Genomic DNA, 144,179 nt, shown 5'->3' on the forward strand with positions numbered 1-144,179 from the left:
AAATAAGGTCATAAACTCAGCAATTAGGCATTTACAGTATAAGACTTGTCACAGTGGCTCAGATCCACAATAATGCTGATTAAAGTTAAGTTTAAGCCACAAACAAACACGTTGGACACAAAAGCACATTTAGACAAACATTCTCTCTGAAGCTAACACACAAAGGTTACAGTTATCCAAGTCCACACAAACATGGTTTTACTTAAAAGATGAGTTTTTGCCTTTGTTCAAAATAGTATATTTATATATATTGGTATTTAACTGTGGCTGTTTACCCCTAGTGGACTCATTTTACCCCCACCTTGGGCCCGTAGGACTACTTTTTTTGATTGGTCATTGTTCTAAAACCATCATAATTAGATATCTTATTTAAATTTCCATGGGTACACAACAACCTGAGGTATATATAGTAACTATTATTTGAAAAAAATACACCTTTTTTGCAGTAAAATTAATGTAAAATGTAAAAAGTGGCTCATTTGATCCCGTTCTCCCCTACTCCTAACACTTTATAATAACCATCACGAACAAAATGTAAAGTTAATTAAAGATTAGTTATTTCACTGTCAATGAAATGCTTTATAATCTATTTATGAAGCAACTGTTCAGTACACATTTGTATGGAGGACTACACATGCTCTCGTTAAGTACTCTCACCACTGCGTTATAGTGATTATAATAATAACGGCGAGTGCGGCTTGAATAGAAAAACCTTTTTATTACTGATACACCATTCAAATAAAACTCTGAACAATCCATTCACACACAGTCTAAAAACAGACACTCCATTTTGATAAACATTGACAAACAGTGGCACAAAAATAGAAAGACAGAAAAAAGTAAGGCAAGTTCTTTACAAAAAACTGTGATCCATAGATAAATATGACAGACAAATTAAAAAGGCACAAGGTATATATATATATATATATATTTATATATATAAAAAGACCATGCAGGCACATTAGGATGGAATGGGGTTGGTCTCAATATAATTGGCTGGAGGGGCTTCCCGTTCTCTTGGGCCTGGTTCCATGTTGTTACCAAGATCGCGGGGATCTTGCGTTGGCCCTCGGGAAGCTGCGGCCCCCAGTGTTACAGAAGACGAAACATTGGCAGACGCTGAGGTAAACTGCATTCATGTTTGTGTGGATTGAAAAAACAATGCTCTCCTTATGGCTTCGAGCAGAACTCCCTTGTGATGATTCAATCTTGTAAAGCAAAAACTCAAATCAAAATGGTCAGTCTTTGGTAAAGGAAAACAAAAGGTAGTTAAAAAAGATTGGCCTGCAGAGGGAAGAAACACAATCTGGAGAAAAGCTCTGCTGGACCCTGGATCATTCAGATCAACTGGCATTTCACCGTGTGACCACCAGGGGGGAGCAGAGTGCCATGAAACTGGACTTAATCCCATAAGAGCAGAAAACGTCACTGACAAAAGGCGACCCACACATCAAAGCAAGAGTAAAAAAAAAAAAAAAAGCCTTGTAAATTTGCTTGTCATAACCCATCCGAAAGGAAGTGGAAGAGGAAGATTGAAATTAGCAAGTTTTGGAAGATCAAGAGCTCGTTCAGAGTCCAGCGTGAAAATAATAAATCAGAGAATCCAGTGTTGGCACCTTATCACGAGGGTGATGTGTTCTCACAGGAAGGCCAGCTTCTCAGAGCATGAACGACTGGGTGTGTTTAAAATCCTGAGGAGGAAACAGAAACAAGTCATTGGATTGTTTAAGAATTATGGCTCCGTGACTGTGTTGTGATTTCAATCAAAAACACAGCAACGTTCATTAGTAAATGTGAGCCGCCTGCGCTCGAGTCAGCACTTTTTGCTCATGAACCCAACATGAGGAGAAACCGGAGGGGAAGGAGGGGGGACGGAGAAAAAAAAGACAACTTACTTCTTGGGGCGGAGGGATGTAGTTGACATTGGACCTGAAAGACATAGACATGGTAAGCACATCGGACAGTTTGACACAGTCACAAAGAGGAGAAGACACTCGAGGCGGACAGCTGTATCCTGACTCATGTCTTGCCTTGCATAAATAATGCACATCATACATGGCAAACCTACCAATGGGTATAAAAAGGGGAGCCTGACTGGACTCTCAACGAATGAGCAGGATTTTAATAAGCTGGAGAGGAATGTGTAAGGAAAGTGGACTTCAGTGTTTTTGACAGTTTAAGAACACCTAGCTCCAACTCAAGCAGTCTGATAGAGCCACAAACTGCAGTCACCAACAAAAGCTGAACATTACAACCTTCTAGTCAAATGTATGTCTGGACTGTTGTATGAGGCTGCATTAGTTTCAGCCAGGTGTCGCTAATAAACTGGCAACTGAATGTTCATGTAGATTTACACAAAAAGCGCCTGTATCTACAGTTACTGCTCCCCTATGGAAGCAAAAAGCTGCCAAAATTATTTGAATCTTACATGCACTTAAACTATTTCTAAATCTTAACCTCTACTGAATACTTAAAGGAATAGTTTGACATTTTGGTAAATATGCTTGTGCTGCTGTCTCGTCAGGCATCCAGCTAAGATTCCAAAAAGTCACCACCAAGGAATAGTTTGGCACACAAGTCTCCGCAAAACTGCTAACTGGTCATTTTCAGTTCTTTTTTTGAACAGGTCAAACAAATGAGACATCACCTGTGATAATTACAGACCTTTAAAGGTGATAGTAAGCATTTTTTTGCCCTCAGGAAGAGCCAAGCTAGCTTTTTTAGCCTAGCTGCAGATTTATATTTAACAGAAGAGATATGAGAGGTATTGATCTTCTCTTCTAACTCTCGGCAAGAAAGCAAAATGGTGTATTTTTCAAAATGTCAAACTTCATGTTGAAGTATAAATAGCAGAATTCAGAATTAAGTTCAAGATTTTGAAAAATACACCCATTTGCTTTCTTGCAGAGAGTTAAAGAAGAAGATCGATATCACTCTAATATCTTTTTGTTAAATATGAATCTGCAGCTAGGACACTGTTAGCTTAGCATAAACACTGGAAACAGCTAGCCTGGCTCCACTGAACAGTAAAATATCTGCTTACCAACACCTATAAAGCTCACTAATTAGTACTTTGGACTCATATATATATTGTATACATCGGACTCAAATAATTATGGCTTTTTATTGCTTCTGTATATGTCTTGTTGGCCTAAGGGTCACACTCACGTGTCCTCAGTTCTGTGCAGGGTTTGGCTGCTGATGTGGGCTGCACCATGACACTGGGAGATCCAAAATGACCTGTGTGGGTCATTGTGTTGGCTTTAAAAAGGGTCAACAAGAGGGGGGGTAACTTTGTACTCACACTGCACACCATGCTTGATTGGAGTGGGGCGGTTATTAGTATGTAATATTATATCATTCATAAAGGTGTGCTGGAAAATATACTTTTATATTTGATTTCAAAGGATGTGCTTTAAAAGAAGTTTGTCGCTGTGATCCTTCTGTAAAATCGAACATCTGATTTTACCTGTGTTTTTTGTTTTATATATTCAGGTCATTGCTTGCAGGTTTATTTTTTTAATGACAAACTAATCAACATACCAACAAACATGAACAAACAATAAAATAGAAATCAAATGTACAATTTACAGAGCTGGGTTTACAGTGACAAAAGCACACACTTTGAAATAAAAAAAAAGCTTAATATTAACATAACGGACTCTATTTTCATACGCACGTTTATGAATGATTTAATATTTCACACTATGGCAATGCTGTATAGACATGCAGCCAATCGTGATGCAGCAGAGCTGAGCGAAATGTTGCGGTGAGCAGGTCAAGTGGTGAGCCAATCACATGCAGCAATCCAACACCCCAATGTTTAATCCAATGAGACTCATTTAAAATGCTGTTCTTTTAGGTTTGCATTACAGCTGTGGAATATATGTGTGGACACCTAAACATGCACACTTATTGTAACTGTGTGTTTATTCTTAGGTGGCGTTCCATGTTCGGTGTTCCCCAAGGCTCCAGTTCAGGCCCCTTAGAGTTTGCTTTATTTATTCAGTAAAGGAAAATATTCTGGCATGCCATCACATAAGTCACTTGTTTTCCAATAAAAAAAAGTTTAATCTGTGTATTAAAATGTTATTCTCTTAATATAAGAATTTAAATTTACACTGATTTCCATGGTTCTTTCATTTATATTCTTCTACTGTTTTGTGATGCAATCGGCAGCTGTTTCCCACTATAAGATTTTCTTATGAATAAATGACAAAATTACAAGCATAACTGTAGCACAAGGAATGTAACTTCAAATTGTAGTGAGTCCTTTATTTTGTGTGGAGAGAAGACATCACTACTGTCCATATCTCCAAAACTCAGCAACTCACACCGGCACCAGCTTCCTGTGCAAACTCTACAGCAAACGTTCACAGTCATCTCAGTGCTTTTTCATCTATAACTCAGTTATATACAAAGATGAACGGTAAACTATTAACAATATACACTACTCAAAATGAATTAGGGATGTTTGGATATTTTAGTGTTTCACTTATTCTGTGACGTATCTGAATTTTTATTTTGTGTTTTGTGAATATTTTTGGTCCCACAAATAATGCGACACATTTGAATTTTATTGCACATGAATATACAGTATGCTCACAATATCCCTAAGTAATTTTGAGTAGTGTATACAAAGCGAACTGTGAAAAGTGGAGCATTTTAACTCAGTTAGGAATGAAAAAGCACTGAGATGACTATAGACATATACTGTAGAGTTGGCACAGGAAGATGAAGGACGTGCCGGTTGTTAAGTGAATATACATCACACTACACTGTGGGTGATGTGTCCCTGTAATGCACCTTTTTGGTATAGCCACTGTGGGCTCTTGTTGTTAAACTTCATGGTCGATATTCATTTGAGTCGCAATGTGATCTGTTACTTTTATAACATAATTACTTGGTACCACAAGGCAATGTTGTCATGTTTAAATTTGCGTCGCCACATTCCTCAATTATTCTCCCCTCTGGTCCTACTAATGTGCCAACCACATAGTTAGGCTGTACAACTTTCAAAACTGTCAAACTGAATGAAGCGCTTTTCCCAAAGCAGCGGTGACGTCCGAGGCTTTGGGCGTCATCAGCCACGTCATACTCCTCATTTGAAACGCTGCATGTCAGTGGAGGGAAACAAGCTTCAGAGCTTCGGTATCATCCGCCTAGCTCTAATTTTAGGATCTTAAATTTCAGGAAAAAAACTGCACAAATTCTCCTTCCTCACAGCAATCATCAACAATTTAAAACTGGACTGTGGTCAGTATGACACAATCTGACAAACATTCATCCATCTAACCAGTTTTTCCTCTAAAAATCCTAGATCTGCACTTCTACTCCATTAACTTGTGCCTACTATTGGTGCATCAGATATCATGTCACATTGTCTTTGAGTCTTTGTGAAGAAGCCTGTTCTATAAATAGGAAGTTGACACTGACAGCTCCAGTTAGCTCAGTGGGATAAGCATCAGACTTTAACCTAGACAAAGAGCTTTCGCATCGGCTTCAAGGGGAGCTCCGCGATGACTCTCCATCAAACGCTCGCACGGTAACAAGCCAGTAATCAAATAACATGGAGTTGAGCCAGCGAGGGCCAGTCACATGAGGACAGGCATTTATATCTCTGTGGTTTTATGGCTCACCGGCCAGCCAAGCATCAGAAAAACGCCCTTACGCCCACCCACTGTGGTGTGTTTACAGGACAGGGCCTCTTATTGTGTGTAAAGGCACACAGCACTCACAGTTCCTCTTTTACACCACAGTCTCGTTCTTCAATCTCTTCAATATCTAAATCATCCATTTCAAATTACCCATCCAATCAGTTTAATTGCTTGCAATTCTGTCTAATGCCAATATTTTCCTCCTTCTGATTAACAGCCGGTAATTATTCCATAATTAGGTTGCGCTGATTATTTCTCCTCCTGTAATTGTCTGCATTTTTTCTTTTAGATCGTCTGTCCCGCTACGTTTTTTTTGACACGATTTCAACAGATGCACCTCTGCCGAGAAAGTGGCGGTCGGTTTGAAAAGAAAAAAACCTTTTCCCAGGTTTTTTTTTTTTTTTACATCTGTCGGCGCCAATCACAGGATGAGTAGAAACACAGGCGCTGCTGTGGGCTCGGAAAACACACACATATAGGGCACACACACGGCCACAGCTGTCACTCTGTACAGTCCTGACTCAGCACGCAGACACGCAGTCTAAGTGCAACAACACACCCATCCTCCCCCACCCGGCCGCCTCCTGTCTCGATCTCAGTGTGTAGGGGTATTAGCCTGTGTTTGTTCACATCAATGTTAATGCAATCACAGAGCTCTTACCTTCCTCGGTGTCCTGCTGATGGATGAGTCAAGAGCAGCGTGGAAGAGAAAACAGAGTGAATGTCAATTTTTTTTTTTTGGGAGAGAGAGAATAAAAGACAATATCTCTATTAATTGATTCTGTTCATGCAAGCAGACTTATTGGATTGGGCTAGTCTGAACTACAGAGGCAGACTCACGGCTGAAGAAGCCGTTGCGGTGTAAGAGGAATCCCCCGCAGCTGCAGATCACGATGACCAGGCAGACAACAACCACCGCTGCCACCACGGCCGAGACGTTGACGTCCTCTGGAAGTGACAGGGAGACGGGGACGGCGACTGAGTTATAGTCAGTTTAGCACATGCAGCAGTGAACAGACGGGTAAAAGCTCTACATTTCCAACAACTGTACCTATAAACTCTCCAAACAGGAAGGGCACATTTAAATGCAGCCCTGTCTGATGCTGCTCCTGTACTCAAATAATTTATTAAGTGCATAAAATGCTTGCTTGCATTAACCTGGAGTACATTATATAATTTATTAGAAAGCTTTTTTTAAACAAAGCAGCGTCATTTCGGTAATTTTCTCCCAAAATAGACGCAGTTGCCCTTTAAATTTTAAGCGAGTTTGCAAAGGTGCTTCAGATTTGAGGAGCAGGGTGAAATAAGTGGTGTTTCCTCTCCACTGCATCCCTGATTTTCTCCAGTGCTGAAAGGTGTGGGGGAAGAGGCAGGATGAAGTGTGGACACGCACACACACATACACACCTATCGTCATGTGCTTGCCCTCGCACATCTTGGGCAGCCCCACTCCGTTGGAAGCCAGGCAGCTGTATCGGCCGGTGTCCTCTTTGGCTACGGCCTTAAACTCCTGAGGTGGAGGCGGAGAGGGAGGAGGAAGAAAACTTTTATGCTGATGTGGTCAGAAAAAGACGGTGCTTAAAATCTGAGGCATCTGCTCGGCTGAAGTGTCCTACGACACCTGCTATCAAACCACCTTGGATAAAGCTCGACAGGCTCGTTTCCTCGACATGGAGACAGCGTATACACGTTTTCCTTATCTGCGGACACACACACTCACCAGTATCCCTGTGTGTGAGTTGATTACATAGGTGGCGTTGGCGTGGCGGGGCGCGCTGATTGGCTGGTTGTCCTTGAACCAGGAGTATGTGGCAGGCGGGATGCTCTGCTGGTCCCTACAGCGCAGCTGCACCACTGAGCCTGTCACTGCCCCGCTGGGGATTTCGCAGGACGGGGTGTGTGGGGGCACTGGAGAACAGGACGAGGTAGTAATTACAGAAACATAAGCAAAACATTTTATCAACCTTTCATTTTTATTATCATCTCTCAGTAGTACCCAGGACTTTGAGCGTGACGTTGGTCTCGCCAAGGCTGACGGAGTCATAAGGAGCACTGATCTCACAGCGGTACTCCCCAGCGTCCTCCTGGGTCACCCTGTGCAGTGTCACCGTGGCCCCGTCGATGCTGGCCCGGCCCTCGAAGGGTCCTGAGAGAAAGGACAGAAGATCAAGGAGATCAGGAGGAGGGAAATGTCTTCACTGGCTGCGGGCTAAATCCGCTGTAATCCACAATCTATATTAATGCAGCCTTAATATGAGACATCAACAGTTTTGTCTCACTCTCACTGCTCTCATAGCAGGTTTTTGGCCACAGTGCGCAGCTGTTTTCAGAGTAAAAGCTCTGAAAAACCCACCGCACACTACCTGCTCAGCATCAAACGGCAGACAGACGCAGCTCGAGGCTAGCTGGTGAGCGTAGTGGAGCATTTGGCAGCTAAAGAGCCGAATATTTCCCTCAGGAGCTGGTGGAGACCAAAAACACATTTTAAAAGAGAGCGAATTTTATATTAATATTCCACTGCTCCATACCAGCTGGGTGTGTGAAGAACTGTTTGCAAACAAGTTGGCCTCAACGTTTCATAATACGATGATATGTCCATGTTGTTCCTCATTGTTAAAGATTATTTTAGCTTAATTGCTGCTTCACAGTAAGCAAAGTGGTTGTTTTTTACAGAGTTATATGTGCTGGCAGAAGCACAGGTTAGAGTAGCTGGTTTCTAACAAAGGGCAGGAAGTTATTCTGAACTGTCTTGAAATTCTGGTGAGTCAACTTTTCAGGAAGAGCCTTGTTTACAGATAAACCATCATGCATTTCTCCAATTTCCCTTGGAGTCCTTATCACACCAAGAAGTCTGGTGAATTTCCACCTCCCACGACAGCAATGTGTAGTCTTTCAGCTGAAACGAATGGTCCCATATTGTACAAAGTAAGAATTCCATGTCTTGCTATCTGCTATATAAATACTGAGAAATGACCAAAATACTTGATTTATGGAGAAATGCTCATGACTCCTGTTCAGAAACTGTGCCTTCAAACGAGCTGTCAACACAGAGGGTGTTTTCTGCTCAGGCCTGTGAGGGCTGACCAATCGGAGAGTGGGCTTTTTGGGAGGGGAGGCTTAAAGAGACAGAGACTGAAATGGAGTGTGTTTTTTTGTTTTTTTTACATTAAAGCATACTATGAGATCTTTAAATCAACACTACAGTCATACAGTCAGCTTTGTGTTGTTGTGGTTTATAGGAGTATGGATGATGTCAGGGAGGCTGGATTACCAACTGGGCAATGGGCCCCAAACCCCAGTGAAATAGGAACTTGGAGGCTACAGGATGCCCACAGCACCAGCAAGTTTGTTACCCAAAGGCCCCATAACATGATAATCCAGTGTATAAATAATGTATTATTTTCATTTTTATTTATAAACTTATATATTTATAACTCTTAGTTAGTCTGCATCTCTTTAACCTATTTCTTGTCTGTCCTTGTTTTTCTCTGTTTCTTTTTACATTGCGGACGGATCCGTTATTTATTCAATTATTTATTGTTTTTGTTTAGGTTAGAATTTTGACAAAAGATTCTTGGAGAAAATAATGCATTACAAAAAACACGCTAATCCAGCAAGTGGGATGACTTTTCACACACTTACAAGATACTCGGTTGCCAGTTGCTCTTTCCAGCCTCGACATATTTGAGAGAATTGTCAGGCTAACTGCGCTGTCTATAAAAACGTAAATAAAAAAATGTATTTCTCCCATTAAATCCACATCCTAAACCACAAAGGAGAGGAGATCAAGGAGAAGGGACGGGTTAAGATTTTATGCCTCAACACCGTTGACAGTGCAATCTCTCTTCCTCATTCCTCTCTCGCTCGCCCTGGGTGGAGTTTTTCGCTCATCCTGTGTGGCAACAACTTCCAGCTGGTACTGCAAGCTGATTAAAACAAATGCCCTGTTGGCCACCCCAGGGGATAAAGAACAACAGGCCGCTTTCACACCTTTGAACTGTCCATCAAAGTACACGAAGGAAACATCCTTCCCCTTCTTCTTCCACTCGATGCGTGGGTTCGTATCTCTCTCGGTGTGGAACATGCAGGACAGCACCGCATCTGAAAAAACAGCAAAGCGAGTAATGAGATATTTATGGCAGAATAGCAAAACCTTCAATCAGTGGCATTTTTAACTGCTTGGTCTATTTATAGCCTCTGTCGGAGAGAATCTGACAGAAGCTGCAACTCTTGAGGGTAAAAATGCCTCGAGAGTGAGACGAGGCGGCTCGGAGACGAGCTGCTTCTTGCTGCCTCACCTGTGAACTCGCGCACCTCCACCTTGTGTCTGTTGGTCGACACGGTGACAGGAACGGAGGGGGAACCTGGTGTTGGTGGAGAAAGAGAAGGGGAGGGAGAGTGGGTGATAAAAAAGGAGAGGGGTGAGAGCAGTTCAGAACGCAATATTGCTTGTCATCCATTAGGGGGCAAGGTGAATTAGGTAAAGTGCTCCACGTTGCCCGCCAACTGCAAGAGGAGAATGCTTAATGGCCGTCTTTGGTCTCTCTTGCACTACTGTCTGAGGCGGTCCGAGTCTTTCTCCAGGAGATTTGAGGTGATGGCAGGATTACCCCCTCCTCCACCATAATCCGGCACGGTTAAGGAGCAGCCCGCCGTATGTCAGTTTGAGCTCAGGTTAGGACAAGGTCACCAGGACTCTCACCAGTGGCGTGTCCAGATTAACCTGATGTATGTGGCGCACGGCGCGCTGCCCATGTTTGTCTGCCCTGCCATCTGTGTGTCACTGATACCCCACACCCAAACAGGAAGAGGAAGCAGGAGCTGCCTTTCCTGTGAGTTGATTGGTTTACGGGGTGGATTATTGTCTGGTCGTCCTGTTGTTAAATACAGGTTAAATGGGGGTGAAGGATACCTGAGGGAGAAACAGGTTAGAAAACATGTGCATGGCAAGAACTGTAAACACTCTCTGCTCCAAAGCCAAGAACATCTCCCAAAAGTGTGCAAATTAGGAAAAGGAGGGAAGATTTTTAGATGGAAGTCCATGCATTTTTGAAATTCAATTATAAATGTTGAATGGGGCTCAGTGGTACTTGCTCAGAACATTACCAGCTACGGAAAAAAACTCTAAGAAACTTCTAATTTGGCGTAATAAAGACGTCACCTTCATATATTCTTGATAGCAAAAAGCTTAACCCAGCCCACGAAAGTCAATCTCTTCCTGCCATTGTCCCTGCAGACGGTATGGAAACACACAGATTCAAGTCTCGCCCTTCTAAACTTAAAGGAACAGTTCACCCCAGAATGAAAATGAATTCATTGTCCACTCGCGCCCAAACAGATTGGAAAGTCCGGCGATGTTTCGTAGTCCAGTAAAACATTTCTGGAGCTTTACAGCAAAAAAGTGTCACAGCGTTCTCCTAAAGACTGAAATAGATGGGGACTTGTTTTCAAATGTAAACAAACAAAAATAATAGCTCCATACATTCTTCTGTGAGATCCAAGAGATGTCATTTACGCGCTTGTTGAGGCCGAAATCTTCACTTTAGCATTTAAGCTAAAATCATTAGCATGCACCCTGTCTGAAGTGTGTGCACAAGCTCGTCAGGTGTATGAATTATTCATTTTCCAAATCAATCAGGGATTTTGGGGTTTCAGAGTTGGATGGAGCCATGTTAAGTTCTTTTCAGTTGTCTTTTTTAAAAACAAATCCCCACCCGCTTCAGTTGTTAAGGAGAATGCAGCTACGCTCTTTAACAATGAAGCTCCAGAAATGTTTTGTGACCTACAAAACTTCCCCTGACTTTTCATCATAGGTGGAGAATGACTGAATTTTCAATCTTGGGTGAACTTCTCCTTTCCCAGCCCACGGAACACACTCTCTTACAACATCTTTAACGTTTCCTGCCATTGTTTCTGCAAATGGCATGACACATGCAGATTCAACTCCTCCACTGATACAACTGTTAGTTGTCCGGTTTCCTGTTTGTTATTAAATTCCTGTGAGGGCCCATTGTTACTGGATTACTATGACTTACAGATGTTTTCTCTCATGAAGGGAGGGGCGATGTAGAAGAATGGAAGGCAAACTGTGTAACAAAGGGCAGGAAGTGCTGAAAAGAACAGGAAGGTGGCCATGTTGGGCCATACGCAAAAAGCATGCAGCTTCTATGCATACCCAAAGGCACTCGCTCTAATTTCCACGACAACAGCTATTTTTAAATTAGCTTTTAAATAAACAACAGCCTATACAATAATAATGCCATCTGCCAAATGCAGCGTGACGCACGCTCAAGTTTTTTAAAAAGCTTTTCCTGAAGCTGGCTCAATTTACAGCGGCTTCACTCGGTCAAACTTTGAGTTAAGCGAATTAAAACTGCACGCCCTCCCTCCAGACGCTCCCGTCTTCCCCTTCGCTTTGCCATGTGTTGACTCCTCGACACCCTCTGAGGAGCATTGTCTCACTAAAGGATGAACAAGACGAGGGAGGGAGATACAATGAGATTAAAAAGGGACGAGAGGGAGCGACAAAGGAGAGATGAGCGGCCCTAAGAATAGAATACAAATGAAGTGGAGTGGAGGAGAGCGAGGCGGAGGGGGGACCGGGTGGAGGTTGGTGGAGGGGGGGAACCAGAGACCCGCAGAAGCATGAATAAAAGAGAGAGTGGGATTGAAGGAGAGTGAGATCCTCTTAGACAGTAGGACTGTGAATGGGAGAAGCTCTTGTCACATAGTGTGAGACCAGGCCTGCCGCCACCTTGAAGGGTGTCTCTTTTAGAGAACAGAAATGTAGCAGGGCTGACAACATGCCCGCACTTCGCCACTGCTCGACACACACACACAAAAGCGCGCACATCAAAAAATGAGCAAAAAAAGGCTCTGCATGTGAGGTCCCGCTGCCCCCGTGTCGTGCTCCACTGTGCGCTCTACTGCTATGAACACTGTCAGCTCCAATGGCCTCAATTAACTACAAAGGCGTCGAGGCAGACAATGAACACATGGCCTGTTCAGATCATTTCACAACTGCATGGTGGGTAATGTTAACATGGTGTAGCTGCCTAAATAAAAGGCCTGTTGTCCAAGAAGTCAACAAGACATGTTTGGAGACAAAGTGCCTGGTCGCATGCACACGTTGACCCGTGGAGTGCTGGATGTCACTTCGGTTTCGTTCGTCCGGTGAAGCTCCGATGTAGCGCAGAGTTTTTTGGTCGTATTTCCTCGCAAATGCATGAGTTTAAAACATGCAAACAGCTTTTAGCAGATTAAACATGCATGAGACATCCGAATGTAAAATATAAACCCACAATACAACCACTGACAGCTGAAGTGAATTATACTGACCGTGTCCTTACAATGTAATGCGCTTCTGGGAGACCTCAGGTCTGGAATTGACACGCACCACCCACCCAAACACCGCTGCAGATCAAGTACAACCCATCAAGGAACGGTCCAAGAAATTAAACATTAACCTCAAGCGTTGACCTAGCCTACAAATTCCCTAGATCCCAATCTGATCAAGCACGCATGGGACAAGCCAGAAGTCCGATCAATGGAGGCCCACCTCACAACCCACGGGACTCTAAGGATTCACCATCAACGCCCTGATGCCAGACACCACAGGACACCCCTAGAGGTCCTGTGTCCACGCCTCGATGGGTCAGAGCCAAGTCCGATACATGGCTTGGCTTCCAAGGATAGAACTGGCCCCGACATGTCCCACAGATGCTTGATACGATGCGGATCTGGGGAACTTGGAGGCCAGGAGGACGCCTTGAGCTTTTTGTCACAATCCTCTGGCCATTCCTGAGCAGCTTTTTTTATGCGGAAGAGCATTTTGTCCTGGTGGAGTGGACATTGCCACTAGGGAGTGCATTTGCTATGAGGGGGTGTAATTAGTCTGCAACCATGTTTAGGTGGGTGGTGCGTGTCAACTCATTGGTAGTCTCATTTTAACCCTGTAAAAGTTGAAGAGGTTGTTTTTTTTAAAAGTAAGTCAACATAAACTAGCTCAGTAGTGAGTGAATAGCTGACTCAGGCTGATTGCAGCTGAGTGTCGGCACAGTTGGCTGTGAGGACCAACTCTGAGCTGGAACTGTCCCATATATGGCTGCCAAATTTGGTAAGGTGACAGCAGTGCAGACTCATTTGGGGTAACAATCAGCTCCAGTTAACAACGCTCGAGCCCGATTTGGACCATCAGTGGAAGCCAAAATTAAACCAAGATTTCGTCATCAACCCATCAGGGGGTGAGTCCAGAAACAGGCCTGCCGGATATATATCGATGTTGGGGAGATGATTTTCCTCCACCTGAGCAGCTAAATGTAAACTTACATCAACTTAAAATGGCTCAGTACTTCATCACAAAAAAGAAGTATTTCATATTTGCTAACACAGAGCTATTAAAGGTAGTGTTACCCTCTGGCTGAACATCAGCACACTTGACTTTGAAGACCTATCATGAGGTGAATCTGGTTTTTAAACGGCAGCCAGAATTAGTCAGGCATTGGCAGTCTGGATTGATTTGGAACCAGAATCAGCTCCAGTTAGAAGCAGTACCTGGACCAGAGTTGGGCCAGTGTTGTCACCTGGAATTAGCCTTAGATTCCATCACATCACTCTTTAGGAGTGAGTCCAACAACAACAACAGGCATGCCAGACTTGGGTCGCTGTTGAACCCAGTATCTTTGGCTACCTGAGTAGCTGGCAGATCTGGTGGCCTAATCCAGCCATGTAGTGTTTATTTCACTACACTTGCCAAAAAGATCAAAAATGGCTTCTATAGACTTTTTTTAAAAAACCCAAACTTTTTCATGTGTTTCACAGCAGCGGGTCTCTAATGGTCCTCCAACGTGGCATCAGATATGGCTAGTGAACTAATTAAAATGCTCCTGCTATGGGCTTGTTGTGGCTCTGAAGCACAGAAACATCTAGACAAAGGCGTCAACACAGACAAGCTTACACACACACACACACACACACACACACACATCTCGTGCGTGGCATTAACATCAACCAAAACACTGCGACAGCTTAAACTCACAGAGGGACAGCCACCCTCTTGCCTGAGCAAAAATAGAAAGATGGCACACTCGCTCCTTGGCACGCAGCTTTCCTCTCATTACGTGGTCCGTACTGAGTGTTACAGAGACTGGGGGTGGGTGTTGCCAGGGCTGTGCCGAGGTCAAAAGCATGGCGCAGTAATAATTAAGGCACTTATTCAAATTAACAGGGAACAAATGAAAGAGGAAAGGAGATGGACCCGTAGGACGTACCCTGTCTGGCTGTGTGATATAGATAACGTGGACGGCGCACACGTTTCAAGGCTGTTGGGGTACAGAGAAAAACAGGGTGAGGGCTGAGAGTGTGTGTGTGTGTCCGTCTGAACAAAGCCTCTCTGTTTGACTGTAGCCCTGTGAGCAACAGCTGTCTCAGTCAGACACGGTGTGTGTGTGTGTGTGTGTGTGTGTGTGTGTGTGTGTGGGGTTGACATAGGGGAAGCAGGGTCTCCTGCCACAGTGTCCCACCCAAAACATTTCCTTCTGGATTTTTTGGTTTCAAACAACACACTCCACAGGCGGCCAGTGGAGCCGAGTCCGATCTGATGCTGCTCTGTTGAAACTGGTGACATCTATCCGTGCAGCAGTCGATGAGTGATTTCTGTCAGGTTGTCAAAAGCTGGGCCCTGGACACACACACACACCTCTGTGAACTCTTGACCTGGTAGCCTGACAGGTGGCAAAATGTGGACAACACAGAGTAAAATGTGCATCACTCACTCTCACTGTCTCATCACATCCTTCTCAAACTGCTGCTTCGGAGACCCAACGGCACCTACACCGCTTTCTCTTTTCCCTGCGTGTCACACAGATTTCCACACAGGATCACCAGGGAAAGTTAGGTGCTCGTCTCTTAATAAAGAAAATGTTTTTTTCCACTCGTGTTTTTCCTGTTTTTGTTCTCAAGCCCTCAGTCTCCCGGTAACATCGCCGCTATGAAAACACCTCGTCACGAGGAAAAACAGTGTGAGGATTCTGGGGCTAATCCAACCCAATGACTTCATGCACGGATCTGCCACCTCATCTGCCAAAATGTGTGCCCACCTGCCACCGCCGTGCCGCCCACACCCTCGGGTGGCACACGGCCAAGCACAACTTTGGGGCCAACTTGTAGGAACCCAGCATGGCTGCATGGTCGCCACAGCCCACTCTCACAGAGGGGCTTCAACTGAACTGGGAAAGTGTGGAAAAACACCTAACAAAATAAAAGCACGGAGGAAAAAAATGTTTTCTTTCATTTTTCAGTTGAAATTTTTGATCGTGCCACAAAAAATTCCAATGCGCACTCACATTTCCAGATGTATTTATCTTTTTTAGAGACAAGTGTGAGGCAAACTACGGCTGAGAGACTTTTAAGAAAACGCCATTAAATCAAAGAAAAAGAGGAACGCTCATCAGTAAATAAGACTTGAAGTCCAGAGCACTAAATTAAGTGACTTTTTTGCAGAGTATTGATCCAGGATCTAAACAGACAGTTATTGTAAAAAAATAAAATAATAAAAAAAAGGAAATAATTATAAATAAAAAGTAGCCGGATCAGTTAAAATACACTAAAGCTGGAATCCACTACTTTAACCATCTATTTCCTGTCTTTTACACCGTGGAGAGAAGTAGAGGAACACACACACAAACAGAGAAACAGTTATTCCTCTGAATGAATAGTTTCCATTTGCCACTTACATTGCATCAGTAAAACAACAAAAGGAAGATACAGGGACGTCCCCTCCATCATCGTCCACAACTCTGGCTGAGTCTCGTCTTCCCTGGACGGAGCGAGGCGGCAGATCCCGATCCTCAGCTTTCTTCTCGCACTTGTTCACAACTCTCCAATAATTCATCCAGCTTCCAGGGAATAAACTGTTCTCCACGGGGGAAGCGAGCGGACCTGCCCGGCGCTGATCGGAGCGGCGCGGCGCGGAGCTGCTGGCAGGGCGAGCGGATGAGCGGGGCGCACCTCCGGGACCGATCGGGGCTGAGAAGCCGGTCTCCTGGCTGAGAGGTTTTGGCTGGGGAGCCTCGGGTACGATCGCAGACGCGGATGGACGTCCTCTCTCTTCTTGCGGTGCGGTTTCGGCGCTGGTTGAGGTGGAGATGGAGGTGGAGGGAGGGCGGAGTGTGCTTTCAGACGAGCAGAGCGGCGGAGCGCCGAGAGCGCAGCGCCGTGTCCAAGACGCGCACTGCACTACCAAATGGCCACATAGCGGGAGGCAACTGGGTATGGCAACAAGGTGTGGCACACATCATACCTTGGCCCCGAGTGGGACCCGGTTTGACCCTCAAAATATCAGTAGACAACATAGATTAAGCCCGCGGATTTATCTGCAAGCCACACACTGAACATTTACATCAAAACGTCCAAAACAGAGTCAGATTTCCTGTTTCTCATCACTTAGGGACTTCTATGGAACCTTAAAAGTCATTATGATATTAAGGAACCTGGTAATAAGGAACCTTTACAGCCTAAATGGTTTAAAATGATAACTAATTGTTGTATTTATGGTTAAAAAATCATTTAAAAACTAACTTATCAGTTACAGGACATTATAAAACAACTTTCGGGTTGCCAGGTCTTAAAAAAACCCTTTGATTTACTTGATATATATAAAAGTCCAGGACCAAAATCAATCAATGACAACTAAATAAAGGAAAAGTTCACCCAAAAATAATAATCGTCCACAAAGCATTTCTGCAGCTTCACAGCAGAACAGTGTTGAAGCATTCTCCTAAACAGCTGAAGTAGATGGGGACTTGTTTTAAAGGGGCTCTATGCATGAATTTGCAGCAATTTATGTGTATTAATCACTTTTTTATTGGCCATATGTTAGCAGACTGTAACGTGACCTGAGACATGAGACCTTCCCGCCTCTCTCGGTTGCCTAAACAAACCTGTGGATGATTTGTTTAAGGTGTTTAACGCTGCTGGACTGTAGATTTCTTTGTGAAGTTTTTCAGCGACAGTCCAAGGATGTGACTTTACCTCCTGTTATCGAGTGCCTCGTCTCAGCGCCTCTCTCCGCTCCGCTAACAGAGAGCAACAGTAGTTTCTTGACTGGAGTCTGCTAACGTGAACTAATGACCGACTTCCAGATTAATACAGAAGTCCCACAGAGCCCCTGTGAAATGTAAGATAAAGAAACATGAAATGGCTCCAAACAGTACAATCAAAGTCTCCAGGCGCTCCGAGATCCCAAAATGATTTAAAAAGACCTTTTTCAAACTCTTTTTTAAAGCCAAACTCTTTACTGTAGCTGCTAAGCTAAAAGTATTAGCTCTCTGAAGTGGGTGCACAAGCTCGACAGCGCATCAAGGGTATTAATAATGTCTTTTTAAATCAATTTGGGATCTCAGGACTTACGCCGGGCGAGCTGTATTAAAACAAGTCCCCATATACTTCAGTGGTTTAGGAGAACTAATGCTGTTTTGCTGTGAAGCTCCAGAAACGACTGATTTTTAATTTTTCCTTTAAACATTATTTTAAGTGGATTACCAACATGTATACAGGAAACAACACCTCCATTTAAACCCCAGCCAAGGGATTTTTCCACAACCTGGCAACAAAGCGTGTTCTTAATTAGAGCTACAGGCCCACCATCTATAAATCATCAAAAACAGCTCATAGCCACCGGTTACATATTAACATGTTGTATATGAGTTCCTTATTAGAAAGTGTTATTGTGAGCAGACAGGTGACAGGAGGTGCACAACAGGCTGAGAGACAACTCAGATGTAAAACAGTCTTTATTCATCTTTTGTAAGGTATGGAGGTGTTTCAAGGATTCCCTGTAAACTCTAAAAATAATCTAAAAAGCTACAGTAAGCACTTCATCCGGTCTCTAATTGTTAAGGTGAAGCTGAGTTCCACCCTTAAAACGTCCCTATTAAGTGTTGAGAGTATCTGAAGATGATGAAAACATGTTCAGCCTCGGATCAAGATGATGAACTTGAGAGAAGTGCAACCGAAAGAGAATTAAAGGTTCATGAGACAGAGGGAAGGGTTGGCGCTCTCTCAAGGCCGAAATCAGAAAAGTATTCAGTGTATTCAGAGACTAATCTTTCTCTAGATACTATGAATGCAGGGAATGTTTTGGAAGGAAAAGGCTCTTCCTTATCAGTTATCACTTTTTCTTTTTATGAATAGAGGCATTTATTCTGAAGAGTGAATACTGTGGCTATGTTTGTGAAGATTTCTGGCCCCTTTTTATTTGGAAAATGTTCAGTTGTAAAGGTGCTTGTACTCTTCATGTGATAATCTAATATTTCAACTTAATGGGTTTTTTTCCCCTTCAATATTCAACTGTTATTTAGAACTACAACAATTCATTGATTGAGTAGTTGCCAAAAAACTACACTACAAACTATTGTGACCTTCAATTTATCAGTTTGAGTCACCTTTCTAAGCAAAATAAAGTCAACATAGTCCGACTCCAGCTTCTGAAATGTGGATATTTTCTGGTTTCTTTATTTGTCTACAACAGTAAACTGAATTTATTTGGGTAGACATTTGAAGACGTCATCTGGGAGACATTTTTCACCAGTTTCTGACACCTGAGAGACCAAACAACTACTCGATTCATCGAGAAAATAATCAACAGATAATCAACAATAGAGTAATTTGTAGTTGCGGCCCTGTTGTTATTGCTTGCACGGGACGTTTGCATGGGATCTAGATGTACGTGGGCTATTTGTTTCTAACGCATAGGATGTTTTTCCTTATTTTAAGTTGTTATATTTTTTAATGTATCTCAATGGAGGATGGACATTGCTAGCATTTCTTAAGACAGAGCGCAGTCATGAAGTTCGGGGTTGTAACCAAAGGGTGAATGCTTTTAAGAAACGCTAACACCACATTTGAAATGAGAAAAACGTGAACATCGGTTACATTTCTGTGTAAGAAGCTCAGCACGGATTAACAACGGTAAGTTCAACTAATGCAGAGAACAGAGAACTGTTTCATTAACCCGAGTCCAGCTGATCAATGATTCCCCAGTGAATTACTATTGACTAAGCAGGTGTTAACACTGAACACTGGATCGGCCTACATTAAGACCGAGCTTGACTAACACTTCCGCTGCTTTCCATCAGCCCTTTCACTATAAAGTTAAATGAGGGAACCTCTAGGGTGAATCCGCTGACTTCATGGAATGGAAAACAGCAACACATTATGAATTCATTTCCAGGAATGCATTATTCCAGAGTGTTTTAGTCGCTATTCAAATTTAATCATGTTTGAGCAGCGGCATCGCGGGCGCGGCAGGCGTTCCTAAACATCTCTCGAGTGCTACAGCAGCAGCAGCAGCAGCAGCAGCAGCAGCAGCGAGGAATTCAGGGCACCGATTCAAACATCTCAATCGGTGCTGGTGGTGTGACTGGCTCTAAGTCCGAGGCATATGTCCCTGGGTGTGTCTCACACATTGTCAGTGTGTGTTGGTGTGGGGGTAGTGGTGGCGGGACTAGGATGCTTGAGTGGGAGCAACAGCTGCACAGAGGCTAACTTTTCTGGCCCGAGGCTCTGCTCGGTCTCCAGACGTCTACTGACGAAGGGTTTGGGCTGCGATCGAACGCTGGAAAAATGTAGAACATGAGAACACTCCTTAAATAATCTGAACATCAAGGTGTTTTTTTTAAGGTTTTAACGTGACGTGACTTTCACTTTTTGTTGACAGACGCAGTGGGAGAGGCTCGAATGTCAAACAGTGATATGTGGCGCACGATTGGGGGTGGGGAGAAAGGAGAGGGTCTGTGTGTGTGGCTCAATTTCCTTGCTGTCATCGGTGATCATTAAACATTAGCAGCTGTCTGTTACCACCTGTACTGTTACACAAATGTTGGGCTAGCAGCACCGTGCTATTAAAAACTATTGATATTTTAAAGTGTGTTTATGTTGTAGCTAATGCTTTATTAATACTGTATATTACCCAGCCTTACTCCAAAGGTTTAAAAATACGTCTACGACGAGCTCTAATGCTCAATAATCAACTTTTTATGTCTCGTTTGTTTAATCTGATCACATTACAGACGGAAAAACAATCATTTGTGAGGAACTTGCCGATTCCTTCTAGAAGAGCCATTAAAAGACCACCTTTTTCTGCAAGGATCTTTGTCTGGTGTTTATCCTCTGTTGACCGACTACATTTTATCATCTTGGCGGAGAGAGAGGACACTCATAACGTGTGATATTGATCGTCCGAAGCCACCTGGAGGTCACGCACACAGGCAGAGCAGCGACTGGAGGATATCATCGTTTAGTCTGCCAAAGTATTTATTTGATTTAGATTGAACATATGATCTATGAAATGTCAGGAAATAGTGGAAATTGCTCATTAGGTTGTTGTTGAGCCACATGTATCGTCAAAAGCTCAAGGATATTCTGTTTACCATCACATAAGATAAGGAAAGCAGTAAATTCTCTTCTAATTGACATTTTTCTGCACAATCGGTTGCTTATTAGAATGTTAGAAACATAATGAGCCTTTATCAATGGATTATTAGAAACCAAAGAACCCAGGAAACTACAAAGATTGTGCTCAGTGAGTGACTAATAAACATTAATCAGAGCTTATAGTGTTTCCATAAAAAGCTGTATCATTGGAAGCGCTACAGTGCAATCAGAGCCTGCATTTCAGAGCATCTCTACACACTCGTGATGCACAGTGGCAGCAGAGGGTTTGTTTGATCACAGGGTGATCTCTGACAGAAACCGGGAGCGTTGTGTCTAATGTGTCAAATCGCCTGGAATCCTGAAAAAAAAAAAAAAAGGAAAACCGCCTCACGGCTCCGATCCTCGGGCCTGCTCACACTTTCTCACACTTGACTCACAACACACTCTGAGGATTGAGAGCCACCTGTTTGACGAGTGACAGACACAACAGCTGCACTGCTGCCTGACCTTCATCCAACACACACACACACACACACACACACACACACACACATATATACACACACCCTTTCGCTTTTGTTGTTAAGCAAACTGCTGACACACACACAAGCGCACATCCACGCGTTTCCATTTTCACTCCAACACGCCCGCCATCAGCTGAAGTCCTAACCCTCCCCCCCGGGGTGTTTATAACGTTTTCTCAACACACACCGCAACAAAGACGCATGTGTTTTTTACGACAATGAAGTCACGTAAGGATTCCTTTCGATCTGCAGCTATTTGGATAAGAACGAGATAAATGAAGTGATTTGTCAGATATTTTTTTACACATTTATTGAACAAATAGTACAGTCAGATACATGTCATGTGTGTATGTGTGTGTGGAAGGTTACACAGGGGTCGTTACAGGCTGGTCAGAGGTGGAGTCAGGTTGAGAGGGTGGAGCTGCTTCTTCGGGTCTTGACACCTCAACCTGTATGAAGGAAAAGAAAGAAAAAGTCGAAAATATGTAAACAATTATGTAATCTGTTATTTCTAATAATTGTAACGTCCTCTTGAACATTTTTTCTGTCGTTTATGTGAGTTTAATAAGCTTAAATCCATCTTTAAAAGGACTTCTCTACAGAGGGGGGTGTGGAGGCATCTGTCTGTAGCGTGGGCGGCTGTGTTTCGAGCGCCAGCTGGAGGCAGACGGGGAACATGCCTCCCTACTGCCTGCAGCCGGCTTACAAATTGCGCCTGCCCACGCCTCGCTGCTTTTATAAAGCCGTTTCTGGTGAATTCTGTACATACAGAGGGTCTGATGTATTACAGCCGTCTGACAAAGTATAGAGCTGAATCACTGTCTCTTAAAAACAGTCTCTAAAATGTCTGGCTGCTGGACAGGATTGCTGGGTTTGATTGTTTCTGTTCTTTTGTCCATCTGGATCTAATGGAAAACAATGATGTACGTAGTCCAAGGCTGAAAACTGCTTATACAATATGAAATGTGTCCCTTCTGAAACTTCTAATCCAAGTCGAGCCACAACAAAAGATTGTTTTGCTATCAAACTGTTTTAGTTTAAGTCAAGAAGTTTAAGTAAGAAGAAAACAAACTCTAAACAGTACAACGCCTCTCTGCAGAGATCAGCTTTGACCGGCTGTGCTGACCATCCTTTGCACACACAAGATTATTAACAACATTTTGAAAGAGCTCGCTTTTAGTTTGACCTATAACAACAATGATTTAGATATTCTGGCTACACTGCAGGCTTGTTCACAACTCGTGATTATGGGACCGCTCGTGTTTTTTACTGTAGTTGTTTAACATTAGCCTTTAGTTAACTGAGACGCATGATCTCTCTGACAGTTTCATTCCTCATTACATTTGGTAATGCTTTTGATCACAGCCTGTATATTAAAGTGTAAATATTCTGTACATATAGGCTACCAATGAAAAGCACCTACTACTACACTTTCATTTGCCGCATGTAATCGAACTACCGACCCAATTTTTTTGTCTGATTACCTGATATAAATGTAGTTGTCTGTTTTATATCTTTTCCCCTCCACTTGCACGTGTCCAAAGAAGACAGCGTTGGAAATGTTGGCTTTATTTTCTTTTTCAGAGATCTTTTACTGATGACGGATGAGAAACCAGACTTTGAAACACTGAAGGGTGGTATTTTTGGTGAATGTTGTTTAAACCTGCAGAGCGTCTCATCTCATCTCTCATCTCATTTTCTGCCGCTTATCCGTGAGGGTTGCGGGGATGTTGCCCCCCCCTTTCAGAGGTTTGTGGGGGTTACTGGAGCCAATCCCTGTTTTCAATGGGCGAAGGCCAGGGTACAGCCCTGGACGAGTCGCCAGCTCATCGCAGGGCCCTTTTCTGATGGCAGAGGCTGCCACACAAGGTGCCAACTGCGCATCAGGAGCAATTTTGGGGTTAAGTATCTTGCTCAAAGATACTTCGACATGTAGCTCAGTTCCGCCCAGGGGAGGATTCAAACCAGCAACCTTCTGATCGCTGGTCACCTGCCACCACTGAGCTACAGCCGCCCCACCTGCAGAGCGTCGTGAAGTTAAACTCATTTTTGTTGTAAAACAGAAAAGTAAGTGAGTTGTCACAGCGTAAGACCAATGATCAGTTGATCTTTACAAATCCAGATATGAGAGTCTAATAATCCTCAATGCTGAAAAAAGACTCCAGTCGAATCGAAACGAATAGTGGATTTGAACTGCGACACCTCTACTTTGAATGTCGTGTTTACAAAAAGCAGCTGACAAAGCCTGGACAGTTTGCCTTTAAAAATGAAAAAGGACACCAGAATCTTTCTCCATGTCTTGTGTTAACATTACAAACACGTGGATGATACTTGAATGTGTGAGAACTCTGAAGTGAAACACAGACGAGCCCATGATTCAGACTGTGTTTTCAGTCCAGTCCTTGTAGCCGTTCGACGACAGTTTGATGTCTGTCACAATGTTGGCAGTTTTTCCAAAGAAAGAGGAAACAGATATTTTAACTGCCAACACTGAGCATGACAAGACAAACAAGTCTCCTGTGGTTTTAACGTTTAAACGATCTCAGAAGCATCATGTGCATCAAGGCTTTATGTGGATACATATAGTGAAAATGCTGCTGTATAAATGTCCTTCAGAGAGATTCGGTTTATAGCTCCTCTTCTGATTAGTGGTGATGCTCTGTAGGACGAAAAGGACAGAACAACTGCCCTCTATACATATCGAATACACAATCAACACAGTAAACATGTAGCGCGTCAGATGATAATATGGAACAGTGTCCTCTCAGACCATAAAACTGATGTCCTGTAGCTCCTGCAGCTCGCCAATCCTGTGCTTGTAAAAACTCCGGAAAGACGTGATCCAAATATACCCCGTTTTAATGTGGTCCCAACTCTGACGTCCACACTTTTGTCTTTAATAAAGTGCTATTTCAACTCCCGGAAATAACCGACACTCTGTGAAAATGAAATGTAGGCCACAGAGCACTGTATGTCATCAGTTGCCAAATCAAGTGTGTCTATTAATGAGTACATCTTTTTTTTTTTTTTTTATCATTACGCAATCAGTGATGCACAGAGAATGCCAAAAAGGCTGCAGCAAAATATATTTCGCCTAGATGGCTCCATCCAAAATTAACTCGTAGCCTAGTTTGATTTTGAAGAATTTATGCGTCTCTTTAAGCGCTCCAGTCCGACTTGGTTATGCTCAGACAGAGCGGATTCAGCTGCATCAATCTGTGATGTACAACGTCGTGGAATGAGCCTTGAACCTGGAAGGATTTAAAAATACTTCCTCCTTGGATCTTGTGTCAGCGACTGATTCTTTGATGTCGAGTTCAGAAAAACAGCAGTTTGTCCTTCACGACGAGGACGACACCTGCTTTTTCCTCAACGCTGCAGCCCGTGTTGAGTCTGCTCGCTCTGTTTTTGCCAAAATATGAATGCAAACCAATAAAAGATAACCATTAAATCCCGTCCTCTGGCTACTTTGTGAAATCTAAAGTGATGGCGGCAGCCAGGGTGAATGTGGACCAGGCACTCGTTTGGATAAAATCCAGCATCTAGACCAGACCGCTGCCCCAAAACACTGACATCCCTCCTTCTCTGAGTTGGCATCAGTGCTTTGGCTTTGATGTCACTGCCTCTGGAATAGTGTGAGGTAGAGAAGGGAGATCATTTTTGTTCTTACCAGTTTCTCTGCCCGCTGCCTCAGTTTCCTCCAGACGGTGTGATGAGCCTGCAGAGAAGATGACAACGTGACTAACAGACACATGTAGACACAGATAAAGTCCTTTTTCCGTGTTATTACACAGGATGAGCTTTGATATAAAAAGGACAATTAAATGCTGCTTTTAATAATCTTGAAGCAAACAACTGCAGACTGCTAAATATATATGTTGGCAAAAATAAACCGACTTTCCCTTGGTGACACTGAAACCTGTGAAGGTGCCAGCAGACATTCCACACCAATAATCACCTTTGAATATGAAATTTTTTAAGCTACAGAAACGGTGATGTAATCAGCTTTCCTGTGATATTTAGATCATCCCAAGTCTAAATCCTTGTCCTAATAACACTGAAATCAATGGACAAGTATTTTAAACAAGATTAAAAAAAATAAAAATGAAACAATCCAACACACACAGTATTTAGGTGCCGTTACGTCACCATGCTCCACGCACACGTCCCTACCTGCAGCTGCAGAGGCAGAGAGAGGCCCTGTGCTCGACGCTGGAGGCCAAACGGTCCCTGTCCCAGACTGTGGAGGGCCGTCACCTCGTACTGGGAGCACAGGCCTGTCCTGGCCACCAGGGGGTCCCGGCTTAGAAGCACATGATCACCACATCTTTAAAAGAAGACAAAGGGTAAATGCTTAAGATTGGAGGAGAGGTGGTAGAGGAGACATTTACAAAATACATACTCTCCTTTAGTAAAACATGAAACTGACACTGGAAAAATGAAGGCAGAATTTAAGTTTTAAACCACAATGTGTGCATGAAAAGTCACCTGTAGAGCATCACTTTCCCTCTGGCATTCTGTGCTGCCTTCTCTTCCACCTCTTCCTGTTTACACCTAAGACAGAGAGAAGAAATTCAACAATAGTCATCATGTGGAGGGATGATGCAGGAAACAAAGAGACCCATGAAAACTACAAAGAAGGAAAGAGGTGTGAAGTGAGAGAGAGGTATAAAAATAGCCAGTAGGCAGTGAAAAGAGCTATGATCAGTATCAGTGATAGACAGGACTGAGCAGGAGTCAGTCCACCTACCTGCTGTGTGAGAAGACCTCCAGCGCCACAAAGGGCGCCACCTCTAGAGGCTCCCAAACCAGGTCCTGGTGGATCAGCTGCTGGGCCCCTCGGGTCAGAGACCGCAACGACTCCTGGAGAGGGGAAAAAAAACATGAACATTGGTTCGCAAACAACTTTCACTAACAAAAGACCAGGAACAGTGAGCAATGCAGGAGCTCAGACAATCTGAGGCACGAAGCAACAAATAAAAGCTCTGAGTCATTCCTCCCCTGCATCTGCTGGTGATAATAAAACTAATAAATCACCAGCTGTCTCCTTCTCACGCAAACACACATTTAAATAAAGACAAAAATCTATATGAGGTACTTAAATACCCAACAAGATGCTCTTATTTTTGCCAAAATATGGCTAAAGACAGAATTAAGCAGGAGTTTAAAGGAGGACGTGAGCACAATACAGACATAATAACTGCATGACGACTGACTGAGCGCTCGCAGAAGTTTCTTTAGCTGAGATTTTTTGCCAGTGTAAAATCCTGTTACCATTGGAATCCATTTTAACCCACGTGAATCTAATTCACTATAGTGTCTGTCATTTGTGAAGGACGCGACCTTTTAAGCCTTTGAAATCTACAACAGGCGAGTATTTGCTACACTGACTCAACAGCAGCTGAAAACTTTCAGGTTTTGCTGACCTCTAATGGTCGGAATTATAATTGACCGTTTTCAATACTGGAAAACGTTTGCAAATAGATGGAAACGTGCAAGAAACGAGAACAGAGGCATCACACACACAGACAGACAGACACGCACCTCAGAGGGAGTCCATGAATCCAGCTGAGGGTCGAGGACCACGTCGCAGCAGAAGGCTCCTGATGTGACTGCAGGGAAGCACATGAAAACTGTTAACTAAAAAAACAAATACTTATGTTCAGTCAGTCTAAATTATTATTTTTTACAGAAACATAACAGACCCATCTGTTAGAAATGTTGTTCTATTTGTCCATCTGCTATCAGGCAAATACCAGACACAGCATCTAAGTTAGTTCCTGGCAGCGATCGCTGATGACTAAAGCTCCATTCTGCAGCTATCTCACGGCTGGTTCAGGGTAAATTTTACATATATGGAGAAGCTCCTCTACCTGGCACCTCAGGTGTGTTCAGCAGCTCCACAGTGAAGTCGTCCTTGAACGCAGACTCCAGCACCTGGCCTAACAAGGCCGCACAGGAACGCCAGTAAGCCTGAGGGGGAATATAAAGGACACGCTGAATGAATCTTTTAATGATGTCGTTCAATGATTTGTGCTAAAATTGAGACCCAAGAGAGGTGGAGAGAACAGGCTGATGTAGAAATGTCTGAGCTCAACAGTTTCTGTTGTGGGGGGTTCATATCATGTTTATTCATAGTGCAGATGGTGGCACATACATATACAAACATACACCACAGGCTAACCTACGCTAGTGTCTCTGTCGATGCATACAGCGGACAGCTGTACACATTCATGACTTTTCAAAGACTCTGAATAACTAAGTCAGAGCACTTCAGGACACCCAAATAAACAATTTCTTCCTAATTAGTTGATGTCTAAAGGATAGGTTCCCTTTTTCCCAAGTAGAACTCTCACATATTTATATTTAAAGAGTTATTACTCAATGTAATTGTCACACTTAGTCATACTAGTTGCAAAGACATCCCTTCTAAAAGCTATTTGAATGTGTGTGATCAAGGACAAACTCTACAGTCTTCATTCTCTTAAAAAAATGCATTTTAAGTTCATCCAAAGAAAATATGAATTCCAGAGGCCTAAGTTCACCAAATCCAGGAAGTTGTTTGGTACAAATTCACTCCCCTCTGGGCAGAACTGTTCCTCTGAGCACGCAAACACTGTTATTTTACCCTATTTTACTATGAGCTCGAAGATGCCTACAAGATTTGGTTAACTCAGACTTCCAAAGCTTCGTACTAGCTTTGTTTGAAATAAAGAATACATTTCTACACAGAAGAAGGACTGCACAGAAGGGAGGAAGGGATCTCTTTATGGCCCCTGTAAACAAGAGAACAATTACAGCAACCAATAACACTTTGGATGTATAATAGACATGTCAGTGTTGTATTAAGATAGACTTTGTGAATGTTTTAAATACATAACAATTACCTATTTCACCTGAAGATGTATAAGGTAATGTGTTTACAAAGGAAAAGGAGGAGATGCAAAGAATTTGAAATCCTATTAAAGCACTTTGTGATGTAAAAGTACCTGGTTAACCAGCCGTGGGTCGCTGTCTTTAAATGTGAGCAGAGTGAGTGAGCAGGAGTGGGTGAGGGGCTGGTGGAGAGGCCACGGTTCCCCGTCCACCAGGGCCAGCACCGAGCTTTTCACATGATGCTCTGTCAGGTCTGAGGGAAACACAGAGGAGTTCATCTGAGCCCAAAACAAGTATTTAAATAGTGAAACACACAATAATAATACATGTAAACAAGCTGGTTTTGCATTCACACTCTCTTTCACTCACGTCTGGCACAGCTCAGTGGAGTGGACATTCCTTTGTTCATGATGAGCAGGGTACCGTCCAGCCCTGGGCCCTGCATGGACACCTCTATCTTCTCGATACGAGGGTACAGAGCTCTCTGTCTGTCCTGCTCTCTGGAGAAGATGGCGTTGCGCTGGCTGCGGACTTCCGCGGCCGGTGGACGCACAGCCGCTGCGGCAGAGGCAAAGCCTGGAGGGGGGAGAGGATGGATGGATGGATGGATGGTCTCAAGAGCCAAAAATGATGCAGAAGAAGTCTTTCATTGCTAAACATGGAGATTCCCACATAGAGCAGCATACTGTTTATGTCATATTTACACCAATTTGTTATTGGTGTTACTCAAGGGGATCCCTTCATAATTTGACTTGTGGGGTTGTGGAGTTTGAGGATACAGGCACTAAAGTAGCTATTAAGTTGCATTCTGGGAAGTGTAGGCTCCAGTGTTTTTGGAGCTCGACCCATATTAAGGGAAAAGTCAGGATATGTCTTTGCTCTAACTTCATCATTCATGTCAGCATTAACTGTTAGCTAACTTTAACAATATTGAGTATTGTAATGAGGTGTTTTTAAGGTTATTCACAGCCTGCTTCGTTAGCTCTCGGGACAAAATGTAGTCACTGCAGTTTATAACACAGTCAAGTTTAAGGTTAGACTATCTAAGGACATGCTAGTGATTACGCAGGTTGTCAAGTTGAAGTTTTTGATATATTTTTTGCTAGGTTATACAATAATTCAACCCTACTACGAGTATGAAATAATAGAAAAATAACTGGGTGCCAAGAGAAAATCCTGAGCTAGCAAGCAGCTTGCTAACCGAAATTATGAAGGCTTATTAAAAGGAGTATACTAACTTATGTTGTATTTATGACTTAAAAAGGCGACTTGATATGACATAAGACATCTTACAGCTTTTAATAAACTATAAAACGACGGCAGACATTTTAACGTTATGGCAGGAAAAGCACAGACGTATTAATAAGATTAATTATGAGGCGTCCTTGTATTGTGGACTTAAACGTTAGCCACTCGGACATTTCATGATAAAAAAACATCATTAATGATACTAATTATGCTTCTCCTGCTATGTCAAGTCAAAGTGTCTGCTGTTAAATGGTCTGTTTATCCAAACCCAACTGCAATATGCAGCTACGACCTGTCATTTTAACCTAGCTAGCTCACATGCTAAAGCTACGTTAGCTAGTAGTTAGCTACTCACGGCGTTGGAGCACTTGACACACGGTCCTGGTCGCCATTGTGAAGAATATTCCTACAACTATATACAAAATAACTTAAAATAGACACAGAGGGCGAATAGATAAACGTCTGTCACTTATGCCTCTGACTGAAGGACGCCATGCCTGTTTCATGTGCAACTAATATTTAGGTCCGTGCAGGAACTGAAGTCAGTCGGTGGAAAGGTCCGTGCGGCCCCAGAGGATGGAGTGCTGTTTCAGGTTTCTGACAGCAGGTGTCGCCGTTGGTAGCCGTTTCAGTGGAGCTTATGTAAAGGAATAATACTGCAATAATTATTGTACTCTGCAGACAAGAGGAAAAATCATCTTCTCTGTCAGCACCATTTAAATCAAGACAGTCCCTACAACATCATATGTCTCTCTATAATACTTCTTTGATTTTCTTATAGGCACTTGTACTAAAGTTTTCATATTAATGGCGTCCCTCTTGAATTTATTTCTGAATTACCTCAGTGTCTTGTCTCCAAGTGTTGAAAGACTGTTGCTCTTATGCTGATTGGATGCAATCCAAAGTTATGATCTTGGCTCCAAAGTCTCACATGTCCCCAATCTCATCCTCTAATGGACTCTAATGGCACTCAGAATTTGACAAATGCTTGTTGGAGTTTTTCAGGACCAGGATCAGCAGTAAGTGTTGGCACTAATGGCAGCAGCAGGAGCGGCTGGGAACGCCGGGCCAGGGAAACGCCGCCGCAAGACCAAAACATCATAAATCACGTCGACGCGGGCAGAGATAGAGCCAGATAACCGCTAAATAGCAGAGCTGAAAGGCTCTTTTAACAATGAGCGCTGATCGTGTGACCTCTGGAGGTTAAAGGAAAAGGAGAGAGGGAGCTTCAGAGGTGGAGGAAATAGGGAAAGTACATTTTCATTCAAACAGAATTGAACACAAGAGACACATTTGTGCATAAAGATTTATTTTTTGTTGAAAATAAGTGTTTCTGACATTGAACCACTAACATATCTTATGTGACTTAAGATAAATGAACTATACACTGACACTGATGTTCACTTCATACAATGTAACAAGGCATTTGTATCATCTGTAAGGTGTAAAGACAAGTGTCCGTACGTTTGAATGACTGATTGATTGAATGATTGATCAGCTGATTGATTGATATTGTCTCTTTGGGTGAGTTTGATTGTACTCAATGTCAGTGTGACAGTACAACGTCATGCACGCGTCATCCACAGTATGTCAACATTTGGGATCTTCTGAGTGAATTTCCCCAAAGGTGCGTTTTTTGTTTTTGTTTTTTTCTTTTTAAACATTCGTTCAGCTATTCATTCATTCGTAAGTTAGGCGGGCCTGCTGTAAAACTGCCTTCCAGTACGACTCCTTCACAGTGGTGTTACTTGACATCCGTTCAGATACTTGGTGACTGGTCTTGCACTGTCAAAAAGGTCCCAAAAGTGCAAAAAAGAAAAAAGAAAAACACAAGCAGAAGAAAACAGGACCGATAAAACTGCTGAGCACGCTTCCATCCCTGCTTGGGCCTATGGCTGGTTTCCCGAAAGAATTTAGCACTCTGATCCTCTTTGTCGATGGCTTTTTAAGATGGTTTTGGCACCGTGCTGCCTTCGGGAAACCCCCGAAAAAATTTCTCTCAGGAGGGCGGTGGTGAATGCGGGAGGTCAAGTGTTGGTTTTTTTTCTTTCAAGGGAAAATCCACCCTGTGTCCGAGGAGTGATGCATGTTGAAAATAAATTTTCCCTTAACCTTCTGCTTCTGATTTTCCTACGTTTCCCAGAATGCTCATCCACAGCACAGGCCTCAACTGCTAGATACAGAAAGCAGGTAGAAATAGTTTTAAGAGAGAGTGGATTTTTCCTTCAAACCCCTCCATCTTCGATCTATCTAACATGAATTCATTTGCATTCTAATTTCTAACCGTCCTCCCATCCATCACCCCTCCAAGCGGACCCATCGGCTGCTACTGTATGCTGCAGGCGGGGCAGCAGGTCTCCCTCCGGTCCGGCAGAGGGCAGAAGTCCATCTGCCTCACGATCTCGGCGAAAAGCTCGTCCACCATGGTCTTGCTCTTGGCCGACGTCTCCATGAAGGGGCAGCCCCAGTCCTCGGCGAGCGCCTGGCCCTCGCTGGGGGACACTTCCCTCTCCTCCTCCAGGTCCACCTTGTTGCCCACCAGCACCACCGGCACCTGCTGGTACCTGGAAATGAGAGAGAGAGAGAGTGAAGTCAGAGGAGTGCACATCTGAAATGTAACGCCTTCTCCCCCTGCTGGGTGTGCTTTGAGACTACAGGAACTTCCTGATACCAAAGGGAGAAAGCGGGAGGGAAAGAGAGACTGAGTGGCAACATGTGTGTGTGTGCGTGAATTGTTGGCCTACATACTGTATTTGTTAGATGCTGAAACAATAAGGTTTGTGAACAATGCACAATGGAGCAAGAGGAGAGGGATAAACACATTCAGTCCAAGCTTCCCGGGGGGCCTCCATCACTCCGCGGGCGTCTAATATCAGCAGGCGGTCCCATTAGAAAACTGTCATCAGGAAAAAAATAACTGCCTCTTTTAAACGCTGTGATGTTCTATTTATTCCCGGATACATTATACATGCGTTAGCGCGGCGTGCGAGCTGTACATTTAATGGATTCCAATTCTTGTTTAAAATCATTAGCTCTCCACTCCGCATCATCTCCATCACGCGCTAAGCATGTCTTAACGGATCAAAAGCTTTCTTCTCCTCAGCGTGTGGCTGACGATCCCAAGTCCTCCTCCATCCGAGCCATCAATACGAGGAAACCAGGCTGGGGAGAGTAATGGTATAGGTTATTGAATAATTGAATAAAGCTAATGTGCTGCTCTCACATGAGGGGACATGAGCGTCGGCCTCGCACCTCTGAAATAACAACAGTTTTTCTGCTTAGTATTTCTCTTCCGTGTGCCTTCATTTAAAAACTCTACAGGGGAAAGTTTAATGGCAAAATTTAATGTGGAGTATCTGAATATTTTAGGGAAAGAGCACTTACTTGTAATTCAATAAGTTTAGCCAAAGAGCAGCTCCAGTGCTCCTTGGTGGAGGCTGCTGTCTAACCCGCCAACCTGGTTACTCGTTCGTTATGGAGAACAGGTGTTGTTACTGAAGTAGAGATATTTGATTGAAGCGACTTTATAATCAATATTTTTATTAAAATATTTAAAATATTTAATGAACAGAGTACTTTAATGTGAGAGGGGGAGCTCATAGCAACACACCAGCAGAGAGTCTCTACTTCTTTAAAGTGTCTTTTAGCCTCTTTTATCCAAAACTAGCTTCGGTTTAGTTAGCAGCTTCATTGTTTTGGTTCATCGTCGTCACTCCAAAAACATCGTCTTTGGCCCCAGCAGCAAAAGAGGACTACAAAAGGTCTAAAAACCTGTTCTGCACTTCATATCCAGCCCCAAAAGGCAAACAGAGCGATGAAGCTAGCGAATAGCTGACAAACATATTGGAGCATTTAGCAACAAAAGGGCCAGATGTTTCCCTCAAGATTTATTGGAAACCAAAATACAATGAAAAAGAGTGAATATTGGTTGTTTAATTTCACAACTAAACATTCACTTTATGCACAGTCACGTTTGTTGACTTCCTTCCTCCCTAGCTTTTCCAGTTAAGGGAGCCCAATAAAATGAGACACACCCTTACCTGAAGTAAACGTGTACATTTCTCTGGGTTTGAACATTGGAAACGTATAGGACAATCTAGATCTAGTCGCTTTTAGACATTTTAATGCAGAAATGCTAAATATATCTCTAAAATGTTCTGATATTGGAGTGTTAAAGGGGCTCTATGTAACCATTGGTAGCAATGTACATGTATTTATCTGATGATTGAGCAACAGTAGCAATGTTAGTTTAGAAATGCAGCCCTCGAACATAAACTAGCAACGGTTCGCTGCCCCCAAGTGGCCAAAAAGTTATTGCAAGTTCAATGCTCCAACTGACATTTAGCAGAATGGTGAGCTCTCACCTCACCAACGTGTACAAAGACAGTTAATGTATTCAGATACTGGGTATTTCATTTCAGTTAGACGCCCTTCATGTTTTCTCTGATTAAATAACTACAGCATGTCAATTACAGAGGGTATATATTCTCACAACAGGTAATGGCGCAGACCACCTAATAGCCTCGACCATCAGTCATTCCTAAGTGCATTCAGAGCCCGGGCTTATTGATCCGCTGGTGCTATTGAGAAATGGGCTCTTATCTACAAATTGGTGGCGTGCTGCCACACCGCTCAGCTGGGAGAAGAGCTGAGGCGTGGAAAAGAGCTGGCAAATGTCTCACTGAGCTAAAGAGGGCCAGAGTGCTGGAGGAAATGAGTGCAGGCAGCGGGGTGGAGACAAGAGCGCAGAGAGGTGTAGTGCACATGCTGGACCTGCTGAAATGTCCTCGAGCTAGACGGCGAGAAGCTTTTCTCTGGCCGAGCTCGACTTCTGACGTCCCAGTGGAATTCACAAGAGAGGAAGCCATCGAAAAGGCAAAAATGGGAAACGGTTCAAAATTTGTCAGCGATTTCTTTATAATTAGTCCACAAACGTGCTTTAAGACCGTCGAGCAGAGCGGCCTCGCTCAAATGCCAAAGACTTCCCCTGCAGCTTGACATTTTCTCCCCACAGTCACTGCACTGCAACAACACACACGCATACAAACAGCAGCTGACCTCAGCAGGACAAGCATCTCGCATGGCCTATGTGTTTGGAAAGCTGGAGTCTAGAGGGTGTGAAGTGTGAACAAGGAGAGCACCATGCAGACAAATGCAATCTGACAGCTTTGCAGGAGAAACTCTATATATAACTACAAAGACACAGGGAGAGCCAGCTTCTCTTGGGCGGGGTGGGGAGTTTGTATTGAGAATGTTTGTTGCAGCATCAAACTACCGCTCCCTCCTCAGCCGATGAGGAGAAACCGAAGCAGCTCAGCGCAGCGTGAACAAAAGTTGCCCCATGGCTGGTATCATGTATTATTGAGGAAAATGTCAGTCAATGTTGAGGGCAATTGGAGTATATTACAGTCTGTTAGCTGGGGTGCTACGGTGTTATGACTGAAATGTTAACTATTTTTACATTTTTATTTTTTTTTGTGTCTTTTGTACTCTTTCACTCCACTATACATAAAAAAACACGTGTTGTTTTGCTGAAGACTAAACTACTCCACTTATAACTATTGAAATATAAGACTGTGAAAATATGTATTTATACATACGACAGTCACCAAAACCCGTAACTTACACCCTGTAGAGCTGCTCCTGTGTATAAGCAGCTCACAAACTCTGATTCTTACATAAGTGTGGGTGTCAATTTGAGCAGTTTTATTGTGATTTTCATCTTTTTAGTACCTTTTCTGAGCTGAGTTGGGGGCCATGTTGGTGTTGGTGACGTGTGTTGAGCGGGATGATGTAGTTGACTGAGTGGTGTAACATAAATCTTGATGGTATTTTACTTGAATTAAAACAAGCAACGACTTTCTTGACTTGGAAAGTTCTCTCTTAAGTTGAGAAACATCATATGTGTGGTTCACGGCACAAGTTTTTCCAAAATAAAGTCCCATGGGATCCTCTGGACTATATATTCTTCTATAGTATAAAGTATATTATAGCATATTTATCTTTAGCTCTATATTTATTTATTTATGACTTTAAACTTAATCTGTTTCCTGTCCGCTATCTGCAGAACGTCACCACTTCACACATCTGTTCTGTAACTAATGCACCACCGAGACACCCGTAATCCCATTAAAGTGTTTTTACTCTCCATACTGTGTGAATATAAAGCAGGAGAAAATAACAAACATTGGCAGCTCGTTCCCGCGTCCAGCACAAGAGTTGGCAGACGTGCATTGTGGGAATTATCAGCACAGTTGGAATGTGTTTGGACTGCTCGGCTGAAACTGAGAGCTGTATGAACACGCGGCTCTTTTTTTTGTCTTTAAAAAAGGAAACGGGAGAGGAGTCAGATTGTGGATTTATGGGACAGACAACAGCAGGTGGCCGACAGCTTAAGATATTATATGGAGATATGGATGTTAAAATCTGAACTGATTTCTGCAATATTGAAGCGAAAAACTCTTCCAGGATGGTGCCGAGAGGAGGCCAGGCGCCTCCACGTCACTTAGTGCTCCGGTTTCTTCTGAAGCCATTATCCGCACATCCATTTGTGCAAAGCCACAGGTTGTAAAGCAGCATCCTCAGTAATGGATGTGGACTCCTGAGCAACTTTTGCTCGCACACATTTGACCTTTCGGAACACACGCGTTACTGCCATTCGCCTCTGCAGGGTGTTATTCCAACTGCTGGGAAAGAAGAAGGCAAACACACACGCCTCCCACACACAGAGAATCCGGGTTTATAACTCACCAAAAAAAAACATACACTCTACATTTTCCACTTAGCCTCGAGGCACAACAGCCTTATTAAGGCTACCTGCTGTGATAAATAGCCACGGTGACTTCACTTACCCGCTTTCACGAGCCCCACAGCACCGGCAAACACGTACGAGATACAAAAGAGCAGTCAGGCGTCTCCAACGTGAAGCCCCTCCAACCCTGCAGCCGCCTCTTTGCTCCCCGCATCTGCTGTTAATTAGCAGTTGGAGCAGCTACGCCGTGTGACAGTCAGCCGAACGCATGCATCTGCTGCGACCGGACAGGGGAAATCACAGAACCTATAGCGCGCCCACGCTGTGTTAAACTCCCAAAGGGTGTTACTGCTGGAGAACAAAGCGTCTATAGCTAACGTTCCTGTAGCGCCTTGGCATCCCGGCTTCGCGAAGAAGAAAAGCAAAAGGAAACAATAATAACACGACCGCAAACATTCCTGCGATAAACAGACAGAGAGAGGGCCTGCACGGCAGATGGAGGAGCCCCTTCGGAGTCTGCTTTTATGATGAAACCCCCAAGCCTCATTTCCATCTTTAATGGTGCAGCCCGGCTCCTCTGGACGATCTTATACTCTTTACTGCAGATGCAAAGACGGTATAGGCAGCACGGGAGTTGACATTAGTTTTATTGTTCCCGCTGTTCTGCGCGGTTAAAACACACAAGAAGTGAACGCAAGGAGAAATAAAGAGGGTTTTCTGCTAAAGCAAACCCGAGCGGGAGTGTGTGGAAACTTAAACGTTATTAACGTCGCAGATTCCCTCTTCCAGTGTGTGTGGAGGTCCAAATATCATCAGGGGGTTCTGGCTTGCTCTGGATTGTTTTGTTTTCTGCCGCCCAAACCAATGAGTAGTGCTCACTTTCGTGTGACACAGAAACTAGGAGCGCCAGGCCTCGAAGCCAGCTTGATTACTTCAGTGTCACGTGATGCACGCCGGCTCAGAAACACTTTTCCCATAAGCTTATAGTGTAAAAGAGGTGGCTGTGAGAAGACGCGCACACTACGCAGAAGATCCGGGCGGTTTTCACACACAGGAAGTCAAACTTTATCGGCTTCGTGTGCTTATTGGAAACCATCTTAAGCTACAGGAGCTCGCTGGCTGAATTCTGCATTGTTTACGTCCATATTTCCTTCTTCCCTGTCTTTCCTGGTGTTTTCTATGTTTCCCCTGGCATATCATCGCCATCAGTGGAGCAGCACAGAGCTGGAAAAAATGTAGATCACGCTGTGTGTAAGATACAAACACCCACTGATCAAAGCGTTGCTCTGTAGTGGTGTGAGACTACACCTTTAACTTTTGTCGTGTCAGTCGAAGAAACGTGTTGATAAAGGGGTTGTTATTTCTGAAAGCCGGCTCGGGCAGCTTCACCGATCCCGATCGCGTTGTCGAATTTATAGCAATTTATCGCTATTTTCCTGGCTCCAGCCATCAGGATGACTCTCTTCTTCGGACCCACACAGCGACGCTCTGGGATTTTTCCAACCGAGCGAATGTTTTCACATTACCAGAACTACAGTTATCCAGAGAAAACAGCCCCATCAGTCTCCTCGACTCTTCTGTCAGCTTCCCTTAGGAACTGGAATCACGATCAATCTCTGTTTTTCAGTTTGTTAGTTATGGCTAACGGTGATAACCATCGTAATGTTGGAAATCCCAGATACGGATCAAAGCGGCATAATTAATTCCTGAGGGGTAACGAGATAAACCGGAGTGGTGACTTGGTGCTCAGCGATGGGGAATACGAAAGAAATTTTCATTTTTGCTGCTTGTTTTTCACACTTTTCTCTGATCTTTGCTTTTTAAATGTGATATTTTTACCTCTCCGTGGCTCTGAAACAACCTGGGAGAGGAACACGCGTCTCCCTTCTATGATTTAAAGACCCAAAAAAGTTGTGTCGGGATTAAATAGATGCACATGTGTGTTTTCAGAGCTGCCAGAGAGCTCTGAATGAGATTAATGGCAGAGAATGGAAGCGTAGTGCAGCGCTTCACACGCCGACAACCAGCACTTTCCCGACGGCTCTCCTTAACTCGCATTCCAAACCAAGATGGCCGCTTTAACAACTCTCTCCTGCCTGATGGTTAACGCTAAAAGCCTGAGGTCAGGAAGTTGCTTTGTACCTACACCAAAGCCCCCCCTGGGATACGTAGTTTTGGTCCCTCCACCCTAATTCCCACTCAGCAGCGCGTGATGCTCACCTCCTGCTATTAGACACAGCATCAGTGCAGCGTGAAAACGCAGCTCGAGCGCTTTGAACGCGCTTTTCCTCCTCCCGGCCCGACACAACAATAAATCTTTACATGCAAAGCGAGGAGATTATTAGATTGGGAGGAGGGCTACACCCAGATGTTGTTTTCATAGACAGCAGCTGACATTGGTTAGTCTGCGAGGTGCTTAAATCTACAGAGACGTATGTCAGAGAGGGTGTTTTTAAAGATAACATATGCATCAGTTTAACATAAATGCAATGAAAACCCCCAAAAATGTCGTTTGGACCATGATTTTGGACCATTTTTGTAGTTGCAGTGCACCGCTAACATGCTAACTTATCTTATATGTGGATTTTCCTTTTGTTAATGAGAAGCTTGCAAACACTTCAACACAACAGTGCTGTTTCTACAAAGCTCATATTAGCGGCGCTAAACTATTCAAAATGTTCCAATGAATAGTAATGGATAGTTTTACTGTGTGTGGATTCTAATTGAATTGTAGTCGTAATTGTTGAGTTGTTGCCGTAGACTCAGACAAAAGTGCTGCTTTCTATAGCACAGGCACAGGTTGGATGGGAGCTAAGTGTCGGGAAATGCTAACCATGTTAAAGGAATAGTAAGAAACATACTTGTTTGCTTTAGGCTGTCCTCATCAGAAAAAACATAAATGTCGACTGTGAAAGCAGCTTATTACGACCAATATTTACGTTTTTTGTTAGGCAGTGACCTCCAGTGGCCCCAATAATTGCTACAGCAGCAAAGGAGGAAGTCAGGAGAAGGGTCCACATAGGAAGGAGGTCAGGGACAGATGGTTGAGCTTTTTTTAATTGTAACTTTATGAAAAAAGTTAGTTGATTTTTTTAGTCTGTAAATCCATATATCTGTTGCACGGTCACTGGAGTCGATCCAAGTCAACAATGGGTGAGTGGCAGGGTACGCCACTCTCGTGCCTATAAATAACGTCACAAATTTTAAGTAACTGATCTACATAGTTATTTTAAGCCAAACCATAAAGTTTTCCTAAACCTAACCGAGTAGTTTTCTTGCTTTAACCTAACCAAACTGAATGTACCTGGAGCTAGCAGCTTGTTAGCTTAGCCTCACATGAAGAAAATGAAACCCAGAAACACCTAGCTTGACTATGTCCCAGCCAAGTCAGACATAACCTCTTGTAGAAACGTGTAATTAATGTTTTTACAGCACTTTTGTACAGATTAACCAAATTAGATCAAATGCGTAACATATTGAGCTTTATAGGTGCTAGCAGGCACACTTTGCTACCACTGGGTAGCTGCTTCCCCCTGTTTTAAGTCTTTATGCTAGGCTAAGCTAACTAACTGCTGGAACCAATTAAATATTTAGAGCACAAATGAATGAAGACAATAAAGGTGATGCAGCAGGAGACGGCGGCTTCACAGCACCTGCACCACACACACCAGGATCACATAGGATCCTACCACTTTCCCATGCTTCCCCCACAGAGAGCACTACATAAGCATTCTGCTTTATATGTCTCCCTAATGGAGGCCTGATGTCTTCTTGGCTTCCCACCCAACACAATCCCATTAAGTTCTGGTGAGTGGGCACATACTATATCTCTGCGTGGTGCTCGTTGCTGCTGCTGGCTCAGCAAGAAGTTTGGGGCGGAGGGAGGCCGATCTCCTGGAGGCGGCTAATGGGGACCAGGAGCTGATTGTGTTGCTTGTTTCATTACAGATGGAAACCCTGCGAGCCCGTCCTTACTTAAACTTCAGCTGATAGTGGTGTCACATGCATGTGTTGCCACTGTGCAGTGTTCCCCTGAGACAAGCAGGTTTGTTAAATGAGCTGTACGGGCTGGGTTTCATTGGCCAACAATTGTATTAGGGGGCTGTGGCCCCCCTGGCACCCCCCTGGGGGCACCACTGGACAGAATTATTGGGTTTTCTCTCAAAAGAAACAGAAATAACATTTCCTTTTTAATAAATAATAATGATCTAGACTCAGGATCAGTTGATAGTGTAAAAACACTATACATTTTTGTACTTTTTTTTGCGTATTCCTTTATTTTCCCTGAATGACATCATCGGTTGATGACAACACTGACTCATCCTTCCTCTTTGCAGTGAATTTTGGGAGGGGGGAGCGAATTTACAAAGATTTCTGCATTAAAAACATATGAAGCTATAAACTAAATCACCCGGCAGTATATAGAAGAAGTACAGCTGAAAGGATTAGTCGATGGACAGAAAATTAATTTGCAGCTATTTTGATAATCATTTAACATGCTGAGACATTTCATGGCTACAGGTTTACAAATTTGAGGATTTGTTGCTCTTCTTTTGAATTATTTTGATAATTTTAATATATTTTTGATAACGTCGAGGTTTGGGCTGTTGGTTGGATGAAACAAGCATTGAGAGGGTGTCACTTTGGGCTCACGCTGGCTTATGTAGGTCATCAGTGTTAAATTCAGACGTATAACCAGTTTAAATGACCTTGCAAAATATTAAAGTATATGTTCTGAATACTTCCTCCGTAACTGGTGACATTATTGTCTCTACAGAGTATGATTTATATCCACCGAAGGAAATTTTTCATGTGTGTAATGAGACAGATATAATGCAATAAGGATCCCTCCAATGTTCCCAGAGCCAGAGGCAGACATCTTTAATTTGCTTGTTTTGCCCACCAGTCCAAAAACATCGTACATATTTGAGGGCATGTGACTTGTTTGCAGTTTTGCACTTAGAGTAAGAATCCCTCCCGTCAAACCCAGAGCAGTGTGAAATAAAAGAATGAAATATTTATAGGTATGCACTTGAGGACACTGGCGGCTGACGCAGCGTAGGCAGCTGCATCGGGTGGCTTTGAAGGCGGCGGATATTTTTTTGGGGGGTTTCAGAGGAGTTCCCTCGTGCACTCAGTCGTCCCCGCCGCGCCTCGTCAGCCGTGACGCTCTCCCCGCTTCCGCTCGGCCTGTGACGTCTGAGCCACGACAGCATCCACTTCACTCCGGGGATGGAGGCGGAAAGCACTGCACCAAACCATGCAGGTTAAATTATAGATCGTTATTACACAATATGCGGTTAGTTGAATGACGGCGGCGCGGCCTTGTTGCATGACGTTATAAAACATACTTTTTAGGTGTTGTTTTACTGATGAGAGCTGCAGACTGCACCAGAGAGAAGACTGATGGAAGAAACAGAGCACGGGAGATAATTAAAATAAATGATTAAAGGTGTTGGCCAGCTTAGAAAGTTGAGGACTACCTGTTTTCCATAAATTAAAGGTGTACATCATTAACTTTTTTCTAATTTTTCCAAAATCTAATGACCGAAACTGTTCGCAAATCATCTGGTCCTGATCTTAGAGGGGTATTAGTGGAAAAGGTCACACAACCTGCAGGTTAAAGGTTTGCAGCACTTTTGAGGGAAAGAAAATCTATTCTTAGATGTACTGTGATTATGTTTTGGTGCAGAAAAGTCAATAATTGGAAATGTATATTCTCAACATTATGATCGCCAGTAACAATTCTGTAAGACTTGACCTTGGTGTGAGCCTGTTTCATACAGGTTAGTCCAGTCGAACAAGGTGTGTCCACACTCCGTGTTGTCATTTAAGGTCATAGCAACATTAAATTCCTAGTTTTTTATATATCTACAGAGTTTGTAGAAAGGTGCAGAATAAAAGCATCTCTTTTCCTAAAAAACATTACTATGATTTTGAATTGATCATTTCAAAATGTTGTGGGGTCCAAAATGATTGTTTTGTGGTATCTGTGTTTAGTCAGCTATCAAGAGCAAGGATGCTACATTCAAATCTGGACACAGCGCTGGGGAGGAGCCCCATTAATTCCTATGAAAGCTGCTCAGTGGGGTTTTGAAGCCAAAGCGGCTCGACTTCCAGGCTATGAAGCGACCCGGATCTTCCGCGTCGTGTGGCCGATAGAGCGGGTGCACTAGAGACTTGGCTGGCAAACTTGTGGTTTAGCGGTCGGCTAATTTGAAAAGAATTAAATAATTTAATCTTGCGGCTCTTCAAGACTTTCCCAATTTTATTAGATCGAATGGTTAGACTCACAGTCAAACATAAAAAATAATCCACCGTTTAGTTTCACAATGTTAGCTTATGGAAAAGCGCATCACGTGACGATGTAATTACACTGTCTGGCCACTAGGAACGTTGGCTCCAAAGCCTGGCACTCTTCCTGGGGGCTTGATCAAGACAGTTGCCAGTTTGTGTGGGAAAAAAAAGGTAAAAATGGCTGATTTCTACAGTGTGAGCCCAGCATACTGCACTAGCCTAACATTAGCTAGCTAGCGTTAGCAACTTTAACATTAGCTAGCGTGGCAACTTTAACGTTAGTAAGCCAGTGTTAGCAATTTTAATGATTGCTAGCTAGTTCTAGCAACCTTAAAGTTTGCAAGCTAGTGTTAGCAATGTAAGCTAGTGCAACAAACTGGCAACAAATTTGACGACAGCTATAATCCAATCTTAGTCCTCTGAATCCCAGACAAAGCTAGGCTAGCTGGCTCCCTCTGCTTCAAGTCTTTAATGCTAAGCTAAGCTAATCGTCCCTTTCAACTACTTTTGAATAAACGCATCGTTTAAAGCTGCTGTAAGTGATTTATTCTTATTACAATAAGCGTTAAACAGCTCTATATTCTAACAGTCACCACTGTTACAGAGTGTCTGGTCAGTAAGTAATGTCTCTTGTCCACTCGCTCATGCAGTAGAAGAGAAAATACATTTTCTGGTATCCCTGCCCGCTTTATCCAATCAGGACAGAGAACTCCATAAAGAGGCGGTCCTGCTTGCTGCCATGTCTGGTGATTTACACTGAAATAGAGAGTCTTGGAAGTTGCCAGTTTGGGAGATCGCCGGTCGTCATATCTGTGTGACGACCAGTGATGAATGAATAATGACAATCCTCCATAAAACACCATTTCACACAATTATGTAAAACTGAATCTAGGATCATAACGCTGCGTGCATCACTGATATAAATATTGTTATTGTGATTTCTCAACCTAATATCCTGCAGCCACCTTCGTCATGTGCGCCTCGTCCTTTGTCTTGACGTGGCACCAGCTCCGTTAGACGCGATCCATCCAAGGCCTCTCCGCGTTAAGCTTTCTTAACTCGCGGCCTGCGGTCGTAGCTGCGTGCCGTCTGTGTCATTAAACAAATTAGGGGAGGCTCGGAGCCAAAAACACCAATACGCTACAACCAGAAAGGACAGATCCCAGTCCTCCTTCCACCTCTCTCCCTCTCTCTCCCTCCCTGCCATGGGATGAGCTCAGTGGATTTGTTGAGTAATGGCCTGAACTGATCAAAGCCATCCAGAGTTAGTCATGTGTGAGAGACAGAGAATATCAGAGCCGGCGAGGGTTCAGCGGGTTGATGTATGACAGGTGAGCCGCAGCTGGGCCCTTATGAGGAACATATGAGCCGGGCCGGGGCTTCTTCTCACGAAGAGGAGGGAGCAGGGAGGATGCAGGGGATGGGGAAGAAAACACTCCTCGATGGAGGGGCTCTTGGACGTTTAGGGGCCCCCGGGGAGGCTCCGGGGGGGGGCCCTCCGGCAAGATGATGAACATCTTGATTTAACTGTTTTATTTCACTTTAAATCAATTAGCGAATTGTGATCATAACTTCCCCTCACACCCACAACACGACCAACTTTTGGAGGCCATATTGCTCCCAGGATGTGTGTATTCATTTAAGAGGCCTAAAGCATGATAAATAATATAATAAGACGCCTCTTGCATCAGAACACAAGCAGCCAACAATAAGGGGGGGGTGCAGCAGAATAATAGAAGTGGACAGTGTCTCACCGTTTCACCCTGATGATCTGGTCTCTCATGGGCTTGATGTCCTGAAAACTTTGCTGGTTGACCAGGCTGTAGACCAGGATGAAGCCTTGGCCGTTCCTGATGTAGAGGTCCCTCATGGAGGCGAACTGCTCGGTGCCGGCCGTGTCCAGGATCTCCAGCACCGACGGAGAGGAGTCCACCTCGATCTCCTTCCTGTAGAAATCTTCGATGGTCGGGTCGTACTTCTCTATGAATGTCCCGGTGACGAACTGGACCGTCAGCGCGGACTTCCCCACCCCGCCGCTGCCGAGCACCACCACCTTATACTCCCGCATAGCGCGCAGCCCGTGGAGCGGAATCCGGCATGCAGGGGGGGTGAACGCAGTCTACAGCAGCAGGGTCAGAGAAAAACGCATCCCCTCACGCACAAGCACCCGCACTCACACTACAGCCATGACACAGGGAGCAGCCCGGGGAGTGAATGAGATGCTCAGCCACAGCCTCTTACTGACAGATTCCCACGCTATCTTGCAGGGACACCATTCATCCAGAGGCATCCATAATGCAATAAGGCGTCGGTGTGGTAAAAATAAGATAGGCTATTATTAGAAACGACCATCTTTTAGATTTTTTTTTTTCCCCTCTCCTTCCCTAGCACTACATCTCTCTGCACAGTGGGGTACAGTCGAGTTAAAGGCAGAGGAGCCTGTTTATCCTGAAGAAGGCGACAGTGCTGGGAATCCACGCCTCTGGAGTCGGTGCATCCACTGGATGTTGGCTGCTTCCTGGAAGGTATGGGGTGTGATCAGTGCCACAAAGGAACACTGGGAGGGGACGGTGGGGATTGTTTGTGACAAAAGATGGCAGCCGGCTGAAGAAGCAGACCGTATCAGACTGGGAATTAAAACGCGACGAGCTTCTTTTTCCCCGGATGGTTTTTACACAAGCAGCCGTTTGTCTCTTTTAAATGACGGCATCAGTAGATACAGCACACACTGATCGGTGAATAATGCAACCAGTCTGGAGAACAAGACTACTTTTTTGCAATTTCACCCACAGACTGACAAACATATGCATTTTCTCATCTGACGTCTGTATGTGCCTTCAATAATTGTAATAAATGTATAATATGTAACATTTCCACATTAAAGTCGACATCTTTCCAGGAATCCCTGATTGTACTCACGTGGCGGTGCATCCACCTGTCGCTGTTTCCTGGGCCAACACCAGAGAGCGATGGGAGGTAACTAAACTTTAAATACGTTACCGTCTGTTGACATTCACAACAGATTGAAGACAACAACTCCCATGATCCCACACTACTTGCCGACGTCCTCACATTCCTCTTGTTTTCATTGTTTTTGATTGAAAGCGGCAAAAAATGACAAATTGTACGTTTAAAGCAACATTATGTAGTTCTCGAGACTTAACATTGTCACGATGTCATCAGTTTTTTTTATCCAAGTTAACGCCTACATTAATTCTGACAAAGCCTTTACAGACCTGGGATCTGTATTCATGTCAGTGCTGTTGCACTCAGACACTGTAGGGGGCGCCAAATTGCACAAAAGGCCCATTTCTACATAAGGTTGCTTTAAGGCATAAAAATGAGGAAACATCATGATCAACATTCATCACCTCCTGCCTCTCCTGTCACTTGGATGCTAACACGTTTTGTTTCTGGGCGTTTGCTACAAAGAATGGCGACACAGTTGCGACGGGGCCTGTTGGGAAACTAAGTCAAGGGACGATGGGAGTCGTTCCAGAAAAGTCTCCTTAACTTGACTCGACCTCGTCTGGAACATGCTGATAGTTATGAAATGTAATGTTTTCTATGTCAGGCTTGTATGTATGTATATATAATAAAAGGAAATATTGTACTTGGCCAGTTGAGATGTTTAAAATCTAGAGTGGCACAACTGCTAGTGAGCTAAATCTGCTCGCATTTATACTCCCTGTTTACTACCTCTGGCTGTGCGAGCTGTACACACTGACTGTGGCTTTGACATTGTTGTTTTTCAGTTTTTATTTGAAACAAATGTCACACTCTACATATTTCAGCAGGAAGCGATTACTGAAAATGATGTTTGTTGTCTAATTAAAATGGCATCGAGCTAGACGTTGTGAAATGAGCTAATGGACGTCCTGGGAACGCTGCGCAAGAGTGCTTTTTCATTGTTACGTAACTTTTATTCCATTTTTTCAAAACAAAACTTAACAGAGATGAGTAAAGCAGAAGGTTGATGGACAGCTTTACTGCGTTTAACCATGTTTCCAGGGACAGTTGAGTCAAGCGCTTCCTCACTTCTTACATTCCTCCATTGTAGCTGGCAGAACGACCAAAAACTAGCCTCAACTACCGGTCGAGAATCTCCCTGCTGTCGCCGTGAGACGTGGCCTGACCTTTCCTCGCATCAAAGTTAGTTTACCAACTGAACTATTAAAATTGTGGTATTAATGACCCCTCATATAGATGTTTTTCCCCAAAAATGCTCCACTGCAGTAACAGGAAATGACACAGAAAACAAGTAAGACTTTACTTGTCCCCGTCTGAGGCCTTATCATCTGTGGCAAAAACTTCATCCTGTAAAGCTCAGACCAAGTTTTTGTCCTAAGTCTTCGTGTGCGTGTAGAGTCTATGATATGCTGTTTATTTACTTTAATAGCAGTGGTTTCTTAAGTGGACTTCAGGGACCAACAAGGGCCCCGAAGGATTACACAGACTTTATAGTCACAGGACCTTTAGCCTAGCTGGTCCACAGTATACAATTACAATCCTGCATCACGCTACATATCCTATCTGGGTCATTAAAATGAGTCTAGGACACTGTCTGGACTGAAACAGGACCTTTACGCAACACAAATAAGAGATCCAGGCAAAAAAACAAATTCATTTGATTTTCTTTATTTCTTTCTTTCAATAGATTTTACACTATCTTGCTGGAACCAAAGAAACATTTGACTATAGAAACATAAAATAGCACAAAATATATGCAAAAAAAGAATACATTTAAAAATGATTACATTGAAACTATAAATCCGATGAGGGTCTTCTTATCAATTTAACTTTATGTCTTGACTTTGTTGGTAGGGTACACTGCAACAACGATGGCACAGGCAGTCACAATTCATAACCTGCAGTCTCCAAGCGTAGCGCCCTCTGCTGGCTAAAGCTGAGTATTACAATCTCTGAGCGGTTCCATTGTAAGGCAATGGGACATGTAAGATCTCACTACAGATTTGGGAGACCGGAGGTAAAGACCAATGACTGTTCACTCTGTTGCAGTCGCCCCTTTTGGCCTTGCGATGCGCACATTAAAACCTTTTTAAAAAATGACTTTCGATATAAAGATACATATTTGAAATGAAACTGAGAAGGGATTTGAAAAGAGAGACCCGTTGGAGTCTCCTGAAGAAATTTTTATAAGAGCTCTTAAAAACATAAAACCTTAAGCACGATGGACTCAAGATAAGGCAAAGTGTTTGGATAAGCTGAGTCTGCTCAGTTGACCAACTGCTCAGAAAGTGCTTACATTTTTCTTTTTACCATCAGTCAATCATTGCCAACACATTTTCAAAAGAAAAAAACATTACATCTCAAGAGGATTTCCATACACAAGGGCATCGTGGGTCACCAAATGAGGACATTTTGTGTACAGACGTTTTTTTTTTTTTTTTCCACTAGAAACATTCAGTACGTTATCATTTAGTAAGAAAAGAAGATCTTGTTTTTCTCATGCAACATGTTGAATTAAAGTTATTCACCGGTAGTATCTGCCTTTCATCGATGAACAGATTTTACTGCACTAGCAGGGGGGCAAAAAACCTCTTAAAGGAAATGAAAAACAGATCACATCTTTAAACAATATGAAAAGTGCAATCCTTAACTCTAGTGATACATACGCCTCGAATAAAGTGTGGAACCTAAAGGTCCTTTGTCAGGGGAAGAGTTGTACATCTGAACTTATTAATTTATAGATTATTTAGTTCTTATATATATATATTCATATATAATCTATGTAACATTGATGACTTTAAATCTATTTAAGTGTTACAGTCACAGCACTATAGAGGCTGTTATTTGCTAATGAAAATATTAGGTCATTGTCATAATCTCAGTGAAGAATAAGAAATGTTCATATCTTCTTTACAATCTACCTTGTGTACAGTGTTCTAGCAAAAAGAAACAAAAAATCAACTTAACAATGTCATTTACAAAAATACCGAACTTTAGTAATTGCAACATTTGGTTGCCACAGCAACAACTTAATATTGTTATGAAATACTATTATACTAGAGTGAAAAGTACATCTTTTTTGAAATTTTCTTCTCTTTTTTTGGTAAAATGTCATCTATACAATAAACATTTTTTTTTCCAACAACACAAGCAACTCTATAACTATGCTCATTACTGCAACACCGTGATCTTTTTTAATCGATGAGAAGGCAAGAGAGATCCAGTAGCTTTCCTATCGGTGGGCTGACTTTTTAAAACCCCACCCCTCAGACGTGTGTGCGACTTCTCATTCGCTGACCTGACAGGTTAGACCTTGAAATGACCAACCGTGCAGAATGTAGCACAGCTCAATAAATTACATTCATTTCAAAATAGAATAGTTAACAACATTGTTTTTTGACTAAAATTTTGACCAAGAGTAACATAAGATAAATTACAACAAAATAGAACTTTTACCACCTTCCACAAATATTACACACAAATCATAATGTGAAGACAATCAGAGTGAATGAAACCGAAATGTGAAACCAGAGTGCAGCACTCCTGTCCCATGGTATGATTGTGGATTGTCGATGTTAATCAAGCACCATGAAATTACATCGGAATTTTTGAGAAATGGAAAATAAAATTTAGTATGAGTTAAAATTGATAAAATGGAGGAAAAAATTTATTTAAAGAGAGGGTTGGTCGAAAAATAATAAAATGTATGGTCTTGGCTTAAAAGACAAATGATTGTTCTGGGTGGAGGTGGAGATGGTGGAGGGTTTGTGGGGTTCACACATACCTTGATAATAGACACAACACAAATTTTTAAATAACTTTGAATACATTTCTAGAACCGTGAATATAAACTCTCAAAATAAGAGACACTTTACATACATTACACAGTTTACAATACATTTTTTTTTCTCACTCACGTTCCTCATGTAAACTACTCAAACCATGGTAAGAAAACGATGGTACACCATGAAAGTCACCAAACATTCTACAAAGCTATTTTTGATTTGTCGTTTCTTTAACTTCTTTTTGTTTCGATAAAGTCACTTGTGATGTTCATGAGCGGTTACTAGAAAACCGTTTTTCCAGGAACGAGTCGCAAAAATGTGATGTCTTTCCCGAAAAGGTCCATGTAGCTTCTGAGCCAGTGTTTTTGTGTCTGTGACTTTTAGTGATACACTCTGGATGCATGTGTTGTTTGATGAGCATTTTTTAGGCACTTCTACAGTTTTCTAAAATGGAACAGGATTATCGGTGATAGTAGGGTTGGACAGGACAACCGACGGTCACAGATAGCCCTCCAGTCGAAGTTCAAGTCATCTTTTGCTTGACGAGCATCGTCAAATGCACCGTTTTTTTTATTTCATTTTTTAAAATTTTTTGTTTAGTCTTAGCACTTAAGTCCCTCACCCTCCCCCCTCCCCAGAAAAACCCCTCCTACCAGGCCTGGTGTTGTCGTCACCTGCTAGACCTCGCTTCGAGTCCCAGTCTGCCGGCAGACCATCAGTCTCCAGATACGAACACACATGCACGCATACACACAAGGCTTGGTATGTCTGGAACGAACCCTCAAGCTTTGTTAAGCCCTTGGCACAGACCCAAGCCTTTAGGCTTTTTCGGTAATGGCCACGACTATCTTCTGTCAACACTGGGCACTGTCTTCCCCAGTCCCGACTACATGCAAAAATCCGTGCACAATCTATCCCACCACTCCTCCTGAACAAAGAACTGAAAAACAAATAAAGGGTTGTTTCTGAGCAGCTTTCGCAATGGCAAAAGAGACAAAAAAAAAAATGATCAGGGTGTTAAAATGTGGCTCTGCTTTTCTGGCAGGTCGATTCCACCGACTTCTTCCGAGCTGCGACTTTGGCAAGATGTTTCCGGAGATGAGAAGTTGGCAGGGTGGGGTGGAGGGGATGATGAGCTTCATCATGGCATCTTAACAGCATCTGGGGCAGATGAGGGTCACAGAGGTACCCCTCGCAGGGACAGTCACATTAAGAAAACATGAGCCTGTCTGCCCCAAGGACATTCAACTTTGTAGAGAGGAAAAGCAAAGACCGCGAGACGAAAACCCACTTGAAAGCGCCGAGTGCGTTGGTGTGGTTGTGCACGGGTTTTTTTTCTGTGACTCCTCCTGTTTTCCACTTCAACTTTAAGCACTATAGTTCTCGTATAGTGCAAATCAAGCATCTTTTTGTTTTACTAACCAAGGGGATGAACGTTGTGCAGCGGTTTTTAGAATAAATATGAAAGAAAGGGGATCCACGGTACTTTGGGAGAACAGTTGTTAAAATGACCTCTATAGTGTGTTTGCTATGTATGTAGTACTATACATAAGAATATTTTTTACTTTTTCATGTTAATAGTTTTTTTTTCCCTAGCAATACATACAGTATATATCTTTTTTTGTGTGTGTGTTACACCGGCACTGCAGTTCTTATGGTTAAATTGAAGTGTTACACTCTTAGCATGCAGGTTGCTGGACCTCTATGGGAGAGGTAAGGTAGTATTTACACAGGGGCTGTTTTGGGTTTCCTAGTGCAGCTTCGTGACACTCCATTCCCTTCCTGACACTTACTTCAGGATGATCTGGAGAAGAGAGACAGAAACAGGGGAGAAGGAGAGAACACAAGGAGAGACAAATTTAGTCGACCTGTAAGAGAGACATGGATAATATAGAGTAATATACTGAGGACAGAATCTGCTTTGTAAGACGACATAAGTACATGGAATCAATGCTTTTATTGTGTCTGGTGTCTCCTTGAGATCTGGATCAAACACTATTTGCCTTTCTTCTGCCTTCCTAAGGCCTCAGAGTGCTTCAAACAAAGTGCTTATTGGATCATCCAACAACACTTTAACGACAACGTGATATGTCAGGTTGTGATTTTCTGAAACGGACAATCAGGTGATCATACCCACTTGATGTAGGATTGGCGAGGTGTGGAGGTGTAAAATTAGGCAGAATTTAAACTCATCTTTAGACCCCAATCTCACTGAGACTTGTCGTAACGAGCACAGCTGCTTCGAAACTGCTTTAGAATCGTGTGTGGGCGGAAACAGCGTGGTGCGCCTGTGGCTGTGCAAGATACCTGGGCCAAGTCTGACACTGACAGGCAGCGCGACTCCTCACCTTGCGCTGAAAAGTTGAGTATTGTCAAGCTTTTATGCGCCTCTAAAACTGCAAGGAAAATGTGATGTGATGCCAGGCACCACAGGAAAACAATGATTTTGCTGTCAAAACTATTCTAGTGATTCATTTCGCTGTGATTCTAAACCTATAGTTTGTTTGCGCTGGTCCGAATCAGTGGATGAACTGGTAAACTCAGTGTGTTTTCCTGTTGATTTGGTTTCTTTTCACACATTTTTTAAAGTCCTGTTAACCAAAATACATCATCGCTCCACTTATTGGATAGGTGTGTCTGGGATGGGAGTGAGACAGTAAACACAGGAAGAAGGTCAACCTAAATATCAGCAAGGCAGTGTACGTTGTTGGTGGTCTAAGCCTTGTTTTATTACTTGATTAGCTGCTAGTAACTAATTCACAAGTGGCTACGGGAGCCGTTCAGCTCAAACTTGAAGAGAACGCTCTGTAGTCGGGTCAGATCAAAGTCAGATCATGCTCCAAGCAAAAACAAACCACTCCAACGTTCTTTTGTAACCAGACTAACCATCTCCTCTCACACCTCTTTTCCACCAATATGGAACCGATTCCGTTCCAGGTCATAAACCTAATTTTGAAACATTTTAGAACATTTCAACCAAAACGAAAGTGTTGTGGAACCCAAGAAAGTTAGTTCCCAGCTGGAACCGGTGCAAACCGTGGGTCTATCAGATTCTACAGGTCGTTGTGCATTGTGCTACTCCCTCGGTTGATGACGCATCCTTGATGACAACGGTTCCGCTCAAAACTGGTGAAAACGTGGGCTGCATTGCTTAGATAACAACGAGGTTACAAGAATCTTGAAGGGACCAGAGCTAATATGATGGAAAACCGCTATGAAACCACTCTGATCCGTACCCGAGTGTGACTGTTGTGTTCATAGCGACCCAAACAAATTGCACCAAGGGGGAAAAACAAACCAGAGTCCGATTCAACCAGATTAAGAAACGCAGGTTTGAACACACCCTCAAGCTTTTTAAAACTACTTCAGTCACTTTTTGTGCTCATGCTATAATCTTTCGGTGGAGCTACAGCTGTCAGAGTCTGCACTGTTACTCCCATGTGTACGACACACTGCGTTCTGATTACAAAGACAGAGCTCCTAGAGAGACCTCAGGAAAGGCAGTGGGTTGCAGCCAGGAGGAGGCTATGATGGCGGTTTCTTCACCGCACCTTTGAGTGTGGCCGCTCAGGACGACGTGAACACTGTTACCTTTAGATGTGGTCGGACATCATGTTTGTACTTTGTTGAAGCATTCTGAGACATTCAGGCATCAGGTGGGCAGTGAGTACCACAGAAACTATGTCCCAGAATGTTGTGACGACCACAGACAGACATTTGTCAATAAATAGTAGTTTTCTGTCTTAGAGCTGTGGTTATGCCATCTGTCCGCTGCTTCATGCAGATAAGAGCAAATGCTTCTAATTATTTGCAAATAGCATTTGACCCAGGTCCAGTCACCTCTGTGTGTATGCTCTCTTTAGGAGATAAAGGCTAATCCAACACATGACATAGAGAGAGAGGGAGAAGAGAAGAAGAAGAGAGAGAGATTGTCTGTTTGGGGGGGGGGACAGGTAGAAGAGCTGCTGGCTGCCATCATGTGGTCGCCACTGGCAGCAAGCCAACACAGAACAAAGCTGCACGGTGCTTGTTAATAGACAAAAGACAGTGAGCAAAGGACAGAAGCCACTGGTCACATCACACATCACAGAAGGTCACCACAGGTGGAGAGCGTGTGATGTGCACGGGCTGAGAGGAAAGCCCGCTCCATAGAGCAGTATGGAGATAGGAAAATATTATTGGATGCCAGATGGGTGGGATCAGCCAGACAGGATTGTACACCCCACCCGTCTGGCACCACAGTGGGGTAAAAAACAAACACCAAGAACTGTTTGCAGGTCCTATTTGTCTTAGCTTTGGCGCAGTAATACTGTCAGTGTGTTTCAGGCCGGAACGAGTCGGGAAGGTGGCACAGTAGTTGGATTACAGAATGATGGAGGAGGTTTGAAGTATTGTATCTTTTTTCACAGGTTTATATCAGATTATTATTCTAATTGCACTGGATCTTAGTGACCTAGTCTGATAATTTGAATATATGCGACAAGAATAACGACAGGTTCCTTCCACGGGGAGGTGAGAGACTGAACCCTGGTCCTCTAGCTGGAGAGCTGCACGATATAACAATCCCTAATTCTATTTAATTATAACAACTTATCTTCCTATCAGTTCAGTCGCCAGAGTGATCACATGCAGCCTGGAAAGTATGTGATGTAATACCATATTTAGACAGTCGAGGGCGCTGCTGCTTCACAATCTCTACCAAGAGCAGTGACGTTACCAGAGACCCCAGGACTGTTAGCAGTGTTGCAGATGTGTTAATATGAGCAGGAACAGGGAATGACGTGATTGGTGACTGCTTGTCATGTCACAGAGGGTCATGACTTGACCAGACTCTGAACCCCTCAACATGTCTGCAACATGCTGCCTCTCTATGCATGTGTAGAGATGCATCATCATGATTATATATGCGATTATAATCATTTGATAAGTTCTGTCTTGACACGTAACATTGACGGGATGCTAATGGCCGATACTAACCAGCCAGCATTAGTAGAAACTCAGGATTCTCAGCTCAGTTATGGACTGAGAGGTTGTTTTTCAGCAAAAACAATGACGTCGGCAGCATGTGATCTTTAGAAAAGAAAGACAAAAAAATCAGAATCTGGGGTGTTTATTTTGAAAGAAACAAGACGAGGATGACTGTAGTAAACGAGGCGTGTGGTGAATGCAGCACAGCTTGTGATTCTAAGTGTTAACTATGTCCTAGCTGGAGGGATCTTTATGCAGGGTGTGGAGAAGGGGGGAGAAACAGAGGGGGGCAGACGGAGACAGACAGCGAAGGCTGACGTCAGTGTTTCTCCGGCTCCTTGTCCCACATGCATCTTTAAAGAGCAGCTCTGCTTCCTGCTGCTACTGCTGCTGCATGCCAATTACAGGAAGAGACGGTGACTCACAGGAAGTGCACGCACTGCTGGCCTATGAGGGGCAATAAAGCACAAGGTGCTGTGGCTGGATCCATTGTTAATGATGGAAGGAGAAAGTCGGAGAAATTTGATTTTCTCTTTTTAAATTTTGAAATGAACCTGTGATTTTCTTTGGGGTTTTTTTCATTCCAGATGGGATATTTGTACTGTTTTCTTTCTTCGACAGTTTAATCTACTAAAATTGATTAGTTGTAAAAAGGAGTTGGTAACAAGGTGGTGAGAAGAACTGGTACAAAAAGGTCCCCACAACTAGTACTGGCCACACTATATTTTACACATACATTTACTTGCACTTTGATTAATAAACAGAGACACATACAAAGACACTCAATCTTTGTTGGTCTTGAATGTCCTAAATTCAGAAAAACATCCCCATGCTCTGTTGTGGAAGATTTTGCATTCACTGACGCTCTTTTGTTAGTACGCTCCCACCTGTGGAATCATCTTTTCATGTGTGTGTCCTCAAGGCACCTCAGTACCGAACTACCAGTAAATGATTGCCAGCTGCGTGAGGCCAGGGTGCCAGCATTGTGCTGAAATTTCCGCGTTTAAAATGGGGCACACATGCGTCACTCTGGCATTCGAACCTGGCCCTGCTTCCCCTGGCTCCTGCTGACACGCAGCAACAGGAGAACCGCCGATCAGAGGGCCATTTTTAGACAGCTTCTGTGATCATTTTTCCTGCGTCTGTCTCAGCCTGACAAGCGCGGCCTGTAACTGTTTCCTCGCATGATTTATTCTCGCTTTTGTCCCGCGACCAGTAAAGGGTAAAAAGTTGAAACTGGGAAGAGTAGAAACAGGAAAGAAATCCAACATGGCAGCTGTTTAGTGCTGCAGGAATGGCCTGTATGTACTGTATTTGCTTGAACGTGTGTGTGTGTTTGCGTAGCACACAAGCAGTACAAATGATGCCCCCTACTGCAGATGGAGAGGCTTATTTGACAACAACAAGAAAAAAAAGTGGAAAATTAAAACAGAACATGCAAAAACAAAACCAGGAAGTAGTGCAACACAACACAACTACTACTTTGCAAATGTGGGAGCTCTGAAGAAGTGCTTGCGAGAAATATAAAACCGGTGCACCGGCACCGGCTTGCCGAGGTAGATTCTCTGGAAAATACCCACTCACAGGCTTTAGTGTCAGTGTGAGTTCGCCCATTGCAGGCGGATGGATGGATGGGCGTGGGCTCAGGCTCAGCTGCAGGTTATTGCAGCTCACTATTAGAAGGCAGCACTTATTCAGAGCTCCGGGGACTGATGAAAGAAAGCTTTAAAAGGAGCAAACCTGATTGGCTGGTGCTGTTGCTGCGTAGGGGACACTTGTGGCAGGAGTTGTTGCTGCAGAGACAGTAGCAGGCGTAGCACTGTACATCATTGGGACTTTTGTTTTGAGGGTGGGAAAGGGGGGGAGGTGGGGGGAGAGGGAGGAGGAATGGGGGAGAGGGAAGGGAGGTGGTAGCAATGGACAGGTAGGTGGAGCGTTATGGTAACCATCACAACCGTTGTGATGTGTGTGTGTCGACGGTATCGTTTGTTGTTGTTGTAGTTGTTGTTGTTGATGGTGGTGGTGGTGGTGGTGGTGGCGGATGTTACAGAGAGCCAGCAAGCCATCGTTAGGGTTACACCGGCAGATGGCATGCAACCATTCACAATGCAAAGCAAGGAGGACAGAAAGAAAGAAAGAAAAAGAGAGCATGGGAGAAAAAATAACAAAAAAAACAAAGAGGAGAGAAGCTGATTACAATCACAAATAAGGAAATTTATACGGAAAATCAGTTTGCTGTTTTTCCCAGAGAAGTTGAGTTGCACAAGACACCAATTACAATGAATCAATGACATTTTTGGCAGCAGGGATGGGAATTTGATTTTTTTTTAAGCCATGTGGGCTGATAACAGCAGGACGCATGCCAAAAAACATGCAACTTTGATGGATTGTTGGAATAATATGTTTAAACTCATTACTCCTGGTACTTAATTTTTTTCCTTTTAGGACCTGCTGGCGAGCCGACTGGGACTTTTCGTTAATTCCCATCCCCTTTTAGCAGAGACAAACGCTCCAGCTATGTGGCTGAGATCATTTCTCTGGGAAACTGATTTAAATTTCCTGATAAACACAGCACAGCAAACAGACAGTAGCTATCCTACAGCTTAAGAACAGATCAGTCTGCAGTATTTTATCCACACTACCATTTCAGTCATAAACAAACAGTCATTAGCGAGAGAGTCAGTAGGGAAACAAGAGAGTCACAACTCTTTCAGGTGACACAAAAAGTGTTTCATATCATAACTCAGCCAAAAAAACAGTTTGATGAATATCAATCCAACACATTTTTTTAAAAGTTTCATCACCCCCACAGGAGGTGATGTGACAAAGCGATGACCTTTTGTCTCACCTGCAAGGGCTGCAGATATTACCCACTCATCCCAACTCCAACCACCCCCCTCCTCCATTTTTATACATCAAACAAAGTGTGTGAGAGAGCAAAGGGAAGGTCAGGACCTACCAAGACTGCTAGCAGGAGTCATGCACAAGACTGACCCTGTTGTGTTCATGCAGAGAAAGACAGAGAGAGAGGGAGAGGGAGGGAGACAGAGAGGGAGAGAGAGAGGAGGAAATAAATGGGTTAATTGAGGGAGGAGAACAACAAGGTTAGACAAAGACAAAAAAAAAAAAGCTCGTAGACTTCACTCAGCTCAGACGCTACTGTTGCAGTGGTGTTGTGAGCCAGCTATAATTGCAGGTAATGGTAGCAAGCAGAGGAACTCCCTTGTTTTGTCATGGCATTGGTGAAAAAAATACTCTTTATATCCAGCTGCATCAAACATAAAGCAAACTTAAGTATACTGTAGGATATGAAATCGAGGTAAGTTTAGCAAGCTGCAAAACTGTTTCAATGAGATTATTATTTACTGTTTGCAAATGTAAAAGAAGGAAATCATAGATTAGTAGTCACTTATTTAGAGTTAATATGAGGGAGCCAGTACACGTTTATTTTTATCTGCATTCGATCTGTACTCGCAAGGGGCAGGGCTTTAACCGTAGAGTCTGTTTGACAATTTGAGCATAAAATTGATATGGATTGTTCATTAGTTGCTGTACTTTTTTATTACTTATTAGAAAACTATTTACAGTCTCAGAAAGAAGCTTCAATTTAGTGTTTCTGATCACAAGACCAAGGGCCCTAACACACCAGGCCGAGCCCAATGTCAGGGACGTCGTGAGCATCTGCGGCGCTAGTTCATGCTGCGTGTCTTGCGCAGCTGGCACCAGTCGGCCCTTGTGGGCTGCTTTTCAGACATCTGAGCAAGTAGTATTGGCTGTGATGCCTGTTGGTGAGAGATGTCACTCTGATTGGCTGTTCACCTAAGCAAATCACTGAAGTCCCTTGAGCCTGCTGCCTTAGTATCCATGTATCCTTAGTATCCAGCCATTTAGTGTGGTTTTTTCTTAGTTTCTCCTTCACCGCCGCATCTTCGCCAGTGCCATTTGCAACTTTTTATCAGACATATTCTTGATTAGAGCGGCTTTATTAGCAGGAGGAACATGAAAATGATGGACAAAGGCTGCTTTATCATAACAGTGGTTTATAGTGTATATCCGTGGTCCTAAATCGTGGTCAACTACTAGACTACCACCACCCTGTGGTATGGAGAGTTATTTCCTCTCTTATGTGGCCACAAAGCCTTGCAATTAAATAACTACTGTATACATTTTGTTAAAAAAAATGTGAGGACAAATAATCAAACAATATCTAAATAAGTAATGTCTAAGAAAACAAAGAAAAAAGACTAAATAACAGAGAGCCTAAATCTAAAGAGCTGAGAGAGCAAAACAGCAGCATCATGCAGTGTCAGTACAATGATGTGCACAGGCCTCAGATGAAGAAGGGTAGGATTTACTGCATCAGAACAATTCATATATATGGAGAAACCCCACTTAGCAGACTTTTTTTAAAAAAAGGTTTGCAAGCACAACTTTAACCCAGGGCTACATCCCACCCACACACAGATACAGAGGCAGGGAGGGAGGGATGAGGGGCTGTCAGGCGTCTCACACCACAGGGACCCAAAACGAGCAGGTAGAGAGAAGAGTGAGGGATGTGAGTCTCATCCTCGTGACTCAGTGTGGCTACAGGCTACCGTATTAGCTGCAGTTAACTCATTTAGCGTGTGACCCGAGGGGGCTTAAGCGACTGTTAGTGTCTATGAGAGGAGCAGACACAGAGTGCATTTTGTTTTGGGGGGAAATAACTGAAGAGAAATAAGGGAGCAGACTTGAATTAATTTGGGGGAAATGGCACAAAATTGCTTTTTTAATATACGTTGGTTGTTTTTCAATATCGATGCCTGTCATGATAGTTTAAATACAAACTGGAAAGGCTATGTTTGCTCCAAACTTTAAGTCATTATTTCCTCTAATCGGCTTATACTTTCTCTTTATTTTTCCAAACTGGAGCCTAGTTACGGAGCCTTTGTGTTGGAGACAACTGGTTTTGTTTTGCTCTTTTGTATGCTCGGACGTTACGCTGACAGGTGTATCATATCAAGTGGTACTATATCATATCTTTTATTGCTCTGATCAAAGCCTGGCCTTCCACCTGGCAGCAATTACTTGCTTATATTGGCAGGCACTAGATCGAAGTTTGAATAGTTGTAACATTAGCACACACCATCACAGCGGGATCCTTATGTGCATCATCACAAAGGAATATACGACTAAACAGACATGAATGATCATGAGAGGCGCTCTTACTTTAGCATAAAAACTCCAAAAAGATGCATTTGTGAGGGATAGGGGGTTAGCTGGGGCACATTCAGGGAGTGTTACCTGCGTCTGTGTGTGTGCTTGCATGCTCTGCATACCTATGAGTGCCTCTATTAGCATCTGTATCGATCGGGAGCTCTTACCTGTGGGAAAGAAAGCGGGCTGCTGGAGCTGTGCGTTGGCCAGCGCCTGCTGGTAGTGCAAAACACTGGGGTTGAACAGGGAGCTCGACCCGTTGCTCTTCTCAAGTGCCGGTCTCTTTGGTAGGGGCTGGAGGACGCCGTGGGGGAACGCCTGTCCACACACAACACAGCAGATTTGAACGGTGTACTTACAAAACTTATATTCATAAATCTGTTATTTGTCTATGCACAGCACAACAAGGCAAAAATGGAAACTTGCTCTAACTATCACAAGGACAATGACAAACTACACCATAGCAAGGCAATCAACAACAGAAAAATAGTGTGTTATTTTAACATTACATCATAGTTGTTAATATAATAAATGTACAGTATAATCTAGAATTGCCACTGGTGATCATAAATGATAAATATTTATACTTTAAAGTGTCTTACAGGGTTTCACAAAAACAAAAGAGCCAACTTAAATTTTGTGAGTGGCTACAGTACAATTAAAGAAGCTACATGCAAAGCAAAAGGTGAAAGGTCAAAGTACCAGGTCTACAGTTGCCTCGAGGGGTCGCTTCATTGCTTTGGCAGTCGACTGAGTCTTTAATTAGCAGGCAGCGAGCACATGATGGCAGTGGGCCAATGGGATTCAAGCGTATTAACATACAGGTAACAGCAAGCAGAGGTGCGTCATGGGGGACAGCATTGCATTGTGGATAGGTGAGAAGGAAAAAAACAAAAACAAAAATAATCTGAATGCAAGTATACCACATACAAAACAATAGGCATGCACATAAACAAAAAATTGTTTTGTTTACTTTAAAGAAACATTGCTACTTTTTGAATTAGTACAAAAGCAAAAAAAAGCATCTACATTAACCTTTGGTTAAAAAAGCAAGATTCTATGATGTATTTCAAATCTACTGGGAGAGCATTTAGTAGTAACGTCAACTACTTCTGAACAAATCAACTTTTTTAATATCTACGCATGAAGAAAATGCAGTAAACACAACTGATTCAGACTAATACTGGGCTGACACTTGATGTGAGATCTGGACACAGGTTATCTACAGTCCTACACACACAGTAACTACAGTGCTACTCTATTTGAAGATGTGAGGTGGTTTTTGGGCCCCAGAGATGTCAACACCCACAACAGATTGGGATGTGAGTGAGCTCTGGTCAAAGCCCCTCGACTGATTGAACCCTGCCCTCACAGCTGGCAGCAAGAACTGGACGCACTTGTGAAGGCAGGTTTTTAAAACTGTTACTAGCGAGAGACTGTTGCGGCAGCGTAGTTTAACAGTCACATCCTTTTTCTGTAGTGCTGTCGCTTCAGGTCTGAAGTAACGAGTGACAACTCCTCAAACTAAATCTGCATCATGAGCGCATGTTAGTGTGACTGATGAACTTGGGGAGGTGACGCAATGTGAGGCAACGTTATAGTTCAATCACAGAATGTGGAGCTCTGTTTATTCTTACGTCTCACAAGTATGTGTTTACAAATTACAGTGTTTACACATCTAATATTAGATGTAACAGCTAAGCTAAACTGTTTGCTTTTGTTAATTTAGTACAAATGTCCTTACATTTGATGTCACTGCTGAGAGGAAAAAAAGATGACATGATGTGATGAGCACAGCACTTAAAGGGGTCCATGCACAAGCCTCTTGCTTCATGTATGTGGATTTTCTACTAGTATGTAACAACAATTATCCTATTAAAGAGCAACAATGCATTGCTGATGCACTGTGGTGTTAACAGACTTAAACACTGTTGTTAGTTCAAATGGAAGATGGTCTATTAAAGTGACATGAAAAGCAAAGATGGCTGACTTGCGATGAGGAAGAAGTTCATAGCATGGCAAGCAACACGTAATGTGGCACAGTAAAACAACTCAATAATAGGATCTGCCTACTGAATCAGTTTATGTGTAACCATATCTACAGCACACTTTAGCCTATTTGCTTTAGATTTAAAAAAAAAGTGAATTATGGGTAATGATATTACCTATTTGCAGCAGTGCAGCAATACAAGGGTTTATGGGTCTCTGCCTCAATAAAAGCACTTCAGCTTAGACTAAGGGCTAAAAGAAGATTAGATCAAAGGTGCTGACTGAACAACTCATTGTCCTACTGTTAACCCTGGTCACCTCTAGCACAGCTTGTAACTGCTGATGGTAAATTGGGAATTGGGTCATAAAGTTGATAAACTGGGGCATATGAGGAACACAGGAGGAGTACGAGGTATAGGCTTGTAAGGAGAATGCACTAGGAAGATGAACTTAATCTTGTTTGACGAAGCTTCATGTACCTGATAAGGCTTGTTAAACTAAGGTACTCAGTGTACAGAAACCAGCGCTAACAGGTCAGGCTCTCTTTTTATAAAAATCCATTTTTCATTTTCCTGTTGTTTCATGCAGCTGCTACAAAGTGCACAAACAAAACTAACCTGCAGTCACGGTCGCCTTATCATCCACAACAGTGGATTTATGGAGGAAGGACAAGGAGAGCAAGCAGCGGATGGAGCCAGCCAATGAGAGAGGTATGTGCAACGCGTAAAGCATGCCCATGCCATGGAGGAAAAAAAGTCAGTCAGCACACACTGGCGCAGTACAAGGTGTGCGAGTGCAGCAGCCAAAGGACCAGTCAAAAGAAGCCACTCAGAGCCTTGAGGGGAGGGTGGGGCACAGCCAAGACACACTGCCAACGTACGTTTCTTTCTCACTGTCTGTCTGCATTTCCATCTGCCTGTTTGTCTCAGACTGTTGGGGGACTTTTCCAACTAAAGGCAGAGGAGGCTAAGCCCCCACCCACCGGTGTGGCTACATCCTCATCTATCCCTGATTCAATTTGCACTGATCTGCAGAGAGCCGCACTTATCATTGAGAGCACGGGGGGGAGGGTGGGATGGGGAGAGGAGGGGGTGAGCCAGCACATTGTCTCTGTATGAACCAAGGGCATTGGAAAATAAAAGCAGACTGCGGTGAGATAATAACAGATTGTTCTTGCGGCATTATACTGATGCGTTTAGGTCTCACTAAACCCTGTTTATTGTATACAATGGCCTCACTTTGGGATGACTATTGTTAGTGAATTGTACACTGGAGTCCACTAGAATAAACCAGCAGAGGTGGGTATGTTGTTTTATACAGTAATAAAGCAGCGCTCCACATTTTATGTTACTGTGGGTGTCATCATCAACAGCTTGTGTTTAAACCAGGTTTTGTAAACTAACATGATTTGCAACAATGTCATGTGTATTCAGTGGGTGTGATCATGTGCATTTTAATTGCTTAAAGGATATCACCAAAAAACAACTTATAGTAACTCCAAAACACAGGGACTGGTAATACATCATATCACAGAAGGTGTTGGGCTGTGTTCAATAAGCTACCAGAAATAGTTTGTATCCCTGGACATACAAAAATCTCCTATCTCATATTTAAGGGGAGACACTACAGGTGAATAAGGTAAACAATTTAACTATCACCATTACAATTCCCCAGTTGATTACTTATTAAGTTTTCCAACTTTTTATGTTTACTTCTGCAAATTAGTTATTATTTAATGAAATATGTGGTAATTTGCATTTCATTTTTTAACAAAAATCTGAATATTGACATAGTAGAGTCAAGGGTTTTACAGAGGAATATTTGTTATCTCTTTTTATCACTCCATAAATCAGAAAATACTAATAAAAAAGTTTCCAGTAATGAAATGTTATATAAATCAGATTTCAGAATAAAGATAGGTATAAAACTAGAAAGTCTGAAGTGTCTCTTCTTAAACAATCTGTGCTTTGTATAACAGATAGCAGCATCTTGGCATAGCAGCCTTGCACCAGAAGTCCTGTGCTAATATGAATGTTATTTAGAGTGTGAATAACAATGAATATATTCAGTTAACTTGCTCATCCACAACCATAAAACCTCCAATAACAACTTGTTTATTTGTCGGCCTATAAAGCCTCTCTGGATATTATTATAAAGGGCTAAGCTCCTCTTGGAAATTTCAAGGTATTCTGTAAATAGGTGCTATAAAACAGCCTTATTGTCCCATCCAGACCTTACAAGCTCTCGCCCTATAAGTACTCTAAACAAGCAGAAACCTTGTGAGATTAGTTTTGCTACAACAAGGACACAAGTACGTGTGTGTTTCCTGCTCTACTGCTGTGTAGGCACGGGGTACAGTAGGTATATTAGGTTTGCAGTGCTGTGCTCTCACCATGGCTGCAGCCGTGGCGGCAGCTTGCGCAGCCACAGCTGTCTGGTTGGCCTGGTGTTGGGCGGCCTTAATCTTGGCCTGCAGGTGGGCCGGGGGATGGAAGTACTTGCACTTCTCGCGGGAGCAGCGGCTCTTGATGTAGTCCATGCACACAGTGACGGTGTTGTCGCTGGTGTCGATCATGGGGCTGTCGCTCGGGTGGGCGAAGCGGCAGTCGGTCTCCCCGCGAGCGCAGTTGCCCCGCTGGAACTCGCGGCACACCTGGGAGCAGGACAGTCGAATGCGCGAGCAAATACACACACACACACACACACACACACACACACACACACACACACAAACATAGGTAGATACACAGACACACACAGATGTATGCGAAAAGAGAAAACCAAAGAATACACACAGACACATACAAACTGTGAATACTTGAGCTGTCAGCAGATTTCAGAAACTAATTAGCTAGAATCAGTGTATAACAGAAACAACATGAAACTACTTGCACTGGCTGCATCCAATTCCACTTGTTTCTTGTCATCCTCTTACTGTATTGCAAAATCAACCACCTCGTACAGTAACTCAGGCAGAAATTAAAGTGTGGATGATGATATTAGCGTTCTTAAAATGATCTGAGAGTATTTTGGTGTCTGGCTGTTTTGACAATGAGAATCCTGAGAATTTTCATGATGCATATTTAATCACTCCAACAAGCCTTCAGGCCTTTTCACACCAAGTCTGATATTTTTGTACAAATAAACACCAAAAATATAAGACATCTTGCACATAGAATCCAAGTTTACAAAACTTAAACACAGAGCTTTCCAAACTGCATATTCTTAGCCCAGGGCTATCTTTAGCCCTTGAAACTAAACTTCTAGCGTGTTCAGAACCAAAAGATAACATACAGCAGAAAATTAAAGATGGCTTATGAAATATTGTATTAATGTTTGTGATGTTATCAATCTCTGCTGCTATGCATGCTATTCTTCTGAGAAATTACTCAAGTCTATGATTCTGCACTAACCTTTCCTAATAATGGAGGATGCTAAAAGATGGTGAAGAAACTGGAGATGTTCCTAACGACTAGAGGCGGCATGCACGGTGAATATGGGCTGTCTCAGACGACAGATGACCAACATCAAAGAAGCGGGGCAATATTTTTGTTCGTCCAAAACAGTGGTGCTATGTTGCACTGTGAGAGAGGTTCAAAGTCACAGTTTTGTGATCAAAGACAGTCTGGAACAAAATTCTGACAATGTCAGAAATTTAGGATGCTCATCTCACAATGTGAATAGTGCTACAGCCCATGTCTACGAACCAATTAATAGGCATAAAGCATTAGCTTCAATATTTACAGCTGTAGCACAGCTCAGATGGATGAAACCGAAGGTTCACTAGTTGTTATCATTATACAGTCTGACAGACATTTTTACTTGGACTCGTATCCAAGTTTGTTAGATCCATGTTGCACAGGCTTGTGTAAACTTTGATTGAACTTTGCTGAAATCTCTCTGTTAGCACCAAATGTTCCCTGACTTTTAAAAGGAAGTCTAAACTTAGACTAGCCAACTAATGTAAAAAAAGAGACAAAACTCAGAAAACAGTCAAAATTTAACACAACATAACCTGTAAGGTTAAACACTGTCCGAAAAATATTGCGTACATTACATCTTAGATGCAGTTAACCAGCATTGTTAAGATCAGTAACAGATGCTTGTTTTTATAAGGCTACATTTGACTTGGAGGACACGACATTTCAGTGCAAATTATGTCAATATGTAATGTGTCGACAAATGAGGGTGGGAACGTCTAATCGACTAGCCGACTAATAGCTCACGTCCCTAGAAGAGAGCTCCAAGAAGAGAAAAACAAACTATACAACATTAAAAGCAGGTGGAGAAAGATAAGAAAAAACATGACAAGCATATGAAGACTATGTCGTTCTTTCTCTATTCCACAGCATAGGAGGTGAAGTGTTCAAAGTTTAAACGTTACTCTGCTGCAGCAGACTCGCACCAACCTTGCAGATGATCAAGCAGTTGTGGACTCAGTGTGAAAAGGCCTTAACACCATCTAACTAAACCCAAATGATTGTAGGATCAGTGAACCAGTCAGTGTTCAGTGCTCAGAGGCCTCGGCATAATCACAGGGGGATCTGCTTTGACTTGAGACACACAACGTCTACGCACACACACGCACGCGCGCAGAACTTTAGCACAAATTCACACGCAACATTAAAACACACGTGTGCACACACATGCAGGCTTTGTGTGGGAGTGTATACATGTCTCAGAGGGATACTGTTTCATTAGAGCCAACTTCATTCAGTTGCTAAGTGATAGCACTCCCTGAGAAAAACACATACAGACACACACCTACGCATCACCTCCAGGTCTTAGAGAGATTATTGTTTATCTTCATAAATGTAGTGGAGAGAAAGAAAAAAAAACTCCCCATTTTGCACTGTTTCACAATCAGCAAGCTATTCTCATTCAGAGCTGTTTGCCAGGGGGCAGATGGAGTCCCAGTCTAACTGCGGCTGTCTAGCAAGTATCAGTTTGTGTTGAGCAAATTCCAGCATTAAAATCATTGTAATCCCACACTCGTCTCTTTGTTTCGAATCATGTTCCTGATATGAGCCTTAATTATCTCTGCAAGGGCTAACACAATCAGATGCTCCTTAACTGCTGCTCAAGGATAATGTAGCAGTAAAAACTATTAAGTAAGGGGCCTTATAGTGCTATTTAGATAAATAATTACTTGATTTATCTTTTCTGAAAAGAAAAAAATCACATGTGCCTTTCAGCCTTTAACTCGAACAAGGCAAATATCACAGCTGCACACAAAACTTAGTGGTATAAACAGATGTTTTAAGAAGCTAAGATGCCTATCTGGGCTTCTAATTGTATTGATTTGAGTCATTAATTAATTATTACTTACTTGCTTAAAGAGTGCTTAAAACTTTCTTATTCTGTCTTTGTCTAGGGAAATGTATACAACAAGTAGGCGTATTCAAAAAGTTAATTCAACAGTTTAAAGGCTGCTAAAAATTCCCATATAGCTGTATTTATTTTGTTGCTATGCCGACTTCTGTGGTAAGTTAGTATTTTTTATAGGTTATATTTTTTATATATATATTTTGTGTAGGTTTATATAGGCACAGTATGTTGAAAATCCTTTACACATGGATCAGTGATGATTGTATCACAACCGCGATACCCAGAGGTCTTCCTCTCTGTCACTGCTCTGGAGCTATAAATGATACTCATTAGCACCATGTATCTATAGCATCTGTCACACCCATAATCACAGTAAGATGTTACTAAGATGACCTCAGAGAGAACATTAGTTATGATTAGCCGTCACGCTCGTCTTGTCAGTGAGAGGGAGGACTGTGATTGGGTGGGTCACCTCCAGCTTGTCGGTACGCAGCAGCTTCTGATTGGAGGAAGAGCCGCCGGTCACGGAGACGGGCGGGCTGCCGGGGACGATGACGGGAGTGCTGGGCAGGATGTCTGTGGGCACCAGGCCCATGCTGTGGGACATGGGAGTCAGGTAGGGTGTGTAGCTCAAACCTGCGCTGGAACCCAGGCCCTGGCTGACTGGAAACGTCTGCTGAAGAGAGAGAGCAAAGACAACACTTACTCTCTCTTGTCGTGACTGCTCTTTAAAGGATCCAAAAATTAAAATGCAGTCATTATCTGCTCATCCCCTCGCTGACAGATTCAGGTGAAGTTTCACAGTCCACAGAACAATTCTGGAGCTTCACAGCAAAACAACGTTGCAGCATTCTCCTAAACAACTGAAATAGATGGGGACTTAAACATAAAGTGGCTCCATGGAGCTCATCCAGCCTAATCCAAAATCCCAAATTGATTTGAAAAGACAATATATACACCCTTGATCGTGACTTGGACAAGCTGTATGGAGCCATTTATGTTTTGTAATTTTCAGTTGTGTTGTACTTAAATTTCTTAGGAGAATGCTGCGATGCTGTTTTGCTGTCAAGCTCCAGAATTTTTTTGTGAACTACGACTAAACTTCGCCCAACTTGCCATTGGCATGGGGGTAAGTAGATGATGACTAAGTTTCCTTATTGGGCGAACTTATCCTCTGAAAATCTGCTTTTGTTTTTCTTGCTTTAGCTATTTTTCGCAACCTTAATTAAAATGGTCGTCAGGGACGAAAGAAATGTCTGAATGGCAAAGATGTAAAATGATGGATGCAGGAGGGGAAGGAGGGAAGTGGAGGGTGAAAGGCAGAAGGAGGGTATAGAGATGGAAAAGAAGGAGAGAAGTTAAGGAAAGAGGCACAAGAGACAAATAAGCGGAGGGCGCAGCTGTGGAGAGTGGTGAGAGAGGGGAGATGTGAGGAGGGGGGAGAGGGTGTGACAGGTAGTGGGAGAGCCGGGGGAACAGAGAGGAATAGATTTCAGAGAAAAGGTGGCGAGAGAGGGTAGCGAGGGTAGAAACAAGAGAAGAGTTATTTTTTAACCTCTATGTGCCCCGGGAAGTTTTTGCTGAGCTAGCATGTTCTTTTTCAGCTACACCCAGCTTTACATTGAAGCACTTAAACACGTTCACACCTGGCAGCTGCCCAATGCAACCACAGTATACCGCAAACTGCCATAGAGAAGTTGGACTGCTCTTTGCATTGCTCAAGGGCATCTCGATAACTATTGTGAGGACAAATTCATGATCATTCACGCCTGAAATGTAGCAGGGCAATCTGAGATGAAAGATGAAGTATGTAATAGAAAGCTGTAAGAGAATCTCACATTTTCTTAATGAATCATGCACTGCTTGTCAGTTACAGCGTGTGCCAACTGACACTAAAAGAAATTTAGATTGGCATGAAGGGTAACTTCAGTGAAAGTAATGTCTTTGCACCTTCTTTCCAAGTAAACCAGTCAAGTGAAAACATGACAAGTCAAGTAAAACACAGGCATCAAATATGTGATATTGCAAAATGATGAATTCACCTAAACTGGTGTAACCTGATATGCAAAGATGTTTTAACAGGAACAAAGACACACTTTTTTACAGTGCAGCAGTAATGTTCATGGCTATTTTCATAGTGAGTCACACGACCATTGCCAGGCAATTCCCATATTAGCGAGGCCAGCACTTACCACAGGTTGCATGGTGGTGCCGGGGATCATAAACTGCATCTGCTGGGCCAACATGGCGGCCGCCGTCTTCTGCTGGATCAAGTTATTTCGGCCGTTGATCTCCAGCTGGGTCTTCAGATGGGCGGGCGGGTGGAGGTATTTGCAGTTCTCTCGCGTGCAGCGTCCCTGAGCGGGAAAACAAAGTTGGTGGAGGAGAGATGGGGAGGTGGGAGAGAAAGAGAGAGAGACAAACAAGGTCATGAACAGTCTTGTATGAAAACATCAAGTCTCTGATCAACAGAATGAACAGAAAAGCAGCTATCTTTTGATGATAAACCTGGTGATGAGCAGGTTGCATGTCTGCCTGAGGACATGGCACATATGTGGGCATTTGACTCCAAAACATCAAGTGCCTGGAGGAGACATACATATTCATAGTTGGGGAGAGTGTGTCCCACACATTATGAGTGCTAGCAGTGAGAAATGTTTGTGACTATCCAGTGGGGGAAGCAGGTAGCATTAAGCTCAGAGCTGAAACATTGTTGTAATGCTAGCTTGTGCAACTCAGTGCACACAGGAAAATGGTGATGAAGGCTGGGGCTCTAGTTCTGAGCTATCTCGCCATCACGACTAAAATCTCTGTAGCTTTTTGACGGACAGGTCATCTAGTACCCTCTGTCGAAATGCAAATGCAGAGTTGGCAGGGTCAGTCTCGCAGAGACCCTGGTGGATGAAGGCAATTACACTGTCAACCCAGAGGCTAATGGCAAACACAATAATCCAATATGGATCCTCATTGCAGTGCTTATTGCGAGGAGAGTGGGTGGAAGACAGGAGAGAGGTCAGGTGGGAGCAACATAGTGAAGGGTAGGACACAGTAGTGGGAAAAGAGGCTGGAGCTGTGAGGAAGATAGAGTAAAGGTGAGGAGTGGTGGAGGAGATGTGGGCAGAGTGGAGTGATATGAATTAGTACAGAGGAGGAAGGGGAGGTAAAAGAGACAGGCCAAGAGGACTAAAGGAGAAGACATGACATGGTACTTTGGGAGAGGGCAAGTGAAGCTAAATTAGAATGAGGGGGTCCTAACACCCCTTAACTCCAGGACAAGGAGTCACAACACGCGGGCCTGATTAGCAATGCTGTACAGTCATTTCTCTAATTTCCGCTCATAAGAAAATACGACAGCTCTGCCACACAGTGATGGATTATTTTAGCTACTAAAGTGCTGTACTCAATCACTGATTTAGGTCCTGAATCAAACATACAAGTCACCAGACAGAGCCACGGATTTAAGAACCTGGCAGTGAACTAGTAGAACCAGGCTCAAATAGAGCATGACGATATATTAATAATTTATCAATATCCTGATATGTTTTTTTAAAAACGCATTACATAGAAAGCAGTGAGCTAGTAGTACGAGTATAGAGTAACTAAGAACCAAACATGGTGAGGCTGCATTTGAATAACATGACACTTCTAAACCACTTTGCTTTCTAAAGATCTTAAATGTCCTCCGACTACATTAGTATCATCACAGGAAAAGCACAGGTGCAATTAATACAGTTAAATATAAAAATTATGAAATTATAAAACAACAGCATTCAGTTTAGATGTGTCAGTTCCTGGGTCCTGGTGCCGGGCATGTTGTCTGACTAGCACGACACCAGAGAACTTGACAGAACAGAACCATCGTTCATGTTATTCATTACACCTTCATATCCATGAGTTTCCTGGGGAGGTCATTGGGAAAACAATTATGGTGCTTGGAGGAACGAGCGTAAGAAACAAAGTATGATAATAAGTGACACACTGGAGACACCTTCAAGGTTTTAGAAGCAATAGTCAAAAGGGCTAAGCAATAATAATAGTGTTAGTAGTTATCACTTGATAGATTTGCTACCCAGGTTCTTCATGATTGAATAATACACCGTAGCAATCACTCGAATGACAGGAGCTAAGAATAAAGTGGATATCTGCTGTCAAAAAGGTCTGGATTACTGCACTGCAACTGTATTTCTTTCTGTATTTTATGTCTAAATAAAATACGAATAGTATATCTATTTTATTTTCTTATATTTCCTTTATATTTGTGCTTTTTCTTTTGTTTATCCGAGGCATTTATTTGTCTTTCTTTGCCTGTGTTTGACAGCGGCTACACAAATAATCTTGTTAACCTAGTTAGGCTGTATGAACCGATTGAGGGTCATCATATCCTTGCTACAATTGTTTCTCAGTATTTGATCTTACTGTGTGTATACATGTTTTGAAAGCACAAAAATGTCAGCCCTATGTTACTGACACAATGTTGATCCTGATTAATGATAGACTGGCTATGGTAAAAAACACTGTGACATTTGGATTTGTCCATATTATCAGTCGAGCCTGTAGTCTGGAGCAGCAAGTGAAAAAAAAATCAATCAAATAACAGCCTACATTATTCTTATTGCTATACTATTTTCAGAAAAGCACATAACTGGAACACATCCCATGGGCGTGGATGCAAATGAATACAAATATGATATGGATTATTTTTGGTAACACAAAGGATTAAAAGGCCATAGTGTCACTCCCCATGCCACGGGGATTTGAATTAGCTACTAAACCTGTTAAAATCAATATAGCCACACTGAGACTTTTGTTTTTCCACATTAGGTGGTCAGAAAAGAACTTTTAATCAAGCACAGCTCAAGGTATAAGCCTGGCTTCCAGTGTAAATAACCAATAATCTTCAAGTCTCATCAAAGGAAAAACTAATAAAACCTTGCTATCCTTTTCTCCCTGACAGATATTAAAGACACCCCGCAGAGCATCAAACATACTGGTGATATTGTTACAATTGCTTTTCAACTGAATTGAAGCTGCCACATAGGATATTAAGTCTGTAGGCTTCGTAATTGTTGTTTTCACATTAATAAACGCACAAAAATAAGAATTAAAGTAATTTGCTTGGACACAAACTCTGGCGACGCAAGTGTCGGATAACAGATTGGACATTCACAGAGCAGCCCTGTAATCATGAGAGACTGACCTCCACACCCTGGTGATAAAGCTGTGACGAGCCACTGATACCCCCCCAGCGCGGTTCACATGCACAAAATCACACCTGCCCACACATATGCATACTAAATCACAGGATCACAACAAGCACCGCCCACACAGACTGGCAAAGGGATACATGCGCGCAGATAAACACTCTGATACACACAAAGACGCGCGCAGTTCTGTTAAGTCCTGTCCAGACCAGAGGAATAATGTTAGCGCTGAACCCCGCAACCAAAAACCTCAGAGGTGTCGAAACTAATTGGAGCCTTACAGTATGCACCGCCACTGACTCTGGGATGAGGTGTGTGTTTGTATATGTGTGTCTTGTGTATCTGCAGAAAGAATGCGTAGGCAGGTGTAACAGTGCATGTGTGTGTGTGTGTGTGTGTGTGTGTGTGTGTGCGCGGGAGAAAGTGTGTGGGCGGGTGTGACTCTGTGTGCGTGAGAGAGGGAGCCGCTGCTGAAGCTGAGCTCTGGACGGCATCCCAAACCGAGTCTGCAGGGAAGCACAGCACTGCCACTGCGCCCTACAGAGATCACAGACATGGACGGACACAAATAAAGACACATGCACACAACACATGCAAACACACACCCCCACACACACACGCACCACACGCTTTTGTGGACTCAAGAGTGAAGCGATTACCTCCTCTTTTGCTCCATATTCTGTTCGTCTATAGCCTGTGTGAGTGACACATGCTTTTCACAATTGCTCTTCATTATTCCCCATTTAAAGTGATGAGGTAAATGGTGGTGAAGCTACTTGAGAGAGTGTTTTATAACGTACAGGCACTGCCGCACTAAGTGCGGGTCTTGGACTCGTAAAAACCCTCTCCTTTCATCCTGTCAAACTTGGTTTGAGAGGCTTTTCTCTCCGACGTACTTATGATCTATCGCGGTATTGTGCCTGGTCTTTGCATTAACTAGGCTCGATTTGTCTCCAGTCTTTCTTTTTGTCTAGTTTGGAGTTGGAAGAAGCAAATAAGCGAAGTACCTTCGCCGGGGCTGTCATGGCAATGGAATATCACAACAATATTTTCAAAACGGAGAAAGAATTCAGTGCAGCATTCTTTTCTGAACATTCATTATCTGCAGTGTATTGAACAACCTCACAAGGTTATATAAAGTATGTGTGGACTGATGGAGAGGAAAAACAACTTCATCCATCTCCACCGATATCTATATATCTAAAAAACTGTTGAAAGCAGGATGATGACGTGTTATATCTAATTGCCACACATTAAAGGTGAAGAAAATTAGATTTTTGAGTGTCATTGCCAGCTCGTCAAATACTGACACACTGCGATGGTGGCCGACCCGTCCTACAATCCCAAAGCTTCAGGATATGAAGAGCTGGGAATGAGACTCTAAAAATCAACTCTTCTTACAATTAGCACATTTAAAGGGGCAATAAATAGGGGGCAGAATATCAACAGAGTAACCACTAACTGCTGCTTACTATACTCTTTATTGTTACCAGCTGTGCAGCTAGTGGCCCTACCAGCTGATAGGAGTCAGCCTGGACCGCGGCCACATTTAACCAGGGTTGCTACATGTTCCTTATTAAAAGGTGAAATATGATCCAGGAAGTCCAATTTGAGTAATGAATGACTGTGAAGATGCCAAATCAGACACTAAACAACTACACAGTGCTTCATAATATTATGAAAGAATAGGCGTAGTGTTATGCACATGTCTTTTGCTAGCTTAGACTCCTGGAAGTCTCAATGCCTAATAGTGAAGAGGATATGGATTTGCTATAAATATGGTTAAAGGACACCAAAATGGCTGATATCCTTTGAGGGTGTTAAAGCATTAGGTTGCACACAAAAGAGGGGATCAGTTCATTTAGAATAATTTCAGCTGCATTCAGACTGGAGATATGAGGTCAGGTAGTCCAAGACTATACATATGCTGGGCTAATCCTTTCCTGGGATCGACATCCAGGCATTCACATCCACCATATAACAATGTTGATAACACACACACACACCCTCACACACAAATTCTGATGCATTCATTAAACTCAGGGAGGTGTTAATTTATTGGTACTGTGCACAGCAGTTAAAAAGCTTTCACCCATATCACATCTCTCTGATTAGCTCGAAGTAAGGGTGAAAATCTAACATCTGCTTTATGGGAGAAGTAATTCTTGCTTTAATAAAACATGATAAGGCCAATTGCAAGAACTGCAGAGTGATGGCTATACATAGCAATTACGGTATGTTTGGAGTGTGCGACTATTACTGATGATCATCAATGAAGGGTCCAGGCTGCAGTTTGCCACACTTGGGAATTCAAAGCACATTCGATGAGGTAAGCTTTGTCGAAAGGCGGCACTGCATCACATATAAAAAAGAGGACTGCTTATGGCTCATGCTTTATGCAGCGAGGTGGTCCAGTGATGTGACAGTGACTGTGCTAAAAAGCAACATGCGTGGCTGATGACATCGCGGTGCCATCATGTGGTTTCAGACCTTTATCTTTTTGAGAGGGCGGCAGACGCACGCAAACACACAAACACCCACAAAGAACGACACACACTGTGCCTTCTGTCTAAGCCACCCACTCGGAGCAGAGCAGAAATCCATTCATCGCGGGCATTGCCTCCGAGCTGCCGTCTATGAAAAGGATCTTTGAAAGCACCAAGGCACCTCTGTGATTCACGCGCCAGCCGCCGGTGTGTAGCCATAGCTACACGGTGAAATTATACCTTTCAGCAGGGTCGCTCACATGGCAACCTCTCATTGTAGGCTGCAGCGTTGCCCCAGTGTGCATGAAATGCTATGATCCATGCTTTGGGATACACTAATAGCGGCTTTGATTCAGATTGGATAATTATCTCCTTTGCATCGCAGTGAACAATGAAGGCGAGATCAAAGATAAATTATCGCTTGTTTTCACTTGATATAGATCCTCTGTCCAAGAGACATTACCGCTGGCACGTTCTTCAAATCCCCCCAGCTATTGCCAGCAAGATAGCACTCACTGTTTGCCAAGTTTTCATACAGTAGTAATGTCAATAAAAATGTGTTCCTTATTAGGACTGATCCGGAGGGGAAGGGGATAAAGGCAGATCATTTCATAAACAGATTAGGATTACACTAACTTCACCCACTGAGGCTCTTTCAATTGTTTTTACTTCTTGTAATTAGGACTATTAATTACTTTTGGAAATCCAATCTGGTGGAAAATTCTTCCTTTTACATCCAGCACCATCCGGACTGATTCTTCGATAGTGGCTGCTGGTGTGTGAATTTAACCTAATTCTGCTGACGGTTGATCCGCTAACATTGGTTGATTAGTCGAACGACGGAGAATAATCGACAATAATTTTCATAATCAATCTATCTTTTTATCAATTTATCAAAAATTGTTGCTTTGCACATTGCAACATTGTAAGTCGGGGTGTTTGTCGGATAAGAAGTCCTTTAAAGGCATCAGTTTAGGCACTGAAACATTGCGCTGGATGTTGAAGTGTTTTGACATTCTTGGATTAAAAATAAATGGATAAATCAGAAAACCTCTCTCGTCTAGTCAGTCTCTAATGAAAATATTTGTTACTTGCAGCCCTAAACTATTGGTTCTTGTTTCCATTTGTCATCGAAAAAAGAAAAAGCATTCCACTGATTATGCTCAAAATCAGACACAATATATTGTTAAAAAACCTGAGAGAGAGAAACAAGTCACACTCACTGGCATGAGAACACAAAAGACAAAAAACTCAATTCGCCCAAACACAGTGACAGAATGCTGAGGAGGGATACAGCATTTCTCCTGCCCCAACACAACATAGCTATCATGCTGCACCACTCCAACCATGGCTCCCAGATACACAGAGGCAGGGCTAAAGAACAGAAAAACACTTGCATGAAAAACATTCATCCTCTGACCATATACATTTTGAACAGCCTGTGACCCACTTCCTTGTTGTTCGCTTGTATAATGTTTTCAATGTCGGCCCCTAATGTCTGAATGTCTTTTCACTGTCAGCAGACGGCATTTTAGGAATAAATGTATTAAAAATGTTATCCAGACGGACAAGGAGTATCTCTCGTGAGACAGCTGTGAGTGCCTGGTTCCGAGCTAATACAGCTGTGACATTTTTCCTTACAGCAAGAAAAATCTGACGGAAGGTAAAATCAAAAGCAGTTTTCCTGCAGTTCCTATGATACATACTAATGCTACAAGAGCCATTATTAAACTACAACACCTCATGGAACAGACCTTAAATCTGAGAAACATAATAAGCCCCCCAGAATATGACACATTTACAGGGAACACTGGCCCAAATGGTTCGTGTATAACTGGCATTAGCATCCCCTTGCTGGCTTTTACGTTGCCATCTTCATCAGTGGCAGAAACCCTTTCCTCGACCCCCCACCTCCTTCATCAGCCCGGCTGAATGGTCAGAGTGATGACTGTTGTGTGTCTGTGGGTGGCACAGACACAGAGGACCAGTCTTCCACCCCCTCGGCAGAATAGCGCTTCAGTTGTGGGCCCCTCCGTTCACCACTGTAACATTTGCATTTTGCCCTCAATGGGCGCTCTATCCTCTGGCCTGCTGGAGACAGAGAGTGGCTGCCTATAGACTGCAGCCGACAGAGGAGCTGTAAATGTCCTCGTAAAGGCGACTGAGATGTGCCTTTAGATTACATCCCTGAGGTTTCAATCGCCCCTTAATGGGGAATCTAGTGCCCTGGTGATTATCCAAGATGGATACACTCAAAATGAGCTATTGCTTTTCTTTCCCATATCAACACTTCAAACTAAGAAGCAGTATCGATGAATTACACAGTGCCGAATCTTGGGAATCTGGGATGTGTGTGTGCATGCGATTCTCCACTAAGCCCCCTTTTCTCCAGCAACACAGAGAAGCTGGGTAGGCTTTACTTATCCCAGCCCCGGTGATGTCTTTCTGATGCTAGCGCAGCGCTCAGTGACAGGATCAATGGCAGTGTGACTGGCAGTATTGGCGGACTGCGATCCGGAAAAACCATCAGGAAAAACGTAGGGTCAGCACAAGACAGGAAAGTGGCTAATTGTGACGGGTGAATGCACCGCCAAGGCTTTGGAGGCAGCGGTGAAGAAGTGTAGTAGAATACAAAGAAAACACAACAAACCCTAAAGGATACAGTAAAACGCTTGTAGAGACAGCTGATCTGCCCTTGCTAAGAGAGATCTGGCAGGTACAGTAGATTTTTGGATGGCTGTATCCTACAGAGAAACTGTAACAAGTCTTCTTCCCCCCCGATTATCCGATTGTCCTTCTCAGCGCAAGGAGGCCCGCTGCGAGAAACTGACACTAATTTTTCTGACATGAAGCCTGTGATATGTGTAATCCCCTTAGAGCATAGCCGAGGAACCTGTTGTATCCCCACTGACCAGCAAAGGCGGGGGGATGGACAGGCACTCGCTCTTTCTCCTTGTCTTTCAATGTTCCCTCTCGTCTCTTTCTTTCCTTTCTCCCACAATGCCTTGTCCTCGCAGTAGCAGCATTTACATCCTGTCTTTAATGCGATGTAATTTGCATTGTTGAGGAATATGCACAACCAATGCCGATCCTTTGGCTGGGTGTTTTGTTTACAGATATTCGTAATTGTGGCTATAAATACCCAAATAAGAGCATTTCTTGGTTTGCAACAGTTACTGGATCTGATCCTGGAATGATCGCATCCAGGAAGTTATGCCTCATCTCCACAATTCAAAGATGAAAATATTGGCTCTTCCTTTTTTTGACTTCCCAATATGCTGCACATTTTGCCTTTCTATAGGGCATCAATGAAAAAAGATTGTTCTCGTTCATAATGCGTGCCTTACTTTCTCTCCTTTCTCAGTTTGCTTTCGTAAGCGACTTTTTCCAGGAGCGCTAGCAGCTGGTTATGGGTCAACCCATAACAGCTCACAAGGAAACCACTTCTTTGAAAGCCCCCGGCTATAAGACACCAGGAGGACAGGCACTGCAGTGCTCACAAGGCTGCGAAAAAGTGGACCCAGTGATCCTAGCAATCGGTAAAGTAGCGAGGCAATGGATGCACATGGACAGGGCTTCCCTTCATCCTCAAACTCGGAGAATGCTTCCTCTTAAGGATCCTGTTTTGTTTTTTGGGCTCTAATGGATCCGTTCGGACTAATGGATCTGTTTGAAAGCGGTGAGGCTCCAGGACACCAGGAAACACTGAAAATCCATTATGAAATGATAGCCAAAGGCTTTTTGCTTACATTCAGGCTGGTAATGGAGAACATGAATCAGTGGTGAACAGTGGGTAACAAGAAGTCGTTTAAATGTAAAATTGTAGAGGCACGACGGCCCGGCTCCCAAATCCTTCCCAGCTCTGATTTGTTGTGATCAATTATACTTGGCCTGGCTGTTATACTACAATGCAATCAGTGATAAAACAAACATGAATGTACCCCCAGTGCAAAGGACAGAGACCAGGTAATTTGGAAACAATAGTCTGCTTTCTTTTTACTCGTCGAGCACTCACACACGTTAAGACTGTGTTGCCTCAGCAGTAATTAAGTGCCTTTGTTTCACCAGCTGTAATCCCACAGATGGAGGAGTAGTACTGCTGCTGACGCCCGAGATTACCCAAGGAGAGAGAGAGGAGAGCTAGGAGGAGTGAGAGACAGGCAGGGTATAGAGTGAGATAAAGGTGAGACACAAAATGTTTGCCCCTAAAGCAAACAGTTGTGTAATGAAGGCAGCCTGTGCTGATCACATGTTCACGCCCAACTATCATAAGCAACTGAACGAGTCCATTTATGCTTCCTTCGGCTGACACTATTTTAAGATTTCATTAGTCCTTCCTTTGGCTCACATTGTTTCCTTGCAAGTCATTGTGGTGAGTGTTGTGCATCAGCTGGAAATCACATGCTAGCGTTGTCACTATGCAGCACTGGCACTGCAGCTAGTGATCCGTTTGCTCAAACTGCAGCTCAGGCAGTTCGAGGAGATGTGGTAGCTGTTTGTCTGTAGTCAAAGTGATAATTAGAACTGCGCTATTTGTAGATGTCACACTAAGGCCATGACGTTAGACGTGGCACTGAATACATGGCTCCTTTCATGTGAGAGAAAAGAAACAGAAGAAGAACACAAAATTAGGAAGAGATGTAACAGTCTCGATGACAACAATGAAAAGTCCACGACAGTCGATAAAAAGGGCACTCTAAAAAGCCGGTCTTCATCCAGCCTAATGGTGATTTTCTGTACTAGTGCACCTAAATTGTCTGCAGGGTATAAACAATATTCCTTCAAGAGCTGTGACACATATTTGTGCAGGTTATGAAACAAGTTTTTGTTCATCCGTCACAGCGGTTGAAGGATTTCAACAAAGCTTTCATGTAGCCGTGCAGTAGAAAAAAAGCAGAGGCAATTTAAAAGCACCAGCTGCAAATGAAGGTGATCAGCTTTCAGGTGCTACCCACGCTGGATGTGCGTGTATCATTGTGGTGACTGTTTTGTAGGGGACGTATGGACAAAGTGTGGCTGCATTGGCACCGTTGTGAGGCACCTGCAGAGTCCAGGTCCCCGCTGCAAATCCAGCTGGAGGCTGAAGCCCTGCTTCAGTTAATCTGATCATCTGTGACCTGCTGAGACATGAAACCCACCCTTCAGAGCTTCTCTAATCTGCACACACACAGACACAAACACACACGCATACACATAAACACACACAGGGTTGCAGGCATGCAGCTGACAGGTAGGCACATAAACACTTATGCCAGCATGTGCTCGCTTGCATGCACATTCAAAGTGAAGCAACTGTCTCACTTTCCCACACATACAATCTCCTACAAATACACACCCTGAAAGGAGGCTCAGCTATGACAATGCCACCTCTCAGGCTGTTGATAGGTGAGTCACAGCTAAAAGACTGAGGCATTAGCCTGCCTATGACAGGCTGTCATTTCCCTATGCTGAGAAGATGGATCTTGTCAGCTTTGCGTTGATATGACAGCAGTCCTTTAGCCAGCTGGAACTTCAACTGGCCATGCCTGTGATATATTTCATATAAGTAGGTTACATGATGTTGATGCCCTAGTTCGAGAAGAACTGTGCCACAGACCCATGAGGAAACAGCACAGCCAGTAAGGCCTTATTTTAATTTCCTAATTTAACATTTGCTAACAGATACCTCAATTTCAATCAGTCTCAGGTGATAAAAGCCACCACTGCTCCAGGACGCTCTAAAAATAACACAAACCCCACTACAAATGCTAATGAGAGAAATTAAACAAACAATGCGAGAAAATACAAAAAAGGCTAGCCTACATCTTCTTTCCCCGCTGACACTATCGACCGCGTGTCAGAGCGTGTTGAGGAGTTGTGTAAATCCATAAAACAGATAAAGGAGGATAATGAGATGGAAGGGAGAGAGCAGATCTATTCATCAAAGCCTCTTTCTAACACACTCAGCAGATAGGGGCAGAAATGTTGTATGGCTGCTTACTCTCCAGTTTGGAGATTAAAGCTTTGGTTGCTGACAAAAAAGAAGTTGAGAGGTTTATGATTCGAACTACAGAGAAACTGGAGAGAGCCCAGTTACTCAAGTAGGAACGTAGAAGCACACTAGTATTCCAGTTATGAATCTTATCTTGTCTTTGATCATATTTTCGGGATATAATGCCTCACAGTTATTAATATCCCTGTCCATGGGATGAGAGATACAACTCAGACTCATTTTTTTTCCTGACTAAAATTATTTCACACTTGACAAAAATCACCCACTACCACTAGCTTTTGTCTTCAATTGGAGAGGGTACAATCTAGACCAAATACCAATATTTTTAGGGTCCAATGCCAATATCAGGGACGAAAAAACGCTGATGTCAATATATTGTCCAATACGCTTTTTTGCAATGATTCCTAAAATGTGGTTAAAACAGTTGTGACAAAGATATGTCACGGAGGCAGGATATTTTACAGTTTAGTGATAAACTTTATTGTCCAAACATCAGTGTACTGAAACAGTAAACTTCAATGGGAACTTAAGAACTATTAATCAACCAAAGCATTTTTTTCAGCATTATAATCTCTTTAACAAATAAGTTTTCATATTGGTGTATATTGGACAACATAGATGACAATATTGATACATCTGCGATAGCCAAACATCTGTTAATAATACTGGCAAACCAATATATCACCTGTACAAAAATGGTAAATGGTAAATAGACTGTATTTATATAGCACTTTTCTAGTCTTGGTGACCACTCAAAATGCTTTACAACACAAGTCATCCATTCACACACACATTCATACACTGTTAGCAGGGACTACCATGCAAGGCACCACCTGCTCATCAGGAGCAATAAACATTCATACACATTCACACACCAACAGAGCCACCGGGAGCAAATTGGGGTACAGCATCTCGCCGAAGGACACTTTGACATGTAAACTGTAGGGGCTAAGAATACAACCATCGACCTTCCCATCGGTGTATGACTGCTCTACCTCCTGAGCAAAAACCTGCTCATAAAACGGAAGCCACCAATGTACTATGTGTCTCCAGTTTTCCAACAGAGGCTTGTGCAATTTCATTTTGCTATATGCAACCAAATGGGAATAAGGTGCAGCATCGCCTGGATCGGCATGTTGTTTGTTGGTTGTGATGATGAGGCCTCTGAGGATGTTCTCTCCCATGGGCTGAGCAGACTCTGAGCCCACACGGAGATGATGAAAACAGCTCTCATAAGGTTGAGGTAGCGAGGCCGGAATTATACACAGATAAAGTAATGAGTGGTCTTGGAGATGAGATCAATAAACCAGGGCACAGCGACTTTAACAGCCTTTGAGCTGCATGGTGTGTTTCATCTTTAAATCGTTGGATGCAGGTAAACATATCGATCTCACTATTCACCCATGTCATCACGCTGCTCTTTTTCTTTGTATTATTTAAGGTGAGCGTCAGTTCTGTGGAGAGAATGAGTCAAAAACAGAGTGAGAGGCTGACTGAAGCCAGAGCTAGGGAAACGCAAACGGAATGGGAATAGAGAGCAGTTTTCAGAGGCAACATCTGTTTGTTTATCAACCATGAAATGCCTTTATGGTAAAAAAGAAAGCAAGAATAAATTGCTACCAGTACTGTGTGTCTGATGCAACCATTAAACCTGACGCTCTTCCTACCATGGATGTTTTAATGGTTTGCAACAGCAAATGTGGTGCCAATTTATGCCCCCCACTGGTACCACTTCTCTTGTCATCTACCTCTCCCTTCCTCCCTCCCTCCATGCCTCACCCACCATGGGTTCAACCCTACTCTGTGACGGTGCGCGCTGCCAATTAGTGTCCTCCACCTGTCGCCGCGGGTCACTGGTGCAGGCATCTGCTGGGTGTGAAATTGGCCATCTCACTTTCGTCCATGAACTTTGTATGGCCCCCCTGTCGGCCCAAACACATGCGCTCGCACATAAACACACACACGCACGCACAGGCACAGATATGCTGCTATGACCTAAAGTTGACCTTTACGGTATGGCCACCCTGTGTGGTAGGGGCAAGGGGGAAGGGTGTGATACAAATAATACCTCTAGCTTGGATTGGGAATTAAGAAACTATCCCTACTAGAATAGACACATTACCAGGCATGTTTTGGGGTATCTAAAGATATTCAAAAGCTTTTTGTTGTGACATCAACACATTCCCAGATCTCAGAAATAAACTGGGTGAGTGCAATGTTACTAATCCCAAAACTACAAACATGAGACGCCAGTTGTAATAAACCAGATTTATGCTTTAATAATACACATCAAGTTTTATTGTTGTTCTGTGAATTTATACTGAGCTCAGTTGAACAAGAGACATCAATAAAGCATCATTAAGAACATCTGAATTAGCAGAGCGTGTATTGGTATGAAAACATTTCAAACAGTTCTCCTTCTAACTAGACAGCTGTAAGCCTTTCATTCACTAATACGTACAAGTCATTTACACAGACTCCGAGGCTTTCATCAAGGCAAGCTCTATCAAATCACCCCAATTTGGAGCAGCTACACTCGAGCCAATTAAGCTTGATGTTTCCAAGTAAAGGTAGATCGGCCTTGAAAAAATTGCCTACTGCGACAGAGTTATTGTTTTTGGGTAATCAGACATTTTAGGCAAGACTGAGGCAGACCTAACTTGACACACCAGATGGTTTGTTACACAGAACCATCAGGGAAGTCGCCCTTAGAAACTGTTCAGAAAAGGTCAGGCACTTTCAAAAAATACTTGGCAAGAGGTTGGATGAAGCATCTAACTTCAACCAATCAGCCATTGTAGTTTTCAAACCAACAGTCACTCTCTCCGGTTGTCGCAGCTAAACCATGCCTGTAACAGCAAGCAGTGACCTTGCTAATCCAGCTATCTTGCCAGGTAAAGAAACACCTATGTGATTGTACCACTTAACCTCAATCTATTAAATTAAATGACTACCTCTTTCGTTATGTGTAAGGTGCGAATTAGAATTGACAGTTAGTGTGATGGAAGAAAGCACCATCTTTTTAAGTGCTAACTCTGAGATGGTGGTCTCCATTCAGCTCGTCAGTAGCACAGCAGACAGCACAGGGAGCGTTTCACAAGAAATGATGGCAGGCTCCGCTTTTGCCGCGCAGTCCATCACTGCCACTCGTCAAGCCTGAATAGGATATGAGTCAGAACGAGAACACTTCTAGGAGAAAGAATGAGTCCACACAGGGCACACTTCATTGTCACTTTACCATGCTTTTTAGAAGGCAGGCACATGTCAATCACTGTCAGCCCAGTTTACACTTATCACTTTATTAACGCAGAGCAATTTTGATACTGATGTACCAGCATATAGGCCTAGACATTTTCTGCACTGACACATGGGATTGGAGTGTCATGCTAGGACGGGCTCACAACAGCCTGTTGGACACAGACCAATAGTCACTTAGACAAAAAGGTGGAGAGAACCCATTCTGGTGTAGGGCCCCAAAAGATTGCATTTCTGTTGCCTCATTAGATAGAGCCAATTAAGAAGATCTCTGTCTCATTATAAAGGCTGGCCCCTGGGAGACAGCTGGGCCTGTCTATCTAACTGTTTGTAGCTCCCTAGGTGTGTGTGTGTGTGTGTGTGTATGAGCTGGGGGTGGCGGGGTGGGAATTGTGGAGCATCTTAGCGCTGTGTCTTTGTAAGTTTGTCCATTTTATGATCAGAGGAGTATTAAAAGCAGCCTGAGGGGAGCACTCAACACATTTCCTGAGCAACAATTAATTTCTATGTTTAATATGGGCCACAGTAAACGCCATATGTTTCAGTATACTGGCAATACATGGAACATACTGCAGCTAGCAGTAGGCATCACTGGCCTTTCCAGGAAAAAAAAAACAGAAGGCTAAGGCTGCAGATTTTACAAGCATGATATACATTTTTAAATGATATAATGTGAAGCTGAACAACGCAGACAAATAAATGATTCTCTCAGTACGAATCAGAGCACGACAACCTGAGTGTGTCTCTGATGAGTGATGATGAAACTACGTATTAATATTTAATGAGACCAATACTAAAGGTCAAGCACACAGCAAGCCTCCTGCCTGACTCGCCATAGATCTGCCTTCAGCTTCACTGCAGAGGTGCTCACTCACAACAGCATCGACTACTGCAGCAGTAAGGGAGTTTGAGTCCAGCTGGCTTTGAAATCCACAAATGTGAGGATGGCATTGATTCTGCAGTGCTGATTTAAGTTGCTGCTTTTTTGCAGGGAGAGAAAAAAAAGAACATTGCAGAGAATCTAGTACTTTATCAGCACTGTGGGCAGCAGAGAGAGAGATGGAAAAAGAGGATGACTCAGTGGTAGTGGGTGGATTGAGACCAGGTGAGACACTGGTACAGCAGATGGGCAGATTTTCAGCACTCAGTCTCTCCATCATGTTGCAGGCGGCTCGCTGGGTGACGAACACCTACTACTCAATCTGACATGACCAACAGTAGTGCCATATATTTTCTGTTTTACAGAGAGGATATAATGGAGTTCAAGCTCTAGTGTGCCAAGCAGAGTGGTGTAGAGAGTAGGCTGATGGCCCTACATATGTAAGGCTTGAGTTGCACTATGGAACTGCTGTAGAGGAAATATAAGCCTGAATACAAAGAAATATTATTCTGTAAAGTTTTGACTTGAATGACATGAGTCACTTTGATATTATCATTGTTAGTAGTAAGGGAGAAGTAACCAACACTTATAGATATAAAGCTCATGCATAATAGTTTGACTCTTGGTCTAATAAAGCTAAACGGTGCTCTTTTTGCTCTTTCTCATTGGGGATAGACCAAGGTTTTCATGTTTACTGCAAATGTATAATGATTCCAAATGTCAGTTAAAGGTCACCTTGATTAATGAATAATCATTCCCGTGTGGCAAAAACCATATGGGTCATTGCCTTATTCTGATGTCTGCAATGTTCTTGCTTCATATACACAAAAATGCCTTCACATGTACCAATACCCAACTATTCTCAGTTGTCTCTGTGTTTTATTTTTAGTTTTGCTGTCCACATTAAAGGGCAAAACAGAAAAACACCAAAAAAAGCTGCGAGAGTACAAGATTTGCTTCCAAATTTTTCGGTAATGACTGAATACTCCAAGAATACTAGTGCCTTCAGTTGGCGCCGTCCAGTTCTGCAGCTAGACCCAGAGGGCGACAGTGAAATGTGGGGATCACAGCAGACACTCTCTCTCTGTCACGTCACACACACACACACACTGACACACAGATGTGGGTCACTGCGGTGGCCCAATTAAAATGCCAACATGTGCCCCACTGTATCAACTTCTCTGATCAACAGCAGCACAGTGCAACGCTGTAAGTCTGTACTAACATCAATAACCTTTGAGTATCTTCCTCTAATAAAACTAATTTATACAGATTGACAACACTAACATGAATATGTTACATCACTAGAAGACAGATATGAAAAGATAAAGTAAAACAGTAATATCATGGAAAAGAAAGGTAGATTTAGACTTGTGTCTAAATACAGTCTGTGTTGATACGATCGAGATATGACTTGTCAATGTGACAAGACTGATAAGACCATAATAATAAATATGGAATGTAAAAGTTTGGAAAAGAAAGAAATAGAACAGGTAATTAAGCTGTGAAACTTTCTATGCGCTTTGATTTACACAAAATAAATGTTTTTGTGTTTTTTCTTATTGGTATCAACCATTTTCCAGTGAGCACTTCATTACATATAGGACTGACTGACTAGCACGTCCTGGGTCATGGGATGTTAACACTGAGTTGATCTGACCTCCTCCTCCCTCCCTCTTATCTCTTCCCATCTTTGGAACATTTTTTTTTCAACCAGTTGGACCGGGGCTGCGGGGTGCAGGAGGTGAAATCACACGGATCAAATGAAATTTGGCATGGTTTGCACTGTAAAAACAGCGAGTGTGCGTGCATGGGTCGGCGTACGAGGAGGCCTGTTTAAGGAACGGTGGCGGTGGGGGTCTCCGAGGGGCTCATCAAAGCATGCCGCGTCCGCTGCAGCCCCGCGTTAAGCTCAAGTCAGTGCCTCATTGTGTCTGTGTGAATGACCCTGGGGGAACACCAACTCCCGCTGCGCCGCATGCATTCCCCTCCACATGTTTGCTCTGCCCAGGGTGTGGCCCAGTTCGAGAGGATTACGCTGAGGAATGCAGCCGAGCCCATCTTTTAAAACAAGAGGGGAGAGGGGGGCTGAGGCCATGGGCATAAAGTTCATGTTCACTGAAGCTTCCTAAAGATCCCCAAAAAAATGCAAATGCAATAAGCCCAGAGGGAGGAAGTTACAGTTAAGTCAGAGGAACCTCTAAACTTAAAAACAAGCTGTCTTTGGTATCATTTCAGTTTCACTGTCTGGTTTCTGTCAGACTGGTAGCTATGGGGTAACAGAATAACCGAAGGTCGCAGGAACCTTTATTCTGAATCTTGATGACAATCTTTGCTAATTGGTTTAAAAATGTTGCTCTGGTGCCCTGCCTGGCTGGACCTGTCACTTACTCCTGCCATTTCTCCACTTTTTTAGTCAAATCAATGTTCTCTTCCCTTCCTCTCTTAGCCATTCAAATATCAACACCTTCCCTTCTTGCCATGTTCCCTCGCTTCTTTATTTACCCGTTTAAGCCAATCCCACGCCCCCCAAAAAACACTTGTGCTCTTTTGAAGCAGAGTCCGGATTAAGATGTTCTTACCAAGTGAGGGAAACCAGGGCACCTACCCCCAGGGGGACTGTCTGTGACACAAGTGAGTGGTGTGTACACCTGAAAGTCACTCCTTTTGTTTCTCCTGCTTCACCACTTTCTTTTTGTAAATTGCAACTTGACGAAACATGATAGCGCCAGGATGCTCTGGACAATCTCCCGCCTCCCAGACTATTGGAGCTCCGTCATGCATGGAGGTTGTCTGGTAAAATCTGACTGGGACAAAAAAATCTTAACAGGCCTTGTTATCCATCTCTTTTGCAAAAGCATGACAGCCCCATGTTTTGCAAAGAAGACACCTTGACACATATCTAAAACTACTCTGCTTCATTTATGATCTGCCTATGTGTGATCTGTCATGTTTGTCCAATGACAAGCAGATGAAAACATAAATTGAGACAAACGCTCTGGACACGGACAGTCTTTCACTGCAGAGGGAAGAAATACAACCCAGTCAGCACGGTCAGAGACACCACTAAAGAGAAAGAACTGGAAAAGCAGAGACATAAGCATCAACAAAAGGCTACTGTCAGAGGCAAAGCCAATGTGACATCATCACATGACTGGTGTGATTGCATTTGCTCCATTAACGTGGGTATTCTCCCTCATTTCCTCCAGCCCCACCCCCTGCCCTCATCCCCACCACCACTATGTCATGTTTTCCGTGGTCGAAGTGCAACAAGTATCAAAGAGCCTTAAGGAAATTGCTTCCACCACGACACATCATTTGAGACACTGATCGAGGTGCAGTGCTGCCTGTATTGATTATCTGTCACCTTTTTGCAGTGAATGATGTCAAAGATTCAAGCAAGGAGTGTTCGACCCAAATATGAATGATATTTCAATTGCTCTCAATGGACGAGATTTCAAATTTCCTCCAACAAAATTCTAACAAAATGATGTGCAGCAGCTGTGATGAAATTAGGGCTGCAACTAACTAAGATACAAGTGGCTGAAATGAGTTTCCTCCATAGGGTGGCTGGGATCAGCCTTAGGGATAGGGTGAGGTGCTGGGACATTCAGAATTAGCCCGAAGGAGAGAGGAGAGCTCCTTCGTGTCGAAAGAAGTCAGCTGAGGTGGTTTGGTCATCTGATTAGGATGCCTCCTGGGCACCTCCCTTTGGAGGTTTTCTCGGGCTAGACCACTGGGAGGAGACCCAAGGGCAGACCCAGAACTTGCTGGAGGGATTATATGTCTCCTCTTTTCTGGGAATGCCTCGGGATCCCAAAGGAGGAGCTGGAAAGCATTGCTGGGGAGATGGATGTCTGAAACACCCTGCTTAGCCTACTGCCCCCAAGACCCGGCCCCGGTTAAGTGGAAGTAAAATGGAAGATTAAAGGATTATCAAATTAATTTTCTTTCGATTGACTATTAGATCATTTAACTAATAACCACAGCTCTAGTTGAGATATTAGTCATCACCCATGCGCCTTCACAGACCTGACCTCTGTTTGTTGAGCTAAGGTGTGAATGTCATAACCATCTGGCTTCACCATGTCTTTAGCTTGATTAACAACTAGTGATTTAAAACATCTTTGTGTGTGGGAGTCATCTCGTGTTTCCACACTGTTTAAGCATCTACAATGCCTCATTGTGCCTGGAAGCAACCAAACCTGTCTCTACATGTTCAGTTTGCAATCAATTTTTCTAATTCAAAAGGTAAAGCAGAGTTGGGGCGCACCCCATGTACAGAGGCTGAGTCCTTGCTGCACATGATGCAGCCATGTTAGAAATCATATCTGAACATTTTCCACTGCTACTCCTGTTGTTGAGGTCACTGCTGTCATTTTTTCATGTCATGTCAAGGAAAATGAATAATAACTGGAGAGCTATATCATGTTTGCCAACCAAATGTGAATACAACTTTAGTTGGACAAAGATGAAGCAGCTCGTCCTATTTTGAGAGATGACAAATGTAGCGTAGAGAGACTATTTCTAAAGCCCACGGTGTAGAGCAGAAGGACAAAAAGAATCCCCTAGACATTACACTACAGAAATGCTGAGAGCAGCATAGTGGAGTTGGGATGTTGCAAGCTTTATGATTGAGAGAGCCGGAGCAAACCTAGCAGGAATGATTTCTTGTAGTTGTTGGTCCCATGCAAAGCACACTAACAGAAAATGCAAAAGCACTTTTATTTTGGTTGCTGTTATCTTCCCAGGCCGTTCCTCTGCGCCAGATGAATGGGACTTGTGTAAGTGGCCGCTGTTTGGCTGCTCCCAAACCCCCAGTACACCCGTCCCTATTCTCAGCATCTGTCTGCCTCTGCACATGGTCTGCTGACTTTGCTGCCTGATCAAAAATTTGAAAGGCTTGCTTGTTCTCCAGGTCATAAGGATGGATGCACATATAGGAGCAATACCTTATTAAATAATTCTGCTCTCACATGATATTTAAACCCAACTAAAAGAGACATTTTCTCTTCATTCTCCTTTTTTTTTCTCTTGTTCTTGCCATGAGCAACAACAGCTAGTCCCGCTGTACTGTGTGTAAAATGTATAACAACTCGCCAGTCTGCCAGTTTGCCAGTCAGAAACACTAATAATTACATAGTAGCATCTAGAACAAACAACTTGTTGATCTTAAAATGATTAAGTTGGATTTATTTTAAAACTCCTCAAATTCTGAATCACGATTACAAACCATGTCAAAATACATCTAGACAAAGACAAGGAACAAATTGTTTTATTCTGGCAATGGGCTGAAGTTCAGAAAGGAGGCACTGTCATCACAGAGTGTTTTTACCAACTCAGTCTGAAAACAACGGGAACAGTCAAATTCTCCACTGAGCTGGCATGCTTGCCTACTGCTGCCTGACAAGTGCAACAACAGAGTTACACCTCCTACTCTACTCCTCTGCTGAGCCGTACCTTTCACGTGTTTATCAAAAGGACCCTTCTGATCATTGGCCAAGTCACGCCTGGCAGCACAACCACCCCTGGCATGATAACCCTATCAGATGAGAAGACCCAGGAAGACGATACGGACGTAATGGGGTGGAAATCGGCCTGCCGTGGAGCGAAACACATTTCCTAATGCATAATAAAGCATTCATTCTCTTAGCTGTCACGAGGAAAGTCTTTGTGAGAGAGGGGGCGAGTTTGAGTTAAAAGTACAGAGAATCCTGTATTCTTGTTCTGTCACTGGGGTTGCGTGGTGAAAAGAAGGTCAGAGCAAGAGTGAGAGAGAACGAGTAGCTGCAATTAGAGACAGTTCTGTCTATACATTTATCAATTTAGCTGCATTAGGCTTTCTGCTGATGGCCTTTCGCAGAACAGCCGAAATTGAGAGCAGCAAAATTCCTAGATTAAGAATATTATAAGCAACCTTATGTATGCAGTCGTAGGGTCACAGCCAGGAAGCCCAGACAGTAGAATTCCTGTGTGGATGCTGTTGTATAATTCACAGGATATTAAAACAAAAATGAGCCGTGCAGGAGCAATTTCCTCAAAGCCTGTATCCTTCCAGGGATCGACCTATAAAGTCCATACCAATATAAATTATTCATTATCAAGTAGACCAATGACTGATATTTGGAACCGATGTACATTTTCAATTTAAATTGAAGTGTTAGTGTCAATTTAAAATAACCAGTGATGGAATGTAACAAGAACAATTTACTTAAGCACTGTAAAATTTGAGGTGCTTTACTTGAGTTTTTCCATTTTCTGCTATTTTATATTTCCACTCCACTGCATTTTGTAGGCAAATATTGTCTTCTTTACTCCACTACATTTATTTGATAACTCAAGATACTAATTACTTTGCAGATTCAGATTATTAATTTATTTAATCTGCAATTAACAAAAAAACACAGATTCTGATATTTGGAAAAATGCTGAATACTGGAACTGATAATTGGCCTGGCCAATAATCATTCAGTCCCTAATATAGTGCTTACTGGTAGTCATGACACTTGGCCCAAAGTAGACTGCTCAATTAGGTGCCACATTTAACAAGCCAATGAAAAATCTACTATACAATATATGCACAATGCACTTCTGGGTTTCAAGAGAGTGTGTTGCCTGCCACCACACAACACAGCCCACCAGGGTAGCTTTCAAACAATGACCTGATGGGGATTGACATCACGTCATCCACACCCAACACTAGCTGGTTGGATTCTGAGGTTCAACAAGCGATGCTGACAACAGCTGTGAAGTTGCCATGGTGATGCTCTGGAGGCAAGTAAAAACCTCCCTTTCAAATCCTTCAAAGAAGTGTCAGAGCAACATGTGTCAGACAAGCAAGATGACCCTTTTGCTCACTGAGGTAAAGTATCCATGGCAGAGACACATGGAGTGTAATGCAGAGAACAGAGCAGACCTATAACCAACATTGCTAGTAATGACAGGATTACTGGTATGGAGCCTTTTGAGCGTAATGATGAAAGAGCATTGGATTCCACATAGTTCATGTTATAAGAGAACTGAGGTTACAGGATGAGGCCCTGTCTCCACAAAGCATAGTGCGATAGTGTTTTGTGGTCGTTTGGACCACTTCTAGTTGAAAATATCAGTAACTTAGCTGTGTTCAGCCTTGGAACGGCTGATGGTACAGGGCTTAGTAGTGGATGACTGTCAGCCATCAGTGATGGACGATGCCATCGCCCAACCCTACTGGTGTTGTCACTATCACTCTTTTTCAAGCAACAAACCATATATTAGATGGGGCAAGAAAATGAAGGAGAAGCTTGTTCTGGTCTGTCTGTCCTGAGCTATATCAGAGGAAAAAACTATCACAACAGAGACAGAGAAGCCCATTGGTGGGAGTAGATTGGCCAGGCACTGAATGCTGCTGGTAGGTGTTGTGCTTTTATCACCCTACGCATTGTAAGCTTGTTGTTGTGCTGTGTAGTCAACCTGCTGTTACCATAGCATTAGCTAATATCAATCAATGTGAAGGGTTTTTTTTCTCTCACAGCACAAATGCTTTATCCCAGCACTCCAAAGTGCCCTGCCAGCGCTCTTCTGACAGAAAAGAACACTATATGGACACGGGGCCTAAGTAACCTCAAGATCTTCTGGGCTTGACAGCTGCCTCTGAGACGTCAGGCTCTTCTTTCATTCTGCACATTAAGGTGGAGATGATGCATGAATTGTCGGTGGATTGACTCAAAAGCACTATTTGTACAGGAATATCATGTAAACTCATGTCATGTGCAGACGATCCATGTCGGGCCTTCCCTTGCATGGTGCAACAACAAATCGATCCCAATGTGCTTTCAGCTGCTTGCTCATTAAACCATAACGGCATGACAGGCAGCAAAATCTGGCAGCTGGGATGGAATGTCACTCAATGACTGACTACAAGCTATAACACAGCGAGCCTTACCATGAGCAAAGACTTAGCCAAGAAAACAGCTGATAGCACCATAAAGGCAGCTTGTTTTCAAAGTGTCAAATAAATAATTGGCTTTAGCAACTTGTAATGAAGAGGGCTTTTACACTTTTACACAATCTTGATGAATTTCAATTTCAAGTATGACAAATGTGAGTGTGGAAAAGCTCGCCATGCCTTTCAGGAGTACCATATCAGAACTACCAGTATGTTCTGCTATTTGCACAATGTGAATCTGCTCTACATCTTTCGTCACTGACCTTGCACACAACCTTGAAAACCGTAACATGCACTCTCCACACACTGCACTGCTGTTTATGGGAATTGCAGCTACAGTTCACTTAAAAAATAAGACAAGCTCCTTGTAGCTGCAGTGTTCTGCTCTAGTTTCTTTGGCTATTTATCATTGTCACAGCTGTTTTTTTTGTTATTTTTTTTTCCAGCACAGCTTGAAAATATTGGGTTACAGTCATCTTTTTTTGCGGCATGTGGGGGACTGTGTGAAGCAACCTTGTTGTAATTGGGGAAACTTTCAAAGTGGCTGGTGTTACGCTAATTTACTACATTTTTTCAAGTATGAAAAAGCAAAATATAAAGCAAAAATAAATGTACTGATCACCACAAATAATATTTGAGATTCTGGCATCAATTTGAGAAAAAAAGACGATTAACCATATCTTGATTATGCAATAACTATACGTGTTCTTGGAGCTGTGGGAAACAAACATTATAAAACAAGCTCTAGCTGTTTATGTTGGTTGTTGGCTGTGTGTGACAGCTGAAGCACACCCAGGAATAGAAGTCCTGGAATGACTTTAGGCGATCAGATGTACACTCACAAGTATAAGTGATGGACAGGGCATGGTAACATTAGAAGAACTTACCGTACAAAAAACCAAACACACACGCACACACACACTCACACACACACAAACACACCTGTGGTGACAGTGAACATGACAACAGACCTCTCTGGCCTTTAGCTTCATAGGTCAGGCCAGTCTGCTAACGGCAGCACAGCATGGAGACCTGACACACATGCTAATTTGAGCAGACAACCTACACCCACCAACCATTAGTTACCACAAAGCTGTAACATTTTACGTCAGATGCTATAATGGTACTTCAGAGATGTAATCCAATTATTTGCTTTACATCAGTCAACAGTTCGATAAGGTTATATATAGATAAATAAATTAGATGTAGAAACCTTGATTTCTGCAGTGTTCATTTCATGTGACATGACAACAAATTAAACTCTAAATAAGAGTAGAAAGGTTGTAAATAAGAGTAGATGTTTCTATCTTCACCCATGCTCGTGTGAAAAACAGTAAAGAATAAAAGTAGAGGATAGATTAAGATCATAATATCCCAACAGAACAAAGCAGTTATTGTATTATATTTAAAGTACTTACCTTTAACGAGTCAAAGCAGGCGATCACCCTCCCATTCTCCACCTGGCAGCTTTTGGGTGGGTGGGCAAATTTGCATTCCTCATCACTGCGTGAACAAGTCCCTCTCTGAAACTGCCGGCACACTTCCAGGGTCAGCCATTTTGTGTCCCGTATCGAGGCAATGTTTAGAGCCATGTCAGCGGCGCTGGCTGTGGAGCCGGGGTGGAGTGGAGCCACTTGGTTTAAGGAAGAGGCTATCCTCTGAGGAGTTGTTTCAGAGTGTTCCAGTAAAAAAAAAATAAAACACAAAACAGCTAAAACTGATGGAACATGCAGCTATAAATGATCTGCGTCAGGTCAGTGGATGAGGTTTGTCCTTGCGGACAGGAAAGTGGAGGTAATGGACTGGCAAAGTCTCTGTGACCGGAGCATGGGACTGCACTGCTGTTGAGGGGTTTGTCAGTCAAACAGCTAATTGTTTATCAATCAGTAAGTCTCAGGTGCAGACCTCTGACGAGGCAGAGGGGGCATGCTCGGAGCCAGGCTCTACTGCTTGTACCAACGTCCCCAAAATGTCCTTTATAAGTGATGATATCTGTGCAAGGGTGGATGTTGGGGAGCAAACGTGGTGCTATTTTGAGATGCAATGGCACAGTTTAGGACAACACAAAGTTCTGTTTTTAAAAGTCTTCAGTACCTACTCTATCTGAGCTTTGGCACCTTGGCCAGCAGTGCAGCAGCACCACCTCTCCACTTCTTCGCACTGAGCACAGGTAAGGACAAAGCAAAAAGGTCAGGGGTGTTTGCAGCTGATCTAGGTCCTGTCACGACTGCGGAGAAAAATCTGGAGCGCTTCAAACACGCCCAGGGATCTTCAAGTAGGGATGTCGTCTCACAAGGCACTTTCTGTCAGTGTTCTGAGAGGGAGAAGAGAAAGCGAGAGACAAAAAACAAGCAGAGTGAGGTTATTTTCAGAGAGAGAAAATGGCTTGCTAAATATGATGGGCAACTATTTATCTAATAGGCGTTAACAGTGTTTGTGTATGCGTGTCAATCTGAATCTGTGTGCATACTGCCCCAGAGGGGCGCTAGCTCTGAAGGGTACAGGGCTGATGAGCCAGAGAAAAGGCAGTTGTGAGGTTATTCAGAAGCCACTTGAGTTTAAGTCCCTCAATCACTGCTGTGTGCCATTGTACGGGGTGACTACATGCCCAATGGCTCTCCAACATATTGCACACAAAGCGGTGAATGGTAAAAGCCTCTGTGCTATGAGACACTGGACATCCAGTCAGTGCGGAGATAGAAAAAAGCCCCAGGGTCCGACCCGCCCAGTAGAGCCATGCGCGGCGGGATGGTGCAACCAATAGAAAACCGCGCAGCGCAGCACTATTCTGGGCAGCCGTCCAGTAGCCACAGAGGGACCGAGACAGATGCATATGCCAGTGCCAGACACGATTATGACGCTGCCCAGTGTCCAGCGATATTCACTGGTCTCCCACCGTCCAAATTAGATACCGGCTCATTGACAGCGGCCTGTCACTTTACATTCATAGAGGAAATGCGTTCAGTGCTTCTTGCCTCGTCCTTTAAAGGCACTCGTCTCTGTGTCCATTTGCTGTCTAAGGAAAGGGGGGGGACAATTGGCTGAGCAACAATCTGAGGAAGTGACCTTTAGCTTGAGCGTACGAAATCCATTACTAAGCTACTGCGCAGGGAGCTCTTTTCTTGGCACATCTGGAAATGTTTTTCTGCTAACCAGGGGCAGGGAGAGGGGGCTGAGGACACCAGACCGAGGGAGGAGGAGAAGGGGTTGTAAAAACGTACAACTCTGGTTAAAAGATTCCCCCGCCACTGTTCTAAATATAAACGTATCTATGGAAAACAGACAAAACCAGGGGTGAACACCAAGAAAACTTTGACTACTGTGAGAACAATATCCTAAAACACCTCTTAAGGCACATGACACGCTCCACTGGGTGTTAATGAAGGCAAGTTGAGACTTGTTTTCAAACCATCTATGCTACTGTTAAGGGAAGTAGAGATCCCTTAGACATACAGGTGTACAGTCCTTTAGGTCTGGGTCTTGGGTGAGGCACGGTATTTTTGTCCTGTAGACCTAAACATCAACTTTTCATTTTGGTTTATCAGTCCAACTTAACTGTCTCTAACTGGAGACTTCTGAATTCTGTTTGTAGCTCTGTTTGAAGTTTGAAATATCAAAGAGAAAAAGTTGAAAAGACCATAAGAATAAGACCATATATCCAAAATGATCAATAGCTCATAAATAGGTCACAAAGAAAGGTAGATTGTTTTTAGATAAGTAGCGGCAAAAAGATGCTTCCACTCGAAATCTCCTTTCAACACTATACTGTTCCAAGCCTATGAATCCAGACCATTGTCCAGCTAATCATATTGTCCCACTTTAGTGCTGATCATGTGAAATGAGATGAGAAGCTTCCTCGCGCGATCATACTGACGCCTGGCCTCCACTCTCTAAGGCAAGATTTAATTTCACACCATCTCCCCAGGGAAAGAGCCAATCGCTGCAGAAGAGAAAGTCAGGTAAGAATCATGTCAGATCTGACCTTTAACAATTAATCCCTTCTTATTTTTAGAAGCCAGAAGAAGTCTGTGATCAAGCTAACCTACTTTGTCAGAGCGTGTGAAGGGACGATGGCGCCATTTCTCTGTGAAATGACTTGGCCTGGAACGACGGAGCAAGTTGTGTTAAAATGATCAGGGAACACAGCCATCAGTCATGTTTTGTGGAAAAAGCAGAGGTTTACAGCACTCAAAGCGTTCATAGATGGAGTGGGCCGACAGTGTGGATAAGGGTTGGTTGAGATCATTTGAAAAGCTCACAGGGGACTCAACAGGCAACATTTAAACAATGTTTGTCATGAAAGCTATTCAAAACAAATGGTGGGGACTGAGGATCAAACAGACCCTCATGTGGGTGATGGTAGGATAAAAATCATGCAGGAACATGACCACATGACTACTGAACAGACTACTGTGTGTTTGTGAAATATGCCAAGGAAATGGAACTGCTGTCAAGCAACTGTGTGTTTGTTCAGACACTGACTGAACAGAAAAGTAATCAATTACAATTTTGATTCAATATATAATCATCAAAGTTAAAATGTAAACAGTTGCTGGATAATTGTCAAATTATAATAATATCATATTATTTTATGATAAATACTATAATAAAAAATTCCAATATCATTAGATCTGTCGAGATACACACATTGTTTGCAATAATCCCTCAACTGTGTCAACTTTGACAAAGATATGTAGTGGAGGCAGGTTATTTAACAGTTTAACGGTGTACTGATTTTATTATTTTAATAATCATAAGTTACCCCAAGCATCTTTATCTGCATTATAATCTCTAAAAAAAAAAGAAAAGGTTTTCATGTGGGCGCATATTGGATATAAGCAAATACCAATATATCTGTGATATACCAATATTGGTCAACCAATATAACAGTCAGGCTGTACAATTTACAGGCTAAATAAAAAAACGTTTAATCATAAAAATGAAAATATTTCTTAGTTGAAGCTGTGCTTAAAAGCAAACTGTCGTCCTGGGGGAAGAACTGTGACAGTGTCATATAAGAACACTTCATCTTAAGAGCATGAGAAACTCAAACAACCAGTGGAAGAAAACTGCTTTGCTATAATGACTGCTTTGAAAAACCCTTGCTGAGGTCAGAGGCAGTGCTTGCAGTTTTGGTTTAGTCTTTTTTGACGTGTCCTTGGTTTGCAGCGTGCCTCTGGCTTGGCTTAGGCTAGTTTAGCTTCTGCTAGTGCATGCAATGCACCTCCAGTAGATGCAGCCTGGCTTGGTTTACGCTGAGCTTAGAGGTCTCGCTTCAAGCACAATGCTATTGATATAAAGGATAGGGAAAGACAGATGGTCAGCAGGTAGGAAGAGACCACACAGCACCCAATGTTTTGACCTCAGAGATTAATGCTCCTGTACACCTTCATGACAGAACCAGGATCTGTTTCAGCAGTATTCAGTCCTTCCAGAGACAACAATGTGAAGATTAGTAACGGAAATAGAGCCTGTGTCAGTGACTAGTCTAAAAATCTGGCTCTGACAACACAGAAGTATAGTGTTTTAGGTTACTGTGATGAAATGGATGCCTTAATTTTTTATACCAAACGCCCTGGGTGTGTGGATGTTAATATGACTGCTCACTTTGACGAGTGAATCTTTCATCTAACCTTAATGTTCCCAGCTATACAGTACCACATTTTAAATCAAACATAAACAGCCAAATTGTGCACAGGAGTGTATGTCCAGTTTATCTTTAGTTCCTGAGTTCCTGAAGAAGGCTTTGTTCCCTCTGTGTCCTCAGTATAAACAGTGGACAGGCAGACAGGGTGACCTGATAAAGCAGGACAGAGATGTGAAGAAAAGCACCACAGTACTAGACTTTATGGATTACTGACGCTTACTAAGGCCAGCTGGCAGGGGCATTATCTTGGTCAGTCTGCTTAATTGAATGAGAGTCAGCGGGACTGGGGTGTCTCGAGTGAAAGTCATTGGCTTGACCTCTGAATACCACGTATGTAACCCATTAGTCTGGTATCTGTGCGCTCTGGCTGGGCGCTGCAGTTTATCTTAGCTGCTTGTATTTGTTCAGCAGAGACGATAAGCTACCTGCTTTCCATTGGTCGTAAGCCTTGTGACAACGTTTACTGTGGCATCAGCCAGGTGTTGCCAGCGAAATGAAGTAGAAACACAAATGACTGTGAGAGACAAGCACAAGAGCTGGGTACCTGAGTGCCTGCATTTCCATTTATTACCATTTTATGCTGGCAAACCACCCTTCTATGGTCATTTGCATGGCCAAGAGGAACAAGTGATCAATGTTTTTCAAGGCTGTGGAGAGAGGGCCTCATTGTAGAGGGGAAATAGGAAAATGTTCAGTCTCCTGTGAGTAATGGAAAATGAGTGAGCCTCATAGTACAGGTTTTATCAAAATGTCCTCTGTCCTTAACAAACCTAACCTTGCTTATGACATCACCGGCTTGTTGGCTTGCAAAATGTTCCTTTGCATCTTCCAGAGCGGATCAGAGCAGGGCTATACCCTGCAGCCTAATTCGTATTTAATACTATGGATGCTTATGAAATTGTCTTTGGCATAAGCTACAGCTCCTTGAGTTGAATATCATCAAGTACCATTAGCGCTAAGGACAAATGAGGGAGCTCAGCAGAGGCTATACCAGGACTAAGCTACTGTTCTGAGGCAACACAAGAAGCATTTCACAGTGTCAGCAGATAGGTGTGCCCCATATCATAATAGCCTTAGCTAAACCACAGTGACCCGAATGGCCTCGCTCATGATATGGGACTGGGCTTTCCTCACCTTATCAGTGGCATGTTTCGTAACGCCGAACAGATGATGCACCTTTTCCATCATTTGGCAAGTTTTATAAGCATGTTTAGAGATAGTGTTAGCATCAGGGAATGATATCAACCCCAGCACTCAGTGAATGTACTTGTTTAAGGCTTAACCACAGGATACAGGCAAGTCATCAGCTAATTACAGTATAGTTGACAGCTAGAGGTGAACAGCGCTGCTCAGATAAACATGATGATTTACAGGATACCTGAGCTTACTTAATCCAAAAGTCTGAGGTGAAATTTGTAGAAGCACTATACCTATTTTTGATGAGTTCAACTAACACAAGAATCAAGGATAGAAAATACTAGGTTAGATTAAAGCTCTAGTTGATTGAAATATTTAGTGAAACACATCAAATGAATGGAAATCTTAAGCCTTCAAATTACAGCACTTGAAAACATAAGAGCTGAATGATTCAGCAAACTCACCCTTGTGCCATAGAGCAATCAGACTCTCTCTCTCATGCAGAAGATGTCTGAGAAAGCTACCAACCACTAAATCCTTTTAATACCAACTTGAGGTGCAATTTGTATGAGAGTCAATTCAGAGAAAGGGGATTTCTGTCTGGCTGGGTCTTGCAGTAAGGACTCGGTGCTTGTCTGAGACTTATCCCATTATTTTCTCAACAGGAAGGGCTGGACTGATGTTCCATTTTGAGAAAACACCCACTTCCCCTTGATCCGCGGCCAGACGTATGACACCACCCTGGCCTTTTCCATGCAGGCGATGATGTCCACTACTTGACCGCGCCGGGCCTAGCGTCTAGCGCGCGCAGCTAAATCTAGACAGACAGCAGAATGCTAGGGACACGTCAACCATGCCCTGTCTAACTCAAAAGGTTAATTATGATGTGGGCCTTATTAGAACTGTGAAGTTCCAGCCTATTCAGGCCATCAGCTATTTGTGTCCACACGTACATAAAGAGTGCCAAAACATCACAACCAATGTTGCCTTTGCCCTTGTTATTTGGAAAATGTGTACACCAAAGAGTTCCAAGGAAAAACTTTACGAGAAAGCAAGCAGAGACAGGGCAGATGCCACACAACACAACAACTTTTTCTCTGGAGAGTGAAAAATATGAAGCCCATGTGGCAAAAAAAAAAAAGCTCCTGACATTTGCACTGAGGAAGGGGCAAGTCAACTGCTGTGATAATGGTGCTTCTCCCTCAGGAGTCAAAAAAGAAAGTCCATTACAGTGCTGAAAACTGCAATAAGGGTAGTTACTGCGTGGCTGCAAGCTCCAAGTGCTCCTGTGCATTTATCCCACACTCTCTATGTTTTCCTCCCTTGATTTTAGCCTCACACTCTTTCTCTTGCACAGATAAAACATTCCCTCTCCTCCCTCCCCACCCAGACTGGTATGCAGCACACTGCAGCAAACTCCTGAAAAAAATCCTAGAAAAAGCCAGCCAATATGACGGTTCTTTCCCACCTCGTTTCGCTGGGTCCCGTAGCTCTGCTGTGTCTGTCTGCTGTCCCGAGCACAGGAGGCAGCCGGTGCTTCTGTGACACGCCACTACAGTGAAGCTCTCCCTTCAGCCTCAGCCGCTGGAGTTAATGACCATGTGAACTGTTGTCATTCCTCACGAGCTGCCGACTGCTGCAGCCGGAGGTCCATGCCTAGACAGGGATTTTCTCTCGATGTCTCTCTCTCTCTTTCTCTCTCTCTCAGCCGCGGAGCAAGCGAGCGAGGCGGGCAGGCAGGCAGGCAGGAAGCAGAAGAGTGTCTACTCCAACTATCTGGCTGAAACACTTCCAGCCACCCCCCTCCGCCACACACACCCCTAAAGCCAGCCCCTTCCTGCCCACCAGCCTGTGGCAAAGCCCTGCCCCTTAACAGCTCCAGCCAATAGAAGGACAGCTCCTCTGAATCACAGCTTTCTGTGCCTCTCGATTGGAAGAGAGTAGTGATGGGGCGAAAACTGTGCTTACAGTAACAACCTCTGCATGCTGATCTTAAAAGGTATTTCCCCAATTTCACAGTCTGCTCAACTAGCTATCACAATATTTATTCTTTGTCCACCCTTCTCCTGGTGGAGTTGTTGATATTGAATATTGAAATTCAAATCAGCACCTACTGAATTGTTTTCTAACAGGAAACAAGCTCAAGAAATAAAAGTCTAGATTTATTTTTCATACAACAAAGCATTACTGTTATTCAAAGAGTTGCTGCACTCGCATAATGAAGATCAGCCCTGCCCTTGTCCATGTTCTATCATCACATTTAACACCATCCCCCCAGGAAACAAGAGCACTGCACCTACTCCCCCTCCCGACTCTCCTCTACCTCCCCTCAGCATCCGTCCTCTAAACTCATCAGACACTCCTCTCCTCCCATTCGCATCTCCCCCATCCCTCACCTGTGTTTTCCCCATTTCTCAAATCTATCTTTCAAGCTCTATTTCAATCTAATCCCATAGTTTACTGGACTGGAAAATTGCACGCTAGTGAACATTTCTGTTATTGTTATTGCATCAGAATTTGCTTGGAAAAAAAGAAAAAAAGAAGACTGGTGGTGACTGGGATTTGAAAAAACCTTAGTTTGTCTCCTCCCCCCACCCGTCCTCTCCCCTCTCTCCACCCAGCCGATGACATGCTGGCTGGCATCATATGAGCCGTGAAACCGGAGCGTCACAGAACTGATGAGTCAGAGATCCAGCTTCACGACTTTTCGATCCAGATTCAATAGAACAGCTGTACCGTCTGTCTCGCTGTGTGTCTCTGTGTCTCTCTCTCTCTCTGCCTCTGTCTCATACAAAGGTTGTGAATGACGCGGCAGCCTGGGTGTTTCGTTGACACCAATGAGGCAAAACATGCCTTACAGTTCCATGATAAACAAGCCTATTTACTGTCTGATTATGCTTTAATAGCTCTATATAATCTGATGCTGCACAGGCAATAGATTTGTCAAATGGTTTTGGGGAGATGGGGGTTGGGGGGATTAATCTCTCTAGCATGAAAAATTGTTTACCTCAGCAAATGACACTGAATACTGACGTCATCTTAGGCATCAGGGCACCTGTAATCAAAACAGACACAGAAGTGTCCTGCCTGTACATGAAGCATGAATAGGGAGGCGGGGGAAAACAGCAGAAGTGTCACCTTACACCTTCCGTGAATGTAATCTCACTGTGCTATATCATGTACACAGATGCAAGAGATTTGAGAAGCAAGAATGCTCCGAGACTGCAAACAAGTGTGTATTACTGCAGGATGAAACTTGACTGGTATGACCAGAAGAAAAAATCTAAATGTTATGATACATCTAGAACAATAGCATTTCTACAGGTCAGCCCACTCCACCACTGCTGATAGATGAAGCTTATCAATTTCTCATTTGGCTGCAACCGACTTCTCAATAACCACATTACTGAATAACTGTCAATAACTGTATAACAAGCCCTGCTTGTAGCTAATTTCCACCGGCAGACCTCAGATAGCCTACCTCCTAAATAGATTTGTCCGACAGGAAAACAAACAAAAGCCTGGCAGACAAACAAGCTGAGCCACTTCCTTCCCACATGGTATCCCCTCCCCTCTTATTATCCCTGTCCTGTTTGACCCCAAACGGCTTGGCTCGCTTGCTCGCACACAGCCAGATTCTTTGGCCCAAAGCGGCTTCATTTTCGGATACAAAATTCTGAAAACAATGGGGAAATTACAGCAAATGAAGATTGGCGTGTTAAACCTGTGTTTGAAAATACTCCCCAGCACAGAATACTGCACTCTGAGTTATTACAACTGGTTAAACACGACAGAGAGAGGGAGGGAAAAAAAAGCAGGGCTCCGAAATAGGGCACCGAAGACAGATCAATGAAAAGGCAGCTGTCTTTTTCTATTATTAGCCGTAATCAAATATCAAGCGGCAGAGAGTTGTGCTTCCTTCCGCTTGAAAGCCATTCTGGTAAATTTGTCACACACCAAGTCCACATGATGATTGAGAATAAACAACTGCCTAATGGAGGCGTTGGCAAATGGTCAATCAGTGTTTTTTGGAGAAAGATAAAGGCTGTGCATTGAGGAAGTACTTATTTTACTACATTAAAATTCGTACTGGCTTGGGATCAAACATTGTCTATTTTCTGTAATCTGTTAATCTGACATTAACTTAATCCTATATGACGATATTCCCCGATATTTCATACAGATGATTTACAGCTGCATCAATTTATCAATTAAATGATTAGCTGTCAACTATTAAATCAATCGGCAACTATTTTGATAACCAATTAATCGGTTTGTGCACTTTCTTGAGAATGAAAGTCAAACTTTTTTAATGTGAATATGTTCTGGGTTCTTTACTGCTCTGTCACAGAGAAACTACAATATTTTATAGACCAAAAAACTAATCAATTAATCAAGAAAATAATCAACGGATTAATCGACAATGGAAATAATCTTTTGTTGCAGCCCTACGCTGATTACATAAAACTGATTTCCTAACCATAATAAAGGTGGTAGATTGCTTTGTCTTACTCAAGTGTACCATTGCTGTAATAAAGATAACTAACACAATATATTCCGATATAATGTTCCATACAAATGGCAAGCCAAAGACCGCTTTGCATTGTTAAACCAATCACTCATTTCAAGTTTAATGTCTTCACTGCGCTTTCAATGGTGCAATTCTGTTCTAAGATGCCATTTTCATAATGACCAATTACTGTACATGACCTAGCAGCTAGCCTGATCACAACTTATTAACCTTACCCAGGTGTAATAGCTCTTGCACGGCCGACCTGCAGTAGATTATAATAAGCCTCCACTTATGTCTCATTACAACTGCTTTATATTTTCTTGTACACAGTAATTAAACTTAACAATCCATTAATCAACGTGCCATTACATTTATTGTGTTTCCACATTTGCATTTGGAAGTAACAACATACAAAAGTTAGTTGGCTGTACACTGGAATATGGCTCCAACTTGTGACAGGGATGACAACGTCATTGCTTAATAGTGGCGACTGTCATTTAAGGAATCAGTAATACATGAGTTATTATCAAATCTATTCCCTAGTTATGGTCACTGGGTACTTCACCAATAATACACAGCATATGCCAGAAAGGATTACACAGGGACCTCTAGGACGTAATGCATGCCGATTAAATCTTTTTTTTCTATGGAGCTGCTTTCACTTGTTTTCATTAGCTATCTGAGCAATTTTCATGAGCTAGCATAGCAATCCAGACACCAGTGCGTAACGTTTATGATACTGGGGTAGCATCATCAGAACCATTTTAGCCACCTCTACTGTCCAAAGAGCCGCTATACTCACCATAACGCCGTAACAAGTGTGTACAGAAACGTCAGAACCAAATGGTGCTAGCTGCTAAGCTAACTACCTGCAGCTTACCTGATGACGAACCTGTCGCATCCAGCTGCACTTCAGCCGCCACCGCCGCTTCTCAAGAGCGCTATTTAGGTTGGACCGGGACCCAATGTTCGGGAACAGGACGGCAAAAAGGCTCTTCGGCCGAGACTTCTCGCTGTTTCCTTGTAGCAGCAAACTTTTCCGCTTTCGAAGTGTATTTCAGTGAAAGGCAGAGGCAAGCTATCAGCCGCTACACGCTAGCTCGCTAACTACTTTTAAGGCTAAGGTAGGAAGCAACAAGCGATTTTGACAGTTCGATGAAATGTTGAATGTGCTTCGGTGGGGGGGTTGGTGCTATGGTATAAACATTAATAACGCATGTATTATCAACTATTTCCGATTGAATAAGCTGCAACTAAACGACATATGTTACGTAATCATAATGCAAGGGCATATTTTGTTGAATTTAAACGCGGAAATGTACTTCTATTCGATAAACAACACAATTCCCACCCTACAGTGAGGATGGTACAGTCCAGAGGAACCAAGGGTAAAGGGAGGGGGGTGCTTGTTACCTAGGAAACAACAGTGAATCTCCCTGGGGGGAAAGATGTGTGTGATTTATGAACCAGTGACTGTCTGTCTGTCTGTCTGTCAAAATGGCCTGCCATCGACAACATGACAACATTAAACACATTTGACAAAGCCTATTGTATTATATTCTGACATACTGTATTAAGTTCTTGCACTTTAATTAGACTATAATACACAGTAATTTAGTATTTATTTATTTTACTTATTTAGATCTATTGATACAAGATTAATCGGCTAATATAATCAAATAATTATATTGTCACATACCTGAATTAACCATGTTCAAAGGTTATTTCTTAATTCTTATAACCATCATGATATAGATTTACAGTATGGTGAAGTGCCGCCTTATTATGCTGTTATTGCTATTTCAAAACTGTCAAAAGAAGTTTAACAGCAAAAATGCCAGCAAGCTAAGCAGAGACTGTAAATCAGCACATCGTCACCACCTGATGCTCTGCAGAGGAGCATGCACATCCCGTGCATTTTGCAGCCTAATTGCATACAGCTGGCTGGATTTAGCAGTCTGTGACACACAGAGACCCGTTGTCAGCAAGAAGCGCAACGAGTCAACAAGGAGCAAGTCACAAATATCCCCGGAATGAGCAGAGAGGCACAAATTTAGCCCCACTGACTGCTGCCCACGCCATGTGCTGCCTATTGAGCACATGAACAATGAACATAGCCATCACAGACTGCTCTGTCAGGGCCAAGGCCTGCTTCGGTGGAATGCTACTGGGAATGAAGGCATCACAGTTTGTCAGGACACAGGCCGCTGACAGTGTCATGGTTGAAGACGTTATCAGTCGACGCTGGATTGATGGTAACTGTAATACTTCATAAAGAAAACAGCACTTGTTCGAAGCTCAGAAACGTATTGGCTCCATTTAAAATCTATCATGTGGAAATTCAAAGACAGAATTAATGTGGGGTCAGACATGCTGACGTATGTTACTGCCTTGTGTCAGTCACGGCATAATTCATCATGTGACATTCGGCACGTATCACACTGGTGATAAGTTCAAGTTCATGTTTACTAAACAGGCAGACCAACAGCGGTCTTCGACATAACCAGGAAATGTCTTATTAAGTTATTTCGGCCTGCTCATGCTCTTTTCAGCATTTTAATTGAAAAATGTCAGAGCATTACTCATTGCTTTTTTCCGTCCACATGGCGTGTTTTTTCATCTGAATATAGCAAGTGGAAAAAGTGAAATAGAACCAATCCAAGGCTGCACCTCTGTGGGGAAAACAGTATTTTTAAAACGTAAGTGATTATGAAAAACTGCTCACATAGGTCAAGCTCATCCCCCCAAGGCCTAACGTATTGATCTCAATGCAGAGGAGGCATTTGTAAAAACGCTGCTGCCGGCATACTTCTCTAAAAGTCCCTGAACGCCCACACGCTGCAAGCACACACTGGGCCGCACTCATAAAAACACACACACACACACAGTACAAGCTGCAAAAAAATATCACTTTAACAAGACATTTTCTTTATTTGACTTGTTTGAAACAAAGTTCGAGGCTGATACACTGAAGTAGGCGTAGGGTTGAAACATTTGCATCATTGTTCCCTCAGTGGTAAATACAAAACAGAGCAATTTAGCCAAAAACAGACTGCTTTGGGTGCGAACGGCATGCTTATTGAGGATATAATTCTTTTTTAAATGTTTGCCTGGGAACAGGTGGCATTATTTTGAAGGGCAGACGAACTCCATTTTTCTCCTGCAAAGCCAACATGACTGGATTCATAAAAACTCTTATAACAGGTTGATTTGCATAGGAAACAAATACAACTGTCTCGCCTAAATGGAAAAGTATGAGAAAATGCACCTTTAAGACTGAATACCAAGCTTATATCTCTTGTTGAGGTGGAAAAAGAGAAACGGACACATCCGAGCCCAGAATGCATTTCAGACATCCACACACGAGCAAAGAGAAACGAACCAAAGCAGATGTCCGTGTGTGTGTGTCGTGCTCATTAATGGGTTTCGACTCTACATTTGTTGCAGTAGCAGTCTGTAGAGTGGACCTCGGGATCAACTGAGGGGGCGTCAGGCAGAAAAACAACCGCAGTATCTACAGAGCACCACTGTTAGTTCCTCTCAAACACGGAATGAAGAGATCACGGTGGGAAACAGTTTGCCCCCGCAGACAGAAGACAGTAAACAGACACACAGACAGGCAAATACGTGAACACATAGACAGAAACACACCGGGGCCAAAGCTCTGAGGTCCTTCTGCATATACACACATACACCCACACACACCTACACACAGTGGGCAAAGCTCTCACGTCAAGGACAGTATTGATCTTGAAAATCTCTGTACGCTAAATGAGAACACACCTGATTATGAAAGCTTTTAACCCAAATGCTTAATGCAGCGCAGGTTTAATGGAAAGAGCTTATGGCCGACACAAAGCTCAGCAGAGAGAGAGTGTGAGTGTGCGTGTGTATGAGTGCACACTTCCATTGTGTTTTAGTCAATTTGATTGATTGTACGGAGACCACCTGGGCATTTTATTCCCTCTATGACTTTGATGAGCATTTTACTAATCACAAGGCCTAAGTAATGATGGATTGAAGATGGTCCCGCTGTCATTAAACAAACTGATCCCCAAATGCGGGCACACTGCGCCGGGAGAGCTTATTCGGAAAGGCTGAGAGGATCCATTTTGAGGCAGACTCATTTGTCCACTGAGAAAAGACTAGTTATGCATCACCATAAATCATCGGCTGCGGCTATTTGTTCATAGCGCATCATCCATTCCTCCAGGATCCATTTCAGCATAAAGGAAGATAGTGAAGCATCCAGACTGAATCATACGTGCGTCAATTCATAAAGGACCTGAAACATTTGACTCACTTCCTCTCTGTGCTGTTTAATTATTCATTTGTTGCTCACATTTACGCATGTTCAGTCAATATTTGTTTTACAGTCATCAAAGAAGAATTCAAGTCTTTTACTGAAGTTAAAGTTGCAGTAACACAATGTTTAAATATGTAACAATAGAAGTCCTGCATCCAGTTTTACTTAAAGGTCCAGCGTGTAAGATTTTGTGGCATTTAGTGGTGAGTTTGCAAATTGGAACCAACTGAACACACCTCATTTCATCCTCCCCTACAGTGGCCGCTAAGAACGCAGAAATGCAAAAAGGGCTCCCGCTCCCTCTGTAGATGTAAAAGGCTCTGTCTTAGGTGAAGAAAACACAACGATTCTTAGTTTCAGGCGATTATACACTAACAAAAGCATAATTATAAATATTACATTCCATTATTTCTTTCATTTCAATAGATCGACCTAAATCCCCCTGATTCTGGACCTTGAAAGAAAGAGAACGTAAGAATTATCAGCTTGTGAGATGTGGGTTTTAAGTACCAGAAAAAGCTAGAGAGTGAATTTTGACTAGGACTAGTTTGACTTTTTGGGAATTACGGCCTGTTAGCTAGCCTGGCTCTGTCCAAAGCTAACAAAATCCCCGCCAAGCACTTCTAAAGTTCAAACATTATCATGGTATATGCTGTTTGTGTAATCAATACACAAACAACCTGTAGCTTTCTGAGAAGTTGGTGGGGTCAACCTCATAGCGAGGACAAGTGAAGGAAGTAGCATAACGCTAGGCACGAAAGCAAAACTCAAACTGTTCCTCCAAGATTTCTTCATCCAACTATCGTATATTTTCAAGACCAAGAGTCAACTGTCACTCTTAGTTATTAAGTATCATGAAATGGAAATAGTCAGGCAATGGACCCTTTTCTTGATATTCACTGAGGGTTTTTTTTGTTAGGGTATAGAATTTGCCTCTGTGTTGGGAAATTAAAGGTCCTATTTGTAAGAAAAGAGTCTATCTGATGAAGCTGATGCTTTGGTTTTCACTACTCGTTCGATTGTAGATCGGGTCGGGTTTTTACGATGAGACTCAAAAATACATTCCAATTAAAAACTAATATGTTTCTTGTTCTTTAGTTGCATATTACAACAATAATGTATGGTTGTAACAAAATCGCATGGCACACCTGGACTTGCCAGTTGGAAAAACCATAGGAGATGGTGAGACGAGGGGTATTTAGTTTGTCCGAATCTGCAACCTCACTACGAGAGGCCACTAAATCCTACACACTAGACCTTTACTGACTATAGCCTACTTTCCACCACTGGTTTTCTGAACAGAGAAGGTCATGTTTAACGCCGCAACCCTAGCACGTAGATCCATAAAATATACCGATGATAGATGCTCCATTTCTGTGAGCTTATTACCCAAACACAGCGTGTAGATTTTCGGAAAAACAGACATTACTCATCATTTCAGAAATATGTGTTCTAGTCTGTAAAAGCAGACTTTTATTAAGGAACGACCTCAGTTTCATAATTAGTATATAGTGTAGTATGAATCCTTTGCTCGGAGTTGTCACTGCTTTTTTCAAATCGATGTCCCCACAGTAGATCACAGGAATAATGAGAGGAATTTAAGACAATATTGAATTACATCATCATTATTCAGCCCAACAGAATTAGGATTTGCCTTAACGGTCTTACGTTAAGATCTCATCCTGCAGCAGAGTGAATCCAATAATGAACGGTGGCATTTCCGAAGAGAAAATTAGACTCACAGTAATTGTGAGAGATGAAAAATCTTGGAAATGTCAAGAGAAATGGCATATTACCATGACAACAAAGCTATAGTCTTGTCAAGGTTGCAGTGCGTGGAGTTCAGAGGCAACCAAACGAGACCCTGACTGTTGTTCTCCATCAGGAGTAATTGCAATAAATCGCCTATTTTCCACGAGCCATTATTCACCACTAAAATTGAATTTACTTGTTCCCTGAAATTGCGCGACAAAAAATCAATGTGGTGTCATCATCCCCCCCTTCTCTACAGTCCGGAGTGCTTCCAAATACAGTAAGGGAATTTATATTATTCATGAGATCCAGGTTCACAGAAGGCCAGCAGCTCGGCCCAGACTCCTTAATGGCTGAACCGCCCTTCATCACAGCCGAACCCGCCCTGTGATCCCAACTTGGCAGTCACTTAGCCCAAAGGATTGAGACGCCTTTGAAATATTCAATAATGCATTAAGGATCAGAGAGAAGTCAGCTAATTATGTTCACACACACAGAGAGAGACGCTTTCTCTCTCTTTTTCTCACACACACACAAACACTCACAAACACAGGCAGAAGTTGGAGATAGTAATTAAGTATTTTGCACTCTGACGAGCTGTAACGATGTTGGGATTTTTTGTGAATGACAAATGAGTGTTTGGATTTTGCCTGTGATGACATGTTGTTTTTTTCTGTTTCTGCCTTCCGGTGTCCATGTCAAGGATGCCACATGTAGTTTTTTGTAGCAGGGAGAAAAAAAATGTTTGTGTATATGTGTTTCTGCCGTTGTTGTGTAAGAGACAATAATAACCTATCTCAAGGCGGCCCATCAGCCTGAAATATTAATGCCTCTGCTGCAAGGCTGCTGGCTGCCGCAGCAGGTTACAAGGACACTTCCAATGCCTCATACCAGAGGAGGCAACCCCGTCCATTAGCAAAGAGATGCTGCCCTCCTAACAAGTCCCGCCTCTGTCTAGGTCTGACTGTGTTCTGTTTTACTGTCTGGCTCTGTACTAGGAATTTTCCATTATGAATATATACATATGTATTATTTTTAAGTGTACTTATTTTATTTTTCATGAATGTAGTGCTAAAATGTGATTAAATGGACGCATTTTGCGTTCTTCAAATTTCAATCTATTTTTTTATTTTAGGCTAATGGTGCGTTCAGGCGTTCTGCAACAAATTGGACATTTGGCAGAGGCTTTCTCACCAGTCACACATGCATACAAACATACGCAAACACAAACCAGTATAACTCATTCATAATTGTGTTTTAATTAGTGTTTAATCACCTGGAGCTAAGAATCACTGAGCTGTTTCTGCAGGTCCTCTTCCAGCATGTTTCAACAGCAGCCCAGAGCAGACGAACTGAAGTGGCTGCAGAGAGGGCCTTGTGCATTTTTCATGTTTTTAGCAGTTACAGTAGGGGCAGGTGAGGTTTATTTTCCCATAATTGAATTAACAAGCTGTTCACAGAACACTGTTTGAAGCTAGAAAGGTGGCAGGGTCTGTCACATATAAACAAAGTAAAACAATATGAAATTATTTGTCCTTGTTTGTTTATTCAGACATGAAAACAAAAAGAGTTTGTTTATTTTGTTTGTCTGGGCATTAAAATATCAGTCAATGAAGATGTTTCTCCTTTGATTAACATTTCGTCTCCAAAACTACAGAGTGCACCTTTAATTAATCTTTTATGCCCCCTTTTTTACTTTGACTTTTGTTGTTTCACCTTGCAAAATACACAAAAAAAAACCCAAAACAAACAGTCTTCACTTTAAGTTGCACTGAAACCAGAGGCCTCATTTATAAATCACATATAAGTAATTATTCATAAATCCTTAATTTAACCTTGAAATGATCTTATCGCTAAGTGAAGTCTGGAGCTGATGTATGTGATTCCAAAGGGGAAAATCACAAGGCAGGTGCTGTCAATTGAAGCTGAATTGAGATTTATAGATCCCAGATGCATAAATTACAAATGGGTGAAGATACCTAAAGATCAGGTGAGATGAGTGAATACTGCAGGCGTTTTCTATCATAAGCGCTCTATCATTTCAGTGTATAATGGGGTTTAGTAGTGTATAAAGTCCTGAAAAAAAAAAGTTTTCAATTAATTTTCACTTGGTAACCCTGGAGCCTCCCGGGCCCCTGAGGGTCAGGGCGCCTTGAGCAGCCTGCGTTGCCCTATTGGTAATCCACCCATGACTGAACTGGCCTGAAGGTAGAAAGACCTGGTGATTAAGTGGTGAAACTTAGCCCATGTTCAAATTGAGTTGTGTGTGGCTGTAACAGCTTGCAACAACCTATCTAGGAACGTATGGATCGGATCCTGTTGTCAGTACTGGACTCAGCTAACAGTTTCCCTCATTTGAACTGGCAAAACTGGCTCATAACTCTCTAAAAACACCTAAAAGACAACCATTAGAGGTATTCCCTCATGCAAAACACAGCTGAGATCATAAGTCTTATTTTACTACATTTTCAAACAGGATCATGAAGTAAGGATTCTCAATTTTGTCAATTTTCAGTGAAGCCTGGCGTGGACAGCAGCCTCTAATAGAATGATAACATGGCCAGTGATTATGTGAGCTGAGGAGAGCAGCACACACACACACACACACACACACACACACACGCTCATATTTCCTGACATTCACATCTTCTCGCTCTGCTTTCTCCACTCCATCCCCGCTCACTGGATCAAACAGGGCGTTCAGACATCCATTCTGCTGCTAAATGAATCGCGGATCACGTCATATTTTCTCTGTAATTATCGATTTCTAAGTGGCCCTGCAAGCATCATCAGTCAGAGCCTCCTTCAAGTAGTACAGCAATTATTATATTACTGTAACCATGGTGATTTATTTGCTGTGTGATTTAGCAGTGGAAAATGTATTTATGGATGAGAGTGGGCGGAGGATCAGCGAGCGTGTGTGTGTCTGTGTGTGAGTGCGTTTGTGTTGTGAGTGGTGTGCGAGTGGCTAAATCAATTAAATATGTTGCCAACACACTCTTGGATACACACATACAGTATGACTTGACCTTTGAGCTATAGGCACTACTCTGAGTATAATAAGAGCGTAAAACTACAATCATATACGGCCTGGCTGTGCGTGCAGAACATACAATATTCCGTAAAATAATAATATGATTACTATTTGTAGATATTTTACTGGGAATTAAAGGTTACACCCATTCCTTCTTTTCTAATAAAGCATCTCTGTGTATTAAAGCAAACAGGGATATATTAAAAATGCTCTGATGTAATTATTCTGCTTAAATTGCTTTTATTATGTTAAATGTTCTGTATCAGTGGCTCAAAAGCTTTCAGCCGTTCAAGTGCCTGAACTCCATTAATGGTTTGACTGCTCCATCTAGTGACCACAGTGAAATACACGTGTAAGTCCAGTTTTTCAACTGCAGCACACATGATAACACATGATGCAGGATCTATTGGCAGAAATAGGATATAATATTCATAATTATGTTCATGGTGTGTCATTCATTGGTGAGCAATCCCCTGAAACTAAGAATTGTTGTGTAGAATGATCCTTTAATATCGACAGAGAGAGCAGATCCTCTCCCACGGAGTCAGCCATGTTGGACCATGCTTGAAATTCTAACCTTGATACAATAGCTTGAAAAATATCTCTGCTGTTTTTAATACCAAAACATGGACACAGCAAAATGACTATAGTAAATATTAAATATAACATACGTATATATGTGGAGGGTTCTCCCCAGAAATGTGGAATGAGAAATGTCACTCACATGAGAACAGCTGGTCCACCTTCAAGGTGCAATATGTAAGAAATGCCCACCAATAGTGAGTAACAGCTAACTGCTGCTAATTATAACTGCCATTAGCAAGTTAGCTCGGCTAGCTGCTCTGCCTGGACTGGTCATCACCTCTTGAGGTACGGCTCGGGGCTAGCTGGTTAGCATGCTAACTAGTAGATATCTCTGCAACACAATACATAGACGTCCTTGAAAAATGGTTATTTCTTTACATATTGGGAATAGTTTTGATTAACTTTAAACTAACATTCCTATTGTTGCACCTTTAAAGGTCAGTGCTTATTAAGTGAACCTGGGTTGAAGTTGTCGCTGACTCCACAGCCCAATCTGTTCACACACTGCTGCTTATGACATTACTGTAAACTATATAGGCCTACTCATCATCACACATGCAATTTCTTTCTTTCTCTCTTCACTTGCACGTGACCTACAGTACATACTGAGCCTTTCCTAAAATAAGTTTGCCTTTATAACACATTTAGTTAAAATACATTTTCTTGCAATACACTGGCAGGAACCGTGATGTTGGTGTGTGTCAGCTCGCTGTTGGAGAGAGCAAGAAAGCGCAGCTGGTACCTGTGTATTAATATCGCAGAAAATGTGTATTATAACTGTTTAAAATATTATAAATATATTGAAAAATTGATTTTATGACAACACTTGTTCTCCATCATGCTTGGTAGGAATGTGTGCTGAGGGGTATTCAGTTGGTCGCAATCTGCAACTATATTAGTACATGCCACTAAATCCTACACATTGGACCTTTGATTTTTGAGAATAGACATGAATGAAAATTAATGTCACCTAACTCCACATTAGTCACATCAGTCTCACATTACAGAGATAGTGTGTTACGCTCTTTCTTTGGTTGAAAAGTCAACCTTTTTCATTTTAGCATGCCAGTACAGAGACAGGAGAGATATCATTCATTTCTGATATCATATTTATTGATATTTTCCTTTTTTCCAACAAAAACAGGTACAACACAATCAATACAAATGGTATCAAATATCAAGTCCTCCCTGTCCAAGACAGAAAATGAATTTCCAACTATTAAGATGATTAATGAAACTGGCAACGGACAGGTTTTCTGCTTCAGCTTGTCAGTGAAGTAAACGTTGATTGCACAATGTAATGGATATAGAATAATGAAACCATCTGCCTTTACATTGGTTCCTGATAAACCTCGCTATCACTGCAAAGTTTCGGCTGCCACTCGGCACACACAGTCACCAGGAAGAAAGGAGGGTTGACTGGCATCCGTTTTAAAGAATTGAGTCAGGGATGTTTATTAAGAATCATTAATTGATTAATCGCTGTTAAGAATTAAAATGATTAAGATGTGTTCACTGACAATAAGAGATTGAAATAAAACATCAAAAATACTTAAAAATTACAAAGTACTTGCTTATAAAATATGTCAAAATTAAATACAAGTTCTGTTAAGTTATTTTTAATGTCAAAGATGCAAAATTACATTTTATTTTAAATGACATTATTACATTTTAGCTATTTAGTAGCCTCAATCTGTGTTGGATTTTGTTGTCATTATTTTGAGTATTTAATTTATCGTTCAAGTAGCAAACATAGGGCATGTCAGAGGATGGAAAAAAACACGTTCATGATTAACTAATTGATTGTTAAGGTAGCTGAGTATCAATTGAAGGGATTGCTTCAAATTTGCATCCCTACATTGAATAAACACGTTTTGTCTTGTCTTTGAACAGAGGAGGTGGCCTACGACATCACCCACCTGCAATGCAGTACTGAGTTCCTTCCCCAGACAGCTTAACAACCAGTCACACCTGGGCTCACCTAGCCCTAGCAACCCACATGACGGCCTCTGTAAGGACACTCCCACACAGAGTTTAAAAGCCTGCATCAGATTAATCAATTATGACAATAATCTTTCGCTGCAGCTTAAGGTGTATGACAAATGTTACACACAAGCTAGATTCTAAAGGGAACCAGAGACAAGCCGACCCGCATGTGGTGTGGATCCAGTCCCAGATCACTCTTTGCTGATTGCCCCAGTCACCGAGCACCTTTTCTTCAAAATGAAACCGCTCCTGCCATCTGGCCTCCCTCCAAGAACCAGGAGAAACTGCTCCTGCTAAGTCGCAGGACCATCTTATGCTCGGTTCAGAACAAATCATACTTTTTCACTGCTTTCTGGAAATAACATCACACAGCTGAAAAAGCTGCTTCGTGACCTTTTAACCACTTACACTGAGATACCTGACAAGTGTAAATGTCACCAAAAGAAACAATCAGACTCCAGGGTCTATTATACATGAAGAACATAACACATCAAGCATTTTTGTTTTTAATCTCTAATGATAACCTTTACATTCAACAAATTGCTCTCTAAAATATGAAGACTGTTATTGAGAAGCACAGAAAAACTAAAAGTATAAACACCTTCAGCATAATGAGTGATAGTCAGTTTATGATTCTGCTTTTCACACTGCATATTCTCAGCCCAGGGTTATCCTCAGCCGAGCCACGCCTTGAAAGTCTGGAAACCGATTTGACCTGCTGACTTTGCTACGAAGCACTGATGGGCAGGTGAAACAGGTGACGCGCCTCGCCTTCTGAAACCGGTCACTGACGATGTGACAAGCCGAGTCGGGCCAGCTCACACTGCCGCAACCTCCCCCTGCAGTGTTCTCAAAGCTCGTTGTGAATCTTTGGTCTGAACTAAGGTTGTGCAGATTGCGAAGCCCTCTCAGGCCATTTTATGACGATTGTGATTTGGGGCAATATGGATAAACTTGCTACAAACTTTAAACTTTGCCCAAGAACAGTCTGGGTTCATTAAAGAGCTCCTCTAATTATGTAGTATTGCATTTTAGTGCAGCTCGGAGACTCACCACTGACGGATTAAACAAAGAATAGTCAAAACTGAAGCAGCACAGTCAGAGATATCACTTTTTTTGTCTCTAGCATGCGCCTGACTCCAAAAAAACTGCACCACAAAACACTGGCTTCATTTCTCAAACTTTGCAAAGCTCCCTCCAGAGCCACAGAAGATATTACACAGCTGTTTATGAGGCTGAGTAGTACTCCTCATAGTGTCGCTTTAAGAGGCTGTCCCGAAAATCTGGATCGTAGCTTTCATTACTTTGCAAAAACACTCTCACAAAGCCTCTGTCTGCCATTTTAATGAACCTGGGCTTCAGGGGGCCCCTGGGTGTCTGGAGCCGCGACTTTAAAATAAACCTATCATAAAGCAGGAACACATAAAAACAGAGCTAACACAAGCACAATGCCATATATTAAACAATATGAGCCCCCCCACCACCCAACCGATACACTGCATCCTTTTAATAGGTGTCCTACCTCTGACTGCCACAAGAGGGCAGCATAACAAAGGGAATGCTGTTCTCAAAGTCTGAACACATTAATAAGTAGTAGCACTATGTTGAATTTCATAAAGGAAATTGAGAAAATGAACATAACAGTCAACTAGTTCATGGAAACACAGGGCATAGCATGCTCAGAGGTCAGAAAGATGCCTGAAAAGTGTGTGACTTTTGCAAAAAAATGAAGATAAAGATAAAGAATAAAGATAAAAGTTCAGCTTAAAGCATAGAAAGTCCTGTTCTGTTCACATCCATCTACTATTTAGACAACGCCAGAAGCTGGATGAGTCTCCAGGCGTGCTCCCAGGTGTGTCACTTAAAAGAGGAGACTACAGCAAATCCACTCTGAGCAAGGTTAAAAACAACCCCTTCATATCCTTCAAAAGACCTTATCTGTGTTTGATTGAGCGCGCCCGATAAGACATGTGAAAAGTGCCCTTTTAGTTTATGACTCATGTTGGCTGCAGGTGGCAATGTTGCTCTGCCAGAGAGCTGCACAACATACTGTACAGCCTCCCCTTTATGAGCTGTTTTTGGTTTCTTTTGTTCTGCGGATGAATAGGAAAAAAAAAAACCCCTGTAGAATAGAGACTTTATGGAGGCATCAAAGGCTAACAGTGATTATTCTTGACAAACTGGATTTGCTGTGTGTTGAATAGAAATCATGTCCAAAGTATAGCAGTCAGGGACGTGGAACATTAAGGATTTTGCACAATGTGGTGTGTAGATTTCTTATTTTTCATTATATCTAGGTCAAACATCCAGTATTTACAGACAAAACTAACTAAATTAAAGCTCTAGACTACACAAAAATAGTCCAAATCATAAAAAAGATCAAGGTGCAACGTATAAAACTAGAGTTCTCTGTTCCCAGCAGCTACAGGTGTCAAAACAGAGGGGGAAAAAAAGGGCACATGGGTGTGATATAGGAAGGCACTGGCGTAGAGACTAGTAACGGCAAATATATCTCGCAAACAGGTTTAAAGGCTGACAACGCGTAAAATCCTGTTTTCTTTCCTCCTAACCTGAAAATTTCTGCAGCGTTGCGGATTTATCAACCCGCTGAAAGATACGGGCCCCAGTGACGGAGATAAGCAGGAAAGAGGGATCATGTATGGATGGTGTGGCGGGACGCATACGTCTCACGCACACGGAGGGGAAACGACTCTCCGGGGATTGAAAACCAGGAGGACGGATTGGAGAGGAAAACAGGATTCTGTCTCTGTATGAGGCAAAACCAAAATAGAGGTGCTGACAGCTTCCTCCATCCAGACCCCGGTGGGAGCGCTTATCCAGTTTTGCGTTGTGAGATAAGAGGGGGATTTATTTATTCAGGTTGATAGCTCTGGCGCACTTTGAATGATAAAGGAGTGTGTTTGCGTGCTGTGTGTTCAGCCACTTTCAGCGTGCCAATCAGGATTAAAGGTCGCGGTCTATAGGACAAATATGTGTATATTAGAATCCGCAAATGAGAGGTGTGAGTTTTCCTATCCCTTTTGTCCGAGGCCTTGTTCCTCCTACGCGCGCCCGATAGCTGTGATCAAACATCGTGCAGCACATTCCCATTAAAGGACAGAGAGAGGAAAAAAAGCCCACATCAAAACAGAATATTTTCATCCATTGTCGACCGACAAAACCCACATCTAAAGCGGGAATAAACGGAAGGGAGGCCTTTTGTTGTGGTTATCCTCCTGGTGGTTTAAAGGAAGGTGTTGGGTTCACTATAGGATGGATCTGATGTTATTTCAGTCGGAGAAGACATCTGTTCCGCAGTAAGTCATATCCGTGTTAACTTCCCTGGTGCAGATGCTTCCCAGCATGGTGATTTATTTATCTGGTACGGTGGGCGTCTGGGCCGGAGAGGTTCTGGACGGTGCTGTTGGCACAGCTGATGAGGAGCCATGGGAACGCAGGCGTCCAAGACACACTTTATCTTCATCTTGGGAGCTGTTGCATTTGGCTCATGTGGCACATCTCGCATGGAAGAATGCTGTTTTGTTCTCGCTGAACTTGTGAGAAAGGAAACTGCAACTTTGAGAAAAGGTTTCAGCGTATCAATCCTTCATGAGCGACTTCTATTTTGCAGTCCTCAGCACTGAGAGGTCGTCCAGAGGTACGGCATTGTCATCTTAAGATCTGCACGTAGGCCGCAGTGTTGTTAGGAGTCATATTCAACGCACTAAGGTCAAAAGTATCAAAGATTATAACCATTGTTTATTGCAACAAATCAGTGGCTTACAGACTTTCCTTTCTGCTTCTTTCACAACTTTCTTTTTTGCTTCTTCTACCCCTCCTTTTTACTCTTTACTACTTTGGATGGTTTATTTTATGCCTGGATAATATGGCTGAAATCAGAAATCACAATATTAAAGAGAACCTATGCCAATTTTACACCTAATGATCACTCAGCTTGTGAAAACAATTGCATGATGTCACCTGTGGCTAACCGCGGAGCTTCGACAAATCTGTTAAAGAAACCTCGATGATGTCATCGTGGTCACAGAAATTGAAAAGTGAAGCCAATGCAGAAGTGCCTCAAACCTACACTCTTTCTAATAGACAGCAGTGGGCGACTTGGTTGTAAAAGAAGTCTGATTGTATGGAGTATGCAGTTCCCAAGTTAGTTAGTGGTCTCCATTGCCTGTTTCAAGTCTTCTTTAACACAGCATGATGTTCATTTTGTACATCATGTTTACATTTAGTAAAATAGATGACAAGGTGATGTATGCTTTAGGGCGTGGCTACCTTGTGATTGACTGCTAATGTCATCAGTTAGATCTGCGTACTGCTAAACTAAACTAAACTCAACTGTTTTTTTTCCTAGGGCTCTCAACTACATCTCATGAGTGAACTTTCATGGTTATGCTTTTGGTTGCATTATGGGAAAAGAAGTATGGGGTAAAAGTCTGTATATTTTGTCATTGATTTTCTGCTGATTTTCTTTTATTAATCTGTCTCTTCTGAATCCAACAACTTTATGGAGGTGCGGTAATAAAATCACTGGATTGCCTCTTTAATAAGGATATTTTTCCAACGTGGATGTCACAATATTGCAGATTACTTGTTCAATAATCCAAATGAATTGAGTTTAAAAGCTCGTTCCTGACCTTGGAAATAGATTTTGTTTTTATATCCTGGAGCAAACTGATAAAAATGCAGTTGAAAGCCCAAGAACAAGCTGAAAGGTTACTATTTAATCCAATGAATTGCTCACCATTAATATGCATCAAATGAAATAAAACTATATCTTCAAATAAAAGAACGTGGGTCAAATCATCACAATACGTAAATGATAATATTGAATTATTGGACAGCATTACCCACAATAGCAAATTGGTGACTTTTGCCACATAGACCAATATAATAATTCCCAGCAACGTTTTTTTCAGTCTCTTCTGAGTCATGTTCCACTGTCTGCCGTGCTTCGGTATATCTCAACTTTTACACAATGAAGATTTAAAAAAAGGAGGCTGGGAACCAAACAAAGCTCCGTCTGTCTGCTCCATAGGTGGCCACACGGGACCCTCAGAACTTGAATGAAAAACAAATCTCACAATAGCATCAAATGGAAAACAGTGGAGATCAGAGGGAGCGGGCCCCCTCCATCAGGGGTGTTTAGGGATGCCACATATATAGGGGAGGTTAAGGTGTGACTCAGCAGGTCAAACCTCCGCTTTCCTCCCTCCTCCTCTGGGAGGGAACCCAGTGTCTGTTACAACAGGAAGAGACTGAAGGTCAAAGCACAGACCTATTGTCTTCCTGCCTGTGTGACAGACGCCTGTCTATCTCAATTTACTATCTCTGTCTAAAACACACATACACCTCGGCATACGGGGCGAAGAAGACAAAGACGTTCAAGTGGACAGACGGATCAAAAGATAGTGTTATATAGATAAAGAGGTTTGACGGAGGAGAGGGAGCTACAGCTGCAGCAAAAGTGAGGAAATATATCAAAAAAGTAGAATATGAACAATGTAGCCTATTGCTGATGTCAAGCAGGTAAAGTGTTTCCATGTTTATTGCCTTAATTATGTGTGCTAACATTTGCTAATTAGCATCCGACACAGTACACCCAAGGCTGGCGGGAATGTCATCAGTTTCTCCCACGCTAGCTGCTCTGTGATGCTAGCTCAGCTAACTGGAGTTAGATGCTCACGCCAGCATGTTAACGCGACCACAAAAAAATGCTAACATGTTTAGCATTTTCGACGTTTACCTTTTTCTCAGGGACAAGGTGAGTGTTAGCGCTTACACCGCTAGCACAGGAGCTTTGGACTGGGACGGTGGGCCGCGGCTAGCTGGACAGCATGCTGACTTCAGCAGATATCGCTGCAACACAGTACGTAGACGCCATAATGTCAAAACTGCTATTTATTCACATTCTGTTGATCATTTTCATACATTTTCAACTAAAATTTATGCATATTGCCTCTTTGACAATTTAACATTTAGGCTACTAATTAAAGAAGTACAGCTGAGGCTGATGGAAACACCATTCATTTTCAGGTATGTTGTTAAACCAGAGTATTGGACAACCTGAAAGATAAGTCAGTAGCTATACATCCATTATTTGTCAAGATACAGTATTTCAGTCTAGGATGAAGTAGTAGAATGATCCTCCAGTCCTGCCAGTATGGCTAAAAAATCGCTATTATTTATTGCCAGACTGTTATACGATTTAAAGTGTTCTGGTCAGCAGGGTAAGAATATCTTCAGACTGACAAAGACTGTAACCACCTCCTTATTTTTCATATATTTAATACCTTATGATCACTTGACAAAAAAGCTAAACAGTGCTCAAATCATCTGACACGGTGTTAACTGATCAAATACATGCAAGCGGACATTTCTGGTAGATTACTGTCTCTTAAGAGTGTACTCTGATAGTCTGTACTCACAAAGAAGGAGAAAGTATTGTAAATTTAGATATGTTACGGTCAATGTTAAATATAAGCAGTATATGTATAAAAATGTGCTTGAATGTGCTTAAATGATATGGAAACACAGATGGCGGACCGGCAGGAAACTCATTTGACTGGAAGCCAGCAGGGGTTGGTGGAACACAGTCAGACGAGCAGATAGATCTACAGCCCGACAGTCACTCCTCAGTCTATTATCTGACCCCAATAAAGCCCTCAGCAGCACAACTTCATAGCCATTTCCTCCCTGTGAAAGACACACGTGGCCTCTGTGATAAGATAAACTGCAGAAAATAAAGACACGGCAAAGCCAGGCCCTCTTTTTTAGCTCCTCCAGCCAAAGAATTCAAACGTCTATTTCTGCAGATAAGGTCTCGCAGACAGACTGCTCCACCCCTGAAACCTCAGAGACACACACTCGTCCCTTTGTGCCCCGATAAAGGAGACCGGTGGATGCATGTAATCAGCATATTATTGATAGTCTTAATGAGAAAGGCTCTGAGTCACTGAAGCCATTAGCCAGGATGAAAGAGGCTTAATTGTTTTGTGTGTGCACGTGCGTGTGCTTTATGGCGTGCACATGTGCCTGGGCCAAGACCGGGCTAATTAAATCCATTTCCTTCGTTAGCAACTTTTTTCTCCCTTAATTAAGAGGGTTAATTATGGGCCCGGACAGAGGTCGCGTGCGTGTTCGCGCGCACGTGCGTTCTCGAGAGCAGACCCAGATGTAATATTGCAATCTGTATCAGAGGCGCATAATAACACAATGAGCATTCATGGCTGAAATTAAACAGCCTGTGATATTTATTTAAATAATGGAGGGGGTGAATATTTGAAGTTGGATTTCACGTATCTGTAACAAATGATAGAGCTGTCTGCTGGATTTCAGAGGCTCAGAGTAATAATAACACAGCACCTCTGATAATGGTCACCTGCGTCCATCTTTGTTGAAATAAATCTACTCCACCGCTGAAAATAACTGCCGTTTTCACGTCTCGGGGAGGAATCCACAATGTTGTGGTTCCTTGTCAAAAGCAGAAACCAAACAAGTCTGGTGTTAACGCCGACTTCTGTCATCACCACCGGTGTGTGGTACGAGTGGACGTCTGCAGCATACCAATGGTGTGGAACAATATTCCCCAGCACGCTCCATCTAAAGCAATAATATCGTTATGGCTGGCAGACATGAGAGGACTCTCCCTGCCTGCCACTGGACACACACCATTACTTTTGATGGCCCGTGTGTGTGTGTGCATGAGAGTGCGCGCGTGCTCAGTGTGTGTACGCGTGCGTGCTCGTGCCCTCAGGGTCACACATCCTGTTGAGGAAAATGGCTGATTCAGGACTCTCTGCCATTTTGCTTGTCAACTTGGGTCCATGCCGCCATAACCGTTAGACATCTGTGGGCGGGCAAGCATCTCCGCTATGATGATGATGAGGATCCTCTGCGGCCATATGAAGACATTAACACCTTTTACACTCTGTTGACTCCTCTCAAAGCTGCAGGCAAGTTTTGCATGTGCAAAAGAAAAGCACACTTAGCAGCAGCATGGAGACGAGCATATCACAGCTCCGAAATGAAACATGGCAGTGCGCCACATTAGCAAAAATTAAATTGTGCAGGAAATGTTTTAGGCAGGAGGGTAACGAGGGTTTCTGGGGCCATCTTATGAGATGATTCTGGGGAACTGCAGGTGGCCATGTTCACCTCTTATCCTACAGCGCTGACAGGAAGTGGTACTTCTGTTCTCCCTTGGTATCCCTCCATGAAGAATAATGCCTCTAAAGAACCCTCCGGAGATACAGGATTTTATTTCAGCCCCAGTTTTTTAAAATCTGCAGCTGCAAACCAGTTTGTTTTTGTGAATTATGCTTTGACACGTCACCATGAAGCAATTAGACGCCAGATGGAAACGAAGTCCAGAAACAAACATCCTTTTTTTATACGTCAGCGGACTAATATGGCTGATCTTTGTGGGTCTTTAGACTACGGTGAAAACGAAAAGTAGTTGAGGGAACTAAACATTTCGAGACTCGGTTGGGAGTTTCAATATTTCAAAGCTGCATTTTAGCATCTTTCGGTTTATTGTTTTGGTTCTGCCACCTGCAGCTGTAATGTTTTGGTCCTCACCAGTCTCATCAACCTCTGCTCCAACCACAGCTTGGATTAAAATTACCCACCTTACCCACCTGGTGAACATAGTGGAGGATTTAGCATCTAAAAAGCCATCTTTTCCCCCAGGAGTTGGTGGAGAGCAAAACAGAGCTAAAAAGAGAGTCAATATTGGACTTGCATTCATCAGGTGGCCAGGAAACAGGACTCCAAATGCATGCTAATGTCGCTCTCCGTCGGCTGATGTGTAAATAGGCATTCGTTTGCTAATCCATTCACGGTGTTAACTTCATGAGGTGACAATAGCTTGTTCTGCCACACCCAAGTGGCCAAAATAATCAATGTTAATAATCAAAGACTTGCTTCCTCGTTCTGCAGGAGAAAAGTATTTGGACAGCTCCTTGTAGCAAATCATTTCTTTTTTGTTCCCCTTCTTCTCTGTATGAAGATCCCCAGTGTTTCTCTTTAGGCAGAGGCTTATGTTGTGGTCTATCACCGTGCCTCTGAGTGTGCATTGCTTGTCGCTGTCATGCTTCCTGCTGGTGCATCGTTAGGTATGGCTTTTTATTAGCCTCTGGTGTGTTTGGAGACGGGAGGGGGGTCAGCATCGCACCGGCAGTAAACTAGCGCAGCCGTCAGCCCCGCACATGGGAACAAACACCCCATTAAACCATGGCCTTCACATATTACTGTAATAAAAGCCCCTGCTCTCGCCTTTATGGGCTTTTTAATTATGTCTATTCGTCTTCCCGGGCTTGTGAGCAACAGTTCATGATGAGCCCCATTTCACGAATACTCCGCCACTGGCAGAAAAGCTGGAGGGGGTGAATAAAAGGGAAAAAGCCGAAAATTGCCCGAAGCTAAAATATGACTATTGTTACTGGGATGGTACTTTATGTTTTACCTCGCAGCATGGAGCCAATGGCGCTGCTTTCCACTCCATTCTTTAAAGGGTTTTCTTTGTTTTAGATGTGGATTGGTACAAAGGACAATCTCACGCAGCTCAGGTGAATTACATGGCAGCCCAGTAGTAATGGTGTGAATTAAATTATTTCCCCGAGATCAGGGCAGTGGCTGGACCAGCTGCAGGCTCCCTAAAAATTAACCATACAAATCATCCATGCATGAATTCAGCATAAAGGCCAGCTCACTTTGGCTCATTTCATACTTTTATGCACTTGCCTTTCTTGTCTAGTACATGTGTATTCGCACTAATATGTATAAAAAGGTCACTCGCTGGCCACCCCCCATGTTTAAGATATTCCAGACACACCCATGCACATTATAAAAATCCTTCACCATACTCTGTAAGCTGTTTTTGTCTTGCATTATGCCTCAAACAGAGCAAAACCCTGCCTGGTATTAGGGCAAGATGATTGATAGAGCAATATACAGTGCCTCTTTGTGCACACAGCTTACATTTTATGGCCAGGTCATTTTCTGCAAGGCTGGACACTACAGCTTAACCCCTTTTAACCCAGGCAAGCCTATAACACTTAGCCTATACAGAAATACACTGCACCTGAGCAATAAACTCTATACATGCAACTGAATGAAGCCATGTCCTGCAGAAAATTACCGATAGTTTCTAGTTCTAAGGTAGCTGCTGAGTATACCCTTTGCTGTCGTGACTAGCTGCGGTTAGAAAATAGCTCAGTTAGCCGTGGAGCTAAGTGGTCCTAGTAGCCAACTGGACCACAGTCAGGACTCAGCTCAACCGGAATGGGACTGAACACGGCCTTCAAGACCGACGGAGGTTAGTTTTGAAGACGGGGATATAGTACAGAGGCGATTTACAGCATCTCTGATCAGGACTATGACTAGGGCCAGAATATTTTCACATTCTGGCCATATCAAACATATTGCACCTTTAAGTTGAATTATGTCATCAGATCAAGATAAAACAAACCGACACAGTCCTTTATTGTCTCTGCTTAAGAGGAAAAAAGGAACAATAAGGCTTGACTATAAAGGTTTTATTGTCTTAAATCAAGTACCAACAGTGTATCCAGTGGTCTTGCGTAGTCTGCTGCAAGTGACGGCCCCCATGAAAACTAGCAACACCACAGCCAGCGCTGCACCCACTCCACACAGCAGGGCCATCGACGAATAGGAGGCTGAAGAGAGCAGAAGACAACATTTGTTCCATTAGTTATAGAATTTAGCAGAAAAAAAAGTGAATTTGAAAGCTTTTTCCTTTGGTGTTGATCCACGTGTGAAAACCAGCAGCGCCGTCTCACCTGCCCGAGTCACTTCATGTATCTGGAGCAGAGGCGCTGGCTCTGGGAGAAGCTCAGACGGCTCAGTCAGCTCCTCTCTCTCGATGTCCCCCTCCAGCAGGATCGGGCCCAGAGCAGCCGTCCCCTCCCACCGCAGGTCTGGAAGAGAAGCACCGCAAGTTCAATATTGCGAGGACGGAGGGGGGGCGGGGGGAATTAAGCGCATTTAGGCAGGTGATTCAACCATTTACGACACGACTGATTGGTCGGTTGGACAATTAAAAGGGATCAGCTCAAAAATCAATCCTCCGAAAAGGTGCATAAACAGCATGTGTGCCAAATGAAGGCAAGTTAGCTTGTCTAAATATGGGTGAAACCTCGGCTTGTTTGTTATTCTGTGGCTGATTATATTTAACTCCTTGTGGTTAGGAATCATTTGGGTTCATTCTCTACATGATTAGGTGACGTTTGCTACTTCAGAACCACTCAGATGGTCTCAAACTAGTAACACAAAGCCTCAAAAAGATTCTAAAAATGACAAATAGACGTTAAAATACCTTTTTTGTGAAATCTTTGGTAATTGTACAATCATACAATATATGTAAATGCTATTGGATGGTATCAAAATGTCTCCCCTGTGTGAGTATTAAGTGTTGAAGGTTCATCCCCAGGTGGAATGTAGTATCGCTCGTGTAAACTGTACCAGCATCTGCCGCAAGCCTCCTTTGCCGTCTCTGCTCACTGCAGCTGGTCTCACAGCAGCTACACACCTTATTGTCTCCACCTGATGCCACCCATCTGTCCAGAGCCAAAATGTGTGTTCTGTTACAGAGGCTGAATAAATCTTTTTATGGCATCAGAGTCTGAAAGAAACACTTGAAGACGTGCTTGTTACAGGATTAGGGGCGACTGCCTGGTAATATAATTTAAACACAAATAAAATAACTCAGCAACTGTCACATCAACATCTGTTAAGTTTGAGTGAATTATATTTGAGGGAACAAACCTGTTGGCTTCAGTCAGGAATGAACACACTTTGTGTCGCGAGTCGACAGGAACGGAGAGTCTTGTTGCCTTCAGATGACACGTGATGTAGAGCTACGGGGAAGTTAAAGCACATCAAAAAGACACCGGTGATTGGTAGATCTAGTTTAGGTGGACCAAACACGTGCTACTCATGCTAGCTTCATTAGTACAGTTGGTACAGCTTCGGTCACTTTCTGCCATTCCAATCGCTTCATTTTGTTGCTAAAGCCAGAATACGCAGATTTCTACACCTGAATATACACAGTTTTATACATTTGGCCCCAGGTGTTAGACTGACACGCTCCAACACAAGAGCCGCTGCATGTTGCATTATAGTAAAATAAATAGAAAATCAATAATTTAGAGAGAAAGCACACGTTCTACTATTTCGAACAACTGCGCTCTCATTTTAGTGTCAAGCGCCAGGTTGGATTTACAAACGCACCCACAGAAATAAGTAACATGTAGTTGTTTGTAATATTGTAAGCATACTGATTTTACTAAATTGAAAGCAGAACATCTCATCAGCCCACCCAGTGCTGTTGAAAGATGTAATTCAACACCTCCAGTGAGAAAAAAAACATATACCACTGGGAGGGTATTTAAGATATTTAAGCTTAAATTATTCAACCTGGCAACCTGCTACAGTAGCGCTAGTCCACGATCTGCCGCTGAAAACACAGTCGTGCGTTTTCTCTAATTCTTTTTAAGTGTGATGTATTCTTGTGTAACCATGATGTGCGTGATGTTTTGCCAAAACCTCAATAAAAAGAGAGATTTTCTTCTTATTATAAAACGGTCTTTTTGCATTTGGGAGTGAATTTCCTATTTGGCAAAATGATCAAAGTTAATTTAATGTTAAGACTCATCCAAAGCTGACTGTACGGAGGATACTGGCTCACACTTATGGCGCCGCTCCATTCTGGCTTCTTCAACCTGCATTGTACTTCATCAGTTTTAATGTTACCTGAGAGGCCGTCCATTTCCTCAGTTGGAAAATATCTCAAGTAATCACAGATAACAACCTCAGGTAATGTGGCCTTCAAACAACACTCGCTAAAATACATTAAGTGCCAACTTAGCACATGAGAGACTGACAGAGCAGCTAGGATAAAGTGTCGAAGTAACACCTCGGCTGGCGCAAACTTGCTGGTCACATCAAGACGCACCTCGACGGTGATCAGGGCGCTTTAATGGAAAATGGAAGAAAAACTGCCCGACGTGTCAAACGTCTGACTGCGTGATACACGATCAGTAGTTCTGAACTGTAAACACACGTTTCCTACTAGCTGCACTTACTGAATTCCTGTGATCTTGGTGGAACCTGAAGGCTTTCAGCTGGAAATGAAGTTTATCCTCCTGGCTCCTCTGCATGAAGTAAGACTTGGCTCCCGTCAGCTTAGCATCACTTAAACACCTTATATGGAAAAATACGGGCGGCAGGATTCATATTCATAAACACAGAGAGGGCCGGCGTCTCCATCTCCTCACAGGACAATAAATGCTCCCAACGCATACTGTATGATATGCAGCACACATAAATCAACATTATTATGACTAGCTGACTCTTGAAAGTTTCGATGTGGTTTCTGGCACCGCAGCTTCTCACCCGTGGTTGCGGATGAAGGGGTATCTAGGTTTAGAGTTGGGGTCGGGGGACACGGTGGCCACGCAGCTGTCCACGTAGACCCTCAGCGGCACGTGGTGACCCTGGACGACCGCCGCCTCGATGTGCATCACGTCACTCAGGAAGTAAACACTAGACTGCCTCTGTGCCTGCCAGTCCTCTAATCAAATACAGACCAAACAAAAAAAATAAGCGGAAGAGTAATGGCGGGGCCATCAATCGGATTAGATGAAACTGAAATGATGCCTGTGGGGGGAGAGTAGGTCAGTGAATAGGATGTAGGTACTGTGACAATAAGAGGAAAGTACTTTAAAGAAGCAATAAATGCATTACAGATGTAGCTTCGTCATTAATGTGGATAAGAAGGGGGTCTGTGCCTGCAAAAACTAGTTTAAAACTTTCATAATTTCCTCCATAACCTCCTACAGCCCATGCTTATTTTACATTAAGCAAATCACAGGAGATGGTTTGGAAGTTCTGTCGGGCCAACTTTTAAGATGAACAACAAGCCGGTGCACTCACCAGCTACACGGCGTCGCTTGGAATTAATTAGAAAACATAATCAGCTGTTTATTGATCGCTTTATTGTGTGAGTGACCCCGTCGGGTCAGCTGCGAGCCTACAAGGCATGTAATTTCAGCTCATCACCATGCATCAAAAGTTTCCCTCCCGTTTATCAAGCCGCTGTTTAGCATCTTAAACAGTCACGGCAAAGTCTGCGAGGCCTTGAGTGATTGCAATTAAGGCCGTCGCTGGGGAAATTAGCCAAACCGTCTGGCGCAAATCAAAGTTTTTTAAACTGCACAACATCAGCTCGAAGTTTGTGGCGCTTTTTTTTTTCTGACGAGTCCCCACCTGTCATGAGACGCAGGGAGAAGTGCAGCTGCTGTTCTGTTAACATGTTGGAGGCAAATGGCTTCCAGGTAGGCCTCACAGCGTTGCTGCTCACATAATGCCTCCTGTGAGGACAATTAAAAGAAAAAAAAAAAGAGGAAGGACAGGCTTTTCACTAGAGGGAGGCTCATCGAGGAGGAAGGAGAATATGTACTTCGCTCATGAGGAAGGACAGGAGTAGAGAGGAGAACACAACACAGGGAGACAGAGGTAGATATGACAACAACAAAGTTAAATTCTTAAGACATTTAAAACCTGTCTGATGGTCATACTGACCAAAGTATGACAGAAAGCCAGTAGAGATGATTCCTTGATGATATAATCAATTAAATTAAAGTATTGATGGATGGATTATCTTAACCGAAATGACACCTTCTCATATAAAAATCTAAATTTCACTTGTGAAGTAAAATTTTAACATGTGAAAAGAAAATAATGTAACTTGTGAACTGCACATTTTCACATGTATTTCCACATGTGGATTAGAAATCCTACATGTGGAAAAGGCAACATGGGACATTACATCAAATGACATTTGCTTCATCACATTTCATCTATGATGAAGCAAATGTCATTTGATGTAATGTTCCATGTTCCACATGTTCCACATGTTCCACATGTTCCACATGCGATTAGCTTTTCTCACCGGAACCACTGATGGAATGTAATCAAGTACTGTACTTACGTATAATGATGAGGTAGTTCTGCTTTACTTGAGTGTTTCCATTTTCTGCTACTACATTTGAGGAAAATACTGTACCTTTTACTCCACTACATTTATTTGATAACTTTAGTCACTAGTTACTCTGCTGATTACATGCTACATCAGAGCCAAAGTAGTATATTTTTAAATCCGTTTAGTTTATTGGCAATCAGATGCCACTGATTCAATAGATAAATAATAAAACCACCAAAATCAAAAATAAATAAAGACATTCATAAATGGCTCAATAAATAAGTAAATATGCCATTAAATGCACCAATAATAATACTTAAAATAGATGTAGGCATTGATTAATTTATAAAATATGACATGAATTGATTTTTTTTTTAATTTTAGATTTATTTTGTATTTTATTTTTAAAAATTATTTTATTCCTTTTTTTTTTTATATGGAAATTGTGTGTTAACACAAATAAAGACAGGAATAAATACATATAAAAATGGATAACTACATAAAATGAAAAATTAAATGGGAAAGTTAATAAAAAAGGTACTAATAAATAAATAGATAAATCCAGAAGCAATTTTAAAACAAATATCAATAAATGTCACATTTTATAAATGAATTAAAGGTCTACATTTATATCCAGTTTGATTTTTTGAGCCATTTATTTATGGCACTACTAGTCCTCCATAGAATACAGTATAAGCAGCTGTAGCAGCATTGAGATAATTGAGCCTGCTCCTGTTGCTAGCAGTGTTGACAGTGACTACATTTACATGCACACTATTATTCTACTATTTTGCCCCAAAATTCAGTATTTAATATGGGTTATGCAAACAGCATATTCAGATGGATATTCAAAAATCAGAAAAAACTGAAGTTGCATTTTCTAATTAGGACATGTGGGATATGCTGATATTATTCAGCATTTTCATTATTTTAGGAGCATTCTTCGGACATGTATGCAGTCCATTCAGAATATGCATCTCGATTGGTGTTTTCGCAGCAGTTTCCTATTTAAGCTCAGCTCTGTGTGTTGCATGGAGAAACACACCTACTTATGAACATTATGAAAGACTTGGATATAAACAGGTTTTTGGATGTGCACAAATATCACAATGCTGACCTTTTTAATAAAGTGGGGGGTGGGTGCTTGGCCATCGGACTATGCACGGCCGCATGCAAATAGGAATATGCCTTGAACAGCATTCACTGTCACACCATACGTGTGTGTCTCATGCCGAAACATTTAAGCAGTAACGTTTGTCCCTATGGCAGGAAAGAAAATGTATTTAAGACCTCGTAAGGCCTTTTGTCGAGGAAACTAAATCCAGTGCTTTAAGACTTTCCAAGACCTGCAGATACCCTGAATTATCAGCGCTAACAGCGGGGCTAGAATTGGACTCGGCAGGCCAAGGGGGGGCTTTACCTTCGATAGTGACATTCAATTACCACCTCAGCAGGGTTGGTCTTTAAAATGACTGTGTTGCCAATGGGTGTTGGAGAGTACATCAGAGAAAAGGAGTAGATGAGGGATTCTTCAGTCATCTGAGAGAAAAAAAAACACAGAGCAGTTACTTCAAATACACAAAAAGGTAGACAGACAGAAAGAAGGCAGTAAGCCACACACCGTCAATGTGCTGCCGCAGCCCTGTAGCTCTGTCTGGAACTGCAGGATGTGGTCAGCGGTGTCTCGTGCGGCGCAGCCTCCTAAGGTCAGATCGCTTGGACGGATCAACTGACCGTTCCCTAAGAACAAAGAGAAAAAGGCGCAGCTTAAATAAGGCCCATTACCCGAGGCCATTTCTTCTCCTGGTCCAGTCAATAACACTCACAGCAAGTGGAGGTTCAGCCACAGGACAAATAAAAAGGTTTCTTAATGCATCACTGTGAAGTCAGCATTCGAGCCCTGAACGACCATGCAGAATGCTCCTTTCTCCGAGTGAAGAAATAAGAGGAAACATAATATTGATCGCCTGGTCCATAGTCTGTGCCATTTGCAGTAATCAGCACTGAGTGTCCCATCTTCACCGTTCCATTCAATTTTCCAATTCGGGCCTTTAACCTGACCCTTTCTCTTTCAGACAGCAGAAAAGAAGCTATGTTAAGTGGACCCGTGCAACTTTGGACAAAAAAAACCCCCAAAAAACACAAGAGATCAATTCAAACCAGTAACCGTCAGCCATTACCTAAGAAGTTCTGTTTGACCTCCATGGTGACCTCTCCTTCACCACAGCGCGCTGCCACGCTGACAGCTGGCACAGGCTGCCGCTGCTCAAACTTCACCAGCACCTAGACATCATTCACATTTAATTACAGCGAAGCAGAAGATCAAACAGACTGCGTAGACGTCCATAAAAGATAAAAAGTACCTTTGATTCCTGTTTGACAGGTGGGCTCAGAGCTGGGCCTTTAACCAGAAACTTTAACAACTCTTCAGCTTGGACAGTTTCCCTCGGCTCCAGCTGCTCTGAGGTCAGCTCTCTGGCCTCCGCCCTCTGCGGGTTTTGAAAAGTTAGCCTCAGCGCCACGAGAGGCCGGAGCTGCTTTTGTTTGTCGACAGCTGGGTTCCTGAGCCGGAAGCTCCTGAGCCGGTAGCTGACAGGCGACGGGACCGGATCGCTGTGGTGCGTCCGGTTTGACTGATGATCCGTTGTCTGAGGCGATCTCGGCAGCTGCAAGCTTGTTGTCACTTGCTCTTGTGGGATTTGGTTCAGACTCTCATTAGTACTAAAGTTAAAAGCGGCAGCACAAAGTTTTCCACCTGAGAGGAGAAACACAAACCCAAACAGAACAGCCTCACTGAGCCCCATTACAACTTATCACCCAAAAACCTGAGTTTTTGGTGTTTTCAGAGAGCACTGCTGCTTTTGTCGTTTGACCAGGTTATGGGAACTTGGCTCAGGCCCCACCTACTCCTAATGACTTGATTGGATTCCAGGTGGAGGATTCATTGTTTGAAGCTTTCCTTTCCTCTCCTCTCTAGTCAGCTTAAACCCTGAGACTCATGATTCAATCCTGTGCACATTCCTATTGTGGAAAACTGTTGAAAGAGCTAAAAAGAATGGAGAATTCCTTAAATGTTTGAGAAGTGAAACAATGCCGTCTGCCAAATCTCCACTTGTCATGATGTTAATGAAGGCAGACTTTTATAAACCAAAACAAGCCTGACCCTAACAGTGAGTGGCTTTCACTGCCCTCACGAGGCAAATCAATCAACACTCTCAGGGAGTTGGAACCCCGGGTTTTTTTTTGCACCGGCGGTCTTGAATGTCGAGGCGATGCGGTCGGCAGTCTGCAGGGTTCAGCGGGGTCGCTCATAAAACTGAGATTTATGATCGTCCTCGGTGAGGCTTCGCAAATGTCACCGCCACGAAGTGTGTGTGTGTGTGTGTGACAGGGGGTGTGTCTTGAACCTGTGCCAGCAGAAGTGTCAATCACACGCTGACGCGTTATAAATCTTGCTCAGGTGAGACAGTCGTGAATGGCTGCACAGAGTGGTTTAGGATGTGTTGAACTCCTGATTGACCCCCACAAAATTCCACTTAAGGTTCTTTAAATTTTGAAAAAAGTAGGTTGAGTTCTGAATGTGCATGCTCTGCACTGAAGTTACTGTGTATGGTGCTTTTGGGTGACAAAGTAAGGATTTATGGCCACCCGATTACATCAAATGTACATTTTCTAGATATACTGAGCATCATTTTATACATTTGATTTTTTTTTTGGGATCTCCACTTAAACTTTAGGGAGCTGGTGTGTTTTCCTTACTGTCAAGAAATCATAGAAAGACCAAAACTTCAATTTTTTTTAGTCCATGATATGCTTTGAGTACGTTGTAAAATTTTTAGCTGTGTCAGCAGATTTCAGACAGACTGTACACTGCCACAGGAGGTTAACATAAATGAATCAGCTAACTGATTGATGTACACAATATAGCTCTACTTATACATTTTTTCTTAGTGAAATGCTTGACAGCAAATTCAGCTAATTTGGTAGCCTGCTGGTTGTGTATGGGTACATTAATAACGTTAATGGTTCATACGATTTAACAAAATATTTCACAAAAGTGGCTACACACCTCTTGATAATGCTCCAAGCAAGTATAAAAGCTGAGAAAATCAGCTCCTCTCGGCGTTTCTATGCATCTGTAAAGAAAAGCATTTTCTTACATCTGTATGAAACAAAAGAAAACTGTGTGAAAACAGTACGTAAGCCAATAGTTGTTATTAGGATATATTAAAGCCACATTATATAGAAATTCATATTTTGTGTTATGTGACTGTTTGCAACACAGCTGTTAAATAAATACGATTCCAAAGTTTAGGGAACAATTTGTTAGATTTAATGTAACTTTACATGCGAGCTACATACAAAACTCAGCACATCTCATCACAATGCTATCTCCTGAAAACTTTATAAAAAAGCTAGGGTAACCTGAACCAGAGACAGCAACACGCAACATGCACGTATAACATGCTGCCAGGTAAACCTCTGACTGACTTAGCTTATGATCAAAAACTAGCGAGTTGACACCTTTGCTAACACTGTGATGCTAACCGCTAACCAAAGTTACATAGCACGGAAGCAAGCAACAGGGGACCGTAGTGGCTGAGACTGAGACACAATTTACCCTATTACAAGTCAGTGTATCATCAAAGTGGTTTTGAAGCTGTTAAGGTAAAATAGTTACGTAATATTGCCTTAAATTTTGTTTTTTTGGCCCTGTTGCTGGCCACAGGATTTGTTGACAATAAGAAAAATTGACGGCATTCCACAGCCCTCTTAAAATAAAGCTGAATAAAAGAAAAAAGAAAGCTATCAGTGTGGAAATACTTTATCTTTCCTACATAACTCAAAATGGTAATGTTTTCCTCTGAGGTTCAGTTTGCATTAAATCATTTGTTACCATTTCTGATCCACTGGACAGACATATAAACACACAAAATCTACCTTTCTCATCATCAACAGCCGTACCTGTGGAACTTGTTCCAGTAAGAACATATAGATAAAAAAAAAACATAACAAGATTTCATTTAAAGAAACTCCTGTTCTGAAGGCTAAATTGGTTTAAATCACTCTCTCTTGATACAGACATACTAATCCAGGCTGACCTACAGGAATACATTACAGCTCTTCCTCTCTGTCAGGATCTCCCTGCAGACTCCCCAACAGAGAGGCTGCTATTGTCAGGAACTGGCTTTTATCTTCTGCTGATCAGCGGCAAAACAAAGAGAGGAGTTGTGTGTGTTTATGTGTGTGCATGTGTGTGTGTTACTTCAGCGGGCTGGAGTGAAATCAGTCCGCCCCTGCCAGTCAGGCCCCCTCTGCTGCCAATCTCTAACTTGGTTAGCTGCCTCTAATTTGGCCCCCGGAGGGTCCTAATGTGGCCCCCGTGGGGGCTTCTGAAAGGGGCCTGGCAGCTTCTACCAGCACGCACTCACACACACACACACTGCTGCCACACCCGTCAGCTTCTGTTTCCAATAAGCCTGCTGCATTTTGAGACAAGGACAGGATGATGCAGGTAAATAGGCCCATCCTATGTTTAGACAATAAAAACACACAGCATCCATCCACCAGATGGAAAATCGTCAACCAGGATGGCTCACCGACGACGCAGATGCTCAGTGACAGTAACAAACACACACACATGTACACGCGCGCGTCCCTCCTCGCATTTTGCTGACAGCACAAAGTCATAGAAACAGCTCGATTTGGCCCGCGCTGCACTGCACCATACGGATAACGGTTATGGAGGCTCATTAAAAACATGTAGTGGGAGATGGATTAGTTATAGCCTGCTGTTGTGGTGGGCGAGCGGCGTTCGAGATCAGCGGATTTCTATGCGTTTTGTCAGCGGATAGATTTGCGTGGGACAGGGAGATTTTTCTGAGGGAGATTTCGCCTTCCAACATGTGCTGGCATGTGTTTTTAGGCACTGGCATCAGTTACAGTGCCACCACTTAAAAATATCTTGGTATGTTGGCAATTTTTAAAAGGGGAGCAAACATGTGGATCTGTCATGGGGGTGAAGTCAAAGATGGAACTGGGCCGTATTTATAATAAATATTGGGGACACATACCCCCAAATGATCAGATGAGACTCAAAATGTCCGACCCCAAATATACTGATCTAACAAGATAGATGAAAACTTGGCTGGATCGTGTATGGTCAATGTGCAAAATCACTATAGGAGCAGTCAGGTGTTGTATCTATATTGTGAATTTCTGGATATTTAATGCTCATGTGTAGAATGTAAATCTAGGGGTAAAACTAATTGTTAAGATCATGTTATCACGGTCACATTGCTAATTTCCTTTAGCGCGTTAATGGCAATTCCCATTATGTGTTAGCATCAACTAAAGGTAAAGTATAAGTATAATAAGTTTATTTTTTTCACAGCACATACAAAATATATGCCTGCAAGTATGACCGGACAAGTTTTATGTCAAGAAGTGGAGTTTCAATGCTAATTTACATATCTGCGTTAATTGTATTTAAACGGATGGATCCAAAATCTTTTGGGAATCAGAAGAAAAGTAGAAGAAAAATTCATCAAGTTCACAGATTTTTCTCACCCCTAATGGCCAAGTGTATATGTAAAAAGAAAAGTCATAAAAGTAAAAAAGAAAAGAAAAAGTAAAAGTATAATAGCTTGTGTTATTTGATGTCCGAAGACGTAAACAGCCCCAGTTTATTCTGAAAGTACAATGACTAATGGTTAAACACTAACACTTTTCACTACAATATGTATTTAAAAATGTGCTGTGCTACGACAGGCAACCACACACATCATCTGAAATAATCACTAGCAAGTGTAAACATAACATGAGCTTAGCTTTGCAAACTGCCTTTATTATCACTAACAGTTCTAGCATTGTAGTGGGCTGTTCTGCATGTGTTTTGTCCAAAAGGTGTTGCCATACCCCTGCAGAAGCTGTTGCTCGACTGCTGTGGGTACAATGAATATCACACACTGTACCGTCTTCTTTAAAAAGTGGAAAACAACAATGTAATATGAGCGTTATGTAAGATATGCCACTGTCTTTTGAACCCCCCACAAGGTTTGGCCCCCCCAGTGTTACGGCCCTTACATACGTGAGCAAAGAGAGAAAAGAAGCAGGAGAAGAAGTGTAAGAGTCCAAAAGAGGGAAGAAGTCGCAGTATGAGGGGGGAGGGAAGGGAAAGTGAAAACAAAGGAGGGAAAGAAGAAAAATATGGTTGGGGTCAGTGAACCTCGGGGTGAGAGATAACAGACAACAGGCCTGCTGGTGCACGGCCCGTCCCGGTGGGAGCGGCATGAAATAACATCACGCTGGGTTCTGATTCACGGGCCATCAGCGGCCATTTCCAACACGTCTCCACACAAGGACAGGAACATACACAGCACACACGAGCATGCAGGCACCAGCCCATATACAAAGGAGCACACACACACACACACACACACACATGCAGAGAGCTAATGGACTGTTATTAAAAACATGCATCACACCACGTCACCGACCGACCACACACAAAGCCGCACGCACATCTGCACACTGCTTCCACTCACTCCAGTTGGGATAATGATCTCCCAGCACTGCAATAACAGCTGATGTATCATTTAGCAGAGAGCCGCAGTGACACAGCGAGGCCACAGTGACACAAACACACTCCAGTGGCGAGTTTTGACATCACTCTTTCTCCTCACACTCCACGTCGGGCTGACCTCGTTTTTATCACTACATCCGTGACATTTTCTCATGGAGGGATCGCTGTCTCCCTCAATAGCCCGGGAACGGCCCTTTGTCCCGGTGTAAAGGTCTTCAGCGGCGGTTGATTGACAGGTGTCATCGACCCCTGTTGAGAATCAGGAGCTGACCTTTAACCTCCTGTCCCGCCCTACGTTATGGGCTGCAAAGTTTTTCTCAGGGGAGCAACTTTTCATTTGTCATGCTATCTGATCTGCGCGCTGTGGAAGAGCTAATCTGATGATATTTAGTTTGTTAGCGCCGTGTTATTTTCATTTGTCGTGTTGTATCTGCCAAACCTCAGGTGTACCCGCACAGCCACAGTATATGCAGGTACTTCAAACTTCATACGTTTTGTTCCGATGCTCCAGACCTCAAATCTAATCTAACGTTATCCACATACAGCCACCTCATGACAACTGAGCAACTCCATCGACAATGGAAGGCCACTTAATGCTTCGGGAAAAATAAAGTTTGACCTTTAGTTGAATTTTCTATTTTATACTGTTAACAACATAAATCTATGTTCTGCCCTTCCGAGAACAGAGCACTTACCTTAAAGCAGGAGCTGTAAGACAGTTTCCCAAGGCCCAGACCTGTTTACAATCAATATATAAATAAACACTTTTAGCTTTACCCCATGTCTATTGAATATTACAAATAATAGATTTTTTTTCTAGTAATAATAGTACATTTTTTTAAATCAAATGAATTGTCTCCTGATGTTATATTTAAAAAAAACTCTCCGCCTCCAACTCTCAACAATATGCTTTGCTTGTTGTTACTCCACTGAGATGTTCAGGCTTCACTGTGCAGAATGATGTGTGTGCGGAGTATGATACGAGATGGCTGATTTCTCTGTGCTCAGCTTGAATCTCAGCTTAACAGTGTACTTACGAGCGTAGATTTTGTGACAAGACAAATGGTTTCGAGGTCAGTCATGGTCTAATATGTCCAGAAGAGGATAAGGGCCAGAACTCTTTTTTTTTTTTGTTACAGTGGCCTGAATTCTCCTCCCTAATTATGCAATTTATGTGAAAATCTGAAGCCTCCAGTGCACAAACTTGAAATGATCAGCATTTGAATGAGGGAGTATAAATAAATCCAATTATGAGTAAAACTAATATAATTTTATAGCTTAAAAATGCGCTGGATTCTTTTTTCTTCACTAACTTTAAAGGTTTTAACCTAAAATTTCACAAAAATTACAGTGAATTTCAATAGAGATCCAGGGCCACGGAAAATAACACATATCAAAATGTCCTCTGAAACTTTCCAAACCTCTCCTGCCGCCAAACACTCACCGTTTCTGCCAATAAATATGAAAGAGAAAAGCTTTTCCGTCTCCAAACAGATTTCTCAGCATTCCCTTAAAATATCCATTCCTTTATAATGCATTTTCAGGAGGGAATCCATGAAAATATAAATGTATAATGGGTACATGCATCTGCCTCTTCTATCCCACTTAAAGCTGTGCTGTCACTTCAGAATGCCTCCTACGGAATAAAACACATGAATCATGCCTCTTCGTGACCTTTAGGTTCCTCACTGTTAAATGCAGCAGATGACAGGAAACAAATGATCTGAGCACATTAACATACCATATGGTGGACGCTCTCAACCAAAGTGCTTTAACGGTGCCATTTGAACGTGGGTGGCCCCATCGGGAATCAACACTAACAGTGTTGGTGCCATGCTCCACTCCTGACCTCCCCGACATTGTTTTATTCCAGTGTTTACGTCCTCGCAGGGCATTTTTTAAATACAGCAGCGACTCTGGCTGCTATTAAAGGGCATAAATGGTGTGTTTGCGCGAGCCAAGGTAACATGTCTTCCTTACATGGGCATATAATACTGTATGCAGTCACACGCTCACACATCAAAGTCTCCCACTCCTTCCCCGTCGCTCGAATCTTTCTCAGTTATGCTGCAATTCAAGCCTTTTGTTTAATAAACAATTTGTCAGTGATGTATTGAACGCCAGCTCTAATTTGATTGTCTGTGAAATGTGTATGGAGGTGGCTGCCTGCTCTCCCCCTCCCTCACTCTCCCTCTCTCCGTCTGCAGAAGCAACAGTGATATTCTACCCTTTCTTCCCCCCCCCTGCAGGTGTGTGTTTGCGCGTGGCCTGTGTGTGCATGTGCGTTCGGGCATCTGTGTCTATTTGTGCAGGGATGAGGATGGAGGAGCGATCCTTAAGGGTTTGCAATTACATCTAAACGGCATAATCGGACATGATGGATGGCTATTGCCTTTCCACAATGTCTAGACCTCAGCTCCACCAGCGCAACAAGGTTATAGGAGAGTGGGAAATGATGAAAGATTTAATAGTTTTGTTCTGCTTTTGCGGCGACCCAACTCTCTTTTTCCCCTCCTGCGAAGCACCCCTCCGGTGACCTCGCCGACATCTGAACATTTTCATCACGCGCGAATCGGCTACTTTTCTGTTTAAAATGGGCTGCATAAGTTAATTCTGCCATTTTATTGCAAACTGGGACAGATTTAAAGGGGGAATTGAACCTTGTTTTTCTTTGTTTTGAGGTTTAATCCTCTTTCTCGCCTCCAAACAGGAAATAAAGTAAGAATGAACTTTGTGTTGCAACGTATAAAATATTAACAATACTCATTTGGCTTACAAATGCTTGAAAAACACAGTGCTGGGCTGAAATGACCCATTGCACATCTTGAGTGTAAATGCTTGAGCTTCTTTCCGTCAGTAGGTGGCACTGTGGGACCAAAAGTACGCCGCCTGCACATGCTTGCAGCAGCTCAGAAGAACAAACCACAAGTACAACCTCATAAGTACAGGGTGATGGGTAAACTGAGGTGTGCTGTTCCGGTTCTTGAAGTTCGGCTCTTCCCTGATCCCTGCTCACCGCTCGTCAGCGCGAAGCCGGAGGAGACAGCGTGACCCGGTTTTGGTCCAACAACAACAGCAGCCTCGCAAAATGAAGATGCCAACGGGATCAATTTAGGATCTGAGGTAAGATGTTAAATGGACAGAATAATTGGGAGATTTCGCTGTGGCAATTTCTCGCAAGGTTCTTGCAATTATCTTGGACAATTGCAGCCTTTGCCTCGCCCAGGTGCTTTAGGTGGAACGAGAGCGGCAACAATATAAGAAGGCGATTATGCATGGAAACACTCATCCGTGAAAGTGTCGACTGTACTGTAGACCCACGGACAGAACTTGTCTGTGCTGTCAACAAGCTGAGTGGTAAATAAAAAGAGAGGGGTAGCTTTGTCAGCCGTACCTCGTAATTACCCAGATGGCACGTGCGCTTGTGGCACGACTGGTAAATGCGAAAATGAAGACAAGAGGTTGTCAGACACGGAAAAAGCAGACGTCTTCCGCGCAGAGGCGACGATGAATGAGGTCAGTTAGGAGCTGTCGCCACTCGCGTTGTCACCGATGAAGGGAGGCAGGATAATGTTGGAAAACTCTTATGCTTCCTGTCAAACGAATCTTTGATTGTGCTTGTTCATCTTGGCGCCGTGACATCAGCGAGCTGGCAACGGCGCCCAGCTTTCCCATGAGAGCCTCATTACCCACAATCCCAGAGGTTGACTACGATGTTATCATCACCTGAAACGCCACCATTTCTCTCTCGCTCTCCCTCCATCTCCCGCCTTCTCCTCCCCGTCTTTCCGCTTCGCTGATCAGGCAGGCGAAGCTGTCGCTCGGGAACATCACACAGATGTTCAGTAAGGGGGGAAAAAAAGCAAACAGCTCAAAAATAGACATGATCCCCGGTAGAAATACACATTTCATGTCCTGGGTGAGGCTGTTGTTGTTGTCACTGCCGATGTGTAAAACACTGAAGAGAAGAGAAGAGATGGAGGCATGTCTCGCCGGAGTCAGACTCTCATTCTTTTCTGATCAACAGGCCCCAGCTGCGCCCACCCCACACAACTTGAAATGAGCTCTAACTCAGCCTCGGAACCTGCTACGACTGCTTCCTACGTTTGATCAGATCTATATTCTTCCAGACACGACCATCATCCACTTGATTTAGCCGCCGGAGAGATGAGAAAAACGCATGCAAGGAAGCAGCACATCCTCACTTAGACATCAACCACCATAGGATGGCCGCTTATCACGACCCATATTGACGTTTGTTGAGAAGCGACGACCTCTAGGGGCTGTGGTGATTATTACGGCAGCAAAGGAGGAAGTCAGGTGAGTCGTATAAAGAGCAAAAGAGTCCGCCGTTCGTGTCCAGTGTAAAACCAAAAGTCAGGAGTCCTTTCAACTGTGTAACCTAGTCAAGTTTGTAACATATTAACACATTCCTTGATGTTTTCATAAACCTAACCAAGTAGTTTTCTTGTCTAATCCCAACCAACACTAAGGCGAAGGTCTGGTACGCCGGTTGCCAGTGTTTAGGGAACAGTTATACATGCCGTTTTGGGAGTCACTGGCATCAACCTATTCGGTCGTCCAGGTTTGACGATGTGTTGCAGGCCCAGTGTGTGGATAGGAAAAAGGCCACCTTTATGCCTCACCTGATTGTTGCTTGATTTCTGCTGCTGTGGCAGCTGAGCTCAACAAAGGCGCTGCAGAGAGGAAGTTGTCCTCAGGCGAGTGTAGTGGCCATGTGCAGAAGCAACATTTCGCACAGTTACACATCACTCCCCTGCTGTCTGACCAGCCTGATATTCCTTGTATTTAGCTTTAAGGTTCCTTAGGCATTGAAAAAAAACCAGCGGTTCCCCCTCTGCAGCCAGCCATTAAAATGCAAACACCCACGCCAACGTGATCATTGAAAACACGGCAGAAACAAACGACTTTGTGAAATAGCCGCCGGCAGAGAAATCATTCTTGCCCTAATGTCGGCAGCTCACAGTTCTGACAGTGAAATACAGAGAGGAGAAGAAAAGTAGTTTCACCCCCCTCGACTCTCCCCGTGACATTCGGAGAGATATTTACCTTGTAAAGATCTTGACATTTCGCTGTGCGCTCTAATAACATCCTGAAATATGAATAAGAGCGCGGAGAGTGAGAGGAGCCCCGCAGAGCTTTTGTTAACAGGTATTGATTGATACAGAGGGGGAAGGAAGGAAGGAGCGGGGGGCCACGGGGAGCCACTCTTTACTGATCATCTGTTAACCTTGTCAAAAGATCTCGCCTGCTACCTCAGACTGGCCGGGGGTGTCCTCAGTGGTCATCAGAGAGCGTGTGATTTCCGAATCAAAGCAAAAATCCAGCCTAAAGCATAATTCACATGTTAGTCTGAGGATGTTGGACAGCTCAATCGATACGTGGATGCAGCAACTAGCAGCAGCGGTGACGTTACGGCTGTGAGACAGGAACAGCAAACTGAAATCTTTGAACGGAAGACTGACGGCTTCCTCATTCGCATAGGTCAACCACTTTAAAGGCCGTTTGATACTGTAAACAAGGGACTCATTACTGCGACACAAAAATGGGATTTCTTATGCTTATATAAGAGCTTTATATTGACACGATGAGCTGTTATGCAATCATCCCCCATGTGTGGTCTTATCAACAGTCGTTTTATGTTTGATTATAGGTTTTCGCTGTAAATCTGTCTTCAAAGCAAACCGAACGTCCTCGTTACGCAACATCTTGAACCGAACTGAGCTAAATTGAACTGGGTGAGTTTATCTGAGAGCCAGACGTCTCTGAACTGGGCTGCAGTGTCTGATGGAATCAAGAGGTCAGACCAGGGACAAAGGACACAGCTTTGTC

General features: G+C 42.9%; 5 protein-coding genes across 18 annotated transcripts; all 5 read right to left on the bottom strand.

Annotated features, from left to right (window-relative positions):
- Positions 1 to 698: 698 nt before the first annotated feature.
- On the bottom strand, positions 699 to 16,889 carry jam2a (junctional adhesion molecule 2a). Its single transcript, XM_084347408.1, is given in 12 exon segments — positions 699 to 1,691; positions 1,896 to 1,929; positions 3,169 to 3,240; positions 6,319 to 6,334; positions 6,498 to 6,605; positions 7,065 to 7,167; positions 7,378 to 7,565; positions 7,654 to 7,803; positions 9,648 to 9,758; positions 9,956 to 10,021; positions 16,391 to 16,484; positions 16,486 to 16,889. Coding segments are annotated over 12 exon segments (1,038 nt in total). The 5' UTR covers positions 16,549 to 16,889; the 3' UTR covers positions 699 to 1,658.
- A 5,017-nt stretch (positions 16,890 to 21,906) lies between these two features.
- On the bottom strand, positions 21,907 to 30,267 carry mrpl39 (mitochondrial ribosomal protein L39). Its single transcript, XM_084346950.1, has 10 exons — positions 30,093 to 30,267; positions 28,859 to 29,065; positions 28,603 to 28,742; positions 27,487 to 27,586; positions 27,158 to 27,225; positions 26,364 to 26,476; positions 26,102 to 26,167; positions 25,787 to 25,940; positions 25,284 to 25,331; positions 21,907 to 22,062 (listed from the first exon to the last, which is right to left on the bottom strand). The coding sequence occupies exons 1-10, from the start codon at positions 30,127 to 30,129 to the stop codon at positions 21,979 to 21,981; spliced, it is 1,017 nt and encodes a 338-aa protein (XP_084203076.1). The 5' UTR covers positions 30,130 to 30,267; the 3' UTR covers positions 21,907 to 21,978.
- A 762-nt stretch (positions 30,268 to 31,029) lies between these two features.
- On the bottom strand, positions 31,030 to 46,340 carry LOC311253516 (ras-related protein Rap-2a-like). The gene is made up of 2 exons (XM_084347540.1): positions 44,540 to 46,340; positions 31,030 to 32,301 (listed from the first exon to the last, which is right to left on the bottom strand). Exons 1-2 carry the CDS (start codon positions 44,851 to 44,853, stop codon positions 32,064 to 32,066), a joined length of 552 nt encoding a protein of 183 aa, XP_084203666.1. The 5' UTR covers positions 44,854 to 46,340; the 3' UTR covers positions 31,030 to 32,063.
- Positions 46,341 to 47,407: 1,067 nt separating this feature from the next.
- On the bottom strand, positions 47,408 to 105,222 carry mbnl2 (muscleblind-like splicing regulator 2). Of its 14 annotated transcripts, none has more exons than XR_014621706.1 (11): positions 104,940 to 105,221; positions 94,181 to 95,076; positions 69,214 to 69,378; positions 67,494 to 67,697; positions 64,086 to 64,346; positions 60,407 to 60,460; positions 59,872 to 60,022; positions 57,468 to 57,503; positions 56,249 to 56,301; positions 54,518 to 54,610; positions 51,227 to 51,344 (listed from the first exon to the last, which is right to left on the bottom strand). XR_014621706.1 is itself a non-coding variant. In XM_084347616.1 (10 exons), the coding sequence occupies exons 2-10, from the start codon at positions 94,352 to 94,354 to the stop codon at positions 51,330 to 51,332; spliced, it is 1,113 nt and encodes a 370-aa protein (XP_084203742.1). In that variant the 5' UTR covers positions 94,355 to 95,076; positions 104,940 to 105,219; the 3' UTR covers positions 47,408 to 51,329. The 14 variants fall into 14 exon arrangements, 7 of the variants coding, with proteins under 7 accessions (XP_084203742.1, XP_084203746.1, XP_084203743.1 ...); XR_014621708.1 differs by having other exon boundaries at positions 56,249 to 56,343; positions 104,940 to 105,219; XR_014621709.1 differs by having other exon boundaries at positions 56,249 to 56,343; positions 67,494 to 67,694; positions 104,940 to 105,218.
- Positions 105,223 to 126,262: 21,040 nt separating this feature from the next.
- LOC311253049 (zona pellucida sperm-binding protein 3-like) lies at positions 126,263 to 133,663 on the bottom strand. Its single transcript, XM_084346770.1, has 11 exons — positions 133,105 to 133,663; positions 132,922 to 133,024; positions 132,363 to 132,481; positions 132,162 to 132,280; positions 130,027 to 130,130; positions 129,154 to 129,331; positions 128,844 to 128,961; positions 127,525 to 127,616; positions 127,222 to 127,316; positions 126,540 to 126,677; positions 126,263 to 126,416 (listed from the first exon to the last, which is right to left on the bottom strand). Exons 1-11 carry the CDS (start codon positions 133,543 to 133,545, stop codon positions 126,289 to 126,291), a joined length of 1,635 nt encoding a protein of 544 aa, XP_084202896.1. The 5' UTR covers positions 133,546 to 133,663; the 3' UTR covers positions 126,263 to 126,288.
- Positions 133,664 to 144,179: the final 10,516 nt, after the last annotated feature.

Source organism: Pagrus pagrus, assembly GCF_965226575.1.
Source record: "Pagrus pagrus genome assembly, chromosome: 24".
Taxonomy (NCBI): Eukaryota; Metazoa; Chordata; class Actinopteri; order Spariformes; family Sparidae; genus Pagrus; species Pagrus pagrus.

Excerpts from the sequence above, each read along its gene's own strand:
- mbnl2 (XM_084347619.1), bottom strand. The coding sequence starts at position 94,354 with ATGGCTCTAAACATTGCCTCGATACGGGACACAAAATGGCTGACCCTG. Across the intron at positions 69,379-94,180 it reads CCTGCTTTGACTCGTTAAAG|GGACGCTGCACGCGAGAGAA; the intron begins GTAAGTACTTTA and ends TTTCCCGCTCAG. Across the intron at positions 67,698-69,213 it reads GCACCACCATGCAACCTGTG|CAGACGTTTCCAGTCAGCCA; the intron begins GTAAGTGCTGGC and ends CTCTCTCTTCAG.
- mrpl39 (XM_084346950.1), bottom strand. The coding sequence starts at position 30,129 with ATGGCGACCAGGACCGTGTGTCAAGTGCTCCAACGCC. Across the intron at positions 27,226-27,486 it reads GAACACACCTGAGGTGCCAG|TCACATCAGGAGCCTTCTGC; the intron begins GTAGAGGAGCTT and ends GCTTCCCTGCAG. Across the intron at positions 25,332-25,786 it reads CTCTGCCTCTGCAGCTGCAG|GCTCATCACACCGTCTGGAG; the intron begins GTAGGGACGTGT and ends TCTTCTCTGCAG.
- LOC311253516 (XM_084347540.1), bottom strand. The coding sequence starts at position 44,853 with ATGCGGGAGTATAAGGTGGTGGTGCTCGGCAGCGGCGGGGTGGGGAAG. Across the intron at positions 32,302-44,539 it reads CAGATCATCAGGGTGAAACG|GTACCAGCAGGTGCCGGTGG; the intron begins GTGAGACACTGT and ends TCTCATTTCCAG.
- LOC311253049 (XM_084346770.1), bottom strand. The coding sequence starts at position 133,545 with ATGGGGCTCAGTGAGGCTGTTCTGTTTGGGTTTGTGTTTCTCCTCTCA. Across the intron at positions 133,025-133,104 it reads CTGTCAAACAGGAATCAAAG|GTGCTGGTGAAGTTTGAGCA; the intron begins GTACTTTTTATC and ends AATGATGTCTAG. Across the intron at positions 128,962-129,153 it reads CCCTTCATCCGCAACCACGG|GTGTTTAAGTGATGCTAAGC; the intron begins GTGAGAAGCTGC and ends TTTCCATATAAG.